At 37.4% G+C, this 144,179-nt stretch overlaps 1 protein-coding gene across 1 annotated transcript; it reads left to right on the top strand.

Annotated features, from left to right (window-relative positions):
* Positions 1-25,590: 25,590 nt before the first annotated feature.
* LOC141674593 (uncharacterized) lies at positions 25,591-140,818 on the top strand. The gene is made up of 3 exons (XM_074481303.1): positions 25,591-25,920; positions 26,002-26,385; positions 140,801-140,818. The coding sequence occupies exons 1-3, from the start codon at positions 25,591-25,593 to the stop codon at positions 140,816-140,818; spliced, it is 732 nt and encodes a 243-aa protein (XP_074337404.1).
* Positions 140,819-144,179: the final 3,361 nt, after the last annotated feature.

Here is a 144,179-nt window from a genome sequence, read left to right as displayed (position 1 = left end):
TTAGTGAAAATAGACTTCGGACATTGCATAAGGAAGGGTTACTAGACCCCTTTGATTTTGAATCATATCCTACGTGCGAGTCTTGTCTATTGGGTAAAATGACCAAATCTCCATTTAGTGGACATGGAGAGAGGGCTGCAGATTTGCTAGGATTGGTACACACAGATGTATGTGGACCAATGTCTACGCAAGCCATGGGAGGATTTTCGTACTTCATTACTTTCATAGATGATAGATCTAGATTCGAATATGTGTACTTGATGAAATACAAGTCTGAAGCCTTTGAAAAGTTCAAGGAATATAAACATGAAATGGAGAAACAAACCAAACACAGTATTATAACTCTTCGATCAGATCGAGGTGGTGAATACTTGAATGGAGAGTTTCTAGATTATCTCAAAGAAAATGGTATAGTCTCCCATTGGACTCCTCCATATACTCCACAGTTGAATGGGGTATCTGAAAGGAGAAATCGAACTCTGTTAGACATGGTTCGGTCCATGATGAGCTATGCAAATCTTCCAGTATTCCTATGGGGTTACGCATTGGAAACCTCAGCATATTTACTGAATAAGGTACCTTCCAAATCTGTTCCTTAAACTCCATATGAGATATGGAAAGAAAGGAAATTGAGTCTTAAACACGTTAAGATTTGGGGATGTCCAGCTTATGTCAAGAAAGTTGACCCAGATAAGCTGGAATCTCGATCCGTAAAATGTAGTTTTGTGGGATATCCTAAAGAGACTTTAGGGTATTACTTTTACACTGATCATCGGGTGTTTGTCTCCAGACATGCTACCTTCTTGGAAAAGCAGTTTATCCTTGAAGGAAACAGTGGGAGCAAAATTTAACTTGATGAAGTTCAAGAAGTACAAACTACTACGGTTCAAGTAGAAACACCTGTTCAGACTAAACAACCTTCTGTGGAACAGCCCATTCATAGATCAGGGAGAGTGTCTCGCCAACCTGAGAGGTAATATGGCCTTGTCATTGAGAATGACAATGAGTTGTCGATCATTGATGATGACGACCCTGTGACCTATAATGAGGCTATGAGTAGTGTTGACTCAGAGAAATGGCATAGTGCCGTGAAATCCAGAATTGAATCTATGTATACGGTATACAAAAGATAAATTATAGTAGATGGCCAGGTGGAGACCTATAAGGCCAGGCTTGTGGCAAAAGGATTCAAACAAAGGCAATGGATTGACTTTGATGAAACCTTTTACTTGTAGCCCTATTAAAATCAGTTCGGATTTTGCTTGCGATTGCTGCTTACTACGACTATGAGATCTGGCAATTAGCCAGATGGTTTTCTTTCCAAGAGAAATGAAAACCTAGTGTGCAAGCTGCTGCGAACCATATGTGGTTTAAAGCAAGCTTCTCGTAGATGGAATATTCGTTTTGATAAGACAATCAAAGAGTTTGATTTTATCAAAAATGTAGATGAACCATGCGTCTACAAAAGGGTTAGTGGGAGCGCGGCAACATTTCTTATATTGTATTGAATTAAAGTTGACACACATAACAACATAGCAGACCCACGCACAAAGCTATTTTATGAAAGTCACTTTGATTGTCATAAAGATAAGATGGGTATTAGATACCAGAGTGATTGGCTTTAGTACAAGTGGGAGATTGAAAGGAATATGTCCTAAGTCCAATCATGAATTAGGATTTAGGAATAACTTCCTGTGTAATCTGTTTTGATTTCATTTATATTAATAAAAGACTTGTTTTGTTTTTATTACGGGCTTTATCTATTTAAGTGTTTAAATAAGATATACCATAGTTTAGAGTAAAGCTTTTTATGGATTATGATGAGATCATAATAGTGAGACCTAAAAGATGATAACTATAAACTTAAATAGTTCCTGGTCATAGGATTACTAACTGGTAATTAATAATCCGCAAAGATCGGTACATACTATGCTTGCTTCATTATGAAGGATGTCTGTTCTCATAGACATTTGTGTGGTGACACTATAGCTAGTATGTAGGTGCTTATTATAGAATAAGTTCACTGAACATGACTCGCACAGTTGAACAACTGATGGAGTTCACTCACGTGTCAGCAGTTGTTCACATAGTGATAGTTGTACAAGTATCCTTAGACTTGAGGTCATCATAGTCATCTTGTGTACACTGAACTATGCTTTGGTTTAGTTCTTAGTCTCCAGGGACAATTATTAGGGCTCTACTGGGTATAGGAATTTGTACACGAAGATAGTGTATGATCAATAAAGGATCTACCCCTTCCAGTGAAGGAAGCGAATGTTCAAGGCTGATCCACTTATGCTCGTTCAGGAATCTCTGGCCAGAGTGAATGAAATTAGAAAGGAGTTTCTAATTTGCATAGAACTAAGCATAGTAAATGGTAAGCAAGTGATTGAATTAGATAGGCTTGACACGAGATCCATGCCTTGTATTTAATCGGGACATTGTAGGGTAGAAGGAGTTTATTGTACGGTAACTATTCACTGAATAGGTTCTTGGTATTCTAAGCAGTGAATTCATATTATCCGGATAGTCGCGATATGCTGAGAAGTATCCCTCACGATGTAGAATAAATGTGATTAATTAATTAATCATATTTAATAAATTAGAGAATTTATATAAATAATGATAAAATAGTTTTATTATTATTATTTATTTCTACTACCGGCTTAATATTGAACCTACAGGGTCACACCATAAAAAGAGAATGATTTAATGGTGGAGGAATTAATTAATAATGGCTAATAATTATTTATTTATGAAATAAATAATTAATTGGCAAATTTAATAATTGATTAAATGAGATTTAATTGATTATAAATTAATTAAGAAAAGTTCTTAATATTATTAATTAAGGATTTAATTTTTGGAAATTAAATCAAGAGAGAGAATTATTTCTAAAGTGTTTAGAAAAAGGATTAATAATTAAAAGGTGTTTTAATTATTAATGAGAATAATAAATGGGATAATAATAATAATATTTATGGGAAAATTTCAGCTGAAAATTTTGCCTATAAATATACTATTATAGACCCTATTTTGATTCGAACCCCAAAACCCAAAAAGTTTGGAAAACCCAATTCTCTCCACCTCCTTCCTCCTCCTTAACATCGTTTTCTTGGTGGATACCGGTGGAGTGCTTCACACTTGAGGAGCAACTGCTAAGGATCTCTGATCGTTGTCTCCGAATTATTTTAAAGGTTAGATTTGATCCCTATATTTTTACCACGATTTATATGCTTTTATTTGGATTTTATATGTGCGAAAGTGTTTTGCCATGCCCCCGCTGCGTTTAAAATCCAACATTAACCACCTCTAGGTACCCCTTTCCTATGAGTCAAATTTGGGCCTCATTTTAGCCCTCATCTATCATGTAAGTGACTTTTCATCATATTAGAGTCACTTTGTACCCTATAAGAGTCATTTTCCACCATATATAGGTACAATTAATATGTTAAGATCATATACATCCAATTTGACATCCATGCAAGTCACTTTCACCATATTAGAGTCACTTTGCTTCCTATAGTAGTTATTTTCCACCATATATTTGTACAATTAACATGTTAACAACATATATCCAATTTGACATCCTTTAACCACCTTTTGGTATCCCTTTTCTATGAGTCAATTTTTGGCCACATTATGGCTCTAATCAATCTTGTAAGTGACTTCCCACCATATTAGAGTTATTTTGAACCCTATAAGAGTCACTTTCCACCATATATATTTGTACAATTAACATGTTAACATCATATACATCTAATTTGATATCCTTTTACCATCTTTTAGTGACAGTTTCATATAAGTCAATTTTATTCAACATTTTGGCTCTAATCAACCATATAAGTCACTTTTCACCATATTAGAGTCACTTTGCACCCTATAAGAGTCACTTGCCACCATATGTTGATTCAATTAATAGTTAACATCATGAACATGCAAAATAACATCCTTTAACTACCTCTTGGTACCCATTTCGTACGAGTCAATTTTGGACCACATTTTGGCTCTAATCTATCATGTTAGTGACTTCCCATCATATTAGAGTCACTTTACATCCTATAAGAGACTTTTTCTACTATAAATTTGTACAATTAACATGTTAACATCATATACATCCAATTTGACATCCTTTTACCACCACTTAGTGCCATTTTCATACAAGTCAATTTTGTTCCACATTTTGGCTCTAATCAACCATGTAAGTCACTTTTCACCATATTAGAGTCACTTTGGACCCTATAAGAGTCATTTTCCACTATATATTTGTAAATTAATATGTTAACATCATATACATCCTATTTGACATCCTTTTACCACCTCTTAGTGCCACCTTCTTACAAGTCAATTATGTTCCACATTTTGGCTCTAATCAACCATGTAAGTCACTTTTCACTATGTTAGAGTCACTTTGCACCATATATTTGTACAATTAACATGTTAACATCATATATATCCAATTTGACATCCTTTTATCACCTCTTAGAGCCACGTTCATAAAAGTCAATTTTGTTCCACATTTTCGCTCAAATCAACCATGTAAGTCATTTTTCACTATATTAGAGTCCCTTTGCACCCTATAAAAGTCACTTTCCACCCTATATTTATACTATTAACATGTTAAGATCATATACATCCAATTTGACATCCTTTTACCACCTCTTAGTGCCACTTTCATTTAAGTCAAAAAATTGTTTCACATTTTGGCTCTAATAAACCATGCAAGTCACGTTTCACCATATTAGAGTCACTTTGCACCCTATAAGAGTCACTTGTCACCATATATTGATACAATTAATAGTTAACAACATTAACATGCAATATGACATCCTTCAACCACCTGTAGGCACCCCTTTCCTATGAGTCAAATTTGGGCCACATTTTATCTCTCATCTATCATGTAAGTGACTTCTCATCATATTAGAGTCACTTTGCACCCTAAAAGAGTCATTTTCCATCATAAATTTGTACAATTAATATGCTAAGATCATATAAATCCTATTTGACATCCATGCAAGTCACTTTTCACCATATTAGAGTCACTTTTCTTCCTATAGTAGTTATTTTCCACCATATATTTGTACAATTAACATGTTAACATCATATACATCCAATTTGACATCCTTTAACCACCTCTTGATATCCCTTTCCTATGAGTCAATTTTTGGCCACATTTTGGTTCTAATCAATCTTGTAAGTGACTTCCCACCATATTAGAGTCATTTTGCACCCTATAAGAGTCACTTTCCACCATATATATTTGTACAATTAACATGTTAACATCATATATATCCAATTTGACATCCTTTTACCACCTCTTAGTGCCACTTTCATACAAGTCAATTTTGTTGCACCTTTTCGCTCTAAACAACCATGTAAGTCACTTTTGACCATATTAGAGTCACTTTGAACCCTATAAGAGTCACTTGCCACCATATGTTGAAACAATTAATAGTTAACATCATGAACATGCAAAATGACATCCGTCAACCACCTCTTGGTACCCCTTTCGTACGAGTCAATTTTGGACCACATGTAAGTGACTTCCCATCATATTAGAGTCACTTTGCATCCTATAAGAGACATTTTCCACTATATATTTGTACAATTAACATGTTAACATCAAAAACATCCAATTTGACATCCTTTTGCCACCTCTTAGTGCCACTTTCATACAAGTCAATTTTGTTCCACATTTTGGCTCTAATCAACCATGGAAGTCACTTTTCACCATATTAGAGTCACTTTGGACCCTATAAGAATCATTTTCCACCATATATTTGTAAAATTAATATGTTAACATCATATACATCTTATTTGACATCCTTTTACCACCTCTTAGTGCCACTTTCATACAAGTTAATTATGTTCCACATTTTGGCTCTAATCAAACATGTAAGTCACTTTTCACTATGTTAGAGTCACTTTGCACCCTATATTTGTACAATTAATATGTTAACATCATATACATCAAATGTTAGGTCATACACACTGTAGAGGGGGGTGAATACAGTGTATAGCACAATCAAATTAAACTTTAACAACTCAAGTAACAGAAAAACAAACTTTATTCAAAACAATAAACTCTGTTACAGTATGGAATTGTCCTCTCTCAGTGATGAACAAATATCATGAGAGCTGCTAGGGTTATAATGAATAATATTCTCGATAATGATAACACTTATAGTGTAAACCATATGTTTGTATTTATATACTACACAGTTACAAGATAATCGCTAATTGATATGGAATATAATTCTGCTTTCTAAAATATATCAATTAGATATCTTTTCTTCCAAGTATTCCATTCTTCACGGCATTCCTTCTTCATGCATATCTCTTCTTACGTTTGTCTAGATCTTCTCTTCCTGTAAATCAGCTACCTTCCTTATCTGAATATTTCCTATAAGTCCTGATATTATCTTCTGATGAATATCTCCTGAACCTTAAGTACTGATGACTTAAGTTTTGACTTCAGTATAAGTGCTGATTTCAGTTAAGTACTGATTTGTCCTGTTTAAGTAAGATCTGAAAACTAAACATAAATCACATTAGTCATGACATTATCAAATATATCTAACAATCTCCCCCAACTTGTAAATTAGCATAATATACAAGTTTAACAGATATTTGATGATGTCAAAAACATTAAGTACAAATGTATGAGAATTTGACTACATAACTATAACTTACAGTCCTTAAAGCTTTACCAACTTTAACTTCTGATAATAACTTCAGTCTGTATTCATATCAGGATTTGAGCAGTTGTAGATCTTGACTTGGCTTCATTTTCTGATCTCTCTGATGTCAGGAGTTGTTCTGAGATAATTCTTTAACAAACATCTCTCAACATATCTGAGTTCATCAATCATCCTCCTTTTAGCATCTTAAAGTTCTGCAGAATCTTCACCAGTTTGAAAAATTGCAGCCATGAGATCATTAGTTTTAGCTTTCCTTATGTCCTGATCCAGTCTGATCAAATATGCCTTGTCGGACTCAAGATTTAATTCCACAGCCTTGTAACCCAGAAAGGTAGTTATGATCTTTGCAGAGTTAGGCTTCATCTCAACAATATCACCCTTGTGATCTCTGTACTTTGGAAGATATGTGCTATCAGACTTAACAGAATAAAGCCTTTTCTGTCTCTGAATTTGACTCTTCAAATAGTTTGCAGCACTTTCTGTTATTTTGTCATTCACTTGAAGTAAGAATAATACATGTTCCAGTTCTTCAAAATACTTCAGTGGAATGGCATTTTCCCTTATATGATAAACCCTACCATCTGTCATGAAGTACAACAAGATGTGTTCTTTCAAGTAGGTATGGTAAACCATCTGTACAGATTCTAGTTGATTCAATCTTTCAGGAGTTGCTCCAATACCTGGTTCACTGAAGGAAGTTGGATCATTAGTTGTGTTCTGTATTCTTCTTTCATCAGCACTACCCAATCCAGTTTTATCTCTTGCTTCCTTTCCAGTAACCACTCTTGCTTCAAAACCACTTACAGCAGTCTTTAAAGGTTGAGTCTGTTTGGCTTTGGTGAATCCTGGTAGGAGTATCTTTGAAGGTTTAACATGAGCAATGTCAGAGGTTTCCTTTGATTTATCTTCTGATATCAAGTTAACTTGAGCTATGTCAGAGGTTACTTGCTTCTTTGAGATATCAAAACTAACCATATCTTGACTCTGAACAACTTGAGCAATGTCAGAGGTTGTCTTAGAAAATTTTCTTGAAGTCAGAGCAAGATCAACATCTTCAACAGTAATTTCTTCATCCACAGGAGGCACATAAACCTTGATAGGTTCACCAACTTTCTCTTTGCCCTTGAACCTTGGATCTATCTGCAATTGTGATTTAGCCTTGGTTGCTTCAGAACTTGTTCTTTCTTTTATCACAATGCCTTTGGCCTTTGGAAGTTTCTTTTTACCAACAGAAGCTTCAGATTTAGAATTGACTTTTTCTGACTTTAGTCTAGCTTCTTCTTCCATCAGACTTTCCAAGTCCATTCCTGGATTCTCCTTAAGAAATAACTGTCTTGATATTTCTTCATCAAGATCCAGAAGTTCATCAGAACTTATCCTTTTACTAGTAGCAGAAGTAATTCTTTTTCCAGCATCAGAACTTGTCCCGTGACTTGTAATTTCAGCTCTTCTTGATGAGAAACTTCTACCTTGACCATGACCTCCACCCATTCCAGAGTTTCCCTGGTCATCTTTTTCATCATCCTTCCCCTTCAGTGTCTTAACATTTTTGCATTTGGACTTAATTACTTTCTCCCCTTTTTGGCATGAGCAGGTAAGAGAAGAGAGACAAGCAATTCCACTGAGGCTTGGATTTCATCGAGTTGTGATTGCTTAGAAGCTTGATGTTTCAAAATATCATCAATCTGAGACTGTTGCTTCTCTTGGGTCTTGTCAATGTAAGCAACTCTGTCAAAGGTAGGTTGGAAGAATTTTTTCTTATCAAGTTGCCTAGTCATATCTTGCTTGAGCAATTCTTCCTTAACTTGACGTAACTCTGCATGAGTTGTTGAATGGAGACCTTGCAGATGTCTAGTACTCAATGCAGTGACTCGAATCTGTGTCTTGAAATCATCATTATTTAACATTTCATCAGCTTTTGCCAAGTGCTGAGCAAGAATCTTTTCAGATGGAACAAAGGTAACTGAGTTCCATTCCTTAGTCCACTCCTGTCCTCTAGGAGTTTCACTCCAAGGTACTGGTGCTGCTCTTGTAACAAACTTCTTAACTAGTTCAGATTTATGAACAACATGTTGAGGTGCATGTACTGAAGGACCAGCTTCATCAGCATCTGCATTAGGAGCAACATCACCAGTAGTATCAACATGTGAAGCATCAGAACCTACAGAATCAGCATCTTCTGATAAGACAACAGTATGAGAAGCAATTGAGGCTTCAACATCATCCTCTAAGTGCTGATCTGTGGCCAAGTTCTGATCAACAGCCATATCTTGATGCTCACCTATATTCTGATCATCAACATCAAGATGCAGAGAAGGTGTTGTAGACAATTTTGGAGTTTGAGTAACATCAGGAAAAGGTGTTGTTGATGGATTAATTGCTGATGGAGCTTCTAAGTAGAGAACCTCAGGCACAACCAGGTTATGAATATCAATTTCAGCACTTGTGCCTGGGTCTACAGGAGATACAGTTTCTTGTACAGGAGACACAGATGGTTTATTTTCCTTGTCTGTAGCAGCTTCCTGAGTTGGGGACAATGAAGAGAGAGATGCATTAGCTTCAGCAAATTCTGGTTCTTTTGAGATCAGAGATTCCTGATCTCCTTCCTTAGCTGCTGCTTCCTCATCATCTGAAGCTGGCCTTTTAGCTCTCTATTTCTTGTATCTCTTTGAAGGTGGGGATTCCTTAGGAGGTTCAGCAGAAGTCATTCTTCTAAGCCTTTTGAGAAGCTTAGATCCCCCAATTCCAGAATCCTTCTGAGAAGGAACCTTCTCAGCTTCTTTTACAATAGGTTCTGATGCAGAAACCTGTTCCTCACTATCAGACTCATCTCTCAGAACAATCCTCCTTCTCTTTTATGGTGTCTGAGGAACAGTCTTTGTCCTCTTGGGCTTGGAAGATGAAGGCTTCACAGTAGGTGCTGAGGATGAAGGTTGAGCTGTCTGTGAAGGTGTGAGATAAGTTTTGAGATATGTTCTGAGAGAAGGTTGAGGTATATAAGTATGTGTGGTATGTTCTGATGGTTGGTGTGGTGTTTGGGATGTGGTGGTAGGTTGAACATCAGAATAAACAGATCTATAGGTTTGAGGATCAGCATTTATCAGGATCTGTTTTACAGACTGAGGAATCTATAAAGGTATAACCACCGTTTTCTTAAGGTCAGCATTTACCAAGTCATTAAAAGCCCGTTTTGCAAGTTTAAAGGGTGGAAATAAGTCAGTGGTAGGTTGGGGTTCATCAGCACAACATAAATTATATATAAGCTGATAGAATCTAGCAAAGTAGACAACATTCCTATCCTCTGTCATCCTATCCCCTATAAAACCTAGCACAGCACTTGCAAAATCAAAATGAGTTTGGTTAATAATAGCATACCCGATGTGCTGACTCATTATTGGAATGACATCAAAGTTGGAACACTTATTCCCGAAGGCTTTAGTGATGTAGTCATAGAAAAAGCTCCATTCCTTTCTGATATGTGCTCGTTTCAACTGTCCAAGCCTAGCCAAACTCTGCTCATACCCCAAATTTTCCATGAGCTGCTGTAGTGCTGGTTCCTCCGGTGTTGAAAAAATGCAGCCTTCTGGTAAATGTAAAGCCTTTCGAACTGTTCCAGGAGTTACCACATGCTCATCATCATTGACTTCAAAAACAATGCTGGGAGTACCAGTTGTACCACCATTATCAAAATGCCCAGTCCGCCAAAACGTCAGAACTTGTTGGCTTGAAAAGACTAAAGGCTGGGTCAATACATACCCAATTTCACGATGTGCAAGAAGATCTTGCACAAAATGCAACTCAGACGGAGCTTCATCATGATTTAGAATTGCAACATAGTTGTTGGGAATGAACTTTGCTCCATCGATGATCAAATCCTAAGGTGCCATGAGAAAAATTGAAAATTAAGATTGCCTGTAAGGTGTTTGATAAAATGTCTGTATGAAAAACCAACGTCAGGAGATGAGAGAGAGTAAAAGCAAAGAAAGAGAGATAAACTGTAAAAGTAAATAAAATATTGTATAATCTTCTCTCTCTCTTACTTATACTTGGTAAAAAAATAACCGTTGGACACCTGTCAGATATGCAGCAATAATGAATAGTTAATGGGCACGGGAAAACAGTAATCATTACTTATCACATGCAGTTTCTCAAGGAAAAACCGTTCCACTTACCCAGTAATCCCATTAATTGAGGTAAGTCAGTTTTAATTCAAAATTTAAATTGTTCCAACTTATTTAATTTTTTCACTGCAAAATCAATATTCTGAAAAAAAAATCAAGTGTGAGAATGACCAAAAAATAAATCAAGTAAATAAGTACTGATATTTTAAAATCAGAACTTAATTTAAATCAAAAATTAAAATGGTCATCAGAATATGGATATATCAGGATTTAACAGTGCAGTAAAATTGCAAACATCTCAGAGACATAATCTTGCAAAAATAAGAAATTCCATTAATATATTAAGAGAATACATCTATGAAATTGAAATTACATCAGAGCATTACAAGACTGTCCTAAGCTTCTAAACCTAACATCAATAGCTTTTGTCCTTGGCTAAGAAGCCGGACAAAGCTGACGATGAAGAAAAACAGGAAGAAGAAAACAAATTATTTCTTCTTCCGACTCTTTACAAAAAGAATAGTGAGTCAAATGATTTGCTCTTGTTGGCGGAGAGCTTCCAGCCTTTCTTCTTCCAATCGCTCCAGATAGCGATGGTAGTCCATGTAAAAGAACAGGAGGTGTGCGAGAACCTCCTGGGGAACCGAGTCCCAAATCTCATCAGGAATGACAGTTACGTGCCATTCCTGCTTCCAATCCTCACAGCTCAGCTCCATGTTGAAGGTCTCATAGTTCAAAAACATATTGTAGTTGACCATGTTTGTGTTGGTATGAAGGAAAGGAGAGTGAGTGTGTGAGAAAAGAAATGATGTGTAGGCTGATTTGAGGTGTGGGTTTATATAGGCAAGAGAATTCCAGAAGACGCAAGGAAATTTAATGCTGACAGGTAGAAATAATTCTACCTCGTCTCCCTAGACTGGGAAGAAGAAAAACAGTCATTGGAAAAGTAAAACAGGGTTTAATGCGCAAAACAAACAAGTAAAAAAAATTATTGTGCATGTACGTGTTCTACTAACCTTAATGTATTGACTTTTAATATCTTACCCGTTCATATTTTGATTTAAAATAAGACTGTTTCAGATTTTAACCACAAATAAGTCAAGTAGAGGATCAGAATTTAATATCAGCACTTAGACTTATATCAGAACTTAACAGTCATCAGAACATGATTTCTTAACTCGAAAAATGAATGCCTATCTTTGTGATTCTTCACACAAATTCTGTATTCGGTTCTTCAGAACTTATTTATCAGAACTTCCAGCAGAACTTGTCCTCAGAATTTATGCAATCTGACACATAAACTGTTCATCTAAAACAATATTGATCGCCACAGTAATTTTCATCATTCATATGGAGTGCAAGTGTGTGCATTAAGCAAAATGTCAGACAAAGAGTAAAGTCTGATTCACTTCAGTACATCTTAGAAATAAGGCATAACTAAGAACTTTACTTAAAATCTGTCATTATTCTGAAGCCTACTATTGAATGAGTTTATGCATGAGTCCACCTCAACTGATTTGTGCTTATTTTATGCATCTTTTGAAATTCCAATTTACATTGGCTTCTCAGTGTAAGTGAGTCACGACTGCTTATCAGAATTTATGTTTTTATCAAAGTATTTCTCCAGTAATCATAGAGTGTGAAAAGTCACCAAGAAAAATAATTATTTGCTTTTCTGATGCATATTACTTAATACCAGCAATGCACTTGGGTCATCCCTTCCACATGTTTTACTCTAGATCTCAAAGGAGTACCTGATTTTTATTTCTTGTTTATTTTACTATTTCTTTTGATGAGTGAGGTTTATCAGCACTTAGTACATTCATCAGATTTACTAACATCAGAACTTAACAGATGAGAAGCATTATTCTAGTTGTTGACTTAGTAATAAGATAGACAAAGTAAACGTGACTAAGGTCAATATCATAATTTGCTTGTGTCAATAGATTTCCACATAAATAATTACTTCTAACATGGGATCTCTAGTATATTAGAGACTACTAGGTCAGCATCTAGCACGGTTATCCTCATAGGATTGAATAGTCACAGAAACAGTCATGTCACTATCAGAGTTTAGAAATTCACATCAGACAACAATCAGTACTTAAGCAATTTTTAATTAAGCACAGAATGCACAAAGAGAGTAATATCTGCAAATACTGATTATAAAGTCTGATGCATCAGAACAAAAGCTAAGCAGATTTAGAGAAAGAACCTGAAACCATTCCAAGTTCATTTACCAATCTTATAAGGTAGCTTCACATAGTGGTTTTGTGAAGATATCTGTTAGTTGTTGATCTATTGGAACAAAGTGCAATTCCACTGTACCTTCATCCACATGTTCCCTTATGAAGTGGTGTTATTCCCAGTGGACTAACAATGAGATTTACAGAAAGGGGGTTGAATGTAAATCTCAAAACTTTTTCAAGTTTTGAGCAGTTTCTAAGGCCAAGTGTTTTTGAGAGCAAGTGTGTGTGAATTGCTTGAAGCTAATGCAGACAGATATATATTCAAACACAAATGTAAAGAACACAGAGAACTTAAAAACTTTTCTGGTGAATTTGTTGTTCCACCAGAGATGTGTTATTTCAGAAAATCTGTGATTCAAAGAATTAAATCACAGCTGCTTCCTAGTACAAACTAGATGATTTTCTCTCTGGATTTTTCTAAACAGCTCTGGAAAAATTCACATCTAATTACTAGCTGCTACTTGGTTTATATATCACCAAGTTTACAAGTAAAGACAAAACTGTAAAATACAATTAAAAAGGCTCTTCACATGTTTCTTCTTCATTTCTCTATCCAATGCAATTTAGGTTTAGCTGTTAATCTTTGAATACTTCCTTGTTTGCACCAGAATGGAAATGCTGCATTTTCTTGATTCCTCCTAGAGGCTTCCACATTCTAGTTTGTGTTTGTCAACCCATGTGCCTCTGTCAGCTTATGAATTATCACTATCAACTGCTAATGAACTAAGCATCCGTTGAAGCTTTCATCCGTTGATGCCTTATCCGTTGAGGCTTTATCCGTTGAAGCTTTATCCGTTGATGCATTAGCAGTTGAAGTCTTTATCCGTTGAAGCACTTATCCGTTGATGGATATTATCCGTTGAAGCTTTAGAGACATCCGTTGAAGCTTTGTTTCTTATCCGTTGAAGGTCTTCAATATCAGTTGATACTTCTTCACTTATACAAAATTACAAGGCATGAAATATTTTCAATTAGCCCTCCTATTTGCATATCAACTAGTAGTCAACATGACTGATAATTTCCTACAACATCTAAGAATTACAACTTGAATCCAGAGAATGAAATGTGCTACAATACTAAACTTATTGCTAAGTAAAGCTACTCCTTCAACGGATAGCCAAGATGGTCTTATCCGTTGAGGCTACAAACACTAGATTTCTACTTAAGTGTTTTGTATAACTTATCATCAAACTAATACACATATTCCTAACAATCTCCCCCTATTTATGTCTACTAGAACTGTAGGCATAAATTTGGGTTTAGCTTGATGATAACAAAACACTTGACAAATATATTAACTGTAATAAAGCAGAAATTCAAAAGTGCTGCAAAAATGTGTATGCTGAGATGGAATTGAAGAATTACATTGTTTCCAAGGGTGCTCCTTTAGCCTGAGCAGATTAATTTCTTTTCCTTTGATCCCTTGTTTTCTTTCCTAGCCTCCTGTCATTCTCCTCTATTTGAAGTTGAAGTTGTCTGTAGAACTCAGCTTCATCTTCTTCATTGATGTCCAACTTAGATTGCATATCCTTGAGAGTTTCATTACTGGCAATCTTGAGCTGATCTTCAAGTCTGAAAAATCTTCTGACTCCTTTGTTGTCTCTGAACTCCATCAACCAATGAGGTGATTTGTGAACTGTAATTCCTCTTTCTTGAATGAGTAATGTTCTAGGTAAGGCATTGGGCTCCCACCAAGTTTTCCTTATGTTGGCAATCTTGTTGAGAATCTCAGTCTTGACAGTCCTGGTAAAGCCAGAATCCCTATGTATGGCTGAGTAGACTCTAACCAGGGTAGAGTAGCCTTCATTCAGAATCCTGTAGAGAGGCCAAGTTCTTTCCCCACTTCCTTTGTATTTGAACACTAGTCTTTCTGGTAGCTGTCTGTAGGCATCTATTCCCCTTACTTCCTCCAGCTCATCTAGATAGAGTTCAATATCTGAAAATTCTTTTATGTCACAAATGTGAACATAATCATCCTTAGAGGCTTATGGCTTAGGCTTAGGCTTCTGAGTGAATTTGATTGAGGTTTTAGAAGGTGTTGATTTGATTCTTCTTTTCTGCTTCTTTGATGGTGGAGAAGAGGTTAAGAAGGTGGGCAATTTGATGGTGTCCCAATCAATTGGTTCCTCCTTAGGAATGATTGTTTCACTAAGAATGTTTATGAAGGGGTCAGGCACAATGGGTTCAGGAATAGAAGGTAGTGGTTTGGATTTTGATTGGGTTTCTTCAGTCTCATCTACCATCTTTCTCTTTGCATTGGCCTTCTTTCTGTTCCCTTTCTGACATTCCTCTCTTTCCTTACTTCTTTCTTCCATATCATTATCAACCATGTCCCCCATACCTTCATCTTCACTTTTGTCTTCAATTTCTTTCTTTTCTTTAGCTTGACTTGACTTCAGCTGTTTTTCAAGCTTTGCTTGTGCTCTTTTGTCAGCCTTTAGCTTTTTGGCTTCTTCTTTCAACCTTATGGCTTCTTCCCTCTTGGCTATTGGGAATTTGGGATGTCCTTGCATCACACAAATGCTCTTTCCCTCTCTAAAAATAATAGCCATGTTCCTCCTTTCAGCCACATCCATGGTCTCTTTGTGCTTTATGATACTTCCACCCAAAACCTTATCTTCATCAGGCTTTGGAAGAGGAAAATCCACTTCTTTCATCTGAGCAAGGCTTAGAGGATTCTTTGTAGAGTCCTTATTGGATCTGTTGTTGGGCTTGAGAACCATAGGTTTCAGATTCTTGGAAGAAGTCTCTCCAACCTTATTCGTCCTTACTGGCTTGAGCTCCATAATAATTGGTTCCACCTTTGTGCTATGCTTCACAGATTGTGATTTAGAAGTTGTAGAACCAAAAATTTGTTGCATTTTTTCATCAATTTTCCTCCTTTGCTCTTTGACTTGCAATTCAGCTGCTGCTATCTGGATTAGATCAATTCCATCAAGCTTTCCTTTGATTTGAATAGTTGGAGAAGTGGTGATGGCAGGAACTAGCACTTGAGATATTTGAACTGTTGTTGATGGCTCTCCTTCCCCTTCCCCTTTATTCTCCCCCTTTTTGTTGTTATCAAGGGTAGGGGTCAAGCCTTGTGTTTTTGCCAGCTGCATTAGTAGATTTGTCTGAGTTTGTTGATTCTGAAGAATGGTGACCATAGAGTCTTCAATGATCTGAACTCTGTCTTCCAACCTGGCCAGCCTCTTATCAGAATCAGATGCTTTCCTCAGTCTCCCCAACAAATCTTGCATAGTACCATAAGGCATGACTGAATCCAACTTTTCAGCATTGTAGGATTTCAGATCAGCAATGTCCTGCTTGAGTTCATCCACACTTAGATTCTGTTTGAAGTGCTGCAACTGCAAGAGATGCAGAGAGTCCAGATGAGCTTGAAGAATTGCCTTGGTACCAGCATCTGTAGTCTCCTGAAGGGCCTTCTGAATAGTCATTACTTGCCTGACCAAAGTTACACCAAACTCTCCTGGTGTAGATGCCTTTGCCCATGCCCAATCAGGTAGATCTGGAACAGAACTTGGGCCTGCTTCTCCCCCTAAGTTCATGCTCTCATCTAAAGAATCAGAGTCATCATCATTAGAATTTACTCCAAATTCTTCAGATGGCTCACCAGCTTGAGAAGGCAACCTGTTAACAGCAGCTTTGTCTCTGAGAAGAGATTCTGAAGTGTGTACAATGTTTAAAGTCTGTTCTGCCTTCACATTGCCCTGAGCAGCCAACAATTGATAGGCTGGAACAGGGTGAGTAAAAGTGTCAGCATCCAAGGAAATGTTATCAATTATAGCTTTGTAATATTGTTGAAATTGTCTTCCCTTTTCTGCATCATCCACAATCATTGACTCACTGGCAATGGCTGGATCCACCCTTATAGCTTCTGTACATGCCTTTCTCTCATTTTCTCTATTTTCTTGCATCAGGGACTCCCCCTGATTCACACACACCCTCACACCCTAACCCTCACCTTCTAAGGTGGCACTCCCCTCACTCACTTTTGCAATGCTGGAAGAAATAGCATGCATATGATGACTCTTAACCTCTCCTTTTTCCTGGGAGCAACACAGCCTCTCACTTAAATTATCACTCCCTTCCCTCAAACCTAAGAGTGATTGTACAATAACCATGTCCTCTACAGTTGGAAGTGTTTCTGTTATATGTGTAGAGACCATCAACGGATAGGTAGTATCCGTTGAAGTGGAAACTGATGGTATCAACGGATAACTGCTGTTAACCTTATCCGTCGAAGAACAACCACTTGTCAACGGATGAGAGATATCCGTTGAAGAAGGAAAAGATGTAGATATTGAAAGTGACATAATTGTTGAATCTATGTGAATTGATTTTAAGTGAGGTGACACAGATTCTTCAACTATATCTGAAAGAATTGGTTGATAATCCAACAAATCATCTAAAAGATGATGATCATCAGGTTTTGAGTGGGGCTCCTCCCTGAGTTTTAATGAGGGACAATCAAGAAGTGATGTGAATATCATATCCACATCCAGAGAGGGTGATGGAGAGTTTGATGATGGATGTGTTTCTATTATGGGAGAATGGGGCTGTGACTCCACATTTGCTGGAGTCACATGAAGCTGAATTTGAGAAGGCAAAGATACAGGTGGATGTATCTGTGCTGTGTGTGCCCCTTGTATGGAAACTAGGGTCTTGGCCTTCTTCTTCCTTGAAAAGGCTTTCATTGGTGAATTTGTGGCTTCAGTGTCCCTTCCTCTTTTGTTCTGTGTCCCTGGTTGGGGACTATTTTCAATAGTTGCACCCTTTTGGGAGGATGCAACTAGGGATGTGTTTGACTCCTTTTGAACCACCACAGTCTTTTGAGAGACTGTGGCTTGGCTGGCTGGGGTACCACTCACCTCTCCCACCTTATCCTGGGGGGTTTCTTGATGTTCACCCCTCCCCTCACCACTCACACCCTATTCACTCCCTTCAGGGTTTATGGTAGTTGTTACAACTGTTGTCTTTTGAGAGACAACAGAGTGGTTTTCTTTGGCTTGTGTTTTGAAATTTTAGTTTTGGTGGCTTTGGTAGGAACCTGTTTGGACAAAGACACAGATTCCATTGCCACACTGGAAGGCAAAGAAACAATGGGGTTGGAAACAGTAGGAGTTACAGAAGTGTTTACCTCACTTACATGTGGTGCATTCATGATTGGCAAATATACCAATGGCACCTGGCTGTTGAGGTTCATTCTCAAAAGGTATGCAAGGACCCTTTTCTCTTGTGCCCAGCATTTTAGTTTATTGTTCTCATTTGATATAACTAATCCTTCAGCAACATGGTTAGCCAATAACATAAAGAATCTAGCATAGTAGATGTTATGTGGTCTATTAGCTTTGTTACCTAATCTGGAACCTAATTCTAGCATGACACAGTTGCTAAAATTAAAGTACCTATCAGAAACTAGCATATAGAGCATATTAACAAGAGATGAAGTTATGGCATCAAAATTGCTAATCTTCCCAGAGAAAACCTTGATAAAGGCATCTCCAAGAAAACTCCATTCTTTCCTAAGGCCCTTCCTTCTAATACTACCTAAACTAGCAGAATCAAAAGCATAGCCTATGGAATCTAACATAGCAGATACATCTTTATCAGTGTGTGGTGTCATGGCATTATTCTCAGGCAACTTAAAGCAAGACTGTATATCATCACAGTTAATGCAATAATCCTTACCTTTGAGAGAGAAGGCAATAGTCATATCTGTGGAGTTGAACTCTGCAGTTGTCCAAATCTCCTCAATCACCTCATAGTAGATGGTTGGGGCTTCCAGCATTGCATAGCTTAGTTTGCAGTGTTTGATGAAGTCCATCATCTTGTGATAATCAGAATGGGCTTCATTCTTTTCAACCAAGGCTACGAAATTATTCTTTTCATAAACAAATCCAGATTGAGACATAATTTTGACTACTGGTGCCATTGTTGTGAGTAGAGGTTGCAGAGAAAAACTTGAGAATTTTGGGAGAGAAGGAGAATAAAAATTGCAAGAAAGTGTAAAGTGAAAATAAGAATTCAATGGGCTTTTATACTTTCTTGAATTAAAACGTAAATAAAATGATTAAATGATACTTTTAAATAAATTACAGCCGTTTAAGAATAAAGAAAACTGTAGAAATTCTGAAAACTGCCTTTAATACAAATACATACAACAGTGTATATCTGTATCAATGGTTAAGTAAAAGAATCAGCGGCTGTGACTCACTTAAAGTAACTGATGTGACACTTCAACGGATAAGGTAAATAGTTATCCGTTGATGATCAACACTATTTTATCCGTTGAGGGATAAAATTACCAGAAATGTATTTGTCTTTCAACGGATAGTGAACATCCGTTGATAGAACAATTTTGGATTTCAACGGATAGGGAATATCCGTTGATAGAATAAGTCTTACTTAAAGCCAACTTTGTTCTTGCCGCAAATTTATTTCAGGCTTCAAGGCAGATTATATAGAGGACATAAATTTATGAATAATTAAGCATACCTAGCTCACTTACTAATCTTGTGAATGTTGATTCATCAAGTGGCTTGGTAAATATGTCTGCAATCTGCTTTTCACTTGGAATAAAATGAAGTTCCACTGTACCTTTCATCACATATTCCCTAATGAAGTGGTACTTGATGTCAATGTGCTTGGTTCTTGAGTGATGCACTGCATTTTCAGTAATGGCAATGGCACTTGTGTTGTCATAGAATATAGGAATTTTGTCAACAGTTAGTCCATAGTCAAATAGTTGATTCCTCATCCATAGTATCTGTGCACAGCAACTACCAATAGCAATGTACTCAGCTTCAGCTGTTGATGTAAAAACATAATTTTGCTTCTTGCTGAACCATGACACAAGCTTGTTCCCTAGAAATTGACAGGTGCCAGTTGTGCTTTTCCTGTCTATTTTGCAGCCTGCATAATCTGCATCTGAGTAGCCAATTAGATCAAAACCAGACTCTCTAAGGTACCAAATTCCTAGATTTGGAGTCCCTTTGAGATATCTGAAGATTCTTTTAATAGCCACTAAGTGAGATTCTTTAGGGTCAGCTTGAAATCTAGCACAGAGTCATGTAGAAAATATTATATCAGGTCTACTAGCAGTTAAATATAAAAGTGAGCCAACCATGCCTCTATAACTTGAAATGTCCACAGACTTTTCAGCCTTGTTTAATTCAAATTTGGTGGCAGTGGCCATGGGAGTTTTTACAGATGAACAATCCATTAAGTCAAACTTCTTTAAAAGATCATAAATATATTTAGTTTGACTAATGAAAATTCCACCACTAACTTGTTTAACTTGTAAACCAAGAAAATAAGTTAGCTCTCCCATCATGCTCATTTCATATTTACTTTGCATTAACTTAGCAATTTTTTTACAAAGCTTATCATCTGTAGATCCAAATATAATATCATCGACATAAATTTGAACAAGTATTGTAGAGCCATTAACATTTCTAAAGAAAAGAGTTTTGTCAACAGTACCTCTTGTGAAGTGATTATCTAGAAGAAATTTTGACAAAGTCTCATACCAGGCTCTAAGTGCTTGCTTTAGTCCATAGAGTGCTTTCAACAGATAATACACATATTCTGGAAAGTTTGGATCTTCAAATCCTGGAGGTTGGCTTACATAAACTTCTTCCTCCAATTCCCCATTTAGAAATGCACTCTTGACATCCATTTGATAGACTTTGAAATTGGCATGGGCTGCATAGGCTAGAAAGATTCTGATGGCCTCAAGTCTGGCAACTGGAGCAAATGTTTCATCAAAATCTATTCCCTCTTGTTGAGAATAGCCTTTTGCAACCAATCTGGCTTTATTCCTTATGACAATGTCATTTTCATCCATTTTGTTTCTGAATACCCATTTTGTGTCAATAGAACTCTTGTTCTTTGGCTTGGGTACCAGCTTCCATACTTTGTTCCTCTCAAATTGGTTTAGCTCCTCTTGCATTGCTAAAATCCAATCTGGATCCAATAGAGCTTCTTCCACTCTCTTAGGTTCCTCCTGTGATAGAAAGCTACTATACAGACATTCATCTTGAGTAGCCCTTTTAGTTTGCACTTTAGATGTAACATCACCAATGATCAGTTTAAAAGGGTGATTCTTGGTCCATTTCCTTTGAGGTGGTAGATTAGCTCTAGATGAGGTTGCCTCAGTATTGTCATGATGTGAGATAGAATGTTGATTGGTTGAGACTCCCCCTAAGTTGCTGATCCTTTGAAAGGAATTGGGAGCTCTATCAACTGATGAAGTGAATTGATTATCCGTTGACAGACTGTGATCAACGGATGCTTCATTATGAACTTCAACGGATGATGCACTTTGTCTTTCAACGGATGCTGCATTGCTTCTTTCAACAGAAGCTGAATTATGACTTTTAACGGATGCAACATTCTGTGCATTATCCAAAGGCAGATTTTGAATTCTTCTTGAGATGCCTTCTTCATCATTCTCATCTTCACTATCATCACAATATATCTCAATATTGTCAAATTTGAGTCCTTCATGATGTCCCTCATCTGTTAGTCCATCAATCTTTTTATCATCAAACACAACATGCACAGATTCCATGACAATGTTGGTTCTTAGATTGTAGACCCTATATGATTTTCCAGCAGAATAACCAACATATATTCCTTCATTAGCCTTTGCATCAAACTTCCTTTTGTGATCAGATTGATTCCTTAAGATGTAACATTTACAACCAACGACATGCAGAAAGTTTAAAGTTGGTTTTCTTCTCTTGAATAATTGATAGGGAGTCATGCCTTTTTCCTGATTGATTAGAGAAATATTCTGAGTGTAACATGCACAGTTAACAGCCTCAGCCCAAAAGTAAGTTGGGAGTTTTGACTCTTCAAGCATTGTCTGTTATGGATTAAAAACTAATATATATAATTGCTGTATTTAATACTAAGGAACGTGAGCTTTGATGCTCGATTTGACTGCTCTTGTGTTTCATGACTCAATCTGCCTTAACAAGATGCCTACGTACCTTGCTGATTGCCAAGGATCAAGTCAAAAAACGTAGTTCTGATTTGTGGGGTGAGGCCCCTTATATAGATGTTGGTGGTCCTTGAATTGGACTTGGTATAGGAGACTTGGTGGACAAGCCTCTGAATTAGGATAGACTTAGGAGTCCTAGGAAGTAGGAAGCTGATTCCTTATCCTTTTAGGTCCCCTTGAGGCTAATCTATAAGGATTTATATCCTTATCGGGACTCTTCTCAATAGCTGATTTTTCCCTTATTAATTAATTACGAAATTAATTAATAATCAGGGCTTTTGGGCCTTTTTTATTCCACCAGGCCTGATCTGGTCCATCAGGCTTAACCTTTCTGGTCTGAATATTATACATCTTATTATTGGGCCTAGCAGCCCACAGTTTGTACAATTAATACAGTGTTAATTATACAATCATAATTTATTTATCCCTATCATTTGCCCCCCAACTTTTGGGAAACATTGATTAGGTTTCGCAGAAGTTAAGTCTATTTGTTCCCTTACAGGGTTTCATTTTTGCGTAAAGTGTGGAGCGACCTACACATTTACAATGAATCTTCCTTTTATTCAGAAATTATCTTAATTTCCAGGAATTTTTCCCTAATTTTCTGGGATTTTCCCTAATTTCTGGATTTTTCCCTAATTTTCTGGGATTTATCCTTAATTTCTGGATTTTTTTTCTAATTTTCTGGGATTTATCCTTAATTTATGGATTTTTTCCCTAATTTCCGGGATTTTTCCCTAATTTTCTGGGATTTATCCTTAATTTCTGGATTTTTCCCCTAATTTTCTGGGATTTATCCTTAATTTCTGGATTTTTTCCCTAATTTCCGGGATTTTTCCCTAATTTTCTGGGATTTTTTCCCTAATTTCCTGGGATTTATCCTTAATTTCTGGATTTTTCCCTAATTTCCGGGATTTTTCCCTAATTTTCTGGGATTTTTCCCTAATTTTCTGGGATTTATCCTTAATTTCTGGATTTTTTCCCTAATTTTCTGGGATTTATCCTTAATTTCTGGATTTTTTCCCTAATTTCCGGGATTTTTCCCTAATTTTCTGGGATTTTTCCCTAATTTTCTGGGATTTATCCTTAATTTCTGGATTTTTTCCCTAATTTCTGGGATTTTTCCCTAATTTTCTGGGATTTTTCCCTAATTTTCTGGGATTTATCCTTAATTTCTGGATTTTTTTCCTTATTTCTGAAAATATTAACATTTTTCAGAAATTATTTTAGGAATTTCCTTATTTTTTTATAATTTTCCAGGATTTTTTCTTCCTTTTCTTTTTTTTTTTCTTTACAATTTTCGACCAGGAATCCATTCGACCAGGATCCTGGTCGAATTAGCCTTCAGATTGCCCTGGTCGACAGGGTTTCGAGCAGAATGTTTTCGACCTCAATTCCTGGTCGAATTTCGGCCAGGATTTTCACCCCCTTTTTTCTTTTTTTTTTTTTTTTTTTTTTTGTCGACTAGGAATTTTTGTCCCTTTCGGTCAGGATTCCTGTGTTTCTGACCGAATTAACCCTCCTTCTAAGCCCTGATCGAAGCAATTTCGATCTCAAGAGTTTCGATCTGGATTTCTGTACACTTCCTGGTCGAATAGGTCCAAATCCTGATCGAAATAAACCTTTTCTTCAGCCCTGATCGACAGAATTTCAATCTCAACTCATTCGAATAGGATTTTCTCCCCTTTCGGTCAGGATTCCTGTTTTCTGACCGAATTAACCCTCCTTCTAAGCCCTGATCGAAGCAATTTCGATCTCAAGAGTTTCGATCTGGATTTCTGTACACTTCCTGGTCGAATAGGTCCAAATCCTGATCGAAATAAACCTTTTCTTCAGCCCTGATCGACAGAATTTCAATCTCAACTCATTCGAATAGGATTTTCTCCCCTTTCGGTCAGGATTCCTGTTTTCTGACCGAATTAACCCTCCTTCTAAGCCCTGATCGAAGCAATTTCGATCTCAAGAGTTTCGATCTGGATTTCTGTACACTTCCTGGTCGAATAGGTCCAAATCCTGATCGAAATAAACCTTTTATTCCTATTTTCCTGGGCCTTTATTTGGGTTTTGTTTTTTTTTTTTTTAAATATAGTGGGCCTTATCCTGGGCCTCCCACTTTTAATTATATAGGCCCTTTTCTGGGCTCGCTTCTTATTGACCATCTTTTCCACAGGCCTTTTAATTGGGCCCTAGTTCTGGGCTTTTCAATTTAATTTGGGCTGACATTTTGGGCTCAAATTCAGGCCCATTGCTTTTAGCCGGGTTTTGGCTCAAATTTCTGACTTTCCAGAACTTCTATGGCTCTCTTTGGATTCTTCCAGAAATTTCTGTAAATATTTATTTAATTTAAATTTCGTTTCTGGATCCTTCCAGAACATTCTTTTCTTGGGCCCAAATGGGCTTTTCTAGGCCCAACTAGCCTTCTTTGTGACTATATAAGAGTGGGATGGGAGAGTGGAATCCTCACACCTTCTCATCTCATTTCTTCAATCATCCTAGAAATTTCTAAACTCCTCCTCTCTCAAATCCCCTCCTTTAGCCTTCCAAGTCTTTTCCAGTCTTTACTAAAATGGCTGACAAGAGTTCCGAGAGGGCGGCCAAGATAGCCTCGGCTTCAAAACGAGGTAAGGATATCGAGATCCGCTCTTCATATATGTCTTTAATTGATATGATTAACACTAGGGGGGATGAATATCCCTCCACTGCACATCTCGACTCTTTTAATCATTGTAATACTTGGCACAACATAGACTTCAATAAACTAAATGCTCGTTATAACGTCCTTCCTCCTCTTAGATTAGTTCCAGTCTCTGGTGGTGATCGTACTTGCCACTGGAGACCCGATACTCTTTTCATTTACACATATGCCCTTAATGCTGGGCTTAGGTTTCCTTTTCACCCCTTTATTCCTCATCTTTTGGCTGATTTACAAATCAACCCGTGTCAGCTTCCTCCAAACGCCTGGAGGAACATTCTATGTTTTATGGTCTGCTGTCTTAGGGAGGGCTTTCCTCTTTCTGTAGCTGTTTTTAGGAAAGTCTTTCAGTGTTACAATAGTTCTTCCAGTATCTGCGGCTGGGTCTATGTCAAGCAAAGGCCCAAAAGCAAACATATCTTTAACAGTGCCTCTATTCCTGATAATAATCAAAATTGGAGGAATAGTTTCGTCGGGTTACGTTGGGAGAATGGTGACTGGGGCACACTTTTTCGATCTTCCTTTGGGAAGGTCAGTGATGGTAGCCTCAAATCCATTCACTTAACTCCTGAAGAAACTATTATTTATAATGGGCTTACTCAGGATGATGGCACGACCACCAGTTGGACTCTCTTAGAGGAGTTTTCCCTGATTCATGTGGGACTATCCTCTGTTTCTCAACAGGGTATTTTTCTTCCCTTCTCAATTTTACTTCATTTCATGCATTATTAACTTCACTTATTTTGTCCTTTGCTTTGTTTCAGCTGCTAAGGAGATTAACGAGGACAATGTTCCTTTGGTTGAGGAAACAGCTAGGATGAAGAAAGCTCGGCTCGCAGGCCTAGACACCCGGGGAAAGGCCACGGAGCCTATCTTTTTGAAGAAGCACAAAGAGCCTATAGGGGAGGCCTCAACTGAAGGAGCTGGAGGCCATGGTACTCCTATCACTGCTGCTGCCCCTACTGCTGCTGCAACAGGTGCCTTTCAGCCTCTCTGGGGATTCCGCCGAGGGGACACCGTAGTTGGTTCCACGAAACATGCTTGGGATTGGTCTTACCATAGCGTGACCCCCAAGGATTTTACTGATGTGGTGGCCACCCCTGATCTTGAGAGGATCAAGCTCATGGGAGCTCAGTCTCTGGCTTCGGTATGCCTTCTCTTTTTTGAACTTATTTTTCGTTCTTGTAGCATTTTCTTGCCTTATACTTTGTTAATTGCTTTGTTTCAGTCTAACGCCTATTTTCAAGGCGCTGTGAGGCAAGCCGAATCATGGAAGCGGGCTTCTGATAAGGCCGATAATGCCCTCAGGAGGCAACAGAAGAAGTATGCTACCCTGGAGAAGAAGCTCAAGCGCAAGGAGGAAGAACTCGGAGAGTCTAACGCCGAGCTGGTGGTACTTCGGGCGGAGAAGGATAAAGCTATAGACAACTATCTGGACTCGGAGGAGTTTGCCCAATCCATGAGGATTAGGGATGATTCAGTCTTTCCCGAGTTTTTTAGGACTGGTTGGGACACGGCCCTTGGGACCGTGAACGAGGCTTGTCCTGATATTAACCCGGCGGACTACATCTGCCCTGATGACGAGGCTTTGCTACAGTGGTTTCGTACCCGAGTAGTTGTCTCGGACCATGTTCCTCAGGATCCACTCCTTCCTCCTCCCGAGTCTTCTTCCAGACCTGCTGAGGACGACAGCTCTTCCTCCTCCTCCGAGACGACAGAGACATCCAGCGAGAGTGGAGAGGACGATGATATGGATGCCGAGGGTACTTCAGCTCCTTAGAGCTTTTTCAGCCCTGCGTGGCTTGTTTTTTTTTATTTTCGAGACTTTATTTATCAAACTTTTGTAACATCTATCAGATCTATTTCATTTATCACCTTTTATGCTTGCATCCATGCATTTGATTTTTATTTGTTAGGCCACAAACATACTTTGAAGAACTTATGAATTTCATAAAATTGTCTGGGATTCGTCCCTTACACAAGTCTTAATAAACTTCGTAATAAAACTAAAACATATAAATCCTAAGCAAGCAAAGCTTCAAGGTGCTTTTCAACCTACTCGCCATCCCGACGAGTGAGAATCGTATCCGGCTTCCCTACACATAGTAAACCTTCAGGTTTTGTGCATGCCAAGTTCTCGGGACTTCAAAACCATCCATAGTCTCTAGCTTGTAGGTTCCTCTACCTTGAACACTCTTGACTCTGTACGGCCCTTCCCAATTCGGGGCAAGCTTCCCTTTTTGTCCTACACCAGATGCTTTTATCTTCCTCAAGATTAGATCGCCTTGTATAAAAAACCTTTCTTTAACCCTTAGGTTGTAGTAGAATGAAGCTTTTTTCTGATATTCTACTATCTTTGCATGTGCTTTATCTCGCACTTCATCAATTAAATCCAGGGCTAATCTCTGCCCTTCCTCATTTTCTTTCTCATCGAAAGCCTGAATCCTTGGAGAGGAATGTGATATCTCCACGGGAACTACTGCTTCCGCCCCATATGCCAACATGAAAGGAGTTGCATCTGTCGTGACTCTACAAGTAGTCCTGTAGGCCCATAATATTGGAAGTATCTCATCTACCCAATTATTTTTTGACTTCTCGATCCTCTTCTTTAGTCCATCCAGGATTATCCGATTTGCTACCTCTGCTTGTCCATTGGCTTGCGGGTGAGCCACAGAGGTGAATCGTAACTCGATTTCATTTTCTTCACAATACTTCTTGAATTCCTCATTGTTGAATTGTGTTCCATTGTCAGTGACAAGGATACGGGGAATTCCATATCGGCACATAATGTTTTCCCACAGGAATTGTGCAACCTGCTTAGTAGTGATTTTGGCCAAGGGTTTGGCTTCGATCCACTTGGTGAAATAATCAATGGCTACAATCAGAAATTTCCTTTGTGCCGTGGCCATAGGAAAAGGCCCTAGAATATCCATCCCCCACATGGCAAAGGGAATAGGCGAGTTGATAGAGGTCAGCATCTCAGGGGGTTGTCTAACAATTGGTGCATGCTTCTGACAGCGGTCACACTTCTTTACATATTCTTTGGCATCAGCCATCATTTCTGGCCAATAGAAGCCTAAACGAGTTATCTTATGAGCCAAGGCCCTGCCCCCCAAGTGTTGTCCACAAATACCTTCATGCACTTCTTCAAGAGCCAAGCGTGCCTCATCGGGCCTGAGACACCTCAAGTAGGGAACCACGAAAGATCTTTTGTAAAGAATCCCATCTATCAAAGAGTATCTTAGTGCCCGAACAGTTAACTTCCGTGCTTCAGTTGCATCACTTGGCAACCAACCGGTCTGAATGTGAGCCTTGATGGGATCAATCCATGACGTCCCCAAGCCTATGGGAGCCACTAGCTTAACATCTATGCTCCGTGTCTTCAAAACACGGAAGTACACACTTCCTGAACTTTCTTCAATCTCAGACGAAGCGAACTTTGATAGCGCATCCGCCTTAACATTTTCTTCCCTTGGAATGTGTTCAACATGGCATTCATTAAATTGGGTCATCACAGCCCTTACTAGGCGGACATACTTAGCCATCGTATCATCCCTTGCCTCAAATTCTCCCTTTACCTTGGATATGATCAGCTTCGAGTCTCCACGGACCTTTAAGTTTTTGACTCTAAGTGTCCCAGCTAGACCAAGGCCAGCTATCAGGGCTTCATACTCTGCCTCATTGTTTGTGGTTGGAAAATCTAACTTCATAGCATACTCAATTAAGAACCCATCAGGGCTTTGCAAAACCAACCCTGCTCCACTGGAATTTGTTTTTGATGTTCCATCAAAATAGAGAACCCAATATTCTTTTTCCTTGTCATTCTTCTCCCTGTCCCCATTGTCGACTCTCTTGTCTTGAGGTATGGTATCTTCCTGCCCCCCGACTTCTTGGTTGGGTATGGTACATTCCACCACGAAGTCAGCTAGTGCCTGGGCTTTTATGGCCATACGTGGCTTATACTTGAGATCGAACTCTCCCAACTCTATTGCCCACTTAATCAGTCTCCCACTTGCCTTGGGACTGTGAATGATATTTCTCAGTGGATGATTTGTTAGCACTTCAATTTGGTGAGCTTGAAAATAAGGACGCAGCTTTCTTGAAGCCATTACCAAGGCTAAAGCGAATTTCTCAATGGCTGAATAATTCAACTCAGCACCATGCAAAATTTTGCTGACATAGTACACGGGTTTCTGGACTTTCAGTTCCTCCTTAACCAACACCGCGCTCAAGGCGCTCTCTGAAACAGCCAAGTACAAGAATAAAACTTCATTCAGAACTGGCTTGGCCAACAACGGGGCCTGGCCCATATACTTCTTTAACTCTTCAAATGCCTTCTGATTTTCCTCACTCCATACGAAGTCTTTGATGTTCTTTAGTGACTTGAAAAATGACAAGCACTTGTCTCCTGACTTGGAGATGAATCGTCCTAACGCAGCAACCCTTCCTATAAGCTTCTGAACATCCTTAACAGTTTTTGGTGGTTCCATGTCCAGGATTGCCTTTATCTTATCCGGGTTAGCCTCAATTCCCCTCTTTGAGACCATCAGTCCCAAGAATTTTCCAGATCCTACTCCGAAAGCACACTTCGTAGGATTCAACATCATCTTGTGGTACCTTAGGACCTCAAAAGCTTCCCTTAAATGGGCTATATGATCAGTCTTTACTAGACTCTTGACTAACATGTCATCAACATAGACTTCCATAGTCTTACCAATAAGATCCTTAAAAATTCTATTCACCAACCTTTGATAGGTGGCTCCTGCATTCTTGAGACCAAACGCCATAACAAGATAACAATAAACACCAAAGTCAGTGATAAATGATACCTTTGGAATGTCATCCTTATGCATTTTGATCTGGTTGTATCCGCTAAACCCATCCATGAAACTCAGCATCTCATGTCCAGCGGTGGCATCAATCAAGGTATCAATTCTAGGCAGCGGAAAACAGTCTTTGGGGCATGCATCATTCAGATCGGTGAAGTCTATACACATCCTCCACTTTTCATTAGCCTTCTTCACCATTACAGGGTTTGCTAACCACTCCGAAAATTGAATCTCCTCAATGAAACCAGCCTCTAAGAGCTTTTCCACTTCCTGCCTTATAGCCTCTTGTCTTTCCGGGGCAAAATTTCTTTTCTTTTGTTTCACTGTCTTCCGGCTTGGATCCACGTTTAGCTTGTGAGTAATTAACTCCGGGTCTATGCCTGGCATATCAGCTGCTGACCATGCAAACACATCACTATTTTCTTGCAAAAATTTCACTAATTTCCCTCTAAGGGGCTCCTCTAATGTGGCTCCAATGAAAGTCATCCTCTCAGGATTCTTGGGATCTAAAGGAACCGAAACCAATTCTTCTGCTGGCCTTCCTCTATTCTCATCATTTTCTCGAACATCCATATCTTCAATAGGAAGAACCTGCCCCCCGACTCCATCTGCCCTCAAAGAGGCCACATAACAGCTTCTAGCCATTTTTTGATCTCCTCTCTCTTCTCCAATCCCGTTTCGGGTGGGAAACTTCATGACTGAATGGTAGGAAGAGGGGACTGCCTTGAAGGCATGTATCCCTGTTCTCCCCATGATAGCATTATAAGTTGAACTAGCCTTTACCACCACGAAATCCAGCATCTGCGTTGCTTGCCTTGGCTCCGTACCTATGGTGGTTGGCAATTTAATTATCCCTTCCACAGGACATTCTACTCCAGCAAATCCATATATCGGCATGTCGGTTGGTGTCAACTGGGAGTCGTTATACCCCATCCTTAGAAAGGTGTCGTGGAGCAAGATATCCACAGAAGCACCATTATCCACAAGGACCCTCTTAACCGGGCTATTTCCTATTATCGGCGTTATGACCAGCGGGTCGTCATGGGGAAACTTCACACCCTCTAGGTCGGAATCATCAAAAGCCAATGTTACTTCTGTCCTGGCCCTCTTCTGGGCTTCTCCAACAATATGCATAACCTCTCTAGTATATGCCTTTCTGGAATTTTTGGACAATCCAGCAGCAGTTGGACCTCCAAAGATCGTGTTTATCACAGGCCCTCGAGGTCTCGGCCCTCCATAAATGGTGTTTATAACTGGTCCTCTAGGTTGGGGATTCTGCCCCTGATCGTCTTGGTCCCTCCTACGATCTTCAAAGTTCTTCCTTCCATTATTATTTCTGTCCCCTCCATCTCCAGTATACTTGTTCAATCTTCCTTTTCGAATCAAAAACTCAATTTCATCTTTCAATTGCCTACACTCATCGGTGTCATGGCCAACATCTTTGTGAAACCTGCAATACTTGCCCTTATCTAGCTTGGCGGGATCAGCCTTCAAGGGCTTAGGCCAGCGAATATCTCTGTCTTTCTCAATCTCCATCAAAATCTGACTTCTGGGAGCATTCAGCTTAGCGTATTCAGTGAACTTTTGCCCAGGTCCTCCCTTCTTGGGGGTTGAATCAGGATTTTGTTCGGTTCTAGGATATTTGCCCTTAGCGATATACTCCAAATCAGTTTTTCGTTTCTTGCCTCCAGTGGGCTCATTACTTACTACGGTCTTCCTCATACTTTCTTCAACCTTGATATACTTCCCTGCCCTCTCTTGGAGCTGCAACATGCTCTCAGGGGGTCGTTTGGCCAAAGACATCTTGAAAAACTCATCCCTAGTTCCTTGTTGCAGTGCTATCATGGCTACCTTATCATCAAGGTCTGGGACTTTTAAAGCCTCTTTTGTAAAACGATTCAGGTAATCTCTTAAGGATTCCTTAGCTCCCTGCACAAGACTCATAAGAGATGCTGAACTTTTCTCATGGACTCTTCCACTGATGAATTGCTTAATAAAAGCCTGACTTAATTCTCTGAATGATCCAATAGAATTTGGGGGTAGGCGACTGTACCATCTTTGAGCCATACCCGACAGGGTTTGAGGGAAGGCCCGACATTTTATAGCATCATTCACGGGTTGCAGCAGCAGTGCATTAGAGAATGTCCTAACATGATTAGCGGGGTCTCCCGTGCCATCATAGGCTTTGATAGTGGGCATCTTGAATTTCCTTGAGATATGGGCATTCATTATCTCTTCTGTGAAGGGTGGAGTTGGATCGTCAGGATCTCCAAGTGGAAGGAGATTGCTTGGATCAGTTCTTGGGACAGCAGCCCTTCTTCTTACCGGACCATCCAGGTCTATGATAGGAGGAGGATTTCTCCCCCTAGGAGGTATGTGGGGTCTGGTGGCTTGGTGAGCCTCCAAATCACGCCTCAGCCTTTGGATTTTAGCCTCATGAGCCCTGATCTTTTCCTGCACTTCTTGGGGATTCGCCCCTGGGGTGCTTTGGGGGCGTTGCCTTCCATCGGCCATTGGCTCTTTTCCAGGACGCCTCCTTCTCGGGGCCACTTCATCATCCGAAGATTCGGAGTCTCTCTCAGTGTATGGACCAGAAAATTCCCGATCCTCAGGGATAGGATCCAAACCTCGTATATAGGGGGGCGACCGCCCTCGTGCTTCGCTTCGCCCAGCATATCCGCTTCCTCCAACCTCAGGGTGAAGGGGCATCCCATAAGGGGGGTTAGTAGTAACAATAGTTGAATATTCATACCCGACGGGTCGAGAATTCACAGGTATATGTATTTGTTGAACTTGAGGATTCGTACCTTGAATAGTCGGGGGAGTTGCCCCTTGTGGCTGAGGATGAGTTACCCCTGTCTGGGCTTCCCCCTGAGTAGATGCATAAGTTGAATGGGGAGGAACCTCCACGGTTGATGAAATCACCTGGGTTGTCTCTAATGGTGTTCCTTCCTCTAGAGCTCCAATTGTTCTCCGTGTTCTCGCCATGGTTGTTGTTGTTATTCCCACAGACGGCGCCAAATGTTATGGATTAAAAACTAATATATATAATTGCTGTATTTAATACTAAGGAACGTGAGCTTTGAGGCTCGATTTGACTGCTCTTGTGTTTCGTGACTCAATCTGCCTTAACAAGATGCCTACGTACCTTGCTGATTGCCAAGGATCAAGTCAAAAAACGTAGTTCTGATTTGTGGGGTGAGGCCCCTTATATAGATGTTGGTGGTCCTTGAATTGGACTTGGTATAGGAGACTTGGTGGACAAGCCTCTGAATTAGGATAGACTTAGGAGTCCTAGGAAGTAGGAAGCTGATTCCTTATCCTTTTAGGTCCCCTTGAGGCTAATCTATAAGGATTTATATCCTTATCGGGACTCTTCTCAATAGCTGATTTTTCCCTTATTAATTAATTATGAAATTAATTAATAATCAGGGCTTTTGGGCCTTTTTTATTCCACCAGGCCTGATCTGGTCCATCAGGCTTAACCTTTCTGGTCTGAATATTATACATCTTATTATTGGGCCTAGCAGCCCACAGTTTGTACAATTAATGCAGTGTTAATTATACAATCATAATTTATTTATCCCTATCATTGTCCTTGCAGCTTCAATTAGTGATATGTTCTTCCTTTCCACCACACCATTTTGTTGTGGGGTCCTTGGAGCTGAGAACTCATACATGATCCCATTTTCTTCACAGAACAACTTCATGGTTGAATTCTTGAACTCAGTTCCATTGTCACTCCTAATATTCCTTACTTTGAAATCAGGATGATTGTTGACTTGCTTGATATGATTTCACTAGCTTCATCCTTTGATCCAAGAAAATAAACCCATGAAAACTTTGAGAAATCATCTACAATCACTAGGCAATATCTTTTCCTTGAAATTGACAATATATTGACTGGTCTAAAGAGATCCATGTGTAGCAGTTGTAATGGTTCATCAATTGCAGATTCAAGCTTCTTACTGAATGATACTTTCTTTTGCTTTCCTTTCTGACAAGCATCACACAGTCCATCCCTTGTGAATTGTACTAGAGGCATTCCTTTAACTAAGTCCTTTTTGACTAGATCATTCATTGTCTTGAAATTCAAATGGGACAGCTTCTTGTGCCATAACCAACTTTCAACTGAGCTTGATTTGCTGAGAAGACAAGTAATAGATTCTGCATCTGTAGAGTTGAAGTCAGCTAAGTACACATTCCCTTTTCTAACTCCAGTTAGAACCACTTTATTATCCTTCTTACTTGTGACAATACAGGCTTCAGAATTGAAGGAAACAGTATTCCCTCTGTCACATAGTTGACTGATGCTCAATAAGTTGTGTTTGAGACCATCAACCAATGCAACTTCATCAATGATGACATTTTCTTTTGAAATCAAGCCATATCCCATAGTGAATCCTTTGATGTCATCTCCAAAGGTTATGCTAGGGCCAGCTCTCTCCTTAAACTCTGTGAGCAGGGTGAAATCTCCTGTCATGTGTCTTGAACAACCACTGTCCAAGTACCATAGATTCCTTCTTTTTCCCTGCACACAACAAAATCAATTAAGTTGATTTTGGTACCCAAGTTTCCTTGGGTCCAGCCTTGTTAGTCTTTTTCCTAGACTTCATTCCTCCTACATCTTTTGACTTAGGTAACTTTGGGTCAACCTTGATCTCAGATGTGGTTGGTTGAAGTGTAGGGTTAGTCACAGAATCATTTAGCACATTTGATTGAATTTGATAAGGCATAGATGGTGCAAACATGTTATTCCACATAGGCATATTGTATGGCATTTGAGGCATACTAAATGCATTAAAATAAGGATTATTAATATATGGCATGTTTGCAAAATGTGCATGGGGATTCTGATGAGACATAACAGGCATAGCATGCAGAGGTGACATAGACATGTTAGGCATGGAGTGATTTGAAGGCATGGGAGCATTTTTAACAGATTTGCAATTATCAGATAGGTGATTAACACTTTTACTATGCACACAGCTTTTTCTAGGAGCATACCTATCAGGTGTGTAATTGTTATATTTATTAATCCCTACCTTCCCATTTCTTTTAGATTTTCTTTTAGTTTCCTTCTTATCCTCAACCAACTTAAGCCTATTTTTCAGCTGATCTAAAGTCATGTGTCCTATATTCACCTTACTGGCATCTTTGGATGTGCTAGCTCATTCTTTGACAAAGTTCTTGAAAGTTGAATCATCCTTCTTATTGAGATTTTTATTTTTAAAATTACTTGCCTGTTTTAATTGATGAGCCTTCAACGGATGCTCTTTTTCTTCCTTCAACGGATAACTTTCATCATCCGTTGATTCCACATCCATTGACAATCCATCAATTAATTCTAACTCCTTTTTGTTTTTCTTCCAGGCATCCTCACAGAATGATTCAATTCCCTGAACCTTGGCAATCTGAACACTAACATCCCTAGATGTTTTCCAGGCCTTGATTACCTCTTGCTCACTTTCTAACTGTTTAGAAAGAATTTCTACTTTCTTAACAGCTTCTACTAGTTCACTCTCAACAGTCAAGCATTTAAGTTTAATCTTTTCAAGCTCAATTACCTGATCCTCTAACACATCATTCCTATCACTTAAAAACACATTATTCTCTTTGATCCTAGTGTTTTCCTTGGCTAGTGATTTAAGGGAAACTCGCAAATGATATAATTCATTGGACATATCATTTATGGCTTCATTGCATTCATTTTTAGAAAGCTGAGAGAGATCAGTAGTAATTACCTGGTTGCTTGATGAACTAGTTTCATTTTCATCAGAATTAGCCATCAGGGCTAGGTTGACATATTCCATATCATCATCTTCATTGACTCCATCTGCTGCCCAATCATCTTGAGTGAAAAAAGCTCTTTCCTTTTGTTTGAGCAAATCAAAATACTTCTTTTTATAATCAACTTGCTTAAATTTCTTCTTATCAGAGGTTGGCTTCCTACACTCACTTGCAAAGTGTCCACTAATGCCACAGTTATAACATTTGAACTTGGATTTGTCCACCATGTTTTTGTTTGGCTTAGTGAATTTTGTATTTTTCCTGAACTTCATCTTTGCAAACCTCCTAGACAGAAAAGCCAGATGTTCATCAACATCATCAGAGTCATCCTGATTGGAATTGTTTTCATCCTCAGCTACTTGCTCTTTACCCTTACTTGATTCTGATTTGCTTGTGCCAATTTTGAGACTTGGCATTGTCTTCTCCTCATTCCTGGTTTCAACCTTCTCACTGTCAGCTACAAGTGCAACTGATCCTCTTTTTCTCTTCCCCTTTTCCAACAGCTCATCTTGCTCCATCTCCAGTTCATATGTCTTCAAAATTCCATATAATCTTTCAAGTGTGAAGTCCTTATAATCTTGAGAATTTCTTAGAGAAACAGTCATAGGCTTCCATTCCTTTGGTAGAGACCTTAGAAATTTTAAATTGGAGTCTTAACTTGGTACACTCTGCCATACAGCTTCAATCCATTCAATAGTTTCTGAAATCTGTTGAAGGTATCATTCAATGATACTCCTTCTTCAAAATGAAAATATTCATACTGTTGAATGAGAAGCTGCATTTTATTTTCTCTAACTTGCTCAGTGCCTTCACAGATAAGCTGCACAGTATCCCAAATTTCCTTAGCAGTTTGGCTATTAATGACATTGTCAAACATATCTTGATCTAGGCCATTAAACAGAATGTTCATGGCTTTCTTGTCCTTGTGAACCTCTTCAATATCTTCAACAGTCCATTCTGCTTTTGGCTTGGGAATCGACTGTCCAACAACAACTATTGCAGTAGCAGCTGTGGCCACCTTGTGAGGGATGTGAGGACCATTTTCAATGCAGTTGATGTAGCTTTCATCTTGAGAGAGAAGATGTAAATGCATCTTCACTTTCCAGTGATGATAGTTATCTCTTTCCAAGATTGGAATCTTTACACCAATATCCTTCTTACTCATGATGTTAGCAGAATAGATCTTTAAACTCTTTGTATGTTAAGAGCTAGCTCTGATACCAATTGTTATTCCCAGTGGACTAACAATAAGATTTACAGAAGGGGGGTTGAATGTAAATCTCAAAACTTTTTCAAGTTTTGAGCAGTTTCTAAGGCTAAGTGTTTTGAGAGCAAGTGTGTGTGAATTGCTTGAAGCTAATGCAGCCAGATATATATTCAAACACAAATGTAAAGAACACAGAGAACTTAAAAACTTTTCTGGTGGATTTGTTGTTCCACCAGAGATGTGTTATTTCAGAAAATCTGTGATTCCAAGAATTAAATCATAGCTGCTTCCTAGTACAAACTAGATGATTTTCTCTCTGTATTTTTCTAAACAGCTCTGGAAAAATTCACATCTAATTACTAGCTGCTACTTGGTTTATATATCACCAAGTTTACAAGTGAAGACAAAACTGTAAAATACAATTAAAAAGGCTCTTCACATGTTTCTTCTTCATTTCTCTATCCCATGTAATTTAGGCTTTGCTGTTAATCTTTGAATACTTCCTTGTTTGCACCAGAATGGAAATGCTGCATTTTCTTGATTCCTCCTAGAGGCTTCCATATTCCAGTTTGTCTCTGTCAACCCATGTGCCTCTGTCAGCTTATGAATTGTCACTATCAACTGCTAATGAACTAAGCATCCGTTGAAGCTTTCATCCGTTAATGCCTTATCCGTTGAGGCTTTATCCGTTGAAGCTTTATCCGTTGATGCATTAGCAGTTGAAGTCTTTATCAGTTGAAGCACTTATCCGTTGATGGATATTATCCGTTGAAGCTTTAGAGACATCCGTTGAAGCTTTGTTTCTTATCTGTTGAAGGTCTTCAATATCAGTTGATACTTCTTCACTTATACAAAATTACAAGGCATGAAATATTTTCAATTAGCCCTCCTATTTGCATATCCACTAGTAGTCAACATGACTGATAATTTCCTACAACATCTAACAATTACAACTTGAATCCAGAGAATGAAATGTGCTACAATACTAAACTTATTGCTAAGTAAAGCTACTCCTTCAACGGATAGCCAAGATGGTCTTATCCGTTGAGGCTACAAACACTAGATTTCTACTTAAGTGTTTTGTATAACTTATCATCAAACTAATACACATATTCCTAACAAGTGGTACCTAATGCTGATGTGCTTTGTCATTGAGTGTTGAACTGGATTACCTGTCATAGCAATAGCACTTTGATTATCACAGTAAATAGGTATTTTAAAATATGTTAACCCATAATCCAGTAATTGATTCTTCATCCAAAGAATCTGTGCACAATAGCTTCCTGCACCAATGTACTCTGCTTCTGTAGTTGATGTGGAAATTGACTTTTGTTTCTTGCTAAACCAAGAAACCAATCTTCCTCTAAGAAATTGGCAGCTTCCACTTGTGCTTTTCCTGTCAATTTTGCAACTTGCAAAATCTGCATCTGAGTAACCTATTAGTTTAAAATCTGATTCTCTGGGATACCACAATCCCAGATCAGCTATTCCTTTAAGATACTTGAAAATTCTTTTCACAGCTGTTAAGTGAGGTTCTCTTGGATCTGCTTGGAATTTTGCACAAAGACAGGTAACATACATGATATAAGGTCTACAAGCAGTTAAATAGAGTTGAGAGCCAATCATACCTCTATAATCAGTAATATCTACTGATTTACCAGTATCTTTATCCAGTTTTGGTGCAGTGGCCATGAGAGTGGATGCACTTGAACAATCTTGCATTCCAAATTTCTTCAGCAAATTTCTGGTGTACTTGGTTTGACAAATAAAAGTGCCTTCTTCATTCTGCTTGACTTGAAGGCCCAGAAAATAGCTAAGTTCCCCCATCATACTCATTTGATATCTTGACTGCATCAGTTTGGCAAACTTCTTGCAAAGTCTGTCATTTGTAGAACCAAAGATGATATCATCAACATATATCTGGACCAGAAGTAAGTCCTTTCCATGGTTGAGGTAGAACAGTGTTTTGTCTATAGTTCCTCTGTTAAATCCACTTTCCAGAAGAAATTGAGCTAATGTCTCATACCATGCTCTTGGAGCTTGCTTAAGGCCATAAAGTGCTTTATTAAGCCTGTAGACATGATTAGGATATTTGGGATCTACAAAGCCTGGAGGTTGTTCAACATATACTTCCTCCTCCAATTCTCCATTTGAAAGACAGTAAACTTTTTGTGAGCAGCATAAGCCAAAAATATCCTTATGGCTTCCAATCTAGCAACTGGTGCAAATGTTTCATCATAATCAAGTTCATTTACCAATCTTGTAAAAGTAGCTTCAGATAATGGTTTTGTGAAGATATCTGCTAGTTGTTAATCTGTGGAAACAAAATGCAATTCCAATGTACCTTCATCCACATGTTCCCTTATGAAGTGGTACCTAATGCTGATGTGCTTTGTCATTGAGTGCTGAACTGGATTACATGTCATAGCAATAGCACTTTGATTATCACAGTAAATAGGGATTTTAGAAAATTCTAACCCATAATCCAGTAACTGATTCTTCATCCAAAGAAGCTGTGCACAACAGCTTACTGTAGCAATGTATTCTGCTTCTGCAGTTGATGTGGAAATTGACTTCTGTTTCTTGCTAATCCAAGAAACCAATCTGCCTCCAAGAAATTGGCAGCTTCCACTTGTGCTTTTCCTGTCAATTTTGCATCCTAAAAAATCTGCATCTGAGTAACCTATTAGCTTAAAGTCTGATTCTCTAGGATACCACAATCCCAGATCAGTTGTACCCTTATGGTACTTGAAAATTCTTTTCACAGCTGTTAAGTGAGGTTCTCTTGGATCTGCTTGAAATCTTGCACAAATACAGGTAGCATACATGATATCAGGTCTACTTGCAGTTAGATAGAGTAGAGAGCCAATCATATCTCTGTAATCAGTAATATCTACTGATTTACCAGTATCCTTATCCAACTTAATAGCAATGGCCATAGGAGTGGATGCACTTGAACAATCCTGCATTCTAAATTTCTTCAACAAATTTCTGGTGTACTTAGATTGACAAATAAAAGTTCCTTCTTTATTCTGCTTGACTTAAAGGCCCAGAAAATAGTTAAGTTCTCCCATCATACACATTTGATATCTTGACTGCATTAGTTTGGCAAACTTCTTACAAAGTCTGTCATTTGTAGAACCAAAAATGATATCATCAACATATATTTGCACCAAAAGTAAGTCCTTTCCATGGTTGAGGTAGAACAGTATTTTGTCAATAGTTCCTCTATTAAATCCACTTTTCAAAAGAAACTGAGCTAATGTCTCATACCATGCTCTTGGAGCTTGCTTAAGGCCATAAAGTGCTTTATCAAGCCTGTAGACATGATTGGGAAATTTGGGATCTACAAAGCCTAGAGGTTGTTCAACATATACTTCCTCTCCCAATTCTCCATTAAGAAAAGCACTTTTCACATCTATTTGAAATACTTTAAACTTCTTGTGAGCAGCATAAGACAAAAATATTCTTATGGCTTCCAATCTAGCAACTGGTGCAAATGTTTCATCATAATCAATTCCCTTTGGTTGAAAGTATCCTTTTGCAGCCAGCCTTGCTTTGTTCCTTATAATTATGCCATCACTGTTAGTTTTGTTTCTGAACACCCATTTTATACCAACAACTGATCTGTTCCTTGGTCTTGGCACTAGGGTCCAGACTTTATTTCTTTCAAATTCATTTAACTCTTCTTGCATTGCTCGCACCCAATCAGCATCTCGAAGAGCTTCTTCCACTTTCTTTGGTTCAGTTTGAGAAAAAAAAGAATGATAAAGACATTCATTTGATGTAGCTGTTCTAGTTCTGACACCTGCATCAGGATTTCCAAAAATTAAGTCAGGTGTATGTGCTTTAGTCCACTTCCTTGCAGATGGAAAGTTTTCTCTAGAACTGGATGCTCCCCTATGATCCATGATGTCTCCATCAATATTTTCTGATGCTCCCCCTGAAATTATGCTCTCTGAGTTGGATCCTTCATTATTTGAGTTTCCAGAAATATCAGAACATGAGTTTCCAAAATTATCAGAACTTGGCTCATCAGAACATGAAAAGCCTGTTGTAGGTTCTGATGCTTCTTGAGATGTGGTTGGATCTTCAGTATGCTCCCCCAGCACAGGTGCATTTTCCTTAGGCGTAGTCACCAGAGTTTCAATAACATCAGAGTTTAATCCATCAGAGTTTGCAGTAGCAGGATTTACAGAATCATAATTTAAAACTTCATTCTCGAATCTCAGCTGATCATAATCATTGAAATCTTCAAGTCCACTAATCTTCTTATCATCAAAAAAGACATTGATAGATTCCATGAAAACCCTTGTTCTTAAATTGTAGACTCTGAAGGCTTTTGTAGAAAGTGGATATCCAATAATAATTCCTTCATCAGCTTTTAGATCAAATTTGGATAGCTGTTCGGGATGAGTCTTAAGAACAAAACACTTGCATCCAAATACATGAAAATACTTCAGATTTGGCTTCTTTTTCTTCACCATCTCATATGGTGTTTTTCCATGCTTGTTAATGAGTGTTGCATTCTGAGTAAAACAAGCAGTCTGCACAGCTTCAGCCCAAAAGTAGGTTGGCAACTTTGCTTCATCAAGCATAGTTCGTGCAGCTTCAATAAGAGTTCTATTCTTTCTTTCAACAACTCCATTTTGTTGTGGAGTTCCAGGAGCAGAAAATTCCTGCTTTATTCCATGGTCTTTGCAGAACTCTTCAATGATCAAATTCTTAAACTGAGTGACATTATCACTTCTTATGATTTTCACAGAATCTTTGACCAATTTATCCAGTTACTTGACATGATCAATCAAGATAGATTCAGTTTCACTTTTTGTGTGCAAGAAATACACCCATGTGTATCTGGTGAACTCATCCACTATGACCATAGCATAATTCTTCTTTGCAATAGACATGACATTAACTGGACCAAATAAATCAACATGTAGTAGGTGATAAGGCTCAATAATTGATGATTCGGTCTTGCTCTTGAATGAAGATTTTCTTTTTTTTTGCCTTCTAACATGAATCACAAAGGCCATCAGGAGCAAATACTGATTTTGGTAGTCCTCTCACTAGATCTTTCTTGACTAGTTCATTTATATTGTTAAAATTTAAATGAGAGAGTTTCTTGTGCCAATCCCAGCTTTCTTCATTTGATGCTCTACTCAACAGACAGATTGCAGAACCATCAATATTTGTTGAAAGCTTGGCTTCATAAATGTTACCATGCCTGTATCCTTTCAGAACAACTTTGCCTTTAGATTTGCTTACAACTTCACAGTGTTCTTCAAAGAAATCCACATGATAACCTCTGTCACAGATTTGACTGACACTCAGCAGATTGTGTTTAAGTCCTGAGACCAGAGCTACTTTTTCAATGATGACATTCCCAAGATTGATATTGCCATATCCCAGAGTTTTTCCAATGTTGCCATCTTCATAAGAAACACCTGGGCCAATTTCTCCACAAAGTCTGATAGCAGGGCTTTATTTCCAGTCATATTTCCTGAACATCCACTGTCCAGAACTAAGATGTTCTTCCTATTGCCCAGCAATCACAAATCCCACTAATGATTAGTTTTAAGGACCCAGACTTGCTTGGATCCTTTGGCCTTTTTAAGTTTGTTAACATTTGCAGTGGATTCAGCATCAGAGTTTATGTTAACAGTTTCCTTATCAGAATTTGCTATATCATACTTTGCATCAGAACTTATACTAGAAGGAATAATGCTAACTTTCTTTACAGAAGGTTTTATTTGATAATAATCATAGTACAAACTATGATATTCCTTACAAGTATAAATAGAATGCCATAAACTACCACAATGAAAACAAGGATTTTGTGGCTTATATCTAACAGACTGACTCTTAACTCCTGATTTTGAAGGTAAGGAGTTTATATTCTTATTCTTCTTGCAAAAAGAAGCCTGATGGTTAGAATTTCCACAGTTATGACATGTTTTTCTAGGAGCATTAGGAACAGGCTTATAATTGTTACTTTTGTTCACACCTTCCTTTCCATTCCTATTTTTCCTTGGTGACTTTACCTTGTTTACATTCTTAACATCTTTCAGCTTATGTTTAAGTTGCTTCTTAGTCATTAAGCCTATGTTAACTTCAGTTGGCTTATCCTGTTTAGGTTTGTCAGAAGTTAATTTCTCCTTAACTCCTGATTTAACAATATCAGACTTTGCAGTTACAAACTTAACAGGATTTACCTTTGGTTTTTGTTTAACAACTATAGGCTCAGTTTCTACAGTTCCGTTACTGTTCTTACCATCTCCATAACCTAAGCCCTCTTTCCAGTTTCCATTACTAAGAATATCCTGAGTTGCTTTACTAGAGTTAGTCCAAGTCCTGATAATCTCTCTTTCCTTTTCTAACTCAGTTATTAGAGATTTATTAATTTTTAACACTTCATCCTTAACATAAAAGGCATCATCTCTATCTTTCTGAGTTTGATGGAACATGACTAACTCTTTTTCTAAATAATCATTCCTCTTTTAATAAGTAAGATTTTCAGAAGTTAATCTTTCACATGTTAAATTTTGATCTTTATAACTAATGAACATGGTTTTAAGATATCTTATTAACTCAGTAATATCATCAGTATGAAAGGCATAAGTAGTTTGAGGTACCTTTAAGTCAATAGTATCAGAACTGCTATCAGCATTTGCCATCAAGGCATAGTTTTCCTTATTCTCAGAATCTGAAGCATCTGACAAGCTTTTCTTCTTTGTGACAAGAGCCTTTCCTTTGTCACTTTTCCCTTTTCTGCAATCTGGAGATATATGGCATTTATCACCACAGTTGTAGCATTTAACATTTGAGTAATCTCCTCTGTCAGACTTTCCTCCTTTGCCTTCAGATTTTCTGAAACCTTTCTTTTCAGAACTTGCACCTTTCCTGGAAAACTTCTTTCCTCTTCTGAATTTCCTGTATGCAATCTTTGTGATTCCTTTCACCATAAGAGCACATAGCTTCATCATCTCCTCATCAGGGTCAATCTCAGGTATACTTTCAGTTTCTGAGTCATCATCATTATCAGAACTTGATGACTCAGTATCAGACTTTGTGATGAGAGCTTTTTCCTTGCCTTTTCTTGAGGCAGCTACTTTGGGACTTTCCTCCTCAGCCACAAAGGCAACTATTCTTGACTTTCTTCCATTCCTCTTGCTTCTTTGTTCCATCTGAAGTACATGAGTCTTGAGCATCCCATAAATTTCATCAAGAGTTGTTTCATCAAGATTATAGTTGTTTCTTATTATTGTGGCCTTCAAATCCTATCTTTCAGGAAGAGCTAACAGGAACTTAAGATTTGAATCTTCAATATCATACTCTTTGTCGACTAGTGACAAATCATTCAAGAGTTTGACAAATCTGTCATATAAATCAGTTAATGACTCATCAGACTTTGAGTCAAAGTGCTCATACTCTTGAGTGAGTATTTTTTTCATGTTCTTCTTGATTGAATCAGTTCCCTGACACCTTGTTTCCAAAGCATCCCATATCTCTTTTGCAGTCTTGCAGTTAATTACCCTGTTTGACATGACATTATCAATGGCACTATGCAGCAAGTGTCTTACTTTTGCATCCTTTGTAATCGATGAGATATCTTCAGCAGTGTAATCACTTTTCTCCTTTGCTACAGACTTTGCTGGTTGTCCTGCAACTTTCACAGAGAGTTTGATTGGCATATGTGGTCCTTCATAAATCCTGTCGAGATATTCTGGATCTATAGCTTCCAGAAACATAGCCATCTTCACTTTCCATATGGAATACTCAGAAGGTTTCAACATGGGAACTCTTATAGTCTCATATCGACTATGAGTTACAGTTTTTGGAGGTTCTTCAGTTTTGGTGGGCTTGGTTGGAGTTTCTTCTTCAGACATGATTGATTTTGGATCTTAAACTATTTGTGTGTTAACAGAAGGCTCTAATACCACTTGTTAGGTCACACACACTGTAGAAGGGGGTCGAATACAGTGTTTAGCACAATCAAATCGAGTATAAGAACTCAAGTAACAGTAAACAGATTTATTCAACACAATAAACTCTGTTACAATACAGAACTGTCCTCTCTCAGTGATGAACAAATTATCACGAGAGCTGCTAGAGTTACAAAGAATAATAACTTCGATAATCATAATACTTATAGCGTAAACTCTATGCATGTGTTTATATACTACACAGTTGCCATATAATCTTCTAATTGATATGGAATATAATTCTGCTTCCTAAAATATATCAACTAGTTATCTTTTCTTCCAATATTCTATTCTTCATAGAATTCCTTCTTCATGCACAATTCTTTCTGTCTTAGTCCCGATCTTCTTTCCATTCAATCAGCCGTCTGCCTTATCTGAAAGTCATCTTAAGTCCTGATATTATCTCCTGATAAATATCTTCTGAACCTTAAGTTCTGATATCTTAAGTTCTGTCTTCAGTATAAGTGCTGATTTCCAGTTAAGTACTGATTTGTCCTGTTATGTAAGATCTGAAAACTAAACACAAATCATATTACACATGACATTATCAAATATATCTAACAAGTTAACATGTTAAAATCATATACATCCAATTTGACATCCATTTACCACCTTTTAGTGACAGTTTCATACAAGTCAATCTTTTTCCACATTTTGGCTCTAATCAACCATGTAAGTCACTTTTTACCATATTAGAGTCATTTTGCACCCATATGTTGATACAATTAATAGCTAACATCATGAACATGCAAAATGACATCCTTTAACCACCTCTTGGTACCCCTTTCATACGAGTCAATTTTCGACCATATTTGGGCTATAATCAATCATGTAAGTGACTTCCCATCATATTAGAGTCACTTTGCATCCTATAAGAGACATTTTCCACTATAAATTTGAACAATTAAATGTTAACATCATATACATCCAATTTGGCATCCTTTTACCACCTCTTAATTCCACTTTCATACAGGTCAATTTCATTCCACATTTTGGTTCTAATCAACCATGTAAGTCACTTTTCACCATATTAGAGTCACTTTTCACCTTATAAGAGTCACTTTCCACCATATATACAACAATTAACATGTTAACATCATATATATCCAATTTGCATCCTTTTACCACCTATTAATGCCACTTTCATAAAAGTTAATTTTGTTCCACATTTTGGCTCTAATCAACCATGTCAGTCACTTTTCACAATATTAGAGTCACTTTGCACCCTATAAGAGTAACTTGCCACCATATATTGATACAATTAACATGTTAACATCATGTATATGCAATTAGACATCCTTTAACCACCTCTATGTACCCCTTTCCTACAAGTCAATTTTGGGCCACATTTTGGCTCTAATCAATCATGTAAGTGACTTCCCACCATATTAGAGTCGCTTTGCACCCTATAAGAGTCACTATACACCATATATTTGTACATTTAACATGTTAACATCATATACATCCAATTTGACATCCGTTTACCACCTCTTAGTGCCAGGTTCATACAAGTCAATTTTGTTCAACATTTTGGCTCTAATCAACCATGTAAGTCACTTTTCACCATATTAGAGTCACTTTGGACCCTATAAGAGTCATTTTCCACTATATATTTGTAAATTAATATGTTAACATCATATACATCCTATTTGTCATCCTTTTACCACCTCTTAGTGCCAATTTCATAGAAGTCAATTATGTTCCACATTTTGGCTCTAATCAACCTTGTAAGTCACTTTTCTTTATGTTAGAGTCACTTTGCACCCTATATTTGTACAATTAAATGTTAACATCAAATACATCCTATTTGACATCCTTTTACCACTTCTTAGTGCCACTTCCATACAAGTCAATTTTGTTCCACATTTTGGCTCTAATCAACCATGTAAGTCACCTTTCACCATATTAGAGTCCCTTTGGACCTATTAGAGTCACTTTCCACCATATATTTGTACTATTAACATGTTAACATCATATACATCGAATTTGACATCCTTTTACCACCGCTAAGTGCCACTTTCATACAAGTCAAAAAATTGCTCCACATTTTAGCTCTAATCAACCATGCAAGTCATTTTTCACCATATTAGAGTCACTTTCAACCCTATAAGAGTCACTTGCCACCATATATGGATACAATTAATAGTTAACATCATGAACATGCAATATGAGATCCTTTAACCACCTCTTGGTACCCCTTTCCTACGAGTCAAATTTGGGCCACATTTTAGCTCTCATCTATCATGCAAGTGACTTCCCATAATATTAGAGTCACTTTGCACCTTATAAGAGTCATTTTCCACCATATTTTTGTACAATTAATATGTTAACATCATATACATCCTATTTGACATCCTTTTACCACCTCTTAGAGTCACTTTCATACAAGTCAATTATATTCCATATTTTGGCTCTAATCAAACATGTAAGTCACTTTTCACTATGTTAGAGTCACTTTGCACCCTATATTTGTACAATTAACATGTTAACATCATATACATGAAATTTGACATCCTTTTACCACCTCTTAGTGCCACTTTCATACAAGTCAATTTTGTTCCACATTTTGGCTCTAATCAACCATGTAAGTCACTTTTCACCATATTAGAGCCCTTTGCACCCTATAAAAGTCACTTTCCACCATATATTTGTATTATTAACATGTTAACATAATATACATCTAATTTGACATCCTTTTACCACCTCTTAGTGCCACTTTCATACAAGTCAAAAAATTGTTCCACATTTTAGCTCTAATCAACCATGCAAGTCACTTTTTACCATATTAGAGTCACTTTTGCACCGTATAAGAGTCACTTGCCACCATATATTGATACAACTAATAGTTAACATCATGAACATGCAATATGACATCCTTTAACCACCTCTTCGTACCCCTTTCCTACGAGTCAAATTTGGGCCACATTTTAGCTCTCATCTATCATGTAAGTGACTTCCCATCATATTAGAGTCATTTGCACCCTATACGAGTCATTTTCCCCCATATATTTGTACAAGTAATATGTTAACATGATATACATCCAATTTGATATCCACGCAAGTCACTTTTCACCATATTAGAGTCACTTTACTTCCTATAGTAGTTATTTTCCAGCATATATCTGTACAATTAACATGTTAACATCATATACATCCAATTTGACATTCTTTAACCACCTCTTGGTATCCCTTTCCTATGAGTCAATTTTGGGCCAGATATTGGCTCTAATCAATCATGTAAGTGACTTCCCACCATATTAGTGTCACTTTGCACGCTAGAAGAGTTACTTTACACCGTATATTTGTACTGTTAACATGTTAACAACATATACATCCAATTTGACATCCATTTACCACCTCTTAGTGACAGTTTCATACAAGTCAATTTTGTTCCACATTTTGGCTCTAATCAACCATATTAGAGTCATTTTGTACCCTATAACAGTCACTTGCCCCCATATATTGATACAATTAATAGTTAACATCATGAACATGCAAAATGACATCCTTTAACAATCTCTTGGCACCCCTTTCGTATGAGTCAATTTTGGACCATATTTTGGCTCTATTCAATTATACATCCAATTTGACATCCTTTTACCACCTCTTAATTCCACTTTCATACAGGTCAATTTTGTTCCACATTTTGGTTCTAATCAACCATATAAGTCACTTTTCACCATATTAGAGACACTTTGCACCTTATAAGAGTCACTTTCCACCATACATACAACATTTAACATGTTAACATCATATACATCCAATTTGACATCCTTTTACCACCTATTAATGCCACATTCATATAAGTTAATTTTGTTCCACATTTTGGCTCTAATCAACCATGTAAGTCACTTTTCACCATATTAGAGTCACTTTGCACCCTATAAGAGTCACTTGCCACCATATATTGATACAATTAACATGTTAACATCATGTACATGCAATTAGACATCCTTTAACCACCTCTATGTACCCTTTTCCTACAAGTCAATTTTGGGACACATTTTGGCTTTAATCAATCATGTAAGTGACTTCCCACCATATTAGAGTCGCTTTGCACCCTATAAGAGTCACTTTACACCATATATTTGTACAGTTAACATGTTAACATCATATACATCCAATTTGACATCCGTTTACCACCTCTTAGTGCCAGTTTCATACAAGTCAATTTTGTTCAACATTTTGGCATTAATCAACCATGTAAGTCACTGTTCACCATATTAGAGTCACTTTGGACCCTATAAGAGTCATTTTCCACTATATATTTGTAAATTAATATGTTAACATCATATACATCCTATTTGACATCCTTTTACCACCTCTTAGTGCCACTTTCATACAAGTCAATTATGTTCCACATTTTGGCTCTAATCAACCTTGTAAGTCACTTTTCACTATGTTAGAGTCACTTTGCACCCTATAAGAGTCACTTGCCACCATATATTGATATAATTAACAGGTTAACATCATGTACATGCAATTAGACATCCTTTAACCACCTCTATGTACCCTTTTCCTACAAGTCAATTTTGGGCCACATTTTGGCTCTAATCAATCATGTAAGTGACTTCCCACCATATTAGAGTCGCTTTGCACCCTATAAGAGTCACTTTACACCATATATTTGTACAATTAATATGTTAACATCATATACATCCAATTTGACATCCGTTTACCACCTCTTAGTGCCAGTTTCATACAAGTCAATTTTGTTCAACATTTTGGCATTAATCAACCATGTAAGTCACTTTTCACCATATTAGAGTCACTTTGGACCCTATAAGAGTCATTTTCCACTATGTATTTGTAAATTAATATGTTAACATCGTATACATCCTATTTGACATCCTTTTACCACCTCTTAGTGCCACTTTCATACAAGTCAATTATGTTCCACATTTTGGCTCTAATCAACCTTGTAAGTCACTTTTCACTATGTTAGAGTCACTTTGCACCCTATATTTGTACAATTAAATGTTAACATCATATACATCCTATTTGACATCCTTTTACCACTTCTTAGTGCCACTTCCATACAAGTCAATTTTGGGCCACATTTTGGCTCCAATCAATCAAGTAACTGACTTCTCACCATATTAGAGTCAATTTGCACCTTATAAGTCACTTGCCATCATATATTGGTACAATTAACATGTTAACATCATGTACATGCAATTAGAAATCCGTTTACAACCTCTTAGTGCCACATTCATACAAGTCAATTTTGGACCACATTTTGGTTCTAATTAACCATGTAAGTCACTTTTCACCATATTAGAGTTATTTTGCACCCTATATGAGTCACTTTCCACAATCTATTTGTATAATTAACATGTTAACATCATATATATCCAATTTGATATCCTTTTACCACCTCTTAGTTCCACTTTCATATAGGTCAATTTTGTTCCACATTTTGGTTCTAATCAACCATGTAAGTCACTTTTCACCATAATAGAGTCACTTCGCACCCTATAAGAGTCACTTTCCACCATATATATACAATAATTAACATGTTAACATCATATACATCCAATTGGACATTCTTTTACCACCTATTAATGCCACTTTCATAAAAATTAATTTTGTTCCACATTTTGGCTCTAATCAACCATATAAGTCACTTTTCACCATATTAGAGTAACTTAGCACCCTCTAAGAGTCACTTGCCACCATATATTGATACAATTAACATGTTAACATCATGTACATGCAATTAGACATCCTTTAACGACCTTTTGGTACCCTTTCCTAATATTCAATTTTGGGCCACATTTTCGCTCTAATCAATCATGTAAGTGACTTCTCAACATATTAGAGTCACTTTGCATTTTATAAGAGTCACTTGCCATCATATATTGGTACAATTAACATGCTAACATCATGTACATGCAATTAGAAATCCTTTTACCACCTCTTAGTGCCACATTCATACAAGTCAATTTTGGTCCACATTTTGGTTCTAATTAACATGTAAGTCACTTTTCACCATATTAGAGTCATTTTGCACCCTAAATGAGTCACTTTACACCATATATTTGTACAATTAACATGTTAACATCATATACATCCAATTTGACCTCCTTTTACCACCTCTTAATTCCGCTTTCATACATGTCAATTTTATTCGACATTTTGGTTCTAATCAACCATGTAAGTCACTTTTCACAATAGTAGAGTCACTTTGCAACTTATAAGAGTAACTTTCCACCATATATACAACAATTAACATGTTAACATCATATACATCCAATTTGACATCCTTTTACCACCTATTAATGCCACTTTCATATAAGTTAATTTTGTTCCACATTTTGGCTCTAATCAACCATGTAAGTCACTTTTCACCAAATTAGAGTCATTTTGCACCGTATAAGAGTCACTTGCCCCCATATGTTGATACAATTAATAGTTAACATCATGAACATGCAAAATTACATCCTTAAACCACCTCTTGGTACCCTTTCATACGAGTCAATTTTGGACCACATTTTGGCTCTATTCAATTATACATCCAATTTGACATCCTTTTACCACCTCTTAATTCCAATTTCATACAGGTCAATTCTATTCCACATTTTGGTTCTAATCAACCATGTAAGTCACTCTTCACCATATTAGAGACACTTTGCATCTTATAAGAGTCACTTTCCACCATACATACAACATTTAACATGTTAACATCATATACATCCAATTTGACATCCTTTTACCACCTATTAATGCCACATTCATATAAGTTAATTTTGTTCCATATTTTGGCTCTAATCAACCATGTAAGTTACTTTTCACCATATTAGAGTCACTTTGCACTCTATAAGAGTCACTTGCCACCATATATTGATACAATTAACATGTTAACATCATGTACATGCAATTAGACATCCTTTAACCACCTCTTGGTACCCCTTTCCTACAAGTCAATTTTGGGCCACATTTTGGCTCTAATCAATCATGTAAGTGACTTCTCACCATATTAGAGTCACTTTGCACCTTATAAGTCACTTGCCATCATATATTGGTACAATTAACATGTTAAAATCATGTACATGCAATTAGAAATCCGTTTACTACCTCTTAGTGCCACATTCATACAAGTCAATTTTGGTCCACATTTTGGTTCTAATTAACCATATAAGTCACTTTTCACCATATTAGAGATATTTTACACCCTATATGAGTCACTTTCCACAATCTATTTGTATAATTAACATGTTAACATCGTATACATCCAATTTGACATCCTTTTACTACCTCTTAGTATTACTTTCATACAGGTCAATTTTGTTCCATATTTTGGTTCTAATCAACCATGTAAGTCACTTTTCACCATAATATAGTCACTTTGCACCCTATAAGTGTCACTTTCCACCATATATATACAATAATTAACATGTTAACATCATATACATCCAATTTGATATCCTTTTACCACCTATTAATGCCACTTTAATATAAGTTAATTTTGTTCCACATTTTGGCTCTAATCAACCATGTAAGTCAGTTTTCACCATATTAGAGTCACTTTGCACCCTATAAGAGTCACTTGGCACCATATATTGATACAACTAACATGTTAACATCATGTAGATGCAATTAAATATCCTTTAACCACCTCTTGGTACCCCTTTCCTACAAGTTAATTTTGGGCCATATTTTGGCTCTAATCAATCATGTAAGTGACTTCTTACCATATTATAGTCACTTTGCACCTTATAAGTCACTTGCCATCATATATTCGTACAATTAACATGTTAATATCATGTACATGCAATTAGAAATCCGTTTACAACTTTTTAGTGCCACATTCATACAAGTCAATTTTGGTCCACATTTTGGTTCTAATTAACCATGTAAGTCACTTTTCACCATATTAGAGTTATTTCGCACCCTATATGAGTCACTTTACAACTTATATATACAATAATTACCATGTTAACATCATATACATCCAATTGGACATTCTTTTACCACCTATTAACGCCACGTTCATACAAGTTAATTTTGTTCCAAATTTTGCCTCTAATCAACCATGTAAGTCACTTTTCACCATATTAGAGTAACTTTGCACCCTGTAAGAGTCGCTTGCCACCATATATTGACACAATTAACATGTTAACATCATGTACATGCAATTAGACATCCTTTAACCACCTTTTGGTACCCTTTCCTAAAATTCAATTTTGGGCCACATTTTCGCTCTAATCAATCATGTAAGTGACTTCTCACCATATTAGAGTCACTTTGCATTTTATAAGAGTCACTTGCCATCATATATTGGTATAATTAACATGTTAATATCATGTACATGTAATTAGAAATCCTTTTACCACCTCTTAGTGCCACATTCATACAAGTCAATTTTGGTCCACATTTTGGTTCTAATTAACATGTAAGTCACTTTTCACCATCTTAGAGTCATTTTGCACCCTATATGAGTCACTTTCCACCATATATTTGTACAATTAACATGTTAACATCATATACATCCAATTTGACATCCTTTTACCACCTCTTAATTTCGCTTTCATACAGGTCAATTTTATTCGACATTTTGGTTCTAATCAACCATGTAAGTCACTTTTCACAATAGTAGAGTCACTTTGCAACTTATAAGAGTCACTTTCCACCATATATACAACAATTAAAATGTTAGCATCATATACATCCAATTTGACATCCTTTTACCACCTATTAATGCCACTTTAATATAAGTTCATTTTGTTCCACATTTTGGCTCTAATCAACCATATAAGTCACTTTTCACCTTATTAGAGTCACTTTGCACCCTATAAGAGTCACTTGCCACCATATATTGATACAATTAACATGTTAACATCATGTACATGCAATTAGACATCATTTAACCCCCTCTTGGTACCCCTTTCCTATAAGTCAATTTTGGGCCACATTTTGGCTCTAATCAATCATGCAAGTGACTTTTTCACCATATTAGAGTCACTTTTATAACGACCCGTATATTTTTATTATTATTTAAATGTGTAATTATGAAATAAATAATTAAATAAAATATTTATGTGGGTTCAGTCAGTGGGTTATTACTCTGTCACTATGTGTATGTGATTACTAGTGTATGGAATTGAATTGCGTGGTTAATTAATGAATTGTATGATTTTGTATCGTTGTTAAAAATGGTGTTATTGCAGTTTTATTTCCATAAATACTTGGATTGTCTCTAAAATTGTTTTTATGACTTTATAATTTTAATAATTATTTTTAAGACTTTATAAAATTAAGAAATCAATATTTCATTAATTATTTATTTACAAATGATTTTATGAGTGTGTTTAATGGTAAAATCCATATTTAATTACGGAAATCTTCAAAAATTATGAAACTTATATTTTATTAAGTTTGTATTATTCTGAGAATTTTAAAATTATTTTGAAAATTTTCGGGAATTGTTTCACCCGCGTGTCGTTTCGTTATTTGTTAAAAAGCGGGTACAAAGAGCACCTTAAAAAGTATTTTAAAAATATCGAAAATTATTTCCTTGTAAACTTCGGGTTATTTATGACATTTTGATATTATTTTCATAATTTTCGGGTATTAATTTGCGTGCACCTCAGTCCGTTAATTTTAAGTTTCGGGACAAATTCGACTTTTAAATTCTCGTATCTATCCTAAAATGCAGCGTGGCAGTTTCTTATTAATCAGGGACGCGTGTCCCTTCCCTTGTGCAACACCTGTTAGCAGTTAAATAAAAAAAACCCAATACCCCACACCCCTTCTCTCGGTTCACTCCTCTGTTCTCTCTCGTTTACTCGATTCTCTATGTTCTTTTTCCTTTCGTTTCTTTCTCGCCGTGTTGCTTCCTGTCTCCCGGTAATTACTTTTGCCGCCTGCTTCTTCTGTTCTGCTGTTGTTTCCTTCTGTGGTGTCGCTGTTGCCGCCGGCTTCCGGTATGGTGGCGGTGGTGCGAGCTGTGTTGGTTATACATATATATACATGTGTGTGACTGTGTGCATATTTTTGTGTGTGTAATTGTGTGTGTCTGTGATGTGGGTGTGTGTGTTCGTGTTATGTGTGTGCGATGGAGGTGATGGTTGTGCAGTGTGTGTGCAGTGTGTTCATCTCTGTTGAGCTCGGTTCTGTTGGTTTGATGTTGGGCCTTGCAGTTTGGGCCTGGTTGTTTGGGCCTCTTTCTGTTTGGGCCGAGGTTATGAAGTTTGGTTGATTATTACAAATTTGATTATTATTTATTTTTCTGCAGGAAATAAATTGATTATTATTCATGAAATAATATGTTCGTTGCGGGGAATAATAATATTAATCGGTATAATTTATTTGGGAACCCGTAGTATATCGGGCGCCAATAAATTGTGTCGCCGTTGACGATGAACTTTAGTGAGTCAACGGTGGACGGTGATGATATAATTCTGAGTCCTAATATTTTAAAATAAATAAATATAAAAATATGAATAAAATAAAAGATATAATAATAATTAGTTGATTCAAATCAGTGGTTGGGAAATTATGAAATGTGGATTGCGTGATTTGGTTTGGACTGAATTGATTGGTTGCATTTGTGATTTGACGTCGAATTGGGTCGACGGGTAGTCCGATAAACAAAAGAGAGAAATTGAACTATGGAAATACGGGGGCGTATTCGAAGATTATCAAGGACATCGAGTGGCTATATATATGTGTGTGTGTTTTATACGAAACTTGATTGTACAATGTGATGAAATATTTTGCCAAATCGATAACCCTGATTTCGTAAAATTACGTTTATACGTATTTTCTGGAAACCAACACCGAACCGATTTTGAGAATGTGAACCCTAATTGTTGTGTGTGTTATTATAGTATGTGTAATTACGAGTCGGGATTCGATATCGAATGGGTAGGTTGTTAGCGAGGATATGTCAAGCATACCTAGACGTCTAACGTAGGTTATTTCGGCTATGTAGGTTCTAGTTGAAGGACTCTAGAAGTGAAGTCGAACTAAAGATAACCTAGTGATCAGTCGACAAGCGTAGCGAGGTTCCAAGAGAAGGACCTGAACGTTGAAGTCGGATCCAGGATAATCTGATAGTAAGGCGATAAAGCCAAGTGTCCAAGTTAGTCCAAGGTCGACCGGTAATAGTGGTAGAGCTCTGCAAGGCTAGTACCCCTGACCATTCTTTTATGGTTTAGTACGTATGAATAGCTAAATGTTTTATTCTTGTAATGGAACATAAACGTTTTAAGTTGCGTATCCCCTGTAGTTATAAATCACTGTTTTCAAATTGTTTTGGGGAAAAGTAACTTCTGAAAACACCTATCTCTAAACGTGATTAAAAAGAAAGAAAAAGTTTTGAATAGTGTGTTGTGACTGAATGATTTTAAAAGGAGATAAGCGATAGTTATTTTGGAAACTGGATAAAGAAAGAATTTTTTGATCCACCTATGTCGTGGAATTTTGGAAAGAGGCAAAAAGGGAATTCAGTTGATCTATTGGAGTTGCATAAGAGGCCCGTTATTCGGTAACGGCCCAACATATGATTGCGTAAGTGGTTAATTGGGTTGGGCATTCTGTTTAACCGATTAGTCCAACATGGGGGAAAGACCTAGCTAGTCTTTTCCCAAGTTCCGGAACACAATCTATTTCTGGATGGCCGCTTGTCGCTGTCAGGTGAGGGTAGACTGATCAGCTATCTTTACCCGTTAAACGTCCAATAGATTTGATTGATTCAGTTTTAAAATGGATTAACAACTCAACTTATTGAGACAGATGATGTGAAAATGAAATAGCATGCCAAGCTTTGATTCTGGTAATTGTACACAACACAAGTTTGATATTGTTGTTTCTCCGAGCATGCTAGTTTTAAATATCCAGTTATGAATGTTTACTGGTTTTCTAACGAGTTATGAATTCTATTCCTATCACTATTTTATTATACACTGTTTTACTTATTATTCATATAGTGGTACTGCTGAGCAATTGATTGCTCACCCTTGCAGAATGTTTTATATATGTATTGCAGATGCCTAGAAGATTTTCCCGCGGTAGTCAGGGCGGAGTTCCAGTTCCTTCCGTGTCAGGCTCCTCTGGGGTAGTTGTGTTGGACCAAAGATGGTCTGTTGAGTCGCTGTATTAAGAGTATATTGTTCAGATTAGTGTTATAGGTTGGTTTTATATTAAATGTAACCTAAGTCATACTTAAACCTGGAAAAGGTCTTGGTAAAAAGGGGTCGTGGTTATGTATAATTAGTGATTTGGATTGTATTATGTTATTGTTATTGTTGATGGTGACGTCAACTCCTGACCCCGGGGTTGAGGCCGTCACAACTTTGCACCTTATAAGAGTCACTTGCCATCATATATTCGTACAATTAACATGTTAACATCATGTACATGCAATTAGAAATCCGTTTACAACCTCTTAGTTCCACATTCATACAAGTCAATTTAGGTCCACATTTTGGTTCTAATTAACCATGTAAGTCACTTTTCACCATATTAGAGTAATTTTGTAACCTATATGAGTCATTTTCCACAATATATTTATATAATTAACATGTTAACATCATATACATCCAATTTGACATCCTTTTACCACCTCTTAGTTCCACTTTCATATAGATCAATTTTGTTCCACATTTTGGTTCTAATCAACCATGTAAGTCACTTTTCACCATATTAGAGTCATTTTTCACCCTATAAGAGTCACTTTCCACCATATATACAATAATTAACATGTTAACATCATATACATCTAATTTGACATCCTTTTACCAGCTATTAATGCCACTTTCATACAAGTTAATTTTGTTCCACATTTTAGCTCCAATCAACCATGTAAGTCACTTTTCACCATATTAGAGTCACTTTGCACCCTATAAGAGTCACTTTCCACCATATTGATACAATTAACATGTTAAATCATGTACATGCAATTAGACATCCTTTAACCATCTTTTGGTACCCTTTCCTAATATTCAATTTTGGGCCACATTTTCGCTCTAATCAATCATGTAAGTGACTTCTCACCATATTAGAGTCACTTTGCATTTTATAAGAGTCACTTGCCATCATATATTGGTACAATTAACATGTTAACATCATGTACATGCAGTTAGAAAGCCTTTTACCACCTCTTAGTGCCACATTCTTACAAGTCAATTTTGGACCACATTTTGGTTCTAATTAACCATGTACTCCCTTTTCACCATATTAGAGTCATATTGCACCCTATATGAGTCACTTTCCACCATATATTTGTACAATTAACATGTTAATATCATATACATCCAATTTGACGTCCTTTTACCACCTCTTAATTCCACTTTCACACAGGTCAATTTTATTCCACATTTTGGCTCTAATCAACCATGAAAGTCACTTTTCGCCATATTAGAGTCACTTTGGACCCTGTAAGATTCATTTTCCACCATATATTTATATAATTAATATGTTAACATCATATACATCCTATTTGACATCCTTTTACCACCTCTGAGTGCCACTTTCATACATGTAAGTCAATTAGTTAACATCAATTATATTCCACATTTTGGCACTAATCAAACATGTAAGTCACTTTTCACTATGTTAGAGTCACTTTGCACCCTATATTTGTACAATTAACATGTTAACATCATATACATCAAATTTGACATCCTTATACCACCTCTTAGTGCCACTTTCATAAAAGTCAATTTTGTTCCACATTTTGGCTCTAATCGACCATGTAAGTCACTTTTCACCATATTAAAGTCCCTTTGCACCCTATAAGAGTCACTTTCCACCATATATTTGTACTATTAACATGTTAACATTATATACAACCAATTTGACATCCTTTTACAACCTCTTAGTGCCACTTTCATACAAGTCAAAAAATTGTTCCACATTTTGGCTCTAATCAACCATGCAAGTCATTTTCACCATATTAGAGTCACTTTGCACCCTATAAAAGTCACTTACCACCATACATTGATACAATTAATAGTTAACATCATGAACATGCAATATGACATCCTTTAACCATCTCTTGGTACCCCTTTCCTATGAGTCAAATTTGGGCCACATTTTAGCTCTCATCTATCATGTAAGTGACTTCCCATCATATTAGACTTACTTCGCACCCTATAAGAGTCATTTTCCATCATATATTTGTACAAGTAATATGTTAACATAATATACATCGAATTTGATATCCATGTAAGTCAATTTTCACCATATTAGAGTCACTTTACATCCTATAGTAGTTATTTTCCACCATATATTTGTACAATCAAAATGTTAACATCATATACATCAAATTTGACATCCTTTAACCACCTCTTGGTATCCCTTTCCTATCAGTCAATTTTTGGCCACATTTTGGCTCTAATCAATCATGTAAGTGACTTTGCACCCTATAAGAGTCACTTTATGCCATATATTTGTATAGTTAACATGTTAACATCATATACATCCAATTTGACATCCGTTTACCACCTCTTAGTGACAGTTTCATACAAGTCAATTTTGTTCCACATTTTGGCTCTAATCAACCATCTAAGTCATTTTTCACCATATTAGAGTCCGTTTGCACCCTCTAAGAGTCACTTGCCTCATATGTTGATACAATTAATAGTTAACATCATGAACATGGAGAATGACATCCTTTAACCCCCTCTTAGTACCCTTTTTGTACGAGTCAATTTTGGACCACATTTTGGCTCTAATCAATCATGTAAGTGACTTCCCATCATATTTGAGTCACATTGCATCCTATAAGAGACATTTTCCACTATAAATTTGTACAATTAACATGTTAACATCATATACATCCAATTTGACATCTTTTACCACCTCTTAGTGCCAGTTTCATATAAGTCAATTTTTTTCCACATTTTGGCTCTAATCAACCATGTAAGTCACTTTTCACCATATTAGAGTCACTTTGGACCCTATAAGAGTCATTTTCCACTATATATTTGTAAATTAACATCATATACATCCTATTTGACATCCTTTTACCACAGTGCCACTTTCATACAAGTCAATTATGTTCCACATTTTGGCTCTAATCAACCATGTAAGTCACTTTTCACTATTTAGATTCACTTTGCACCCTATATTTGTAAAATAAAATGTTAACATCATATACATCCAATTTGACATCCTTTTACCACCTCTTAGTGCCACTTTCATACAAGTCAATTTTGTTCCACATTTTGGCTCTAATAAACCATGTAAGTCACCTTTCAATATATTAGAGTCCCTTTGCACCCTATAAGAGTCACTTTCCACCATATATTTGTACTATTAACATGTTAGCATCATATATATCCAATTTGACATCCTTTTACCACCTCTTAGTGACAGTTTCATACAAGTCAAAAAATTGTTCCATATTTTGGCTCTAATCAACCATGCAAGTCACTTTTCACCATGTTAGAGTCACTTTGAACCCTATAAGAGTCACTTGCCACCATATATTTGTAACACCCCCAAATCCGGGGTCGGGGATCCGGGTTGTCACGAGTTCCATTTCCCTTAATAACACCCAATCTTAATAAATAATCAACTACTCTGTACTGTGACCCCACAATAAACACACACACCACAAGTTATAGTCTCAGAGATGAACACTCAAAAATAACACAAGTCCTTATATTCCACAATTATAAACCGTTACACCTTAAAAAGGTTCTGAATAAATTTATATATTCATTGTCATTATTACAATTCATATTATACATAAGTCGGGTTCATCAATAGTTGAAAACCTAGCCTATTGGTAGCTCCTACCTCAGCTACGGCGGCATCAACGCTTTCAAAAAACTGCGGAACGTTTTCTAACCGCTTGCGAATCGGGAGCTTGGTCATGTTCATCTTTTCTATCTGTTGTTGTGTGATGAAAGAAGAAAGCAAGGGTGAGCAGCAAGCCCACCAAAATAATATGTATAATGATTAGCAATATATGAGCCTTCTCATAGTACTCATGAAAGTCTTGGTCAAAAGAAATGAACCAAGTTTGATATCTTAATGCGATGAAGTCGCAAAATATTCAGTATATATACATATATACTTTTCAAAATCTTGGAAGTCCTTTTCCATGCATAATATACACACAGTTCCAGTTTATAACTGTATAAAAATATCGTTGCAAGGTGATCTCATATATCTACCATTGTCTCAATGTTTTTCTGAAAATCTTTGATATGCATAAGATAATCATTAACTAGATATAAGTTGAAAATATGAAGTTACAAGATACCCCAATATACTTATATCTTTTCCAAATATTACTTGAACTACCACCGTTCAAGTTATAATCAGTTCAAAAGTTCATCACATAGATGAGACTACAAGACAAGATTTGAATAGATTCAATCTTTGAATTTCATTATAAATAATGAAGTTACGAGATACTTCATTAAATCCCGATATATATATACACCTATATATATACATTTCATACACTCCCTGAAAACCTCTATTATGAAAATTATAAACAGAGTTGCAATATCCAATGAATTTGGAAAGGAGAAAACCTTGGCATAAACCTGATATCTTGCTGATCAGGCAAAGATACCAATAAGTAACCTTTTCTACTAGTAGATGGACGAATTCCCCACTGGTTATCACCCTGGCCGTAATAGGACCTTATGCTGGACTGCCACTCAGCCACTTACGCATTTGATGGACTCCCACTGAGCCACTTACACTTTCATGGACGCCCACTGAGCCCATGTTGCTTATGCCGACTCAAATAGATGAACTTACTTCCCGAACGATGGGCAAGTAATCAAGATGTTTTCTCAAAACAGCAACCTCGTTGCGAATGTAAAATACACCACTGAGCCGGATCCCTCAAGTTTTGAACGAGTATTTAAATCCCCTTTAAAAGGAAGATCTTAAATATAAAAATGAGTTTTGGGATCCGCCCTAACTTTTAAAAATCATTTTGAAGAATCGAAAACACTTTAAAGAGTGTTTGGAGTAATGTTGATTTAATGAAATAAATCAGTCCCAATATATTAGAAAATATCTGAATAATATTATTAAATAATATTCCCATAAAGAATAATCTTTATAAAAATAATTGAAGTAGAAGTTTTAAAACTTATACTTGAAATGAGTATTAAATAACCAAAGATATACTTATACGAAAGTACTATCTTTATTTGAATAATCAAAGATAAGTTTGATTATCGACACCTTATTCTTTAATAAAATAAAGAATATATCTCAGCAAATAATCGGAGTCATAGATCCTCAAATGAATATTCAAATAATATTTATTAAATAATATAAACTGAGTCATAAGCCCTCAAATGAATATTCAAATAATATTCAATAAATAATATAAAGGAGTCATAAGCCCTCGAATGAATATTCAAATAATATTCAAATAATAAAATAAAAGGGGTCATAAGTCCTCGAATGAATATTCAAAATAATATTCATTTAATAAAATAAAGAAGTCATAAGCCCTCGAATGAATATTCAAAATAATATTCATTTAATAAAATAAAGAAGTCATAAGCCCTCGAATGAATATTCGAAATAATATTCAATAATAAAATAAAGGAGTCATAAGTCCTCGGATGAATATTCGAAATAATATTCAATAATAAAATAAAGGAGTCATAAGTCCTCGGATGAATATTCGAAATAATATTCAATAATAAAATAAAGGAGTCATAAGTCCTCGGATGAATATTCGAAATAATATTCAATAATAATATAAAGGAGTCATAAGTCCTCGGATGAATATTCGAAATAATATTCAATAATAATATAAAGGAGTCATAAGTCCTCGGATGAATATTCGAAATAATATTCAATAATAAAATAAAGGAGTCATAAGTCCTCGGATGAATATTCAAAATAATATTCAATAATAATATAAAGGAGTCATAAGTCCTCGGATGAATATTCGAAATAATATTCAATAATAAAATAAAGTTAAAGTTATCGAATAAACCTTATTCGATTAATAGTTTTGAAAACTATAACCATATATATATAAAAATATATATATTATACTCGGGAACATCGACTCCCGGTTTAGAAATATGTTCACCTTTTGATCCCCTATACTAAGGGTAAATTCAAATACAGCTTATCTCTAGCATAGGTATTATGCAACTGTAAGCATTTTAACCAACAGATATATAATCCAAGAATCTGAAACAGGCATGCATATATACCATATCACATGCTACAATATATCGCAAGAATTTGCTAATAACAAATATGCATTTATCGCAAGATCATGCTTATACACATATACATCACAACAACAGTATAACGGGTAGAAAACTTGCCTGAGTGCTCCCGGATAGACTTAAGCTTAGAGTGGGTCCGATAACCTATGAACAACAATATAAGTCGGAATTAAACCCCGGTCGCTTAAGAAACTAGACTTTAACCATTTAGAGTCCTAACGTTCGCTTTCGCGCTTAACGATTTACTTAAGTCGCTCGAGTACCCTCGGCTCCACCATTTTTAATAAATTAACCATTAAGGGTTTTAAGGCGATTCTTTCGCGAGTACCTTACCAACTGCCTAATCCACTTTACATAATTGTTTCTTACCTCAATTAGTCATTTAAGGTCCTTAACCAAGGTTTCAAAGTAAGGCGAGGGGTAATGGTTCGGTCGCGAAACGCCGTTACTTAAAACGGTCGTTTCTCCTAAACCGTACATCGGAATCAAACGAACTACATATCAAAATGAAGCTCGTAACATGAATTATCTAATCATGGCAATGGTAAAAACCTAGCAGTGATTTCACGGGTCCTAATGTTAAGAACAAAAACAGCCTAAAGTAAATCGGACATTACGACGGCTATGTTTACGCGATTTCCCAAAATTTTACCAACCAATTCAACACCAAACCATCACCAATCAATCCCAATACAACCATATGACCATATCACTCCTCAACCACTTTAAACCATTTAAACCAATCTCAAATCACACCATGAATCATCAAGAACAACTAGTGCTACTTTTTAACTCCAAAATCAACAAAAGCACTTAACCACTAAGATCTCAACATGACAAAACAACTACTACACTTAATCTATCATTCCATCATCATAATCATTTATATCAAACAATCTTAATACTAAGATCATGAAGAGTTGTACCTTCCTTGAAGCTTTTAATCAATGAAAGATCCTTGGAATGTCCATGGAAGCCTTAATATATGCTTAAGCTACCTTGACCTTGCAAATAAAATCAAGAATCAAAAATTTGTTCTTGAAAGTTACTATTCACCCTAAACTAAAATGATTTGTTTGAGATAGAAAACCTTTGATTCAAGCACTCAAACTATTTGCTCTTCTTAGTTATGAAATATAGGATCCAAAGAAACAAACCTTATAATTTTCCATGGAGTATAGCTTGTGTTTTGAATTTCTAATTCACCATTTTGGTGAAAAATTCAAAATGAAGAAGATGAAAAGGGGGGAGAGAGAAGCTTGCTTTGTTTTATTGATCTTTGTGCATAAAAGGCTTGGTTGATATCCTTTTGTTTTGTTAATTACCTTTTAACCATGGTAAAATTTGTGTGGCTTGAAATCAACCAACAATACCTTCCCTTTGGTCATGCTTATGTCATCCTCCTATGTCATCTTCCCACACTTGTCATCTTCTTGTTGGTGTGGTGACATCATCATCACTAACCTCTTTGATTAGCTCTTAATTACTTGGCTAATGACCGCTGATCTGTTATACGGTTCCCTTGATTTTCGTTCTCGTTTATCGTTTGAGGGATCATACCCGGGATCTTATTACTTGGGTTCCCTTAACCTTTCTCAATACATTATATTCCTTTTATGGTCCTCTCTTATAATCCATGAATTTAAATCATTTTAATCATGTTACCTTATACTCAATTCTTTCGGTATCTGGTGGATTTTCGGGAAAAATCAAAGTGTTCGAATTTGGATTCTGACGATCTTTACATACACTTATATTCCATATAAAGTACTAATAAGATCTCAGAATAACAATAGAAGAACCCCTACATAGTGTGGCATGAAAAGTTTTCTTATTCAGCATAATCAGCAAAATCACTATTCATAAGGGTTTCAAAAAATTTCAAAAAAATTGGGGTTATTACAATATTGATACAATTAATAGTTAACATCATGAACATGCAATATGACATCCTTTAACCACCTCTTGGTACCCTTTTCCTACGAGTCAAATTTGGGCCACATTTTAGCTCTCATCTATCATGCAAGTGTCTTGTCATCATATTAGAGTCACTTTGCACCCTATGAAAGTCATTTCCCACCATATATTTGTACAATTAATATGTTAACATCATATACATCCAATTTGACATCAATGCAATTCACTTTTCACAATATTAGAGTCACTTTGCTTCCTATAGTAGTTATTTTCCACCATATATTTGTACAATTAACATGTTAACATCATATACATCCAATTTGATATCCTTTAACCACATCTTGGTATCCCTTTCCTATTAGTCAATTTCGGGCCACATTTTGGCTCTAATCAATCATGTAAGTGACTTTCCACCATATTAGAGTCACTTTGCACTCTATAAGAGTCACTTTCCACCATATATTTGTACAATTAACATGTTAACATCATATGCATCCAATTTGACATCCTTTTACCACCTCTTAGTGACAATTTCATACAAGTCAATTTTGTTCCACATTTTGTCTCTAATCAACCATGTAAGTCATTTTCACCATATTAGAGTCACTTTGTACCCTATAAGAGTCACTTGCCACTATATATTGATACAATTAATAGTTAACATCAAGAACATGCAAAATGACATCCTTTTACCACCTCTTGGTACCCCTTTCGTACGAGTCAATTTTGGACCAAATGTAAGTGACTTCCCATCATATTAGAGTCACTTTGCATCCTATAAGAGACATTTTCCACTATATATTTGCACAATTAACATGTTTGAAAGAGATATGTCCTAAGTCCAATCATGTATGAGGATTTAGGAATAACTTTTATGTATTCAGTTTTGATTTCATTGATATTAATAAAAGACTTGTTTTGTTTTTATTGCGGGCTCTATCTATTTAAATGTTTAAATAAGATATACCACAGTTTAGAGTAAAGCTTTTTATGGATTGTGATGAGATCATAATAATGAGACCTAAAAGATGATAACTCTAAACTTAAATAGTTCCTGGTCATAGGATTACTAACTGGTAATTAATAATCCGTAAAGATCGGTACATACTATGCTTGCTTCATTATGAAGGATGTCTGTTCTCATAGACATTTGTGTGGTGACACTATAGCTAGTATGTAGGTGCTTATATAGAATAAGTTCACTGAACAAGACTCACACAGCTGAACAACTGATGGAGTTCACTCACGTGTCAGCAGTTGTTCACATAGTGATAGTTGTACTAGTATCCTTAGACTTGAGGTCATCATAGTCATCTTGTGTACACTGAACTATGCTTTGGTTTAGTTCTTAGTCTCAAGGGACAATTATAAGGGCTCTACTGGGTATAGGAATTTGTACATGAAGATAGTGTATGATCAATAAAGGATCTACCCCTTCGAGTGAAGGAAGAGAATGTTCAATGCTGATCCAGCTATGCTAGTTCAGGAATCTCTGGCCAGAGTGAATGAAATTAGAAAGGAGTTTCTAATTTACATTAAATAGAACTAAGCATAGTGAATGGGAAAGCAAGTGATTAAATAAGATAGGCTTGACACAAGTTCCATGCCTTGTATTTAATCGTGACATTGCAGGGTAGAAGGAATTAATTGTACGGTAATTACTCACTGAATAGGTTCTTGGTATTCTAAGCAGTGAATTCGTATTATCCAGATAGTCGCGATATGCTGAGAAGTATCCCTCACGATGTAGAATAAATTTGATTAATTAATTAATCTTATTTAATGAATTAGAGAATTTATATAAATAATGATAAAATAGTTTTATTATTATTTATTTCTACTACCGGCTTAATATTGAACTTACAGGGTCACACTATAAAAGAGAATGATTTAATGGTGGAGAAATTAATTAATAATGGCTGATAATTATTTATTTATGAAATAAATAATTAATTGGCAAATTTAATAATTGATTAAATGAGATTTAATTGATTATAAATTAATTAAGAAAAGTTTCTTAATATTATTAATTAAGAATTTAATTTTTGGAAATTAAATCAAGTGAGAGAATTATTTCTAAAGAGTTTAGAAAAAGGATTAATAATTAAAAGGTGTTTTAATTATTAGTGAGAATAATAAAGGGTTAATAATAATAATATTTTATGGGAAAATTTTCAGCTGAAAATTTTGCCTATAAATATACTATTATAAACCACATTTTTGCCTCAACCAAAAAGATTTACAAAACCCTAATTCTCTCCATCTCCTCCTCCTTCATTACATTGTTTTCTTGGTGGATACTGGTGGAGTGCTTCACACTTGAGGAGCAGCTGCTAAGGATCTCCGTTCATCGTTTTTGGATCGCCATTAAAGACCTCCATCTTTCCATTAACGTAAAGCTTCTTAAGGTAAACATACTGAACTACGAATTAAATATTATTTTTCGCATGGATCCTGCAGAGGGTTTCGGTTTTTTTTAAGATTTAAATTTACGTTTTCGCTGCATTTATATGCTAAAAACCCTTCAATGACATCAGAGCTACTTGCGAAAAGGTTTTAATTCATTTATGTGTTTAACTGTTTTCGATATATGAGCATGTACGTGATTCACCATGATTTGATGTTGATATAATATGCTTATATATGTATGGTTTTGAATATATGATATTCATGTGAGTTGTATAATCATAAGATGATTATGTAATCTGTATATATACTGATATATACTTGATTTATGTTTGTTCTAATTATGAGAATCATATTAGATACGAATTCAGAATTGGCTGCTGCAGATTTGCTGAAATCTGGGTCTGATGTCCGATTTACGCAAATGAATACCCTATTCCATAGGTAAACGAGCGTCTGAACAAAACTGATAGCTTAAACTATCAATGACTCGTCTGTAAGGCGTTTGACGTCGTTTACTGCCCGTAAACAGTAATTCTTGTTTTTCTGATTTGATTCTGATTTTTCTGATTTTTGTCATATTTTCATTTTTTTATTAGATCATGGATAATATGATATGTTAAGATCAGATTATGTGTTTTAACATTCTTTTATGTGTTGTATGAGCATGGTGGATGGTTATGGCCTTTCGACCTTAGTGTAATGGTTTTGGTTTTGGTTTTAAAAACGACTTGCATGTCGTCAATCTTTGTAATAATAAATCTCGAATGTAACTCGAGTTATTCTTGTAAGTTCATTAGATTAGTTTTACTTTCAATCATATAATGTAATTGAAGACTCAAGAAGGCTATCCAATCAAGTCACTTTTCACCATATTAGAGTCACTTTGCCCCATATAATAGTCACTTGCCACAATATATCGATACAATTAATAGTTAACATCAAGAACATGCAATATGACATCTTTTAAACTACTCTTGGTACCCCTTTCCTACGAGTCAAATTTGGGCCACATTTTAGCTCTCATCTATCATGTAAGTGACTTCCCATTATATTAGTGTCACTTTGCACCCTGTAAAAGTCATTTTCCATCATATATTTGTACAATTAACATGTTAACATCATATACAATCAATTTGACATCCATTTATAACCTCTTAGTGTCACTTTCATACAAGTGAGTTTTGTTCCACATTTTGGCTCTAATCAACCATGTAAGTCACTTTTCACTATATTAGAGTCACTTTGCACCCTATAGAGTCATTTTACACCATATATTTGTACAATTAAAATATTAACATCATATACATCCTATTTTACATCCTTTTACCACCTCTTAGTGCCACTTTCATACAAGTCAATTATGTCCACATTTTGGCTCTAATCAACCATGTAAGTCACTTTTTACTATATTAGAGTAACTTTGCACCATATAAGAGTCACCTTCCACCATATATTTGTACAATTAACATGTGAACATCATATACATCCAATTTGACATCCTTTTAACACCTCTTAGTGCCACTTTCATACGAGTCAATTTTGTTCCACATTTTGGCTCTAGCCAACCATGTAAGTCACTTTTCACCATATTAGAGTCACTTTGCAACCTATAAGAGTCACTTGCCAACATATATTGATACAATTAATAGTTAACATCATGAACATGCAATATGACATCCTTTAACTACCTCTTGGTACCCCTTTCCTACGAGTCAAAATTGGGCCACATTTGAGCTCTCATCTCTCATATAAGTGACTTCCCATCATATTAAAGTCACTTTGCACCCTTTAAGAGTCATTTTACACCATATATTTGTACAATTAATATGTTAACATCATATACATCCAATTTGACATCCATGCAAGTCACTTTTCACCATATTAGAGTCACTTTGCTTCCTATAGTAGTTATTTTCCACCATATATTTGTACAATTAACATGTTAACATCATATATATCCAATTTGACATCCTTTAACCGCATCTTGGTATCCCTGTCCTATGAGTCAATTTTGGGCCACATTTTGGCTCTAATCAATCATGTAAGTCACTTCCCACCATATTAGAGTCACTTTGCACCCTATAAGAGTCACTTTACACTATATATTTCTACAATTAACATTTTAACATCATATACATCCAATTTGACATCCATTAACACCTATTAGTGACAGTTTCATACAAGTCAATTTTGTTCCACATTTTGGCTTTAATCAACCATGTAAGTCACTTTTCACTATATGATAGTCACTTTGCACCCTATAAGAGTCACTTTCCACCATATGTTGATACAATTAATAGTTAACATAATGAACATGCAAAATGACTTCCTTTAACCACCTCTTGGTTCCCCTTTCGTACGAGCCAATTTTGGACCATATTTTGGCTCTTATCAATCATGTAAGTGATTTCCCATCATATTAGGGTCACTTTGCATCCTCTAAGAGACATTTTCCACTATATATTTGTACAATTAACTTGTTAACATCATATACATCCAATTTGACATCCTTTTACCACCTCTTAGTGCCACTTTCATACAAGTGAGTTTTGTTCCACATTTTGGCTCTAATCAACCATGTAAGTCACTTTTCACTATATTAGAGTCACTTAGCACCCTATAGAGTCATTTTACACCATATATTTGTACAATTAAAATATTAACATCATATACATCCTATTTTACATCCTTTTACCACCTCTTAGTGCCACTTTCATACAAGTCAATTATGTTCACATTTTGGCTCTAATCAACCATGTAAGTCACTTTTTACTATATTAGAGTAACTTTGCACCATATAAGAGTCACCTTCCACCATATATTTGTACAATTAACATGTGAACATCATATACATCCAATTTGACATCCTTTTAACACCTCTTAGTGCCACTTTCATACGAGTCAATTTTGTTCCACATTTTGGCTCTAGCCAACCATGTAAGTCACTTTTCACCATATTAGAGTCACTTTGCAACCTATAAGAGTCACTTGCCACCATATATTGATACAATTAATAGTTAACATCATGAACATGCAATATGACATCCTTTAACCACCTCTTGGTACCCCTTTCCTACGAGTCAAAATTGGTCCACATTTGAGCTCTCATCTCTCATATAAGTGACTTCCCATCATATTAAAGTCACTTTGCACCCTTTAAGAGTCATTTTACACCATATATTTGTACAATTAATATGTTAACATCATATACATCCAATTTGACATCCATGCAAGTCACTTTTCACCATATTAGAGTCACTTTGCTTCCTATAGTAGTTATTTTCCACCATATATTTGTACAATTAACATGTTAACATCATATATATCCAATTTGACATCCTTTAACCGCATCTTGGTATCCCTGTCCTATGAGTCAATTTTGGGCCACATTTTGGCTCTAATCAATCATGTAAGTCACTTCCCACCATATTAGAGTCACTTTGCACCCTATAAGAGTCACTTTCCACTATATATTTCTACAATTAACATTTTAACATCATATACATCCAATTTGACATCCATTAACACCTATTAGTGACAGTTTCATACAAGTCAATTTTGTTCCACATTTTGGCTTTAATCAACCATGTAAGTCACTTTTCACTATATGATAGTCACTTTGCACCCTATAAGAGTCACTTTCTACCATATGTTGATACAATTAATAGTTAACATAATGAACATGCAAAATGACTTCCTTTAACCACCTCTTGGTTCCCCTTTCGTACGAGCCAATTTTGGACCATATTTTGGCTCTTATCAATCATGTAAGTGATTTCCCATCATCTTAGGGTCACTTTGCATCCTCTAAGAGACATTTTCCACTATATATTTGTACAATTAACTTGTTAACATCATATACATCCAATTTGACATCCTTTTACCACCTCTTAGTGCCACTTTCATACAAGTGAGTTTTGTTCCACATTTTGGCTCTAATCAACCATGTAAGTCACTTTTCATTATATTAGAGTCACTTAGCACCCTATAGAGTCATTTTACACCATATATTTGTACAATTAAAATATTAACATCATATACATCCTATTTTACATCCTTTTACCACCTCTTAGTGCCACTTTCATACAAGTCAATTATGTCCACATTTTGGCTCTAATCAACTATGTAAGTCACTTTTTACTATATTAGAGTAACTTTGCACCATATAAGAGTCATCTTCCACCATATATTTGTACAATTAACATGTGAACATCATATACATCCAATTTGACATCCTTTTAACACCTCTTAGTGCCACTTTCATACAAGTCAATTTTGTTCCACATTTTGGCTCTACCCAACCATGTAAGTCACTTTTCACCATATTAGATTCACTTTGCAACCTATAAGAGTCACTTGCCACCATATATTGATACAATTAATAGTTAACATCATGAACATGCAATATGACATCCTTTAACCACCTCTTGGTACCCCTTTCCTACGAGTCAAAATTGGGCCACATTTGAGCTCTCATCTCTCATGTAAGTGACTTCCCATCATATTAAAGTCACTTTGCACCCTTTAAGAGTCATTTTACACCATATATTTGTACAATTAATATGTTAACATCATATACATCCAATTTGACATCCATGCAAGTCACTTTTCACCATATTAGAGTCACTTTGCTTCCTATAGAAGTTATTTTCCACCATATATTTGTACAATTAACATGTTAACATCATATATATCCAATTTGACATCCTTTAACCGCATCTTGGTATCCCTGTCCTATGAGTCAATTTTGGCCCACATTTTGGCTCTAATCAATCATGTAAGTCACTTCCCACCATATTAGAGTCACTTTGCACCCTATAAGAGTCACTTTCCACTATATATTTCAACAATTAACATTTTAACATCATATACATCCAATTTGACATCCATTAACACCTATTAGTGACAGTTTCATACAAGTCAATTTTGTTCCACATTTTGGCTTTAATCAACCATGTAAGTCACTTTTCACTATATGATAGTCACTTTGCACCCTATAAGAGTCACTTTCCACCATATGTTGATACAATTAATAGTTAACATAATGAACATGCAAAATGACTTCCTTTAACCACCTCTTGGTTTCCCTTTCGTACGAGCCAATTTTGGACCATATTTTGGCTCTTATCAATCATGTAAGTGATTTCCCATCATATTAGGGTCACTTTGCATCCTCTAAGAGACATTTTCCACTATATATTTGTACAATTAACTTGTTAACATCATATACATCCAATTTGACATCCTTTTACCACCTCTTAGTGCCACTTTCATACAAGTCAATTTTGTTCCACATTTTGGCTCTAATCAACCATGTAAGTCACTTTTCACCATATTAGAGTCTCTTAGCACCCTATAAGAGTCACTTTCCACAATATATTTGTACTATTAACATGTTAACATCATATACATCCAATTTGACATCTTTTTCCTACCTCTTAGTGCCACTTTCATTCAAGTCAAAATATTGTTCCATATTTTGGCTCTAATCAACCATGCAAGTCATTTTTCACCATATTAGAGTCACTTTGCACCATATAATAGGCACTTGCCACCATATATTGATACAATTAATAGTTAACATCATGAACATGCAATATGACATCTTTTAAACTCCTCTTGGTACCCCTTTCCTACGAGTCAAATTTGGGCCACATTTTAGCTCTCATCTATCATGTAAGTGACTTCCCATTATATTAGTGTCACTTTGCACCCTGTAAAAGTCATTTTCCATCATATATTTGTACAATTAACATGTTAACATCATATACAACCAATTTGACATCCTTTTACAACCTCTTAGTGTCAATTTCATACAAGTGAGTTTTGTTCCACATTTTGGCTCTAATCAACCATGTAAGTCACTTTTCACCATATTAGAGTCACTTAGCACCCTATAGAGTCATTTTACACCATATATTTGTAAAATTAATATATTAACATCATATACATCCTATTTTACATCCTTTTACCACCTCTTAGTGCCACTTTCATACAAGTCAATTATGTCCGTATTTTGGCTCTAATCAACCATATAAGTCACATTTTACTATATTAGAGTAACTTTGCACCATATAAGAGTCACCTTCCACCATATATTTGTACAATTAACATGTGAACATCGTATACATCCAATTTGACATCCTTTTACCACCTCTTAGTGCCACTTTCATACGAGTCAATTTTGGACCACATTTTGGCTCTTATCAATCATGTAAGTGATTTCCCATCATATTAGGGTCACTTTACATCCTATAAGAGACATTTGTCACTATATATTTGTACAATTAACTTGTTAACATCATATACATCCAATTTGACATCCTTTTACCACCTCTTAGTGCCACTTTCATACAAGTCAATTTTGTTCCACATTTTGGCTCTAATCAACCATGCAAGTCACTTTTCATCATGTTAGAGTCACTTTGCACCTTATATTTGTACAATTAACATGTTAACATCATATACATCCAATTTGATATCCTTTTACCACATCGTAGTGCCACTTTCATACAAGTCAATTTTATTCCACATTTTGGCTCTAATCTACCATGTAAGTCACTTTTCACCATATTAGAATCCCTTTGCACCTTATAAGAGTCACTTTCCACCATATATTTGTACTATTAACATGTTAACATCATATACATCCAATTTGACATCCTTTTCCCACTTCTTAGTGCCACTTTCATTCAAGTCAAAAAATTGTTCCATATTTTGGCTCTAATCAACCATGCAAGTCACTTTTCACCATATTAGAGTCACTTTGCACCATATAATAGTCCCTTGCCACCATATATTGATACAATTAATAGTTAACATCATGAACATGCAATATGACATCTTTTAAACTCCTTTTGGGACCCCTTTCCTGCGAGTCAAATTTGGGCCACATTTTAGCTCTCATCTATCATGTAAGTACCTTCCCATTATATTTGTGTCACTTTGCACCCTATAAAAGTTATTTTCCATCATATATTTGTACAATTAACAAGTTAACATTATATACATCCAATTTGACATCCTTTTACAACCTCTTAGTGTAACTTTCATACAAGTGAGTTTTGTTCCACATTTTGACTCTAATCAACCATGTAAGTCAATTTTCACCATATTAGAGTCAGTTAGCACCCTATAGAGTCATTTTACACCATATATTTGTACAATTAATATATTAACATCATATACATCCTATTTGACATCCTTTTACCACCTCTTAGTGCCACTTTCATACAAGTCAATTATGTTCCACATTTTGGCTCTAATCAACCATGTAAGTCACTTTTTACTATATTAGAGTAAATTTGCACCATATAAGAGTCACCTTCCACCATATATTTGTACAATTAACATGTGAACATCATATACATCCAATTTGACATCCTTTCACCACCTCTTAGTGCCACTTTCATACAAGTCAATTTTGTTCCACATTTTCGCTCTAACCAACCATGTAAGTCACTTTTCACCATATTAGAGTCACTTTGCACCTTATAAGAGTCACTTGCCACCATATATTGATACAATTAATAGTTAACATCATGAACATGCAATATGACATCCTTTAACCACCTCTTGGTACCCCTATCTTACGAGTCAAATTTGGGCCACATTTTAGCTCGCATCTATCATTTATGTGACTTCCCATCATATTAGTGTAACTTTGCACCCTATAAGAGTCATTTTCCACCATATATTTATACAATTAACTTGTTAACATCATATACATCCAATTTGACATCCTTTAACCACCTCTTAGTGCCACTTTGATACAAGTCAATTTTGTTCCACATTTTGGCTCTAATCAACCATGTAAGTCACTTGTCACCATATTAGAGTCATTTTCCACCCTATAAGAGTCTTTTCCACCCTATATTTATACAATTAATATGTTAACATCATATAGACCCTATTTGACATCCTTTTACCACTTCTTAGGGCCACTTTCATACAAGTCAATTATGTTCCACATTTTGGCTCTAATCAACCATTTAAGTCACTTTTCACTATTTTAGAGTCACTTTGCACCCAATATATGTACAATTAACATATTAACATCATATACATCTAATTTAACATCCTTTTACCACCTCTTAGTACCACTTTTATACAAGTCAATTTTGTTACACATTTTGGCTCTAATCAACCATGTAAGTCACTTTTCACCATATTAGAATCCCTTTGCACCCTATGAGGGTCACTTTCCACCATATATATGTACTAATAACATGTTAACATCATATACATCCAATTTCACATCCTTTTACCACCTCTTAGTGCAACGTTCATACAAGTCAAAAAATTGTTCCATATTTTAGCTCTAATCAACCATGTAAGTCACTTTTTACCATATAAGAGTCACTTTGCACCCTATAAGAGAAACTTGCCACCATATGTTGATACAATTAATAGTTAACATAATGAACATGCAAAATGACATCCTTTAACCACCTCTTGGTACCCCTTTCGTATGAGTCAATTTTGGACCACATTTTGGCTCTAATCAATCATGTAAGTGACTTTCCATCATATTAGAGTCATTTCCATCCTATAAGAGACATTTTCCACTACATATTTGTAAAATTAACATGTTAACATCCTATACATCCAATTTGACATCCTTTTACCACCTCTTAGTGCCAATTTCATACAAGTCAATTTTGTTCCACATTTTGGCTCTAATCAACCACGTAAGTCACTTTTCACTATGTTAGAGTCACTTTGCACCCTATATTTGTACAATTAACATGTTAACATCATATACACCCAATTTGACATTCTTTTATCACCTCTTAGTGCCACTTTCATACAAGTCAATTTTGTTCCACATTTTGGCTCTAATCAAAATGTAAGTCACTTTTTACCATATTAGAGTCATTTTGCACCCTATAAGAGTATTTTTCCACCATATATATATACAATTAGTATATTAACAATATATGCATCCTATTTGACATCCTTTTACCACCTCTTAGTGCCAGTTTCGTACAAGTCAATTATGTTCCACATTTTGGCTCTAATCAACCATGTAAGTCACTTTTCACTATATTAGAGTCATTTTGCACCCTATATTTGTACAATTAACATGTTAATTTCATATACATCCAATTTAACCTTTTACCACCTCTTAGTGCCACTTTCATACAAGTCAATTTTGTTCCACATTTTGGCTCTAATCAACCATGTAAGTCACTTTTCACCATATTAGAGTCCCTTTGCACCCTATAAGGGTCACTTTCCGCCATATATTTGTACTATTAACATGTTAACATCATATACATCCAATTTGACATCCTTTTATCACCTCTTAGTGCCACGTTCATACAAGTCAAAAAATTGTTCCACATTTTGGCCCTAATCAACCATATAAGTCATTTTTCACCATATAAGAGTCACTTTGCACCCTATAAGAGTAACTTGCCACCATATATTGATACAATTAATAGTTAACATAATGAACATGCAAAATGACATCCTTTAACCACCTCTTGGTACTCCTTTCGTATGAGTCAATTTTGGACCACATTTTGGCTCTAATCAATCATGTAAGTGACTTTCCATCATATTAGAGTCACTTTGCATCCTATAACAGACATTTTCCACTATATATTTGTAAAATTAACATGTTAACATCATATACATCCAATTTGACATCCTTTTACCACTTTTTAGTGCCAATTTCATACAAGCCAATTTTGTTCCACATTTTGGCTCTAATCAACCATGTAAGTCACTTTTCACTATGTTAGAGTCACTTAGCACCCTATATTTGTACAATTAACATGTTAACATCATATACATCCAATTTGACATTCTTTTACCACCTCTTAGTGCCACTTTCATACAAGTCAATTTTGTTCCACATTTTGGCTCTAATCCACATATAAGTCACTTTTTACCATATTAGAGACATTTTGCACCATATAAGAGTCTTTTTTCACCATATGTTTATACAATTAATATGTTAACATCATATACATCCAATTTAACATTCTTTTATCACCTCTTAGTGCCACTTTCATATAAGTCAATTATGTTCCACATTTTGTCTTTAATCAACCATATAAGTCACTTTTCACCATATAAGAGTCAATTTGCACCCTATAAGAGTAACTTGCCACCATATATTGATACAATTAATAGTTAACATAATGAACATGCAAAATGACATCCTTTAACCACCTCGTGGTACCCCTTTCGTACGAGTCAATTTTGGACCACATTTTGGCTCTAATCAATCATGTAAGTGACTTCCCATCATATTAGAATCACTTTGCATCCTATAAGAGACATTTTCCACTATATATTTGTACAATTAACATGTTAACATCATATACATCCAATTTGACATCCTTTTACCACTTTTTAGTGCCAATTTCATACAAGCCAATTTTGTTCCACATTTTGGCTCTAATCAACCATGTAAGTCATTTTTCACTATGTTAGAGTCACTTAGCACCCTATATTTGTACAATTAACATGTTAACATCATATACATCCAATTTGACATTCTTTTACCACCTCTTAGTGCCACTTTCATACAAGTCAATTTTGTTCCACATTTTGGCTCTAATCCACATGTAAGTCACTTTTTACCATATTAGAGTCATTTTGCACCATATAAGAGTCTTTTTTCACCATATGTTTATACAATTAATATGTTAACATCATATACATCCAATTTAACATTCTTTTATCACCTCTTAGTGCCACTTTCATATAAGTCAATTATGTTCCACATTTTGTCTCTAATCAACCATATAAGTCACTTTTCACCATATAAGAGTCACTTTGCACCCTATAAGAGTAACTTGCCACCATATATTGATACAATTAATAGTTAACATAATGAACATGCAAAATGACATCCTTTAACCACCTCTTGGTACCCCTTTCGTATGAGTCAATTTTGGACCACATTTTGGCTCTAATCAATCATGTAAGTGACTTCCCATCATATTAGAATCACTTTGCATCCTATAAGAGACATTTTCCACTATATATTTGTACAATTAACATGTTAACATCATATACATCCAATTTGACATTCTTTTACCACCTCTTAGTGCCACTTTCATACAAGTCAATTTTGTTCCACATTTTAGCTCTAATCAACCATGTAAGTTACTTTTTACTATGTTAGAGTCACTTTGCACCCTATATTTGTACAATTAACATGTTAACATCATATAAATCCAATTTGACATTCATTTACCACCTCTTAGTGCCACTTTCATACAAGTCAATTGTGTTTCACATTTTGGCTCTAATCAACCATGTTAGTCACATTTTATCATATTAGAGACATTTTGCACCCTATAAGAGTCTTTTTCCACCATATATTTATATAATTAATATGTTAACATCAGATACATCCTATTTGACATCCTTTTACCACCTCTTTGTGCCACTTTCATACAAGTCAATTATGTTCCACATTTTGGCTCTAATCAACCATGTAAGTCACTTTTCACCATATTAGAGTCCCTTTGCACCCTATAAGGGTCACTTTCCACCATATATTTGTACTATTGACATGTTAACATTATATAAATCCAATTTGACATCCTTTTACCACCTCTTAGTGCCACTTTCATACAAGTCAAAAAATTGTTCCACATTTTGGCTCTAATCAACCATGTAAGTCACTTTTCACCATATAAGAGTCACTTTGCACCCTATAAGAGTAAATTGCCATCATATGTTGATACAATTAATGTAACACCCCCAAATCCTGGGTCGGGGATCTTAATTTTTAATCTTAACAGTCAACCAACTACTGAGTACTGTGACCCCACAATATATACACACACACACACCACAAGTTATAGTCTCAGAGATGAATGCCAAAAATAACACAAGTCATTTTATTCCACAATTATAAGCCGTTACACCTTAAAAGGGTTTCTGAATAATTTACATATTCCTTGCCATTATTACAATTAATATTATACACAAGTCTGGTTCATCAATAGTTGAAACCTAGCCTATTGGTAGCTCCTACCTCAGCTACGGCGGCATCAATGCTTCCAGAAAACTGCGGAACGTTTCCTAACCGCTTGCGAATTGGAAGCTTGGTCTTGTTCATCTTTTCTATCTGTTGTTATGTGATGAAAGAAGAAAGCATGGGTGAGCAACAAGCCCACCAAAATAATATGTATAATGATTAACAATATATGAGTATTCTCATAGTACTCATGAAAGTCTTGGTCAAAAGAAATGAACCAAGCTGATATCTTAACGCGACCAAGTCGCAAAATATTCAGTATATATATACATATATATACTTTTCACAATATTTGAAATCCTCTGACATGTATAACATCCACAGAGTTCCAGTTTATAACTGTATAAAAATATCGTTGCAAGGTGATCTCATATATCTAACCTTGTCTCAACGTTTTTCTGAAAATCTTTGACATGCACAAGATAATCATTTACTAGATATAAGTTTAAAAGATGAAGTTACAAGATACTCCAATATACTTATATCTTTTCCGAATACTACTTGAACTACCACCGTTGAAGTTATAATTAGTTTCAAAAGTTCATCACATAGATGAGACTACAAGAAAAGACTTGGATATATTCAATCTTTGAAATATCATTATAAATAATGAAGTTACGAGATACTTCATTAAGTCCCGATATATATATATATATATATACACACCTATATATATATACATTTCATACACTCCTTAAAAACCTCTGTTATGAAAATTATAAACAGAGTTGTAATATCCAATGAATTTGGAAAGGAGAAAACCTTGGCATAAACCTGATATCTTGCTGATCAGGCAACGATACCAATAAGTAACTTTTTCTACTAGTAGATGGACGAATTCCCCATTGGTCATCACCCTGGCCGCAATAAGACCTTATGTTGGACTGCCACTCAGCCACTTACGCATTTGATGGACTCCCACTGAGCCATTTACACTTTCATGGACGCCCAATGAGCCCATGTTGCTTATGCCGACTCAATAGATGGACTTACTTCCCGAACGTTGGGTAAGTAATCAATTCATTTGTCAAAAAAACAACCTCGTTGTGAATATAAAATACACCAAAGAGCCGGATCCCTCAGGTTTTGTGCGAGTATTTAAATCCCCTTTGAAAGGAGGATCTTAAATCTGAAAATGAGTTTTGGGATCCGCTCTAACTTTTAAAAATCATTTTGAAGACTCAAAAACATTTTTAAGAATGTTTGGAGTAATGTTGATTTAATGAAATAAATCAGTCCCGATATATTAGAAAATATCTGAATATTATCATTTAAATAATATTCCTATTAGGATAATCTCTATAAAAATAATTTGAAGTAGAAGTTTTAAAACTCATACTTGAAATGAATATTAAATAACCAAATATATACTTATACGAAAGTACTATCTTTATTTGAATAATCGAAAATAAGTTTGATTATCGAAACATTATTCTTTAATAAAATAAAGAATATTATTTAGTAAATAATCGGAGTCATAAGTCCTCGAATGAATATTTAAAATAATACTCATTACATAGAATGATTAGAGTCATAAGTCCTCGAATGAATATTCAAAGTAATATTCATTAAATAGAATAAACAGAGTCATAAGTCCTCGAATGAATATTCAAAGTAATATTCATTAAATAGAAATAAAGTTATCGAATAAACTTTATTCGATTAATAGTTTTGAAAACTATATCCATATATATATATGAAAATATATATATATTATACTCGGGAACATCGACTCCCGGTTTAGAAAAATGTTCACCTTTGGGTCCCCTATACTAAGGGTATACGCAACTACTGCTTATCTCTAGCATAGGTATTATGCAACTATAAACATTGAAATCAACAGATAGATAACCAGATTACGAAACAGACATGCATATATATACCATATCAGCATGCTCCAATATATCGCAAGATTTGCTAATTAACCATCATGCATCTATCACAAGATAATGCATATACATATATATATCACAACAACAGTATAACGGGTAGAAAACTTGCATGAGCGACTGGGGGTGATAAAAGGCCTGGGACGAGTCTGGTAACCTATAAACATCATATAAGTTGGAATTAAACCAAAGTCGCTTATGAATCTATACTTTAACCAATTAGACCCTAACGTTCGCTTTCGCGCTTAATGATTCACTTAGGTCGCTCGAGTACCCTTGGTTCCACCATTTTTAATAAATTAACCATTAAGAGTTTTAAGGCGATTCTTTCGCAAGTACCCTACCAACTGTCTAACCCACTTTACATAATTGTTTCATAACCCAATTATTCATTTAAGGTCCTTAACCAAGGTTTTAAAGTAAGGCGAGGGGTAAAGGTTCGGTCGCGAAACGCCGTTACTTAAAACGGTCGTTTCTCCTAAACCTCACATCGGATTCTAACGAACCACATATCAAAATGAAGCTCGTAACATGAGCTATCTAATAATGGCAGTGGTCAAAACGTAACAGTGAGTTCTCGGGTCCTGATGTTAAGAACAAAACAGTCTAAAGTAAATCGGACATTACGACGGCTAGGTTTACGCGATTACCAATTTTTATCCTACTCCAAATCAACCACCTATCAACCACAATTCAACCATACAACCAAAATCTACATACAATGCTACAACAGCCCCAACAACTCAATATTTCCAATTTACACTACTTCCCAATCATGAACTAAAAGCTTACATAAGTTCTTTAACTAATCAACAAGATTTACAACTCAAATTAACTAAGGAGCTTGGAATCACCCTTGAAAGTCCTTACCAAAGCTTAATCTAAACAAAAACTCAAGAACAAAATTTTAAGTTCTTGAAAAACACTATTCACCCTCTTCTTCCATGAATTTTAGGAAGAGATTGTGAAGGAATTTGAAGCTTAAACTTATAGGATAGCTATATCTATGCATAAGGAACCTTAGATAATTACCTCACTATTTAATGAAGCTTGGAACTTGGATTTGGGTTTTTTTCTTCTTGAAAATGGAAAAGGGCCGAGAGCTTCTCTTGGAAAAATAAAGTCAAGATGTGTTTTTGTGTTTGTGATTTGTTTTGCTTGGTTGCTAGGTTTTTGTTTTGTTTAATTACCCTTTTAACCATGTAAAATTGTGTGGTTAATAATCAACCACACTTCCTTCCTTTTTGGTCATGCTTAGGTCATCAATCTTATGTCATCTTCCCATGCTTGTCCTCTTCTTATTGGTTTGGATGACATCATCCTCACTAACCTCTTTGATTAGCTTCTAATTACTTGACTAATGACCGCTGATCTGTTATATGGTTCGCTTAACTTTCGTTTTCGTTTATCGTTTGAGGGATCATACCCGAGATCTTATTACTTGGGTTTCCTTAACCTTTCTCAATACATTATATTCCTTTTATGATCCTCTCTTATAATCCTTGAATTTAAATCCTTTTTATCCTGTTACCTTATACTCAATTCTTTCGGTATCTGGTGGATTTTCGGGAAAAATCAAAGTGTTCGAATTTGGATTCTGACGATCTTTACATACACTTATATACCATACAGAGTACTAATAAGATCTCAGAATAACAATAGAAGAACCCCTACATAGTGTGGCATGAAAAGTTTTCTTATTCAGCATAATCAGCAAAAACACTATTCATAAGGGTTACAAAAAGTTCAAAAATTTTGGGTTATTACAGTCTCCCCTCCTTAAAAGGATTCCGTCCCGGAATCAGATAAAAAAATGAATAGGGATACTTTCTTAGCATTGCACTTTCTAACTCTCAAGTCAATTTTCCCACATTGTGGTTCTACCATCAAACTCTGACTAGTTTGATAACCCTTCTCCTAAGCACTTGTCCATTTTTGATCTATAACCCTTCCTGGTTGCTCCATATAGGTTACGTCTGGTTGCATGCCTATGCGCTCATATGCCCTTATTTGTCTGGCATCCGGATTACACTTTCTTAACATTGATACGTGGAACACGTTATGAACTTGCTACATGTTCGGAGGTAGGGCTAGCTCATATGCTAACTTCCCAATACGTCTTAATACCTCAAAGGGTCCAACAATTCGTGGGCTTAGCTTTCCTTTCTTTCCGAACATCATCCATCCTTTCCAAGGGAATACCTATAACAGCACTAGGTCCCCTACTTCCTATTCCTTGTCCTTTCGTGTCAAATGAACATACTTTGTGTTCCCATCTTGGGCTACTACCAGTCGTCCTCTGATTAAATCTATTATATCCTTGGTCCTTTGGACCACTGCTGGTCCGAGCATCTTGCGCTCTGCAATCTTCATCCTAACATAAGGGAGATCGACATTATCTTCCCTCAAGGATCTCATAAGGCGATACCTCGATACTGACATACGATCGATTATTGTGAGAAAACTTAATCCGCGTTAAGTGATCATTCTAAATTCTTTCAAGTCTATTGCACGGAATTTTATCATAGCTTCTAGCACTATAGCTTTTGCTTCTCAATACCCATTCTTTTCCAGTTCATAATCGTTACTATCTTCCGTACGGGATACTATTCTAGATATACCTTTACTCGCTAGAGTTCTATAACCTCTTAATAATCGCGTCAACCTTAGTATCACGGACGCGTTAGAATCGGAATACCACCTTACTTGGTACCACTTCATCTCTAGTTGCCTCCATCTTCGAAAGCTTGATCCATCATATAGAAGTAAAGGAATTTGTTGAGAGATCACTATGATCATGAACACTTGTTCTATTGCATAGTTAGTACAGAAGGTGGCCAGCCTTTAGTACTTGACAAGCAATTAAACAACATGTGGTATCCTACTAGGCTTCTATCACACAGATAGATAGTCATTCGGCAATACCTCCCCTTCTGGAGGGGTTGTTCTTCTCAGCTTATATGAAATGAAAAGTAGAGAAAAGAACGAATTGAAGAGAATTGTATATATATAAAAATATATACTGCCACAAAATATCTGGCTTGAAATCTACCTCTGAACTATAGAGGTTTATCATAGGAGAACAAAACATATATGTATATAAATCAACATCAAGCATTATAGCATCGTATTTCACATGCCTAATTATTTTTGCTATTTCGTCCATCGTTCTATGGACCCATGCTCTTCCTCGAGCTTATACTCAATCACCTTTGAAACTCCCTCATCATCGAAAATCGAATCTGGGGTCTCATTCTAGACATCATCGTTACTAGAATCCTATGCTTACACCGCAACCTTCCTCGTATAGTAATACAACTCTTTATTTATAAGAAGGAATAAGTATTCAATAGGTAGATAATCCACTTAATTAGTCTATCAATAATAACTTATACTCCACCACGACCCGATTAGTGGTACTCACTGTAACGACCGAGGAATTACGCTTGTATTATATTATAATAATAATAAATTATGTGTATTATTATGTGATTAAATGTGTTAAGTCGTTGAACCCTAACTGCTATGTGTTATGTGTTGGTTGTTTTGATCCAAACGTGTTTTGGATATTTATTGAGCGTTCTATCGTCAGTTATATATATTATATCAAAACCTGTACAGCTCAAAACTATGTTTTAAAAGCCCGTATTTCAAACAAAATCATTGGCCCTATTTTGCCAAAAATGCCCTATACCGTATCGCTATTCTGAACCCTTAGACGTTTTACAAATTGACCTTTTTCGCGAAAAACGACTTTTTCCGGACCCCTTCGGGTACCAAAAACCCCACAAAAATCACATTTTTATTTTTATATGATTATGAAATTATCATATATCATTTTTCTTTGTATTTTTGTATTTTTCACAATTTTTGGGAATTTTTAGTATTTATTTTGTATTTATTGGATATTTAAAAATTCATTATTAATACCCAAAAATTATAAAAATTGGGGCCAAATATTTTTATTAGGAGTGTAATTAGACCCTTAATTTTACTTAGGGGTATTATTTTCATAAATATAAATACCTGAATTATTATTAATTAAATCAGTTAATTATACTTAAAAATCAGAAAATAAAAAGAAAATCAGAAAAGGGAATTAGGGTTAGGGTTTTTTGAAGAACAGCAGCAGAATCAATCGCGAATTTGAGGGTGATTCCGGAGTCCAAATCGTTCATGTAAGTAGTCAAATTGAAGCTGGTGATTCGTAGTTTATGATTATGTAACCGTTTTTGTTGTTTGATTTCTTGATTTTTGATTTGTATTTTCGGGTTTAATTCTTGAATTCGGGTTTTGTGATTGAGTTGTTGTTGGATGTTTTGATGATTACGAGCAGTTAGATCGTTGTTTTGCGAGTCGAACGGCACCGGTTTCGTGCCTGTTGGTGTCCGTTTCTTGGTTGTCGGAGAAGCGGCGACGCCGCCGCTGTTCGTGTTCGCCGGTCTGGTTCGACGGGGAGGAAGGACGAATGAAAGAGGAGGACGTCCCTGTGGTGTTTTCGGTGAAGAACGAAGCAAAACCAGCTTGGAACCGTGGTGTTTGGACGTTGTTTTGGTTCGCCGGATTTTCACCGGAAAATCCCCGCCGGCGTCGGGTTTCTGGGCAGCCAGGAGTGTTCTTCGTCGACCCGGGTACGACCCGGTTCCAACCCGGAAATCGACCCGGGTTTGATCCCCAAAAACCTGAAACCAATTCCCTGAATTGTGTTTTTGATTTATTAATTATTTATTTATATTTTAGTAAATCAAAATCAGATTTTAAAAATTCTAATAATTAATTAAAAATTAGTTCTAAATTCTGAAAAATAGTATTATTAATTTCTAAATTATTTTATTAATTTATAAATTCGAATTTAATTATTTAATTATTTATCTAATTATTTATTAGTTATCTAATTAATTAATAATTAGGTAATTAATTAATAATTAGGTAATTAATTAATAAATAAGGATTAAAAATAATTAAATAATATGATTAATAATTCGATAATTAGTTATTATTACGAGTAATGATTCGATAATGAAAATTATTATTCGAGCGATAGTTATTCGAATATTATTGTAGTGATTATTTGTATCGTATAATTAAATACCGATAATTAATTGATTAACGAATCGTATAAGTTTCAGTAATAATGTAATAGTTCGATAATTATGTGAGGATTGCGAGTAGCTCGTATTTATACGAGTAATTAATCGTTGAGTTAGATTATAATTCGAGCACATAGTAGATATTCGATAAATAGCGTATCCGTTAATAGAATCGATTGATTATTTGTAAATAATCGATCTAATCGAATAAATATCGATATGTTATAAATATTATAATAAATTGTGATTAATCCTGATAATTAGAGATTTATTATTTTAGATTATTAAATAAGCAATTATTAATTATTTATTAGTTATTTATGTATTCAATATTTAAAAAGTGATTAATTATTTTGATAATTAATCACATAATTTTCAATAAATCGTAACTTCTTCATTTTAACTCCAAAACTTATAAAAAAATTATTTTTGACTTTGATTTTTATTAAATAATTATTTAAAAATTATTTTAGGATTTAAAAGGTTGTAATAATTATCTATATTGAATAATAAATTGAATTATCAGTGTTTAATTCATAACAATTCAACCGTTAGTCCGATTTAAGTGAAACGAAGACCCCTAGACTCAGAAAAATGAGACGAATCCAATAAAAATAGTTGTAAGTTATAATTTCTTCTGAAAAAGAGTGGTTTGGTGATAATTGATAGTTCGTAGGTCCTAGTAGGGATATAATTGAGCCGAATAAATCCCGAAAAATTATAATAAAATCAGATAAGACTAGTAATGCAGGTATAAGCCTAGAATTGATTCTAAAAATAATTATAAATCTAGAAATTAATTATGTGCTTTACGTGCTACGTGCTTTATGTGATTATATGAATAGATGTGTTGTATAAATGTATGTATATATATATATGCGAGTCAGATAGAAACGCATGGGTAGACTGATAAGGTTGCGTGATATCAATTCAAGATACACGTATATAGTAAGTTATCTAAACACCTATCTTTCCATGATTTGTTCAGTGTTAGCAAGGCAGAGCAAGCTAGGGTCAGAAGGCAGTGAATTAAACCAGGTTAAGTACGCGCAAGGCAAGTTTTTCCCCTATTCTAAATTCAGAATAGTGATTTATATTTCCTTTCTATCGTATCAATTCTCTTTGATAATCATTGTTCATATACACTGTTACCCATTTATTATCACTTGTTCCATTTCATTTCAATTCTTGATTTACCCAGTTTATTGAATTCCCTGTTCATATTTCAATTCCTTTACCCTTGTTACATATATTCTGGTATATCCTGGTGTTGGGATATATCAATAGCATACCGATTGTTCCGGATGCTCAGCCTTGGACTGGATGGTTACTATAAAGGCTGGGTTTTTCCCAGACCATTAATTAATAGGCCATAGTTGCCTGAGTACTCCTTATGTTGGTTGGGTCTATGCAGTTGGGTATAGATCCGCACTATATTCTGACTGATCACCAGATTATAGTGCATATGTTGGTTCTTGTTTCCAGTCTTGTTCATTTGGCACTCGCCATCATTGGCAAATTATTATCATATACAGATACAGATGGTTGTTCAAACCAGCAGCTTATTGGTTCATTTATTTTTCTCTCTTTATAATATATATATATATTGTTGCAGGCTTGTTGAGCAATTTTGGCTCATTTCTTTTATTGTCACTCCTATTGTTTTACAGTTAAGGTAGAGAATGAAACCCATCAGAACCCGCATAGTCAAGAAGCGAGTCAAGCAGCGGGACCCTCTTATACCAAGAGTGTTCCTTCCTATTCCCGAAGAGAGCTTTGAATTGCCAGATCAGGTGTAGCAGGATAAGTAGTAATGTTGGGTTGAATAAAAGTTTTGTGTAGTTTGAATAAAAGATTGCGTAGTGATACTGTAGATAGAATAAAGTTTTGTAATAAAGAGAGTTCTTGAGACAGGTTTTATTTAGTTGGGTTTGTAATAAAGTGTAGTACATGATTCTTATTTCCAAACTCAACCCTTAAAAGATCCTGAGTAGTGATAGTTCGGGGTAATTATTATATTAATATTCCGCTTGTGCAGGTATAGTTGGTAATTGTTGTTAATAATGCCCCAAATCTATACCCCGGATTTGGAGGGTGTTATAGTTGGCATCAGAGCTTAGGATTGACCTTGGAAAACAAGAATGGTAGGATTAAGATAAGATAGGAAAATAAGATAGGATGAGAGTAAGAGTGTTAGGATTGTTTGTCTATGTGATTAGAAGTTATGAGTTATAGGATTGTGATTTGATTGTTTTTGTGTTATTATTTTTATGTATATTAGATGGCTTCTTTATCATCATCTACGGAGAGGACCGAGACAGATCCAGTGGATGCACAGGTAGTAGCCCCAGTGTCAGAGCAGATCTTACCTCCATTGCCACCTGAGCCAGCACCAGAGATACCACTTCCCCCGGAGGTACCAGGTTTTGCAGATTATTTTCCATACGTTGAGCCAGAGATACCAGATATTCCACCATTAGAGTTTCCGATGTTTGATATTCCTGATATGGTTGATCTTCCGCAGTGGGAGGATTTAGAGCCTCAGATTCCTATGCCACCAGTCGAGATTCCAGAGATGCCACCGATGGAGCCAGAGGCAGAGCCGCCTGTGTATGCGCCTATGGAGCAGCCTGTCTTATTTCCTGCCCCATTAGCCATTTATGCACCTATGGAGCAGCCTGTCTTATTTCCTGCCCCATTAGCCATTTATGCACCTGTTCCAGGAGTTTATCAGTTTCCTCAGCCAGAGTTTATGGATGAGATCGTGGTAGATGGACCATTACCTTCTCGAGGTTCCAGCACTGATCTTCATGAGCATCATACCGTGACTTACCAGCGCTTTCAGGCAGAGAGGGAGGAGAGGATTAGATGGCAGAACCAGTGTAGAGAGATCCTTAGATTGTATGAGACACAGACGGATGGTCCTGTCAGAGCATTACGACCGGATTATATACTGAGAGAGAGACTACATCATATTCACCGGGTTAGTTCGCAGCAGCTTACTGATTTGAGACAGCAGGATCTTAGTGCGGAGACAGCATATCGCAGAGCATTGGGACTTACCGAGGCAGTGCTAGAGGCAGTGCAGGAGGAGTTGAGCCATGTACCACCAGGATTTTGAGATTAGCAGATCGATGAGTGCTGTATTATGTATATTTTGTAGATAGAGGCAGCATAGTATTGTATGACTAGTTTGTATGAGTGTAGCTACTGACTCTGACTGATAGTAGTAGCAGTACGACTGTTATATCATAGGTTTTTGTATCAAGCACTGACACCTGTAGCTGGTGTTCTACCTATATATATATATATGAGATAATCTTTTGCACGTTTTCTTTATTTTATTTCCAGTCATTTAAGCATTTACATTTATTTCAGTACCATTGCATATTTACAAATGTAGTTTTATTCACGATTATGTTGTAAAAAAAAAAAAAAATTTTTTAACATATCATACTGTTTTATCTATTCAGTTATTTAATAAGTTATTTTATTTTCTCGAATCGACTGTTTTAATATATGTTTAATATACTGTTATTAAATAAGATCCATTATTTATTTACCAGAAAAATGGCACCTAAGAGAAAAGCGCAGCCCGACTCATCGAATGGAAACACCGAGGGTCAAAACAATAATAAACAGATGGATCAGATGTTTAATCTCATGCAACAACAGATGTTGATGATGCAACAACAAATGCAGCAGCAGCAACAGCAGTTCCAGCAACAGATGTTACAGCAAGCCGCTCATCCAGGACATCAAATACCACCAGCAACACCTACGACTACTTTCAAGCAATTTCAGTCGGTGAAGCCACCAGAATTTATGGGTTCCACAGATCCTACAAAAGCGAGAGCTTGGCTGAAAGAGATGGAAAAGGCTTTTTCGTTGGTAAAGGTTGAGGAAGAGCTGAAGACAGATTTCGCTAGCTATTTTCTAAAAGGCGAAGCTAATTACTGGTGGGAATCAAAGAAAGCTTTGGAAGAAGGTGTGGTGACCTGGAACAGATTCACTGATCTTTTCTTGGAGAAATATTTTCCTCGTTTTATGAAGAACCAGATGGAGATCAAGTTCCTGGAGCTGAAACAAGACAACTTATCGGTTGCGGATTATGAAACCAAGTTTACTGAATTGGCAAGGTTTGTTCCAGAGCAGGTGGATACGGACGAGAAGCGGGCCAAGAGATTTCAGCAAGGACTAAAACCATGGATTCGTAGCAGGGTAGCTGTGTTTGAATTGACAACTTATACGGCTGTTGTTCAGAAGGCTATGATTATTGAAGGAGAAAGCGAAGCAGCTCAGAAAGAGAAAGGACCAGGAAATTTTCAGAATCGTTTCAACAAAAGGCCGGGATTTCAAGCTCGAGGAAAAGTAAACTTTAGGAGACCAGAACAAAACAACCAGAGGATGGGTAATCGACTACCTGCCCCAACTCAGCAAAGGCTTATTCGACCGCCTATACCTGATTGCAGAACGTGTGGTAGAAAGCATACAGGAGTTTGCAACAAGCTAAATGTTACGTGTTTCAAGTGCAAGCAAAGGGGACACTATTCTGGAGAATGTCCAATGGGAAAGGCAGAAGTTACTTGTTTCCAATGTGGGAGAAAAGGACATATCGCCAAAGACTGCAGAGGAATTGCAATGGCTGCCAGTATTCCAAGAATTTTAGCATTACCTCCACCTCCACTACCACAGCAAAATCAGCCCAGAGCAAGGACTTTCAACATGTCAATGAAGGAAGCGGTACAGAGTCCGAATGTGGTTGCAGGTACACTTCCTGTAAATTCCGTAAATGCTTTAGTATTGATTGATTCAGGAGCTACTAGATCTTTTATTTCTGAAGCCTTTATCTCTAAGATAGATTATGAGATTCAGTGGTTGGATGAAGTGTTAGTTATAAAATTAGCGAATAATAATCAGGTTGCAGTAGATCGAGTATGTCCGAGCTGTGATATTGAGATAGGGAGATGTCATTTTTCAGTTGATTTGATACCTTTTAGGTTAGGGGAGTTTGATATTATTTTAGGAATGGATTGGCTGTCTAGTAATAATGCTCAAATTGACTGTGCGAATAAGAGAGTGAAATTGCAAACTGAAGAAAATGAAACGGTAATATTTAAAGGTGAGAAGCAAAAGCAGAAATTCCTATCAATAATGCAGACGAGAAGATTGCTACGTCAAGGATGTCAAGCTTATTTAGCTTATGTACGGGATGTTGATAAGGGAGATTTGAAGATTGAAGATATTCCTGTAGTTTGTGAATTTCTTGATGTTTTTCCGGACGAATTACCAGGACTTCCACCAGATCGAGAAATCGAATTCACTATTGACTTGACGCCAGGGACTGAACCAATTTCGAAAGCTCCATATAGAATGGCACCTGTTGAAATGAGGGAATTAGCAAAGCAGTTGCAAGAACTTCTTGATAAAGGAATTATAAGGCCAAGTGTATCCCCATGGGGTGCGCCAGTATTGTTCGTGAAAAAGAAGGATGGTAGTATGCGACTGTGTATTGATTATCGTGAGTTGAACAAGTTAACTATCAAGAATAAATATCCTTTACCTCGCATTGATGATTTATTTGATCAATTAAAAGGAGCAGCATGGTTTTCGAAAATTGACTTACGATCAGGCTATCATCAGTTAAAGATCAAGGCCGAAGATATTCCAAAGACAGCGTTTAGAACAAGGTACGGACACTATGAATTTCTTGTAATGGCTTTTGGATTGACGAATGCACCTGCAGCGTTTATGGATTTGATGAATCAAATATTCAAGAAGTATTTGGATAAGTTTATCATTATATTTATTGATGACATTTTGATCTATTCAAAGACGGAAGAAGAGCATGCAGCGCAATTAAGAACGACATTGGAAATATTACGGAAGGAGCAGCTTTATGCAAAATTTTCCAAATGCGAATTTTGGTTGAAAGAAGTGCAGTTTTTAGGGCACATCATCAGCAGAGAAGGCATTCAAGTTGATCCAACAAAGATTGAAGCTGTGTTGAATTGGGAAAGACCAAAGACGCCGACAGAGGTTCGAAGTTTCTTAGGTTTGGCAGGATATTATCGAAGATTTGTCAAAGATTTTGCGAAGATAGCTACACCGCTGACCAAGTTAACTCGACAAAGTGAAAAGTTCGAATGGAATAGTAAGTGTGAAGAAAGTTTTCAAGAGTTGAAGAATCGGTTGGTGACGGCACCAGTATTAGTACTGCTAGACGAGCAAGGAAATTTTGTTATTTACAGTGACGCTTCATATCGTGGTTTAGGATGTGTGTTGATGCAACATGGTAACGTTATTGCATATGCGTCAAGACAACTTAAACCTCATGAACAGAAATATCCTACGCATGATCTGGAATTGGCAGCAATTGTTTTTGCATTAAAGCTTTGGAGATATTATCTGTACGGTGAAAAATGTGAAATCTACACGGATCATAAAAGTCTGAAGTATATCTTCACGCAAAAGGAACTAAACATGCGACAATGTCGATGGCTGGAATTGATTAAAGATTACGATGTTACAATCAGTTATCATCCAGGAAAAGCAAATGTTGTAGCAGATGCGCTAAGCAGAAAAGAAAGATTGAATCGGTTGACTTCATGCGAAGAATTGGCCAGGGAATTCGACAAATTGGAAATCGAAATTCGTATTCCTAATGAATCTGCAGAAACTATCTACGCTATGACTTTCCAACCAGAATTGCTGGAAAAGATTCGCCGTTGTCAAGAAGAAGTGATGAGTCAAGACGATAACTTAACAGGAGAAGAGATTACAACTCAGAAAGATAATGAAGGAATTTTACGTTTTGCGTCAAGAATCTGGATCCCTAACGTGGCAGAATTAAAAGAAGAAATTATGCGAGATGCGCACAATTCAAAGTATTCCATTCATCCAGGAAGCACGAAAATGTATCGCGATTTGAAGGAAAACTTTTGGTGGCCGAATATGAAGAAGGAGATAGCAGAATGGGTGAGTAAATGCTGCACATGCCAGCGAGTTAAAGCAGAACACCAACGTCCGAGTGGGTTATTGCAACCATTAGACATTCCAGAATGGAAATGGGAACATCTAGCGATGGATTTTGTGGTAGGACTACCGAAGACTAGGGCAAATCATGATGCGATATGGGTAATCATTGACAGACTTACGAAGTCGGCACATTTTCTACCAATTAATGAAAGATTTTCGCTCGACAAATTAGTGCACATGTATCTCAAAGAAATTGTGATGCGTCATGGAGTACCAGTATCAATTGTATCGGATCGAGATCCTCGTTTCAATTCAAGATTTTGGAGACAATTCCAAGAATGTCTAGGAACGAAGTTGAATATGAGTACAGCTTATCATCCGCAAACTGACGGCCAAAGTGAAAGGACAATTCAAACGATTGAAGACATGCTACGAGTTTGTGCGATCGATTTTGAAGGCAGTTGGGATGAACATTTACCCCTAGTGGAATTTTCTTATAATAATAGCTATCACGCCAGTATTGGAATGCCACCGTATGAAGCATTATATGGGAGGAAATGCGGATCACCCGTGCATTGGGATGAAATTGGAGAACGCAAGATTTTGGGTCCAGAATTAATTCAGCAGACAAAAGAAAAGATTAATCTTATTCGAAAACGATTCGAGGCAGCACAAAACAGACAAAGCAGATATGCAAACCAAGCCAGGAAGGATATGGACTATCAGGAAGGAGAACACGTATTGCTCAAAATATCGCCATGGAAAGGATTGACCAGATTTGGCAATAAAGGGAAATTGAAGCCACGATACGTTGGACCATTTGAGATTTTGAAGAAAATTGGGAAGGTTGCGTACGAGTTAGCTCTACCAACCTATATGCAGCACATTCACAACGTATTTCATGTATCTATGCTTAAGAGGTATAATCCTGATACAAGGCATGTAATAGAGTATGAACCAGTAGAACTTCAGGAAGATTTGTCATATGTAGAACAACCAATAAGAATTCTAGATAGGCAAGAGAGGGTATTAAGAAATAAGTCTGTGTCATTAGTGAGAGTTTTATGGAGAAACCCAGTGGTTGAAGAATCAACCTGGGAGCTTGAAAGTGAAATACTAGAAAAGTATCATCAGTTATTTGCATAATTAGATTCTGAGGACAGAATCTTGTTAAGGGGGGGAGAATGTAACGACCGAGGAATTACGCTTGTATTATATTATAATAATAATAAATTATGTGTATTATTATGTGATTAAATGTGTTAAGTCGTTGAACCCTAACTGCTATGTGTTATGTGTTGGTTGTTTTGATCCAAACGTGTTTTGGATATTTATTGAGCGTTCTATCGTCAGTTATATATATTATATCAAAACCTGTACAGCTCAAAACTATGTTTTAAAAGCCCGTATTTCAAACAAAATCATTGGCCCTATTTTGCCAAAAATGCCCTATACCGTATCGCTATTCTGAACCCTTAGACGTTTTACAAATTGACCTTTTTCGCGAAAAATGACTTTTTCCGGACCCCTTCGGGTACCAAAAACCCCACAAAAATCACATTTTTATTTTTATATGATTATGAAATTATCATATATCATTTTTCTTTGTATTTTTGTATTTTTCACAATTTTTGGGAATTTTTAGTATTTATTTTGTATTTATTGGATATTTAAAAATTCATTATTAATACCCAAAAATTATAAAAATTGGGGCCAAATATTTTTATTAGGAGTGTAATTAGACCCTTAATTTTACTTAGGGGTATTATTTTCATAAATATAAATACCTGAATTATTATTAATTAAATCAGTTAATTATACTTAAAAATCAGAAAATAAAAAGAAAATCAGAAAAGGTGATAGGGATAAATAAATTATGATTGTATAATTAAATACTACATTAATTGTACAAGCTGTGGGCTGCTAGGCCCAATAAAAAGATATATGAAACTCAGACCAGAAAGGTTAAGCCTGATGGACCAGATCAGGCCTGATGGAATAAAAAAGGCCCAAAAGCCCTAATTATTATTTATTTTCGTAATTAATTAATAAGGGAAAAATTAGCTATTGAGAAGAGTCCTGATAAGGACATAAATCCTTATAGATTAGCCTCAAGGGGACCTAAAAGGATAAGGAATCAGCTTCCTACTTCCTAGGACTCCTAAGTCTATCCTAATTCAGAGGCTTGTCCACCAAGTCTCCTATACCAAGTCCAATTCAAGGACTCCCACATCTATATAAGGGGCCTCACCCCACAAATCAGAACTACATTTTTTGGCTTGATTCTCTAATTCACAGAGATACGTAGGCATCTCGTAAAGGCAGATTGAGTCACGAAACACGAGAGCAGCCATTAAAGGCCTTGAGCTCCCGAATCTTAGTATTAAATACAGCAAGTAATAACCTTGGTTTTTTATCCATAACATTTGGCGCCGTCTGTGGGAAACACGGAACAACAAACATGGCGAGAACACGGAGAACAACCAGCACTATGGAGGAGGGAACACCATCAGGGACAACCCAGGTGATTTCATCAACCGTGGATGTTCCTCCCCATTCAACTTATGCATCTACTCAGGAGGAAGCCCAGACAGGGGCAACTCAACCCCAGCTACAAGGGACAACTCCCCCGATTCAAGGTACGAATCCTCAAGTTCAACAAATACATATACCTGTGAATTCTCGACCCGTCGGGTATGAATATTCAACTATTGTTACTACTAACCCCCCTTATGGGATGCCCCTTCACCTTGAGGTTGGAGGAAGCGGATATGCTGGGCGAAGCGAAGCACGAGGGCGGTCGCCCCCCTATATACGAGGTTTGGATCCTATCCCTGAGAATCGGGAATTTTCTGGTCCATACACTGAGAGAGACTCCGAATCTTCGGATGATGAAGTGGCCCCGAGAAGGAGGCGTCCTGGAAAAGAGCCAATGGCCGATGGAAGGCAACGCCCCCAAAGCACCCCAGGGGCGAATCCCCAAGAAGTGCAGGAAAAGATCAGGGCTCATGAGGCTGAAATCCAAAGGCTGAGGCGTGATTTGGAGGCTCACCAAGCCACCAGACCCCACATACCTCCTAGGGGGAGAAATCCTCCTCCTATCATAGACCTGGATGGTCCGGTAAGAAGAAGGGCTGCTGTCCCAAGAACTGATCCAAGCAATCTCCTTCCCCTTGGAGATCCTGATGATCCAACTCCACCCTTCACAGAAGAGATAATGAATGCCCATGTCTCAAGGAAATTCAAGATGCCCACTATCAAAGCCTATGATGGCACGGGAGACCCCGCTAATCATGTTAGGACATTCTCTAATGCACTGCTGCTGCAACCCGTGAATGATGCTATAAAATGTCGGGCCTTCCCTCAAACCCTGTCGGGTATGGCTCAAAGATGGTACAGTCGCCTACCCCCAAATTCTATTAGATCATTCAGAGAACTAAGTCAGGCTTTTATTAAGCAATTCATCAGTGGAAGAGTCCATGAGAAAAGTTCAGCATCTCTTATGAGTCTTGTGCAAGGAGCTAAGGAATCCTTAAGAGATTACCTGAATCGTTTTACAAAGGAGGCTTTAAAAGTCCCAGATCTTGATGATAAGGTAGCCATGATAGCATTGCAACAAGGAACTAGGGATGAGTTTTTTAAGATGTCTTTGGCCAAACGACCCCCTGAGAGCATGTTGCAGCTCCAAGAGAGGGCAGGGAAGTATATCAAGGTTGAAGAAAGTATGAGGAAGACCGTAGTAAGTAATGAGCCCACTGGAGGCAAGAAACGAAAAACTGATTTGGAGTATATCGCTAAGGACAAATATCCTAGAACCGAACAAAACCCTGATTCAACCCCCAAGAAGGGAGGACCTGGGCAAAAGTTCACTGAATACGCTAAGCTGAATGCACCCAGAAGTCAGATTTTGATGGAGATTGAGAAAGACAGAGATATTCGCTGGCCTAAGCCCTTGAAGGCTGATCCCGCCAAGCTAGATAGGGGCAAGTATTGCAGGTTTCACAAAGATGTTGGCCATGACACCGATGAGTGTAGGCAATTGAAACATGAAATTGAGTTTTTGATTCGAAAAGGAAGATTGAATAAGTATACTGGAGATGGAGGGGACAGAAATAATAATGGAAGGAAGAACTTTGAAGATCGTAGGAGGGACCAAGATGATCAGGGGCGGAATCCCCAACCTAGAGGACCAGTTATAAACACCATTTATGGAGGGCCAAGACCTCAAGGGCCTGTGATAAACACGATCTTTGGAGGTCCAACTGCTGCTGGATTGTCCAAAAATTCCAGAAAGGCATATACTAGAGAGGTTATGCATATTGTTGGAGAAGCCCCGAAGAGGGCCAGGACAGAAGTAACATTGGCTTTTGATGATTCCGACCTAGAGGGTGTGAAGTTTCCCCATGACGACCCGCTGGTCATAACACCAATAATAGGAAATAGCCCGGTTAAGAGGGTCCTTGTGGATAATGGTGCTTCTGTGGATATCTTGCTCCACGACACCTTTCTAAGGATGGGGTATAACGACTCCCAGTTAACACCAACCGACATGCCGATATATGGATTTGCTGGGGTAGAATGTCCTGTGGAAGGGATAATCAAGTTGCCAACCACCATAGGAACGGAGCCAAGGCAAGCAACGCAGATGCTGGATTTCGTAGTGGTAAAGGCTAGTTCAACTTATAATGCTATCATGGGGAGAACAGGGATACATGCCTTCAAGGCAGTCCCCTCTTCCTACCATTCAGTCATGAAGTTTCCCACCCGAAACGGGATTGGAGAAGAGAGAGGAGATCAAAAAATGGCTAGAAGCTGTTATGTGGCCTCTTTGAGGGCAGATGGAGTCGGGGGGCAGGTTCTTCCTATTGAAGATATGGATGTTCGAGAAAATGATGAGAATAGAGGAAGGCCAGCAGAAGAATTGGTTTCGGTTCCTTTAGATCCCAAGAATCCTGAGAGGATGACTTTCATTGGAGCCACATTAGAGGAGCCCCTTAGAGGGAAGTTAGTGAAATTTTTGCAAGAAAATAGTGATGTGTTTGCATGGTCAGCGGCTGATATGCCAGGCATAGACCCGGAGTTAATTACGCACAAGCTAAACGTGGATCCAAGTCGGAAGACAGTGAAACAAAAGAAAAGAAATTTTGCCCCGGAAAGACAAGAGGCTATAAAGCAGGAAGTGGAAAAGCTCTTAGAGGCTGGTTTCATTGAGGAGATTCAATTTCCGGAGTGGTTAGCAAACCCTGTAATGGTGTAGAAGGCTAATGGAAAGTGGAGGATGTGTATAGACTTCACCGATCTGAATGATGCATGCCCCAAAGACTGTTTTCCGCTGCCTAGAATTGATACTTTGATTGATGCCACCGCTGGACATGAGATGCTGAGTTTCATGGATGGGTTTAGCGGATACAACCAGATCAAAATGCATAAGGATGACATTCCAAAGGTATCATTTATCACTGACTTTGGTGTTTATTGTTATCTTTTTATGGCGTTTGGTCTCAAGAATGCAGGAGCCACCTATCAAAGTTTGGTGAATAAAATTTTTAAGGATCTTATTGGGAAGACTATGGAAGTCTATGTTGATGACATGCTAGTCAAGAGTCTAGTAAAGACTGATCATATAACCCATTTGAGGGAAGCTTTTGAGGTCCTGAGGTACCACAAGATGATGTTGAATCCCACGAAGTGTGCTTTCGGAGTAGGATCTGGAAAATTCTTGGGATTGATGGTCTCAAAGAGGGGAATTGAGGCTAACCCCGATAAAATAAAGGCAATCTTGGACATGGAACCCCCAAAAACTGTCAAGGATGTTCAGAAACTCACAGGAAGGGTTGCTGCGCTAGGACGATTCATCTCCAAGTCAGGAGACAAGTGCTTGTCATTCTTCAAGTCATTAAAGAACATTAAAGACTTTGTATGGAGTGAGGAAAATCAGAAGGCATTTGAAGAGTTAAAGAAGTATATGGGCCAGGCCCCGTTGTTGGCCAAGCCAGTTCTGAGTGAAGTTTTATTCTTGTACTTGGCTGTTTCAGAAAGCGCCTTGAGCGCGGTGTTGGTTAAGGAGGAACTGAAAGTCCAGAAACCCGTATACTATGTCAGCAAAATTTTGCATGGTGCTGAGTTGAATTATTCAGCCATTGAGAAATTCGCTTTAGCCTTGGTAATGGCTTCAAGAAAGCTGCGTCCTTATTTTCAAGCTCACCAAATTGAAGTGCTAACAAATCAGCCACTGAGAAATATCATTCACAGTCCCAAGGCAAGTGGGAGACTGATTAAGTGGGCAATAGAGTTGGGAGAGTTCGATCTCAAGTATAAGCCACGTACGGCCATAAAAGCCCAGGCACTAGCTGACTTCGTGGTGGAATGTACCATACCCAACCAAGAAGTCGGGGGGCAGGAAGATACCATACCTCAAGACAAGGGAGTCGACAATGGGGACAAGGAGAAAGAATATTGGGTTCTCTATTTTGATGGAGCATCAAAAACAAATTCCAGTGGAGCAGGGTTGGTTTTGCAAAGCCCTGATGGATTCTTAATTGAGTATGCCATGAAGCTAGACTTCCCAACCACAAACAATGAGGCAGAGTATGAAGCCCTGATTGCTGGCCTTGGTCTAGCTGGGACACTTAGAGTCAAAAACTTAAAGGTCCGTGGAGACTCGAAGCTGATCATATCCCAGGTAAAGGGAGAATTTGAGGCAAGGGATGATACGATGGCTAAGTATGTTCGCCTAGTAAGGGCTGTGATGACCCAATTTAATGAATGCCATGTTGAACACATTCCAAGGGAAGAAAATGCTAAAGCAGATGCGCTATCAAAGTTTGCTTCATCTGAGATTGAAGAAAGTTCAGGGAGTGTGTACTTCCGTGTTTTGAAGACACGAAGCATAGATGTTAAGCTTGTGGCTCCCGTAGGCTTGGGGACGTCATGGATTGATCCCATCAAGGCTCACGTTCAGACCGGTTGGTTGCCAAATGATGCAACTGAAGCACGGAAGTTAACTGTTCGGGCACTAAGGTACTCTTTGATAGATGGGATTCTTTACAAAAGATCTTTCGTGGTTCCCTACTTGAGGTGTCTCAGGCCCGATGAGGCACGCTTGGCTCTTGAAGAAGTGCATGAAGGTATTTGTGGACAACACTTGGGGGGCAGGGCTTTGGCTCATAAGATAACCCGTTTATGCTTCTATTGGCCAGAAATGATGGCTGATGCCAAAGAATATGTAAAGAAGTGTGATCGCTGTCAGAAGCATGCACCAGTGGCCAGACAACCCCCCGAGATGCTGACCTCTATCAACTCACCTATTCCCTTTGCTATGTGGGGGATGGATATTCTAGGGCCTTTTCCTATGGCCACAACACAAAGGAAGTTTCTGATTGTAGCCATTGATTATTTCACTAAGTGGATTGAAGCCAAGCCCTTGGCCAAAATCACAACTAAACAGGTTGCACAATTCCTGTGGGAAAACATTATGTGCCGATATGGAATTCCCCGTATCCTCGTCACTGACAATGGAACACAATTAAACAACGAGGAATTCAAGAAGTATTGCGAAGAAAATGAAATTGAGTTACGGTTCACCTGTGTGGCTCACCCGCAAGCCAATGGGCAAGCGGAGGTAGCAAATCGGATAATCCTGGATGGACTAAAGAAGAGAATCGAAAAGTCAAGAAATAATTGGGTGGATGAGATACTTCCCATATTATGGGCCTATAGGACTACCTGTAGAGTCACGACAAATGCAACTCCTTTCATGTTGGCATATGGGGCAGAAGCAGTAGTTCCCGTGGAGATATCACATTCCTCTCCAAGGATTCAGGCTTTTGATGAAAAAGAAAATGAGGAAGGGCAGAAGTTAGCCCTGGATTTAATCGATGAAGTGCGAGATAAAGCACACGCAAAGATAGTAGAATATCAGAAAAAGGCTTCATTCTACTACAACCTAAGGGTTAAAGAGAGGTTTTTCAAACAAGGTGACCTAGTCTTGAGAAAAATAGAGGCTTCTGGTGTCGGACAGAAAGGAAAGCTTGCCCCAAATTGGGAAGGGCCGTATAGAGTCAAGAGCGTTCAGGGTAGAGGAACCTACAAGCTGGAGACTATGGATGGTTTTGAAGTCCCGAGAACCTGGCACGCACAAAACCTGAAGGTTTACTACGTGTAAGATGGTCGAAGTACGATTCTCACTTGTCATTATGACAAGTAGGTTTAAAAGCACCTTGAAGCTTTGTTTGCATAGTATTTTTCTTTTTTAGCTATTATAGATCAGGGTCGAACCCATATTATGTAAGGTTTTTGAAAACCAGACTTGAAATTGAAGAGTTCGAAATTATTTCAACCTATGGATGTTTGAGTTGTGATAATACTTGTGTGGCCCATTAAGCCAAGTTTGAATATTAAAGTATCGGAAAAATGAAGGAGAGAATGCAAATAAGGAAAGTAGCATAGCCCCGCAGGGTAATAAGTTTTAATACAAACAAAAGTCCAGACATAAATTAATGATAAAATTACAGAATAGAAAAACTACTCCTCCATGCGGGAGCCTTCATTCTCTTTCTCCTTATCAGCGCCTTCAGCGTCCTTCGCAGGAGAAGCGGGAGGAGAAGCAGTGTTAGGATCCAAGATGCGATCATCTGGCTGAGGAGAGTCGAAGAGGGCGTCTATGCTGTCCTCTGACTCAGCCTGCTCAGGACTTATAAAGTCCTTAGGGTCGACTAAGCCCGGGTACTTCTCAGAAACAGCCTTCACGGCCGCCTCCCATCCCTGAGTGAACTGTAGGGAATAAAGACCCTCATCATGAATCTCCATGAGATTCTTAAACTTGTCAGAATCCATGTAGTCATCAATGAGCTTATCCTTATCGCTCCTAAGTTTCACCAGCTCGGAATGAGCCTTAGCCAACTCCTCTTTCTTCGTGTCTAGCTTCTTCTCTAGGACCTTGGCTCTCTCCTCCCACTTCTTCATCTCCTTTTCAAAAACATCAGAGTTACCCTTCCAAGATCTAGCCTGATGTAGGGCCACCTGGAAATAGGTATTACTCTGCAAAGAAATATGTATGAGTTGGCGCAAATTCATTGGGATACAAGAAAAGTTGAAATTCACAAAAGGAAGAGAAGAAAAAAGAAAATTACCGCAGCTTGGGCTTGAGAGCCCAGAAGCTCAATAGTCTCGACATCACTCCCCGTAACAATGTCAGTGAAATCATGGGGAGTGATGGAATGGTACGACCAATCCTTGGCATGTTTGGTGGATCCAACCACCGTATCGCTCCTCCTGAAGCCCCAGTTAGGCCTGAAGGAATGTGCCTTAATTGGAGGATCCACATCGTCCCCCAGCTCGACCACCGGGACGTGGGGCTTAAGGAAAGTAGGACCGTCAGGTTTGCTCCTGGGATCCCTGTTTAACTTGGCCCTCTTCTGGCGGCCAGATTCCCCCTCCTTGGGCCTATTAACATTATTAATAGCCTCACAAGCTGAAAGGAAAAGCAGAAGGAATATTAAAATCCAGAAAAAAGAAACAAGTACGGTTAAAGAGAAGGAAAAATAAATTCGCAGGTATAAATTTACCCTTATCACTGGCCTGGGAGAGACCAACTTTCTTCAAGGAAAACTCCTCTAAAAGGGTCCAGGTGTCTGTTTTCCCATCGTCTGAAATTAAGGCTTGGTAGGCCACCTCTTCCTCATCAGTTAATCTGATGCTACCAGGACTACCATCTGATACTTTGCAAAATGGCCTACGGAAGAGTGTGGCCCAATCACCCCCAGCCCAGGTCAGCCTAACAAACTCATCCCTCAATTTAGGGTTGTTCTCGACTATAGAGTTACTATCAAAGATATGGGGAATTTTGGGCCGTTGGCGAATTAAAACCCAGCCCGGCTGACTCATGGAACTATTATAGAATTGGAAAACTTTCCTAAAGACTGCTTCGGAAAGAGGGAAGCTATTCCTGAGACAAAGGACCATAAAACAGATAATGTTCCTCCAGGCGTTAGGAGGGAGTTGACAAGGGTTGATTCGTACATCGGCTAGTAAACGAGGAATAAATTCGTGAAATGGGAACCTAAGACCTGCGGTCAGGGCTCCTCGATAAATGAACAGGGTATCCCCCTCCCAATTACAAGTCCTATCCCCAGGAGCGGCTGGAGTGATCCTAAGGTGAGGTGGAAGTCTGTACAGGGTGTTCATAGACTCTATCCTACCATCTAACTCATGAAAAGTGTTACCATGATTATACGAATCTAACTCAGACAGAGAAGGATATTCATCACCTCTCGAGTTAATCATATCAATGAGGGAAGTATATGGAGATTGAATTTGGATGTTTGTACCTCTCTTAGAGACATTCATCTTTTGCAAACGAGCTAGGTCACGGTCCGCCATTAATATGCTTCGGTTGAAGGCTTGAAACCCAGAAATACTTGAGAATGGAGGAGCTGCGGTGGCTTTGGTCGCCGGAAATCGCCTTCAAAAGGGAGAACTTTAGAGAAAAATGTGAGATAAAATGAGAAGTGGGAAGTGAAGTGAGGATTCTCACTCCACACTACACTTATATAGGCGAAAAGCTCGGAATACGAGGCGTTTTTAGGCCCATTTAGCCAGGCCCAACCTAAAGGCCCATCTACAAGAAGTATCAGGAACAATCTAGAAGCTCCTGTGGAATTTAAAAAGTCAAAAATCGACCAGAACCTTAATATGGTTCGATCAGAGTCCTGATCGATGCAAAAGAGGATCCTGATCGATATCTTATTCGACCAGGAGGGAAGAAATCTCCTAAGATCGATCAGAGTCCTGATCGACAGAGAAGAGAGTCCTGATCGATATGTTATTCGAACAGGAGGGAAGAAAGCCCCTAAGATCGATCAGAGTCCTGATCGACACAGAAGAGAGTCTTGATCGATATCTTATTCGAACAGGAGGGAAGAAATCCCCTAAGATCGATCAGAGTCCTGATCGATGGAGAACAGAGTCCTGATCGATATTCCATTCGATCAGAATGGTCGAGAGCCATTTAATTCGTTCAGAGTCCTGATCGAAATCGATCAGGAATCCGGGTCGATTAAGCCCGTGTAGCAATCGACTAGGGTGTCACATTGAAGGCCAATTCGGTCAGAATCCTGATCGAAATCGATCAGGAATCCTGTCGACCAGAGTGTAAGATCCTGAGCTAATTCGATCAGGATCCTGATCGATTTTAGCTGCATCCTGATCGATTTTGTCTGCATCCTGATCGATTTCGAATGCATTCTGATTGATTTTAAGCCAGAAAATTAAGGATAAGTCCCTGGAAATTAGGGAAAAATCCAGAAAATTAAGGATAAGTCCCGGGAAATTAGGGAAAAATCCAGAAAATTAAGGATAAGTCCCGGGAAATTAGGGAAAAATCCAGAAAATTAGGGAAAAATCCATAAATTAAGGATAAGTCCCGGGAAATTAGGGAAAAATCCAGACAATTAAGGATAAGTCCCGGGAAATTAGGGAAAAATCCAGAAAATAAGGAAAAATCCCGGAAATAAGGGAAAAATTCCTGGAAATTAAGATAATTCCTGAATAAAAGGAAAAATTCATTGTAAATGTGTAGGTCGCTCCATACTTTACGGAAAAACGAAACCCTGTAAGGGAACAAATAGACTTAACTTCTGCGAAACCTAATCAATGTTTCCCAAAAGTTGGGGGGCAAATGATAGGGATAAATAAATTATGATTGTATAATTAAATACTGCATTAATTGTACAAGCTGTGGGCTGCTAGGCCCAATAAAAAGATATATGAAACTCAGACCAGAAAGGTTAAGCCTGATGGACCAGATCAGGCCTGATGGAATAAAAAAGGCCCAAAAGCCCTAATTATTATTTATTTTCGTAATTAATTAATAAGGGAAAAATCAGCTATTGAGAAGAGTCCTGATAAGGACATAAATCCTTATAGATTAGCCTCAAGGGGACCTAAAAGGATAAGGAATCAGCTTCCTACTTCCTAGGACTCCTAAGTCTATCCTAATTCAGAGGCTTGTCCACCAAGTCTCCTATACCAAGTCCAATTCAAGGACTCCCACATCTATATAAGGGGCCTCACCCCACAAATCAGAACTACGTTTTTTGGCTTGATTCTCTAATTCACAGAGATACGTAGGCATCTCGTAAAGGCAGATTGAGTCACGAAACACGAGAGCAGCCATTAAAGGCCTTGAGCTCCCGAATCTTAGTATTAAATACAGCAAGTAATAACCTTGGTTTTTTATCCATAACAAAAGGGAATTAGGGTTAGGGTTTTGTGAAGAACAGCAGCAGAATCAATCGCGAATTTGAGGGTGATTCCGGAGTCCAAATCGTTCATGTAAGTAGTCAAATTGAAGCTGGTGATTCGTAGTTTATGATTATGTAACCGTTTTTGTTGTTTGATTTCTTGATTTTTGATTTGTATTTTCGGGTTTAATTCTTGAATTCGGGTTTTGTGATTGAGTTGTTGTTGGATGTTTTGATGATTACGAGCAGTTAGATCGTTGTTTTGCGAGTCGAACGACACCGGTTTCGTGCCTGTTGGTGTCCGTTTCTTGGTTGTCGGAGAAGCGGCGACGCCGCCGCTGTTCGTGTTCGCCGGTCTGGTTCGACGGGGAGGAAGGACGAATGAAAGAGGAGGACGTCCCTGTGGTGTTTTCGGTGAAGAACGAAGCAAAACCAGCTTGGAACCGTGGTGTTTGGACGTTGTTTTGGTTCGCCGGATTTTCACCGGAAAATCCCCCCCGGCGTCGGGTTTCTGGGCAGCCAGGAGTGTTCTTCGTCGACCCGGGTACGACCCGGTTCCAACCCGGAAATCGACCCGGGTTTGATCCCCAAAAACCTGAAACCAATTCCCTGAATTGTGTTTTTGATTTATTAATTATTTATTTATATTTTAGTAAATCAAAATCAGATTTTAAAAATTCTAATAATTAATTAAAAATTAGTTCTAAATTCTAAAAAATAGTATTATTAATTTCTAAATTATTTTATTAATTTATAAATTCGAATTTAATTATTTAATTAATTATTTAATTATTTATCTAATTATTTATTAGTTATCTAATTAATTAATAATTAGGTAATTAATTAATAATTAGGTAATTAATTAATAAATAAGAATTAAAAATAATATGATTAATAATTCGATAATTAGTTATTATTACGAGTAATGATTCGATAATAAAAATTATTATTCGAGCGATAGTTATTCGAATAATATTGTAGTGATTATTTGTATCGTATAATTAAATACCGATAATTAATTGATTAACGAATCGTATAAGTTTCAGTAATAATGTAATAGTTCGATAATTATGTGAGGATTGCGAGTAGCTCGTATTTATACGAGTAATTAATCGTTGAGTTAGATTATAATTCGAGCACATAGTAGATATTCGATAAATAGCATATCCGTTAATAGAATCGATTGATTATTTGTAAATAATCGATCTAATCGAATAAATATCGATAAGTTATAAATATTATAATAAATTGTGATTAATCCTGATAATTAGAGATTTATTATTTTAGATTATTAAATAAGCAATTATTAATTATTTATTAGTTATTTATTTATTCAATATTTAAAAAGTGATTAATTATTTCGATAATTAATCACATAATTTTCAATAAATCGTAACTTCTTCATTTTAACTCCAAAAATTATAAAAAAATTATTTTTGACTTTGATTTTTATTAAATAATTATTTAAAAATTATTTTAGGATTTAAAAGGTTGTAATAATTATCTATATTGAATAATAAATTGAATTATCAGTGTTTAATTCATAACAATTCAACCGTTAGTCCGATTTAAGTGAAACGAAGACCCCTAGACTCAGAAAAATGAGACGAATCCAATAAAAATAGTTATAAGTTATAATTTCTTCTGAAAAAGAGTGGTTTGGTGATAATTGATAGTTCGTAGGTCCTAGTAGGGATATAATTGAGCCGAATAAATCCCGAAAAATTATAATAAAATCAGATAAGACTAGTAATGCAGGTATAAGCCTAGAATTGATTCTAAAAATAATTATAAAGCTAGAAATTAATTATGTGCTTTACGTGCTACGTGCTTTATGTGATTATATGAATAGATGTGCTGTATAAATGTATGTATATATATATATATATATATATATATATATATATATATGCGAGTCAGATAGAAACGCATGGGTAGACTGATAAGGTTGCGTGATATCAATTCAAGATACACGTATATAGTAAGTTATCTAAACACCTATCTTTCCATGATTTGTTCAGTGTTAGCAAGGCAGAGCAAGCTAGGGTCAGAAGGCAGTGAATTAAACCAGGTTAAGTACGCGCAAGACAAGTTTTTCCCCTATTCTAAATTTAGAATAGTGATTTATATTTCCTTTCTATCGTATCAATTCTCTTTGATAATCATTGTTCATATACACTGTTACCCATTTATTATCACTTGTTCCATTTCATTTCAATTCTTGATTTACCCAGTTTATTGAATTCCCTGTTCATATTTCAATTCCTTTACCCTTGTTACATATATTCTGGTATATCCTGGTGTTGGGATATATCAATAGCATACCGATTGTTCCGGATGCTCAGCCTTAGACTAGATGGTTACTATAAAGGCTGGGTTTTTCCCAGACCATTAATTAATAGGCCATAGTTGCCTGAGTACTCCTTATATTGGTTGGGTCTATGCAGTTGGGTATAGATCCGCACTATATTCTGACTGATCACCAGATTATAGTGCATATGTTGGTTCTTGTTTCCAGTCTTGTTCATTTGGCACTCGCCATCATTGGCAAATTATTATCATATACAGATACAGATGGTTGTTCAAACCAGCAGCTTATTGGTTCATTTATTTTTCTCTCTTTATAATATATATATATATATATATTGTTGCAGGCTTGTTGAGCAATTTTGGCTCATTTCTTTTATTGTCACTCCTATTGTTTTACAGTTAAGGTAGAGAATGAAACCCATCAGAACCCGCATAGTCAAGAAGCGAGTCAAGCAGCGGGACCCTCTTATACCAAGAGTGTTCCTTCCTATTCCCGAAGAGAGCTTTGAATTGCCAGATCAGGTGTAGCAGGATAAGTAGTAATGTTGGGTTGAATAAAAGTTTTGTGTAGTTTGAATAAAAGATTGCGTAGTGATACTGTAGATAGAATAAAGTTTTGTAATAAAGAGAGTTCTTGAGACAGGTTTTATTTAGTTGGGTTTGTAATAAAGTGTAGTACATGATTCTTGTTTCCAAACTCAACCCTTAAAAGATCCTGAGTAGTGATAGTTCGGGGTAATTATTATATTAATATTCCGCTTGTGCAGGTATAGTTGGTAATTGTTGTTAATAATGCCCCAAATCTATACCCCGGATTTGGAGGGTGTTATACTCACTCTCAACATCCATTCAAATACAACTCTCACGGTTGTATGTAATCGGCTCATTACTCGCAGATTCATTCCTACATTACTATGGTCCACCGCTGACCTACTATAGTCATTCATTTATCATGAAGTCTTAATAGCTAACCATATGGAGTCCATACATATCGTATCGAATTCTTCTAAGGAGGTAACATGATCACCGTTCATGATTCATGAAGAACACTCCTGAACTTGACGTACATATGACATGAAGCAGATAAAATTGCAGAAGGGTTTCAATGAAAGCAACGATAGCAGGTTAATACCATTCTTAATCATATGCCTTCAATAGAAGACTTAACTCAAAGGTTTGTTTAGTCCTTTTGAAACATGGTCCTGGCTTATTCTCAAGATAGTACCTTCTAAGATAGATAGCCCGCTCATGGCGATTACACGAATTAAACCTTTACCAAACTACTATTACGGTTATGTATTGCACAGTCATCAGAAGGAATGTCAATCTTCCAAACCATAATACAGCCTTCACGGCTTCAACCATCATCACTGTATTCATCTGGCATGAGCGCCTATAATTCCTCTCTTACACTTAGAGTGTCGGCCACCTCTTTGGCCTTTCCTGATAGTAAAATTTCCTTACAATCAATGTCATTTTAAATGATCTTAATCTAAATTTTCTACCTCATTTCCAATCACTGCTTGTGTGAAAATGCTTTTCTTAAATCCTGGTGAGAAAAAAAAGAAATCACCATTTTTCCATAAGTCATTGCCTTAGTCTTTAGATGTTAACATTATCACGACTAACTCTCGATCATACTTAGGACGTCTCTTATCTTGGGTCCTTCTCATTTTCACCAATCTCGACCTTCATTGGGTCGATCTATACTTCTTATGGTTTAACACGTGCCCCTTGACATTATTATAATTACGTCATATTTCCTTCATCAAAATTTCTATTCTTGAGAACTTTGATTATTACCTTTCTCCTTGTAAAACCTCTAAGGTTATCCTTAAATCCCTCATCAGGTACACCCTAGGCACAGGGCATATCAAGATACCATTTATTAATACCAGAATTATTGTCTATATAGTTCTGAAAAATTTCTCCACTAATCTGTAAAGGTTGTTGTTACCTTAATCCTTTTTAATTTATACTGTCAAAACTCATACTATCCCTATTAAGGGTGAAATTCCAACCTTTATGCATTCCCCTAGGATTCATTTTAAGTTACAGATGTTCTATCCTTGATCCCACCTTTAAAAAGGTACATGCATCCTTCCATGGATAAATCAGGTCATATATCCCTGATAAGGGTGTCTTATTCAATCATTCCCACCCAGATAGTCTATACCAATTTCACAATAGCATCCTTATTCAAACTGAGGTCAACACATATGGCCTTCAAAAGATAACAATGGTTACCCGCTTTTCTTTCCTAATTTGGTAATGACAACAGGGATGTCCTGGAAGATATTGGTCGTGTTCAACGTGAACTTCTTCTTAATAATTCCTCATTTACTTTTGTTGTTTATCTCAACAATCATCTCAATGTTGGGATGTCTTTCATACCTGGCGTCTCCCTTTCTGGGTATCATGCCACCGGTCTTACACTTCACATTCTTGAAGGTCACTTCCTTCATCCAATTTTCCTAATTTCCTACTTTCTTGTCTCCTCAGTCTATCCGCGTCTCATTATTTATCCTTCGAACTATCTCAATGTTTCTTCAAATTCTCCCAACTTAAAGGGGGTACAATATTGTTATGGATAAAAAACTAATATATATATAATTGTTGTATTTATTACTAAGGTACGGGAGCTCAAGGCCTTTAATGGCTGCTCTCGTGTTTCGTAGCTTAACTCTGCCTTTACGAGATGCCTACGTATCTCTGTGAATTAGAGAATCAAGCCAAAAAAATGTAGTTCTGATTTATGGGGTGAGACACTTTATATAGATGTGGGAGTCCTTGAATTGGACTTGGTATAGGAGACTTGGTGGAAATGTCTCTGAATTAGGATGGACTTAGGAGTCCTAGGGAGTAGGAAGCTGATTCCTTATCCCATGAGGTTCCTTGGAGGCCATTCTACAAGGATTTATATCCCCACTAGGACTTATCTTAATAACTGTTTTTCTCCCTTATTTATTAATTATGAAATTAATAAATAATCAGGGTTTTTGGGCCTTCTTTGTTCCATCAGGCCTGATCTGGTCCATCAGGCCTGATCAACATGTTAACCTTTCTGGTCTGAATGTCATACATCTTCTTATTGGGCCTTGCAGCCCAAACTGTAATATTTAATTATGTAATCAGGATTTATTTATCCCTATCATTTGCCCCCCAACTTTTGGGAAACCGTACAAGATTTCGCGAAAGTTAAGTTCATTTATTCCCTTACAGGGTTTCGTTTTTTGTGTAAAGTGTGGAGCGACCTACACGTTTACAACGATTTTTCCTTTTATTCAGGAATTATCTTAATTTCCAGGAATTTTTCCCTTAATTCCAGGATTTTTCCCTAATTTTCTGGATTTTTCCCTAATTTTCTAGGATTTATCCTTAATTTTCTAGATTTTTCCCTAATTTTCCGGGATTTATCCTTAATTTTCTGGATTTTTCCCTAATTTCTGAAAATACCAACATTTTTCAGAAAATATTTTAAGGAATTTCCTTATTTTTCTGGAATTTTCCTCAATTTTTTGGCTTAAAATCGATCAGGATGTATACAAAATTGATCAGGATTCTTGATCGATTTCGATCAGGATCCTGACCGAACTAGCTCAGAAAGTAACACTCTGGTCGATTGGATCTTCGACCACGATCTATGCAGAATCGATCAGAACTCCTGATCGATTTTGATCAGGATTCTGATCGAAGTAGCCTTCAAAGTGACATTCTAATCGGTTGAACCTTCGACCAGGATCTGGGCAGAATCGACCAGGATTCCTGATCGATTTCGACCAGGATCCTAATCGAACTAGGTGGCTTTCTACCGTTTCGATCGAATGAAGTATCGATCTGGATTCGGTTTTGTGTTGATCAGGACTCTGATCGAATGCAATGGATTTCTTCCATTTTGTTCGAATGATATATCTATCTGGATCCTCTTTTGTATCGATCAGGACTTTGATCGAACTTAGTGAACTTCTTTCCTTTTGTTCGAATGAGATATCGATCAGGATCTTTTTGTGTGTCGATCAGGACTCTGATCGAATTTAATAGATTTCTTCCCTTTTATTCGAATTAGATATCGATCAGGATTTTCTTCTTTGTTCTGATCGAACCATCTTAAAATTATGGTCGATTTTCGACCCTTCATTTTCCATGGGAGCTTCTAGATTATTCCTGATACTTCTTGTAGATGGGCTTTTTTAGGTTGGGCCTGGCAACATGGGCCTAAAAACGCCTCGTATTCCGAGCGTTTCGCTTATATAAGTGTAGTGTGAAGTGAGAATCCTTACTTCACTTCACATTTCTCATACTTTCTCTCACAATTCTCTCTAGAGTTCTCCCTTTGAGAAGGCGATTTTCGGCGACCTCAGCCACCGCAGCTCCACCTTTCTCAAGTTTTTCTGGGTTTCAAGCATTCAACCGAAGCATATCAATGGCGGATCGTGACTTGGCTCGTTTGCAGAAGATGAATGTTTCTAAGAGAGGTACAAACATTCAAATTCAATCTCCGTATACTTCCCTAATTGATATGATTAACTCTAGAGGTGATGAATATCCCTCTCTATCTGAGTTAGATTCGTATAACCATGGTAACACCTTTCATGAGTTAGATGGTAGAATCGAGTCCATGAACACCCTATACAGACTTCCACCCCACCTTAGGATTACTCCAGCCGCCCCTGGGGATAGGATGTAACACCCCCAGATCCGGGGTCGGGGATCCGGGTCGTCACGGTCTTTCTTTCCACAATATCACATCACTTAATTAATAATAATAACCTTATGCTGTGACCCCACACTAACACACACCACAACCCGTTATAGTCTCAGAGATGAAATTTAAATAAGTACAAGTCTTTGAATCCACAATTTAAAAGTTATTACAACCCAAAATGATTACTTGATAAATTTACAGTTAATTGCCATTATCTGCCACAAGTTATAATTATACATAATTGATTCTCAAAAGTAGATGGTCTGATCTACAATAGATCTACCTCTGCAGCTATAGCAGCTACAACATCAACGGGAAGACGCGGGACGCTTCCCACGCGCTTGCGCTGGGTCTGCTGGAGTCTGGCCATCTTTCCTAACTGTTGTTGTGTGATGAAGAAATAAAGCAAGGGTGAGCAGCAAGCCCACCAAAATAATATGTATAATGATTTACAATATATGAGCCTACTCATAATACTCATGAAAGTCTTGGTCAAAAGAAATGAACCAAGTTTGATATCTTAATGCGATGAAGTCGCAAAATATTCAGTATATATACATATATACTTTTCAAAATATTGGAAGTCCTCTTCCATGCATAATATACACAAAGTCCCAGTGTATAACTGTATAAAAAATATCGTTGCAAGGTGATCTCATATATCTAACCTTGTCTCAACGTTTTTCTGAAAATCTTTGTCATTCATAAGACAATTATTAATTAGATATAAGTTTAAAAGATGAGGTTACCAAATACCCCAATATACTTATATCTTTCCCAATACTACTTGAACTACCACCGTTCAAGTTATAATCAGTTTCAAAAGTTCATCACATAGATGAGACTACAAGACAAGATTTGAATATATTCAATCTTTGAAATATTATTGAATGAAATAAAGTTACGAGATACTTTATTTAGTCCCGATATATATATATCCACATATATATATATATATATCTCTTAAACATTTCCTGGAACCTCTGTTATGAAAAGTATGAACATAGTTTGAAACATCCAATGAATTTTGGAAAGGAAAAGAATTTTGGCATAAACCAGATATCTTGCTGATCAGGCAAAGATACCCATAAGTAACCTTTTCTACTAGTAGATGGACGAATTCCCCACTGGTCATCACCCTGGCCGCATTAGGGCCTATGCTGGACTGCCACTCAGCCACTTATGCATTTGATGGACTCCCACTGAGCCACTTACACTATCATGGACGCCCACTGAGCCCATGTTGCTTATGCCGACTCAATAGATGGACTTACTTCCCGAACGTTGGGTAAGTAATCAATTCATTTTACCAAAACTGCAACCTTGTTGCGAATATAAAATACACCACAGAGCCGGATTCCCCAGGTTTTGAACGAGTATTTAAATCCCCTTTAAAAGGAAGATCTTAAATATAAAAATGAGTTTTGGGATCCGCTCTACCTTTTAAAAATCATTTTGAAGACTCGAAAACACTTTAAAGAGTGTTTGAAGTAAAGCTGATTTAATGAAGTAAATCAGTCCCCAGAATATTTAGAAAATGACTGAATATTATTATTTAAATAATATTCCCATAAAGAATAATCTTTTATAAAAATAATTGAAGTAGAAGTTTTAAAACTTATACTTGAAACGAGTATTAAATAACCAAAGATATACTTATATGAAAGTATTATCTTTATTTGAATAATCGAAAATAAGTTTGATTATTAACACCTTATTCTTTAATAAAATAAAGAATATATTTCAGTAATAAGCGGAGTCATAATACCTCGAATGAATATTATAAATAATATTCATAAAATAAAGAAGTCATACATCCTCAAATGAATATCCAATTAATAATCATTAAATAATATAAACTGAGTCATAAGCCTTCGAATGAATATTCAAATAATATTCATTAAATAATATAAAAGAGTCATAAGCCCTCGAATGAATATTCAAAATAATATTTAATAATAAAATAAAGTTAAAGTTATCGAATAAACCTTATTCGATTAATAGTTTTAAAAACTATATCCATATATATATATATAAATAAATATATATATATAATATACTCGGGAACATCGACTCCCGGTTTAGAAATATGTTCACCTTTTATCCCCTATACTAAGGGTATACGCAACTACTTGCTTATTTCTAGCATAGGTATTATGCAACTATAAGCATTGAAATCAACAGATAGATAACCAGATTACGAAACAGACATGCATATATACCATATTAGCATGCTCCAATATATCGCAAAATTTGCTAATAACAATCATGCAATATCACAAGATAATGCATATACATATATTTACATCACAGCAACAGTATAACGGGTAGAAAACTTGCCTGAGCGACTGGGGGTTACGAATTGCTCGGGACGAGTCTGGTAACCTATAAGCAACAAGTAAGTTGGAATTAAACCAAAGTCACTTGTAAATCTATACTTTAACCAACTTAGACTCTAACGCTTGTTTTGCGCTTACTGATTCGCTTAAGTCACTCGGGTACCCTCGGCTCCACCATTTTTAATAATTTAACCTTTACGAGTTTTAAGGCGATTCCTTCACGAGTGTCTTACCAACTGCCTAACACACTTACCATAAATGTTTCATACATTAATTAACCCTTTTTGGTCTTTAACCTATGTTTCAAAGTAAGGCGAGGGGAAAAGTTTCGTTCGCGAAACGCCGTTACTTGAAACGGTCGTTTCTCCTAAACCGTGCATCGGAATCGAATGAACTACATATCAAAACGAAGCTCGTAACATGAGCTACCTAAACATGGCAGTGGTCACAATCTAGCAGGGGGTCCTCGGGTCCTAATGTTATGCACAAAACAGTCTAAAGAAAATCGGACGTTACGACGGCTATGTTTACGCGATTACCAATATTTATACCACTCCAATTCTTTACCAATTCACTACAAACCACCCAACCATCATCAATACCTCAAACACAACTTATATCAAGGCAAAGTCAGTCCATAATCTCAAGGTTTTCCAACTTATTCAACCACAAACATGATCTACTAACCATAACTTAAGATTCATTAACCATTAACCAAGATTCATATCCAAATTCACCACAAATCCAACCAAACTATCTAACATACATGGATCTTGCTATACATACATGGATATTTCTATATATACATTAATCCATACATAAACTCATCAAAACTCAAAGTTCAAACTATAAGTTAAAGGTGAAAGTTGTTTATACCTCCTTGAAGCTTCCTAACACAACCCAAGAGCTTTGAATGCCTAAAAGAACCTTGATCCTTGCTTGTATAACCTTAATCTTTCATAAAAATTCAAGAAAACTAAAGTTACTTCTTGAAGGTTACTATTCACCATCTTCTTCCTTGATTTATTGGAAGAGATTGTGAAGGAATTAGGAGCTTAAACTTATAGCATATCCATATCTATGTACAAGGAAGCTTAGATAATTACCTTGTGATTTAATAATGCTTCGAACTTGATTTTTGAAATTCTTGCCCTTGAAAAAGATGAAAAGCCGAGAGCAAGATGATGAGAATGAAATGATTTTGTGTTTTTTGATTTGTTTGGCTTAGCTTGGTTGTTTTTTTGTTTTGTTTTTGGTTAAATACCTTAATAACCTTATATTTGTGTGGTTATAAACCAACCACACCTCCTCCTTGTCCTCTTCTCATTGGTTGGGTGATATCACTTCCTCTAATCCCTTTGCTTAACTTCCTAATTGTTTGCCTAATGACCGCTGATCTATTATACGGTTCGCTTAACTTTCGTTTTCATTTATCGTTTGAAGGATCATACCCGGGATCTTATTACTTAGGTTCCCTTAACCTTTCTCAATACATTATATTCCTTTTTATGATCCTCTCTTATAATCCTTTAATTTAAATCCTTTTTATCCTGTTACCTTTTTCTCAATTCTTTCCGTATCTAGTGGATTTCCGGGAAAAATCAAAGTGTTCGGAATTGGATTCTGACGATCTTTACATACACTTATATCCCATATAAAGTACTAATAAAATCTCAGAATATCCATATCAGAACCCCTACATAGTGTGGCATGAAAAGTTTTCTCATTCAGCAAAAACACTATTCATAAGGGTTTCAAAATTTCTCAAAAATTGGGGTTATTACAGTCTCCCCTCCTTAAAAGGATTCCGTCCCGGAATCAGATAGAAAACAAATGGGGATACTTTCTTAGCATTTCACTTTCTAACTCTCGAGTCAATTTTACCACATTGTGGTTCTACCACCAAACTCTGCCTAGTTTGATAATCCTTCTCCTAAGCACTTGTTCCTTTTCACTCTATAACCCTTCCTGGTTGCTCCATATAGGTTACGTCGGGTTGCATATCTATGCGCTCATATGCCTCTATTTATCTGGCATCTGAATTACGCTTCCTTAACATTGATACATGAAACACGCTATGACTTGCTACATGTTCTGGGGTAAGGCTAGCTCATATGCTAACTTCCCAATACTTCTTAATATATTCAAGGGTCCAACAATTGGTGGACTTAGCTTTCCTTTCTTTCCGAATCTCAATAATCCTTTCCAAGGGATACCTATAACATTACTAGGTCCCCTATTTCATACTCTTTATCCTTTCGTGTCAAATCAACATACTTATCATGTCCATCTTGGGCTACTACCAGCCGTCCTCTGATTAGATCTATCATATCCTTGGTCCTTTGGACTACTGCGGTCTGAGCATCTTGCGCTCTACAACTTCATCCTAACATAAGGGAGATCGACATTGTCTTCCCTCAAGGATCTCATAAGGTGACACCTCGATACTGACATATGATCTATTGTCGTAAGAAAACTCAACCCGTGTTAAGTGATCATTCCAATTTCTTTCAAGTCTATTGCACAGACTCTCATTATAGCTTTTAGCATTAGAGCTTTTGCTTCTCACTACCCATCCTTTTTCCCAGTTCGTAGTCGCTACTATCTTCCGTTCCTAATATTATACTGGTTATACTTTTGCTCGTTAGCGTTCTATAACCTTTTAATAACCACGTCAACCTTAGTATTACGAATGTGTTCCCATTCTGAATACCACCATAACTTTATTACTCCTTTTTCAGTTGTTTCTATTTTCCAAAATTTGATCAATCAAATAGAAGTAAAGGAATTTGTTGAGAGATCACTATGATCATGAACACTTGTTATATCGCATAGTTAGTACAGAAGGTGGCCAGCCTTTAGTACTTGACAAGCAATTAAACAATAGCTGGTATCCTACTCGGCTTCTATCACACAGATAGATATTCATTCGGCAATACCTCCCCTTCTGGAAGGGTTGTTCTTCTCAGCTTACATGAAATGAAAAGAAGAGAAAAGAACGAACTGAAGAGAATTGTATATATGAAAAAAAATATTGCCATAAAATATCTGGCTTGGAACCTACCTCTGAACTATAGAGGTTTGTCATAGGAGAACAAAACATATGTATTTATATCAACATCAAGTATTATCGCATCGCATTTTGCATGCTTAAATAATTTTTGCTAATCCGTCCATCATTCTATGGACCCATGCTCTTCCTCGAGCTTATACACAATCACCTTTGAAACTCCCTCGACATCGAAAATCGAATCTGGGTTTTCATTCCAGACATCACCGTTACTAAAATTCTATGCCTGCACTGCAACCTTCCTCGTATAGTAATACGACTCTCTATTGATAAGTAGAATAAATATACAATAGGTAGACACTCTACTTAATTAGTCTATCAATGATAACTTATACACTACCACGACCCGATTAGTGGTACTCAATCTCAACAACCATTCCAATACAACTCTCACGGTTGTAATCAGCTCATTACTCGCAGAATCATTGCTGCCTTACCATGGTCCACCACTGACCTACTGTAGTCATTCATTTTCCTTGAAGTCTTAATAGCTAACCATACGGAGTCCATACATATTGTATCGAATTCTTCTAAGGAGGTAACATAATCACCATTCATGATTCATGAAGAACACTCCTGATCCTGACATACATACATGACATGAAGCAAATAAAATTGCAGAAGAGTTTCCATCAAAGCAACGATAGCAGGTTAATACCATTCTTAATCATATGCCTTAAATAGAAGACTTAACTCAAAGGTTCGTCTAGTCCTTTTTGAAACATGGTCCTGGCTTATCTTAAGATAGTATCTTCTGAGATAGATAGCCTGCTCATGGCGATTACACGAATTAAACCTTTACCAACTACTATTAGGGTTGGGTATTGCACAGTCATCAGAAGGAATGTCAATCTTCCAAACCATAATACAACCTTCACATCTTTAACCATCATCACTGTATTCCTCTCGCACGAGCGCCTATAATTATTCTCTTACATTTAAAGCGTCGGCCACCTCTTTGGCCTTTCCTGATAGTAAAATTTCCTTATAGTCAATTTCATTTTAACCACTTTCACAAATTTTCTACCCTATTTCCGATCACTTCTTGAGTGAAGATGTTTTCCATAAGTTATTGCCTCGGTCCTTAGAGGCTAATCACTGTCAAGACTGATTCTCAATCATACTTAGAACATCTTTTATCCTGGGCCCTAATTGTCCTGAACAATTTCGACCTTTACTGGTTCGATTCATACTTTCTCGTGGTTCAACACGTGCCCCACTTGGCATCATTATAATTATGTCATATTTCCTTTATCAACATTTCTATTCTTGAGAATTTTGAATATTACCTTTCTCCTTGTAAAACCTCTTAGGTTATCCCTGAATCGTCCCTCCTGTATTCCCTAGATACAGGGCATATCAAGATACCATTTATTAATACCAGAATCATTGTCTATATACTTCTGAAAAAATTTCTCCACTGATTCTTAAAGGTTGTTATTACCTTAATCCTTTCCAATTCATACTGTCAAACTCATACTATCCCTATTAAGGGTGAAATGCCAACCTTTATGCATTCCCCTGGGATTCATTTTCAGTTACCGATGTTCTATCCTTAATTCCACCTTTAGAAAAAGTACATGCATCCTTCCATGGATAAATTAAGTCATATATCCCTGATGAGGGTGTCTTATTCGATCATTCCTACCTCGATAGTATATGCCTAATTTTACAATAACATCTGTATTCCAAATGAGGTCAATCAATATGGCCTCCAAAAGATAACAACGGTTATCCGCTTGTCTTGCCTAATTTGATAACGATAACAAGGATGTTCTGGAAGATATTGGTCATGTTCAATGTGAACCTCTTCTTAATAATTCCTTATTTACTTTTGTTGTTTATCTCAACAGTCATCTCAATGTTGGGATATCTCTCATACCTGGCGTCTCCCTTCCTGGGTATCAAGCCACCGGTCTTACACTTCACATTCTTGAAGGTCACTTCCTTCATCCAATTTTCCTAATTTCTTACTTCCTTGTCTCCTCAGTCTATCCGCGTCTCAATATTTATCCTTCGAACTATCTCAAGGTTTCCTCAAATCCTCCCAACTTATAGGGGATAAAATATATTTATCTCTTATGCCTTCAACCATCAATTTAACTCATGGTGAATCACCCTCATCCTGACGATTACATACTTTTCTATTTCTATTGCTACGAGTCTTTAGGGTTTCCTCATACCCAACTTCCTTATCATTCCTCAAACTCTATTGCCTTTATATTCCTTTCCACTTCAGTTTCTTTTTATTTTCCTTTCTCTTATCATTATTTCATGAACCAACACAACATAAGCATTGATTTCAAATATCCCGTCATTTTGGATTCGTGTCCTCAGAACGAAACTTGATAACTTTTACAACTTAGATTCATAATTCATCATACTCATCCGCTTTTGTTCTAGCTCCAAAGCTTTTACACTACCTCCATAACCTTGGGAAGTACTTTCCCGAAAATAATTATATGAACTTAAATCAGTTTATTATAATCTCTTGCTCCGTGCCTTCCTTGGCCTTTCACCAGCGGGTGGCCTCTCTCTTAGGAGGGTAAGTGACAAAAATTGTCTTTCGTGATTCGTCAATCATTTAGAATCTCAAATGATTCCTGTATTTCCTTTAGCCAGGCTCTTGCCTCGACTGGGTCAGCTTGTTCCTTGGAACTCTGAGAGCTTAGCGACTTAAAGGTCCTGAAAGAATTTCTCACCGCATTGTTTCCTCAGGGTGGTGGTTGGGGATAATAGTCTAAGTTCTGTCTAGACTGGTCCATAAATTGTCGTATAGGAGTACCATCTCGGGTCTCCTTTCCTTACTCGACTTTCTGTTTCCTTAGTATGAAATGTTTCAACCTTCTCCCATAATTGGGGTTATCTTATACATTAAAAACCTTGTTTTCCACTCTATTATGTTATGGGTTATTTCTTTCTTGATGGCAACCTCCCTGACTATCACATTCAGGGTTTGCCCTAAATCTTATTCCTCAAACTATGGCTCTCATCTAAGTTCTCATCCTTAAGCTCTTGAACTTTTGGAACCCAATTTCTGTAGGAACACCTCACTATCCCCTTATCATCTTTCTCGGTGTGGATCTCTTCTCCAGTCATTGACTCTCTGCCTTTATTCATCACTTTTCTGGCACAATATGTTCTTTTCCAAAAATTCGGTCTGTATTACAATCTCAAACAGCTTTTCGGTACCGGCTCCGGTTACCTTCACTTCTATTTCCATTTTCTCAAAATCTCTTATAAACTATCCCAAAGACATTATCATCTTGGGTCTCTCCTTTTTACTAAGGGCATCAGCCACCACATTGGCTTTCCCCGAATGATAAAGAATCTCTCAATCATAATTCTTGATTAGCTCTAACCGCCTCCTCTAGCGTATGTTGAGCTCTTTCTACGTAAAAATGTACTAGAGCTCCTATGGTTTGTGTAAATCTTGCACTTCTCTCCATACAAGTAGTGCCTCCAATCTTTAGGGAAAAACTATTGCCACGAGCCCAAGCTCATGGGTGGGGATATCGAATTTTATATTCCCTTAATTGTCTTGACACGTACGCGATTACCTTGCTGTGCTGTATATGAAGCACCCTAATTCCTTATGCGAAGCGTCACTACACATCACAAAATCTCATTTTCCATCCGGCAACGCCAACATAGGGAACGTCACCAACCTTTGCTTCGGTTCTTAAAAGTTGTTCTCGCATTTCTCTGTCCATTCGAACTTCTCAATCTTACGAGTAAGCCGCGTTAAAGGGGCTACTATCTTTACAAACTTGAACGAACCTCCGGTAGTGACCAGCCAATCCTACCTCTGGTAGTTTCCCTAACCATGGTCATCAATTCCTCAGTGGTCCTTTATTCATTCTTGTCAGGATCCTCCACGGGATCCTCCTCAGCAACTATCCCTTCTAGGACAACATCCTCAACCGCTATATCCTCAATATGAACATCATCCGATCCCACGTTAGGACGCTCTATCGGATCCATAATCTGATCTCTAATAAGTAATAAACATCATCGCATTGTTGCTCCTCAACCTCAGGGTTCGGAATCCCGCTACCATATACGATAACGAACTACGCTACTATCACGATATTTATAAGGGTTCCCATAAGGGTTTTAACTGTCAGTACTACGTTAGGTAGCCCGACTATGAACTTGGCAAGAGTTCTTATTATCTTAGTGAACTTATTATCTTAACGTCACATCATCTCTGAGGTTTATAACGCTTAGCTCTGATACCATTTTTGTAACACCCCCAGATCCGGGGTCGGGGATCCGGGTCGTCACGGTCTTTCTTTCCACAATATCACTTCACTTAATTAATAATAATAACCTTATGCTGTGACCCCACACTAACACACACCACAACCCGTTATAGTCTCAGAGATGAAATTTAAATAAGTACAAGTCTTTGAATCCACAATTTAAAAGTTATTACAACCCAAAATGATTACTTGATAAATTTACAGTTAATTGCCATTATCTGCCATAAGTTATAATTATACATAATTGATTCTCAAAAGTAGATGGTCTGATCTACAATAGATCTACCTCTGCAGCTATAGCAGCTACAACATCAACGGGAAGACGCGGGACGCTTCCCACGCGCTTGCGCTGGGTCTGCTGGAGTCTGGCCATCTTTCCTAACTGTTGTTGTGTGATGAAGAAATAAAGCAAGGGTGAGCAGCAAGCCCACCAAAATAATATGTATAATGATTTACAATATATGAGCCTACTCATAATACTCATGAAAGTCTTGGTCAAAAGAAATGAACCAAGTTTGATATCTTAATGCGATGAAGTCGCAAAATATTCAGTATATATACATATATACTTTTCAAAATATTGGAAGTCCTCTTCCATGCATAATATACACAAAGTCCCAGTGTATAACTGTATAAAAAATATCGTTGCAAGGTGATCTCATATATCTAACCTTGTCTCAACGTTTTTCTGAAAATCTTTGTCATTCATAAGACAATTATTAATTAGATATAAGTTTAAAAGATGAGGTTACCAAATACCCCAATATACTTATATCTTTCCCAATACTACTTGAACTACCACCGTTCAAGTTATAATCAGTTTCAAAAGTTCATCACATAGATGAGACTACAAGACAAGATTTGAATAGATTCAATCTTTGAAATATTATTGAATGAAATAAAGTTACGAGATACTTTATTTAGTCCCGATATATATATATCCACATAGATATATCTCTTAAACATTTCCTGGAACCTCTGTTATGTAAAGTATGAACAGAGTTTGAAACATCCAATGAATTTTGGAAAGGAAAAGAATTTTGGCATAAACCAGATATCTTGCTGATCAGGCAAAGATACCCATAAGTAACCTTTTCTACTAGTAGATGGACGAATTCCCCACTGGTCATCACCCTGGCCGCATTAGGGCCTATGCTGGACTGCCACTCAGCCACTTATGCATTTGATGGACTCCCACTGAGCCACTTACACTATCATGGACGCCCACTGAGCCCATGTTGCTTATGCCGACTCAATAGATGGACGTACTTCCCGAACGTTGGGTAAGTAATCAATTCATTTACCAAAACTGCAACCTTGTTGCGAATATAAAATACACCACAGAGCCGGATTCCCCAGGTTTTGAACGAGTATTTAAATCCCCTTTAAAAGGAAGATCTTAAATATAAAAATGAGTTTTGGGATCCGCTCTAACTTTTAAAAATCATTTTGAAGACTCGAAAACACTTTAAAGAGTGTTTGGAGTAAAGCTGATTTAATGAAGTAAATCAGTCCCCAGAATATTTAGAAAATGACTGAATATTATTATTTAAATAATATTCCCATAAAGAATAATCTTTTATAAAAATAATTGAAGTAGAAGTTTTAAAACTTATACTTGAAACGAGTATTAAATAACCAAAGATATACTTATATGAAAGTATTATCTTTATTTGAATAATCGAAAATAAGTTTGATTATTAACACCTTATTCTTTAATAAAATAAAGAATATATTTCAGTAATAAGCAGAGTCATAATACCTCGAATGAATATTATAAATAATATTCATAAAATAAAGAAGTCATACATCCTCAAATGAATATCCAATTAATAATCATTAAATAATATAAACTGAGTCATAAGCCTTCGAATGAATATTCAAATAATATTCATTAAATAATATAAAAGAGTCATAAGCCCTCGAATGAATATTCAAAATAATATTCAATAATAAAATAAAGTTAAAGTTATCGAATAAACCTTATTCGATTAATAGTTTTAAAAATTATATCCATATATATATATATATAAATAAATATATATATATATATAATATACTCGGGAACATCGACTCCCGATTTAAAAATATGTTCACCTTTTATCCCCTATACTAAGGGTATACGCAACTACTTGCTTATTTCTAGCATAGGTATTATGCAACTATAAGCATTGAAATCAACAGATAGATAACCAGATTACGAAACAGACATGCATATATACCATATTAGCATGCTCCAATATATCGCAAAATTTGCTAATAACAATCATGCAATATCACAAGATAATGCATATACATATATTTACATCACAGCAACAGTATAACGGGTAGAAAACTTGCCTGAGCGACTGGGGGTTACGAATGGCTCGGGACGAGTCTGGTAACCTATAAGCAACAAGTAAGTTGGAATTAAACCAAAGTCACTTGTAAATCTATACTTTAACTAACTTAGACTCTAACGCTTGTTTTGCGCTTACTGATTCGCTTAAGTCACTCGGGTACCCTCGGCTCCACCATTTTTAATAATTTAACCTTTACGAGTTTTAAGGCGATTCCTTCGCGAGTGTCTTACCAACTGCCTAACACACTTACCATAAATGTTTCATACATTAATTAACCCTTTTTGGTCTTTAACCTATGTTTCAAAGTAAGGCGTGGGGAAAAGTTTCGTTCGCGAAACGCCGTTACTTGAAACGGTCGTTTCTCCTAAACCGTGCATCGGAATCGAACGAACTACATATCAAAACGAAGCTCGTAACATGAGCTACCTAAACATGGCAGTGGTCACAATCTAGCAGGGGGTCCTCGGGTCCTAATGTTATGCACAAAACAGTCTAAAGAAAATCGGACGTTACGACGGCTATGTTTACGCGATTACCAATATTTATACCACTCCAATTCTTTACCATTCACTACAAACCACCCAACCATCATCAATACCTCAAACACAACTTATATCAAGGCAAAGTCAGTCCATAATCTCAAGGTTTTCCAACTTATTCAACCACAAACATGATCTACTAACCATAACTTAAGATTCATTAACCATTAACCAAGATTCATATCCAAATTCACCACAAATCCAACCAAACTATCTAACATACATGGATCTTGCTATACATACATGGATATTTCTATATATACATTAATCCATCCATAAACTCATCAAAACTCAAAGTTCAAACTATAAGTTAAAGGTGAAAGTTGTTTATACCTCCTTGAAGCTTCCTAACACAACCCAAGAGCTTTGAATGCCTAAAAGAACCTTGATCCTTGCTTGTATAACCTTAATCTTTCATAAAAATTCAAGAAAACTAAAGTTACTTCTTGAAGGTTACTATTCACCATCTTCTTCCTTGATTTATTGGAAGAGATTGTGAAGGAATTAGGAGCTTAAACTTATAGCATATCCATATCTATGTACAAGGAAGCTTAGATAATTACCTTGTGATTTAACAATGCTTGGAACTTGATTTTTGAAATTCTTGCCCTTGAAAAAGATGAAAAGCCGAGAGCAAGATGATGAGAATGAAATGATTTTGTGTTTTTTGATTTGTTTGGCATTGCTTGGTTTTTTTTTTTGTTTTTGGTTAAATACCTTAATAACCTTATATTTGTGTGGTTATAAACCAACCACACCTCCTCCTTCCCTATGTCATGCTTACATCACATTGCTATGTCATCCTCCCTTCCTTGTCCTCTTCTCATTGGTTGGGTGACATCACTTCCTCTAATCCCTTTGCTTAACTTCCTAATTGTTTGCCTAATGACCGCTGATCTGTTATACGGTTCGCTTAACTTTCGTTTTCATTTATCGTTTGAAGGATCATACCCGGGATCTTATTACTTAGGTTCCCTTAACCTTTCTCAATACATTATATTCCTTTTTATGATCCTCTCTTATAATCCTTTAATTTAAATCCTTTTTATCCTGTTACCTTTTTCTCAATTCTTTCCGTATCTAGTGGATTTCCGGGAAAAATCAAAGTGTTCGGAATTGGATTCTGACGATCTTTACATACACTTATATCCCATATAAAGTACTAATAAAAACTCAGAATATCCATATCAGAACCCCTACATAGTGTGGCATGAAAAGTTTTCTCATTCAGCAAAAACACTATTCATAAGGGTTTCAAAATTTCTCAAAAATTGGGGTTATTACATAGGACATGTAACTGGGAGGGGGATACCTTGTTTATTTATGGAGGAGCCCTGACCGCGGGTCTTAGGTTCCCATTCCATGAATTTATTCCTCGCTTACTCGCTGATGTACAAATCAACCCTTGTCATCTCCCTCCTAACGCTTGGAGGAACATTATCTGTTTTATGGTCCTTTGTCTTAGAAACAATTTTCCTCTTTCCGTAGCTGTCTTTAGGAAAGTTTTCCAATTCTATAATAGCTCCATGAGTCAACCGGGTTGGGTTTTAATTCATCAACGGCCCAAAATCCCCCATATCTTTGATAGTAATTCCATACTTGAGAACAACCCCGAATGAAGGGATGAGTTCATTAGGCTGACCTGGGCCGGGGGTGATTGGGCCACACTCTTCCGTAGGCCCTTTTGCAAAGTGTCACATGGGAGTCCAGGTAGAATCAGGTTATCTGATGAGGAGGAGGTGGCCTATCAAGCCTTAATTTCAGATGATGGGAAAACAGACACCTGGACCCTCTTAGAGGAGTTTTCCTTGAAGAAAGTTGGTCTCTCTCAGGCTAGTGATAAGGGTAAATTTATAACTAGATAGCTATTTTTCCTTCCCTTTAATTTCAGGAGGAGCGATACGGTGGTTGGATCCACCAAACATGCTAAGGATTGGTCGTACCATTCCATCACTCCCCACGATTTTACTGACATTGTTACGGGGAGTGATATCGAGACTATTGAGCTTCCGGGTTCTCAAGCCCAAGCTGCGGTAACTTTCTTTTTTCTTTTTTTTCTTTGAATTCGAACTTTCTCGTATTTCAACGAACTTGTGTTAACTCATATTTCTTTGCAGAGTAACACCTACTTCCAGGCGGCCCTCCATCAGGCTAGGTCCTGGAAGGGTAACTCTGATGGGTTTGAGAAGGAGATGAAGAAATGGGAGGAGAGAGCCAAGGTCCTGGAGAAGAAGCTGCACACGAAGAAGGATGAGCTGGCTAAGGCTTATTCCGAGCTGGTGAAACTTAGGAGCGATAAGGATAAGCTCATTGATGACTACATGGATTCTGACAAGTTTAAGAATCTCATAGAGATTCATGATGAGGGTCTTTATTCCCTACAGTTTACACAGGGATGGGATGCGGCCGTAAAGGCGGTTTTGGAGAGGCATTCGGGCTTAGTCGACCGTAAGAACTTTATAAGTCCTGAGCAGGCTAAGACGGAGGACAGCATAGATGCCCTCTTCAACTCCCCTCAGCCAGATGATCGCATCTTGGATCCTAACACTGCTTCTCCTCCCGCTTCTCCTGTGAAGGATGCTGAAGGTGCTGATAAGGAGCAAGAGAATGAAGGCTCCCGCATGGAGGAGTAGTTTTTTCATTTTGTAATTTTATCCTTAACTTATGTCTGGACTTTTGTTTGTATCAAAACTTATTACCCTCCGGGGTTATTTTATATGCTACTTTCCTTATTCGCATCTTTCTCCTTTATCTTTCCGATACTTTAATATGCATTCAAACTTGAACTAATTGGCCACACAAGTACTATCACAACTCAAACATCCATAGGTTGAAATAATTTCGAACTCTCCAATTTGAAGTCTGGTTTTTCAAAACCTTACATAATATGGGTTCGACCCTTAACAATAATAACTTGACAATGTAAATTCTACTGGAATATAAAATCCTATGCAAGCAAAGCTTCAAGGTGCTTTTCAACCTACTTGTCATCCAGACAAGTGAGAATCGTATTCAATTGCCCTACACATAGTAAACCTTCAGGTTTTATGCATGCCAAGTTCTTGGGACTTCAAAATCATGCATTGTCTCCAGCTTGTAGGTTCCTCTACCTTGAACGCTCTTGACTTTGTACGGCCCTTCCCAATTCGGGGCAAGCTTCCCTTTCTGTCCTACCCCAGAAGCTTCTATCTTCCTCAAGACTAGGTCACCTTGTTTAAAGAACCTTTCTTTAACCCTTAGGTTGTAGTAGAATGAAGCCTTTTTCTGATACTCTACTATCTTTGCATGTGCCCCATCTCGCACTTCATCGATTAAGTCCAGAGCCAACCTTTGTCCTTCCTCATTTTCCTCAGCATTGAAAGCCTGAATCCTTGGAGAAGAATATGATATCTCCACGGGAACAACTGCTTCTGCCCCATATGCCAACATGAAGAGGGTTGCTCCAGTAGTGACTCTACAGGTAGTCCTATAGGCCCATAATATTGGAAGTATCTCATCCACCCAATTATTTCTTGATTTCTCGATCCTCTTCTTTAGTCCATCCAAGATTATTCCATTTGCTACCTCCGCTTGCCCATTGGCTTGCGGGTGAGCCACAGAGGTAAACCGTAACTCAATTTCATTTTCTTCACAATACTTCTTAAATTCCTCGTTGTTAAACTGCGTTCCATTGTCGGTGACTAGGATACGGGGAATTCCATACCGGCACATAATATTTTCCCACAGGAATTGTGCAACCTGCTTAGTTGTGATCTTGGCCAAAGGTTTGGCTTCAATCCATTTGGTGAAATAATCAATGGCTACAATCAGGAACTTTCTTTGTGCCGTGGCCATGGGGAAAGGCCCTAGAATATCCATCCCCCACATAGCAAAGGGAATAGGCGAGTTGATAGAGGTCAGCATCTCGGGGGGTTGTCTAACAACTGCTGCATGCTTCTGACAGCGATCATACTTCTTCACATATTCTTTGGCATCAGCCATCATTTCTGGCCAATAGAAGCCTAAACGGGTTATCTTATGACCCAAGGCCCTGCCCCCAAGTGTTGACCACAAATACCTTCATGCACTTCCTCAAGAGCCAAGCGTGCCTCATCGGGCCTGAGACACCTCAAGTAAGGAACCACGAAAGATCTTTTATACAGAATCCCATCTATCAAAGAGTACCTTAGTGCTCGAACAGTTAACTTCCGTGCTTCAGTTGCATCGCTTGGCAACCAACCGGTTTGAATGTGAGCCTTGATGGGATCAATTCATGACGTCCCCAGGCCTGTGGGATCCACAAGCTTAACATATATGCTTCGTGTCTTCAAAACACAAAAGTACATACTTCCTGAACTTTCTTCTATCTCAGATGAACCAAACTTTCATAACGCATCTGCCTTAGCATTTTCTTCCGTTGGAATGTGTTCAACATGGCATTCATTAAATTGGGTCATCACAGCCCTTACTAGGCGGACATACTTAGCCATCGTATCATCCCTTGCCTCAAACTTTCTTCTATCTCAGATGAAGCAAACTTTGATAACGCATCTGCCTTAGCATTTTCTTCCCTTGGAATGTGTTCAACATGGCATTCATTAAATTGGGTCATCACAGCCCTTACTAGGCGGACATACTTAGCCATCGTATCATCCCTTGCCTCAGATTCTCCCTTTACCTGGGATATGATCATTTTCGAGTCTCCACGGACCTTTAAGTTTTTGACTCTAAGTGTCCCAGCTAGGCCAAGGCCAGCTATCAGGGCTTCATATTCTGCCTCATTGTTTGTGGTTGGGAAGTCTAGCTTTATAGCATACTCAATTAAGAACCCATCAGGGCTTTGCAATACCAATCCTGCTCCACTGGAGTTTGTTTTTGATGCTCCATCAAAATAGAGAACCCAATACTCTTTCTCCTTATCATCCTTCTCTCTATCCCCTTTATCGACTCCCTTATCTTGCGGTATGGTATCTTCCTGCCCCCCGACTTCTTGGTTGGTATGGTACATTGCACCACAAAGTCAGCTAGCGCCTGGGCTTTTATTGCCGTTCGCGGCTTATACTTGAGATCGAACTCTCCCAGCTCTATTGCCCACTTAATCAATCTCCCATTTGCCTTGAGACTATGAATGATATTTCTCAGTGGCTGATTTGTTAGCACCTCAATCTGATGAGCCTGAAAGTAAGGACGCAGTTTTCTCGAAGCCATTACCAAGGCTAGAGCAAATTTCTCAATAGTTGAATAATTTAATTCAGCACCATGCAGAATTTTGCTGACATAATATACAGGTTTCTGGACTTTCAGCTCCTCCTTAACCAACAGCGCACTCAAGGCGCTCTCTGAAACAGCCAAGTACAAGAATAAAACTTCATTCAAAGATGGTTTGGCCAACAACGGGGCCTGAGCCATATATTTCTTTAACTCTTCGAATGCCTTCTAGTTTTCCTCATTCCATACAAAGTCCTTGACGTTCTTTAGTGACTTGAAGAATGATAGGCACTTGTCTCCTGACTTGGAGATGAATCGTCCTAGCGCAGCAACCTTTCCTGTGAGCTTCCGAACATCCTTGACGGTTTTTGGTGGTTCCATGTCTAGGATTGCCTTTATTTTGTCAGGGTTAGCCTCTATCCCCCTCTTGGAGACCATCAATCCCAAAAATTTTCCAGATCCTACTCCGAAAGCACATTTTGTAGGGTTTAACATCATCTTATGGTACCTCAGAACCTCAAAAGCTTCCCTCAAATGGGTTATATGATCAGTCTTTGCTAGACTCTTGACTAACATGTCATCAACATAGACTTCCATAGTCTTACCAATAAGGTCCTTAAAAATTTTATTTACCAACCTTTGATAGGTGGCTCCTGCATTCTTAAGATCAAATGTCATAACAAGATAACAATAAACACCAAAGTCAGTGATGAATAATACCTTTGGAATGTCATCCTTATGCATTTTGATCTGGTTGTATCCGCTAAATCCATCCATGAAACTCAGCATCTCATGCCCAGCAGTGGCATCAATCAAAGTATCAATCCTTGGCAACGGAAAACAGTCTTTAGGGCATGCATCATTCATATCAGTGAAGTCTATACACATCCTCCATTTTCCATTAGCCTTCTTCACCATTATAGGGTTTGCTAACTACTCCGGAAATTGAATCTCCTCAATAAAACCAGCCTCTAAGAGCTTTTCTACTTCCTGTTTTATAGCCTCTTATCTTTCCGGGGCAAAATTTCTTTTCTTTTGTTTCACTGTCTTCCGGCTTGGATCCACGTTTAACTTGTGAGTAATCAGCTCCGGGTCTATGCCTGGCATATCAGCTGCTGACCATGCAAACACATCACTATTTTCTTGCAAAAATTTCTCCAACTTCCCTCTAAGGGGCTCCTCTAATGTGGCTCCAATGAAAGTCATCCTCTCAGGATTCTCGGGGTCTAAAGGAATCGAAACCAAGTCTTCTGCTGGCTTTCCCCTCTTCTCGTCATTTTTTCGGACATCTATATCTTCAATAGGAAGAACCTGCCCCCCCCCCCCGACTCCATCTGCCCTCAAAGAGGCCACATAACAGCTTCTAGCCATTTTTTGATCTCCTCTCTCTTCTCCAATCCCGTTACGGGTAGGAAACTTCATGACTGAATGGTAGGAAGAAGGGACTTCCTTGAAGGCATGTATCCCTGTTCTTCCCATGATAGCATTATAGGTTGAACTAGCCTTTACTACCACAAAATCCAACATCTGCGTTGCTTGCCTTGGTTCCGTACCTATGGTGGTTGGCAACTTGATTATCCCTTCTACAGGACATTCTACTCCAGCAAATACATATATCGGCATGTCGGTTGGTGTCAACTGGGAGTCGTTATACCCCATCCTTAGAAAGGTGTCGTGGAGCAAGATATCCACAGAAGCACCGTTACCCACAAGGACCCTCTTAACCGGGCTATTTCCTATTATAGGTGTTATGACCAGCGGGTCGTCATGAGGAAACTTTACACCCTCTAGGTCAGAATCATCAAAAGCCAATGTTACTTCTGTCCTGGCCCTCTTCGGGGCTTCTCCAACAATATGCATAACCTCTCTAGTATATGCCTTTCTAGAATTTTTAGACAATCCAGCAGCAGTTGGACCCCCAAAGATCGTGTTTATCACAGGCCCTTACGGTCGCTGCCCTCCAAAAATTGCATTTATAGCCGGCCCTCTAGATTGGGGATTCCGCCCCTGATCGTCTTGGTCCCTCCTACGATCTTCAAAGTTCTTCCTTCCATTATTATTCCTGTCCCCTCCTTCTCCAGTATACTTGTTCAATCTTCCTTTTCAAATCAAAAACTCAATTTCGTCTTTCAATTGCCTACACTCATCGGTGTCATGGCCAACATCTTTGTGAAATCTGCAATACTTGCTCTTATCTAGTTTGGCGGGATTAGACTTCAAGGGCTTAGGCCAGCGAATATCTCTATCTTTCTCAATCTCCATCAAAATATGGCTTCTAGGAGCATTCAGCTTAGCATATTCAGTGAACTTTTGCCCAGGTCCTCCCTTCTTGGGGGTTGAATCAGAATTTTGTTCAGTTCCAGGATACTTGTCCTTAGCAATATATTCTAAATCAGTTTTCCGCTTCTTGTTTCCAGTGGGCTCATTACTTACTACGGTCTTCCTCATACTTTCTTCAACCTTGATATACTTCCCTGCCCTCTCTTGGAGCTGCAACATGCTTTCAGGGGGACGTTTGGCCAAGGACATCTTGAAAAACTCATCCCTAGTTCCTTGTTGCAGTGCTATCATGGCTACCTTATCATCAAGGTCCGGGACTTTTAAAGCCTCCTTTGTTAAACGATTCAGGTAATCTCTCAAGGATTCCTTAGCTTCCTGCACAATACTCATAAGAGATGCTGAACTTTTCTCATGGACTCTCCCACTGATGAACTGCTTAATAAAAGACTGACTTAACTATCTGAACGATCCAATAGAATTTGGGGGCAAGCGACTGTACCATCTTTGAGCCATACCCGATAGGGTTTGAGGGAAGGCCCGACACTTTATAGCATCATTCACGGGTTGCAGCAGCAGTGCATTAGAGAATGTCCTAACATGATTAGCGGGGTCTCCCGTGCCATCATAGGCTTTGATAGTGGGCATTTTGAATTTCCTTGAGATATGGGCATTCATTATCTCTTCAGTGAAGGGCGGAGTTGGATCATCAGGATCTCCAAGGGGAAGGAGATTGCTTGGATCAGTTCTTGGGACAACAGCCCTTCTCCGAACCGGACCATCCAGGTCTATGACAGGAGGAGGATTTCTCCCCCTGGGAGGTATCTGGGGTCTGGTGGCCTGGTGAGCCTCCAGGTCACGCCTCAGCCTTTGGATCTCGGCCTCATGAGCCCTGATCCTTTCCTGCACTTCTAGGGGATTCGCCCCTTGGGTGCTTTGAGGGCGTTGCCTTCCATCGGCCATCGGATCTTTGCCAGGACGCCTCCTTCTTGGGGCCACTTCATCAACCGAATATTCGGAGTCTCTCTCGGTGTAAGGACCAGAAAATTCCCGATCCTCGGGGATAGGAGCCAAACCTCGTATATAGGGGGGCGATTGCCCTCGTTCTTCACTTCGCCCAGCTTATCCACTTCCTCCAACCTCGGGGTAAAGTGGCATCCCATAAGGGGGGTTAGTAGTAACAACAGTTGAATATTCATACCCGACGGGTCGAGAATTCACAGGTATATGTACTTGTTGAACTTGAGGATTCGTACCTTGAATAGTCGGGGAGTCGTCCCTTGAGGCTGAGGTTGAGTTGCCCCTATCTGGGCTTCCGCTTGATTAGATGCATAAGTTGAGTGGGGAGGTATCTCCACAGTTGATGAAATCACCTGTGTTGTCCCCGTTGGTGTTCCTTCTTCCAGAGCTCTAATTGTTCTCCGTGGTCTCACCATGGTTGTTGTTCGATTCCCACAGACGGCGCCAAATGTTATGGATAAAAAACTAATATATATATAATTGCTGTATTTATTACTAAGGTACGGGAGCTCAAGGCCTTTAATGGCTGCTCTCGTGTTTCGTAGCTTAACTCTGCCTTTACGAGATGCCTACGTATCTCTGTGAATTAGAGAATCAAGCCAAAAAAACGTAGTTCTGATTTGTGGGGTGAGACCCCTTATATAGATGTGTGAGTCCTTGAATTGGACTTGGTATAGGAGACTTGGTGGTCAAGTCTCTGAATTAGGATAGACTTAGGAGTCCTAAGGAGTAGGAAGCTGATTCCTTATCCCATGAGGTTCCTTGGAGGCCATTCTACAAGGATTTATATCCCCACTAGGACTTATCTTAATAGCTGTTTTTCTCCCTTATTTATTAATTACGAAATTAATAAATAATCAGGGTTTTTAGGCCTTCTTTGTTCCATCAGGCCTGATCTGGTCCATCAGGCCTGATCAACATGTTAACCTTTCTGGTTTGAATGTCATACATCTTTTTATTGGGCCTTGCAGCCCAAACTGTAATATTTAATTATGTAATCAGGATTTATTTACCCCTATCAAATATGTACATCTCGTATGCCTTCAACCATCAACTTTAACTCATAGTGAATCATCCTCATCCTGATGATCACATACTTTTCTATTTCTATTACTATGATTCTTTAGGGTTTCGTCATACCCAACTCCCTTATCATTCCTCAAACTCTATTGCCTTTATATTCCTTTCCACTTCAGTTTCTTTTTATTTTCCTTTCTCTTACAATCATTTCATGAACCCACTAATTATTTACTTCAAACATCACGTCATTCTGAGATTCTTGTCCTCAGAATGAATCTTTACAACTTTTACAACTTAGATTCATAATTCATCATACTCGTCCGCCTTTGTTCTGGCTTTAAAGCTTTTACATTATCTCTCTATCTTCCTTAGCCTTCCACCAGCGGGTGGCCTCTCTCTTAGGAAGGTAAGTGACAAAACAGTCTTTTGTGCTTCATCAATTATTTAGAATCTCAAATGATTCCCATATTTCCTTTAGCCAGGCTCTCGCCTCTACTGGGTTCGCTTGTTCCTTGGAATTCTGAGAGCTTAGGACTTAAAGGTCCTGAAAGAATTTACAACCGCACTGTCTCTTCAAGGTGGTGGTTGGGGATAATAGTCTAAGTTCTTTTTAGACAGGTCCATGAATTTCCGTATAGGAGTACCGTCTCGGGTCTCCTTTCCTTACTCGACTTTCTGTTTCCTTAGTATGAAATGTTTCATCCTTCTCCCATACTTGGAGTCATCTTATACGTTAAAATCCTTATTTTCCACTTCATTATGTTCTGGGTTCCTTATATCTTAATTGTGACCTCCATGATTATCACATTCAAGGTTTGCCCCTAATCTTATTCCTCGTGGGGGCATAATGCTTGGAAAAATTTTGAGAATCTCTGGATATTTGTCTTACTTACTTCGCTTAAGTCGTTCCCTCATTCAGTGTTAATAGTGCAATTAACAATATGAACTCTCTTAAGTGTTAATAGTGCAATTAACAATATGAACTTATCACAAACAAACTGATATGAACTGAAATTAATGAATATATACATAACCAGTTGTTCGAGGGTACAACAACTGAACACATTAAAGAGAATTACATCATTTGATCTGATCGCTTCTATCCCAAAAGTACTACCATAGATAATCATCTAGTCATTAAAACTAATCATTCATAACTTGAGATAATCCTCCAAAAGCGGTGCTACATGAAACCCTTATCTGATCGCTCTGGCTCTGCACACTACCATTGATCAAGAAATGCGGGCACGCACGACATCCCTAACCTGCTCCATCACAGAGGTGATGAGGTCTAACATAGTCGCAAGTGGAGCTGGATCAACCTGACCCTCAAGATGGCCTCTAGCTGTAATTCGGGTGGTAGCCTCAATCCTTTCCATGCTATAAGCTAATCCTACCGGAAGTACCCCACCCTCAATCCTTGGTGCAGTAAGTCGATCCAACAGATCATTCCTAACATTACGGGCCTCAGACAGGCCACCTAAAGTCATATAATAATCGGCGATAAGAGAAGCCTGAGTGGTAGCATCTAGCAGTCTATGGGGTGCAGGTGGTGCAGACCCAGGAGATCCAAATGGATAACCAAGCACGGTATCAGGTGACAATGGTGCAGGAGATAAAGGTGGCATTTCCTCAGTAGGTGCTGGGCTCTGTACAGGGGAGGGAACAGGAATTAGTGGAACCTCATGGATGTCTACAGGAACCTCTGGAAGAGGGTCTGACACTGGTATAATTGGTGTCGTGGAAGGCCCCACTCCTTCTGCCCTCATTATCCTTTCTGCCCTTGGTAACTCTTCATCCTCTAGTGCCACCCTCGCGGCCATTCTAGCTCTGGTAGTCGCCCTGACTATGGTCATCAATTCATCATCGGTCCTCTCTTCATTCTCGTCAGGATCCTCCACGAGATCCTCCTCAGCAACAATCCCTTCTGGGATAACATCCTCAACCGCAACATTCTCAATATGAATCTCATCCGGTCCCTCGTTAGGGTACTCTATTGGATTCACAATTTGATCTTTAATATGTAATAAAACATCCTCATGCTGATGCTCCTGAACCTCCGGGTTCGGTGCCCCGCTGCCCTATACGAGAATGAACTATGTTACTATCATAATATTTATAAGGGTTCCCGTAAGGGTTTTAACTGTCAGTACTACGTTAGGTAGCCCGACTATGAACTTGGCAAGAGTTCTTATTTTTTAGTGAACTTATTATCTTAATGTCACATCATCTCTGAGGTTTATAACGCTTAGCTCTGATACCATTTCTGTAACACCCCCAAATCCGGGGTCGGGGATTTGGGTTGTCACGAGTTCCATTTCCCTTATCAATACTTAATCTTAACAGTCAACCAACTATTGAGTACTGTGACAACACAATATACAAAGACACACACCACAAGTTATAGTCTCAGAGATGAATGCCAAAAATAACACAAGTCATTTTATTCCACAATTATAAACCGTTACACCTTAAAAGGGTTTTTGAATAATTTACATATTCCTTGCCATTATTATAATTCATATTATACATAAGTCTGGTTCATCAATAGTTGAAACCTAGCCTATTGGTAGCTCCTACCTCAGCTACGGCGGCATCAACGCTTCCAGAAAACTGCGGAATATTTCCTAACCGCTTGCGAATTGGAAGCTTGGTCTTGTTCATCTTTTATATCTGTTGTTGTGTGATGAAAGAAGAAAGCAAGGGTGAGCAACAAGACCACCAAAATAATATGTATAATGATTAACAATATATGAGCATTCTCATAGTACTCATGAAAGTCTTGGTCAAAAGAAATGAACCAAGCTGATATCTTAACGCGACCAAGTCGCAAAATATTCTGTATATATATACATATATATACTTTTCACAATATTTGAAATCCTCTGACATGTATAACATCCACAGAGTTCCAGTTTATAACTGTATAAAAATATCGTTGCAAGGTGATCTCATATATCTAACCTTGTCTCAATATTTTTCTGAAAATCTTTGACATGCACAAGATAATCATTTACTAGATAAAAGTTTAAAAGATGGAGTTACAAGATACTCCAATATACTTATATCTTTTCCTGTTATGGATTAAAAACTAATATATATAATTGCTGTATTTAGTACTAAGGAACGTGAGCTTCAAGGCTCAATTTGACTGCTCTTGTGTTTCGTGACTCAATCTGCCTTAACAAGATGCCTACGTACCTTGCTGATTACCAAGGATCAAGTCAAAAAATGTAGTTCTGATCTGTGGGGTGAGGCCCCTTATATAGATGTGGGAGTCCTTGAATTGGACTTGGTATAGGAGACTTGGTGGGCAAGTCTCATAATTAGAATGGACTTCGGAGTCCTAGATAGTAGAAAATTGATTCCTTATCCTTTTAGGTCCCCTAGAGGCTAATCTGCAAGGATTTATATCCTTATCGGTACTCTTCTCAATAGATGATTTTTCCCTTATTAATTAATTATGAAATTAATTAATATGCAGGGTTTTTGGGCCTTCTTTGTTCCATCTGGCCTGATTTGGTCCATCAGGCCTAATCAACATGCTAACCTTTCTGGTCTGAATATCATACATCTTCTTATTGGGCCTTGCAGCCCAAACTGTAATATTTAATTAGGTAATCAGGATTTATTTATCCCTATCATTTGCCCCCCAACTTTTGGGAAACCGTATAAGATTTCGCGAAAGTTAAGTTCATTTATTCCCTTACAGGTTATCGTTTTGCGTAAAGTGTGGAGCGATCTACACGTTTTACAACGATTTACTTCTATTCCTTTTATTCAGGAATTATCTTAATTTCCTTTTATTCCTTTTTCGACCAGGATCCTAGTCAAAATTTCGACCTGGATCCTAGTCGAGATATGGGTCAGCCTTGCAATCCTGGTCGAAGGAGTTCGACTAGGATCCACGACCTGGAATTTGACCAGGATCCTAGTCGAACTTTTGACCTGGATCTAGGTCGAAAACTTACCCCTTTTTTCAATTCCTGGTCTCGATTTTATCGACTAGGATTTCGACCAGGATCCTAGTTGACATTTCGACCTGAATCTTGTTCGAAAATTCTCTGTTTCTCATGCTTCCTGGTCGAAGGATTTCGACTAGGATCTACGACCTGGTTTTCCACCAGGATCCTAGTCGATTTTCGACCTGGATTTTAGTCTAGGTTTTTTAAACACCATTCTTGAAAAATGCTTGGTTCATTCGACCTCATTCTTGGTCGAAGTTTCGACCTCAATCCAGTTCTGTGATACCCGTTATTTTCGGGTGTCTGCTCGAGAGATTTCGGGCAGGATTTACGACATGGAATTCGACCTGAATTCTGGTCTTTTTTACCCGTTATTTTCGGGTACCTGCTCGAAAGATTTCGGGCAGGATTCATGACCTGGGTTTCGACCTGAATTCTAGTCTTTTTTACCCGTTATTTTCGGGTGCCTGCTCGAAAGATTTTGGGCGGGATTCACGACCTAGTTTTCGACCTGAATTCTGGTCTTTTTTACCCGACATTTTTGGGTGCCTGCTCGAAAGATTTCGGGCAGGATTCACGACCTGGTTTTCGACCTGAATTCTGGTCTTCCACTAGCCTTCTTCATTAGGCCTTACATCTTTTATGGCTATAATTTAGGGTATTGTATTTTCCAAATCCTAATTGGATTTGGGCCTAGCCTTCTTTATTGGGCCTTATTAAATCTTATTGGGCCTCTTTATTGGGCCTTACTAAATCTTACTGGGCCTCTTTATTGGGCCTTACAAAATCTTACTAGGCCTCTTTATTGATATGGAATTCTCTAGAATTCCTTGGAATATTCTGGAATATTCCTTTTTCTGGGCTATTTTTTTTTGGGCCTCTATCCTTAATGGGCTTTTGTTCCTTCAACTTCCTTTTTCCTCTTATATAAAGGAGTGAGGAGAGGCTACTACTCCTCACTTTCTCATTTCTAAGTTCTTCTTCTTTCTCCTCCTGCCAAGATTCTTAGAGCAATAACAGCAAGTCGGAGTAGTAAAGCCTTTTTTAGGAGCACTTCTTCAGGTAAAATTCCTCCCTTTACTTCTTGTGCTTACTTTTACATTGTATGCACTTCTTCATGTAAAATTCCTCCCTTTTTTCAGATGGCTGATAAGAAAATGACTCGTTTGGCAAAAATGAACGTGGCTAGAAAGTCCAATGAATTCCCTATTCGATCAAGGTACACTTCCTTGATCGACATGATCAACACCCGAGGGGATGAGTACCCGTCTGATGCGCATCTGGACGCGCACGACCATATTAGTGCCTTGCGGGATCCCAAAGAGCTGGAAAAGTTGAGCAGCTGTTTCAAAATCAAGGAACCTTTCAAGCTGGTTCTTGCAGGTCCGGCCAATAGGGCCTTCCAGTGGAAGAAGGATGCATTATGCGTCTATAGGGATACTCTAAGGGCAGGTATCAGACTCCCTTTTCATCCGTTCATTCCTCTTTTGCTAGCTGATGTGGGCATCAACCCTTGCCAACTCCCCCTAATTCTTGGAGGCTCTTTCTGTGCTACCTGTCGCAATGTGCCAAGCACAATGTCCCCACTTCCGTTGCTGTTTTTAGAAAGATTTTCCAGTTAAAAAACAGCCCTGATAAAAGTCTGGGTTGGGTTTCTCTAAACCAGCGCCCTACTATTCCCCACATTGTGAATGCGAAGTCCATCCCTGACAACAACTTGGGGTGGAAGAAAGATTTTTTGTTCGTCATTTGGGAGGGTGGCGATTGGGGCATCCTGTTTCGATCATCTTTTGGGCTTGTCGTTGATTGGAGCCCAAACGATATAATTTTGTCTGAGGAGGAGGCTAGAGCTTTGAACCTCCTGACGCAAGATAATGGGACTTCCCATTCTTGGGACCTTATCAGGGAGACCGTTCTTGTAGAACGCGGCCTCTCCCCCATCCCTAAGAAAAGTAAGTTTCCTCCCTTATATCTCTCTTTTTATTTCCTTCATTTTCTATTTTTTCGATTCCTCAACTTACTTACCTCACTTGTTGTAGTGGCCGAGAAGATTGAGGAGGCTACCAAGCCTAAAGACCTGGAGACAAATAGGATGAAGCGTGCTGGAAAGGTCTTTAAAGACCCGCGCCTTGGTGATCGCTTCCCGGAGTTCCTACTCCAAGTCATGGAACCAGGCGAGGAAGGCCCCAGCCAAGTTTTGCGCACCAAGAAGAGGCCAGGGGCCTATTTTCAACCTGCTTGGGGAATCCGAGGCAAGGATTCAATCGTTGGCAGCACGTTGCTTGCCAAGGAATGGTCTAAGCATTCCATCTCCCCGGTGGACTACCAAGACTCTGTCCTTCAACAGGACTTAGAGGGGAACGAGCTTTTTGGAGCTCAGGCTTTGGCGACGGTACGTCCTTTTCCTTTGACCTTCATAGTTACCCTTTTTGATTTTCTTATCTTATAATTATGCTGCTTCTCTTGTAGGTGAATGCCCATTTTTAAGGGGTGATCCACCAAGCCAAGGCTTGGAAGGTTGGCCTGGAGGATGCGAATAAGAAGTTGGAGGAGGCCAACCAGAAAATAGAGGCCCTTGAAGCTCAACTTGCCTCTTCCACTTCCGACCTGGAAACGGCCCGGGCTGAAAATGTTATCCTGAACGCTCAGAAGGATAAAGCCTTTGACGGCTGGATGGATACCCAGGAGTTCAAGGACTTAATGGTGGAGCACGATGCTCTCCTACACCCGGTTAGCTATAAAGAAGGCTGGGATGCTGCAGTGGAGGCCATACAAGATGAGTTTCCAGAAGTCCTTGAGCAGTCCTCCTTTCCTTGCCCTGTTCGAGTTCCAGAACTTGGGGGTGTTACTGATAAGCTTGTTGGCCTGATCAAGGATGGCCCATCGGGGAGCCAAGGCCAAAAGAGGAAAGAGCTTGAGTCCAACTCTGGGGAGGAGGAGACTTCTTCCGAAGAAGATTCTGAGCTTGCTGTGAAGAAGGTCAGGGTGGAAGAGCCTCCAACGGCTGCGCCTCATAATCCAGTGTCTCCCGCATCATCCAAAGCATTCAAAGGCAGTTCTGATGGAACCTCTACGGGGACTTCTGAGGGGACGACTGAGACGTCCGAGGAGACTTCGGATAGTGGTTCTGAAGAATCCCAGCCTTCCGAGGCCTAAGTTTTTTTTATGTATATCTTCTTTTTAGACAATATGTGAACTTTGTTTATGTCAGAACTTGTTACCCTTCGGGGTTATTTCATATGCTGCTTTTCTTACTTGCCTCTTTCTACTTTATCTTTCCAATACTTAATATGCATTTAAACTTGAACTAATTGTCCCTTCAATTTGTGTAACGTGCACTCTTATAAAAGAATCCTTAAAGTCTTCCTTTTCTTTTCAATGATCAAAACATGATTTTTTGTTAAAACCACACAAGATATTATCACAACTTTAAACATCCATAGGTTGAAATAATTTTGAACTCTTTAATATGAAGTCTGGTTTTCCAAAACCTTACATAGCATGGGTTCGACCCTAATCAATAATAACACGACAATGTAAATTATACTAGAATATAAAATCCTATGCAAGCAAAGCTTCAAGGTGCTTTTTAACCTACTTGTCATCCAGACAAGTGAGAATCGTATCCAGTTGCCCTACACATAGTAAACCTTCAGGTTTTGTGCATGCCGAGTTCTCGGGACTTCAAAACCATCCATAGTCTCTAGCTTGTAGGTTCCTCTACCTTGAACATTCTTGACTCAATACGGCCCTTCCCAATTCGGGCCAAGCTTCCCTTTTGGTCCTACACCAGATGCTTCTATCTTCCTCAAGACTAGATCACCTTGTTTGAAAAACCTTTCTTTAACCCTTAGGTTGTAGTAAAATGAAACCTTCTTCTGATTTTCTACTATCTTTGCATGTGCCTCATCTCGCACTTCATCGATTAGATCCAAGGCTAACCTCTGCCCTTCTTCATTTTCCTCTGCATTGAAAGCCTAAATCCTTGGAGAGGAATGTGATATCTTCACGGGAACTACTGCTTCTGCACCATATGCTAACATGAAAGGAGTTGCTCCAGTGGTGTCCCTACACGTAGTCCTATAGGCCCATAATATGGGGAGTATCTCATCCACCCAGTTATTCCTTGACTTCTCGATCCTCTTCTTTAGCCCATCCAGGATTATCCGATTTGCTACCTCTGCTTGCCCATTGGCTTGCGGGTGCGCCACAGAGGTGAACCGTAACTCAATTTCATTTTCTTCGTAATACTTCTTAAATTTCTCGTTGTTGAACTGTGTTCCATTGTCGGTGACTAGGATACGGGAAATTCCATACTGGCACATAATATTTTCCCACAGGAATTGTGCAACCTGCTTAGTTGTGATCTTGGCCAAAGGTTTGGCTTCAATCCATTTGGTGAAATAATCGATGGCTACAATCAGAAATTTCCTTTGTGTCGTGGACATGGGTAAAGGCCCTAAAATGTCCATTCCCCACATAGCAAAGGGAATGGGCGAGTTGATAGAGGTTAGCATCTCGGGAGGTTGTCTAATAACAGGTGCATGCTTCTGACAGCGGTCACACTTCTTCACATATTCTTTGGCATCAACCATCATTTCTGGCCAGTAAAAGCCTAAACGAGTTATCTTATGAGCCAAGGCCCTGCCCCCCAAGTGTTGTCCACAGATACCTTCATGCACTTCTTCAAGAGCCAAGCGTGCCTCATCGGGCCTGAGACAACTTAAATAAGGAACCACGAAAGATCTTTTGTACAGAATCCCATCTATTAAAGAGTACCGTAGTGCCCGAACAGTTAACTTTCGTGCTTCAGTTGCATCACTTGGCAACCAATCGGTTTGAATGTGAGCCTTAATAGGATCAATCCATGACGTCCCCAAGCCTATAGGAGCCACAAGCTTAACATCTATGCTTCGTATCTTCAAAACACGGAAGTACACACTTCCTGAACTTTCTTCTATCTCGGATGAAGCAAACTTTGATAATGCATCTGCCTTAGCATTTTCTTCCCTTGGAATGTGCTCAACATGGCATTCATTAAATTGGGTCATCACAGCCCTTACTAGGCGGACATACTTAGCCATCGTATCATCCCTTACCTCAAATTCCCCCCTTTACCTGGGATATGATTAGCTTCGAGTCTCCACGGACCTTTAAGTTTTTGACTCTAAGTGTTCCAGCTAGGCCAAGGCCAGCTATAAGGGCTTCATATTCTGCCTCATTGTTTGTGGTTGGGAAGTCTAGCTTCATAGCATACTCAATTAAGAACCCATCAGGCTTTGTAGAACCAATCCTACTCCACTGGAATTTGTTTTTGATGCTCCATCAAAATAGAGAACCCAATATTCTTTCTCCTTATCATCCTTCTCTTTGTCCCCATCATCGACTCCCTTGTCTTGAGGTATGGTATCTTCCTGCCCCCCGACTTCTTGGTTGGGTATGGTACATTCCACCACACAGTCAGCTAGTGCCTGGGCTTTTATTGCCGTACGTGGCTTATACTTGAGATCGAACTGTCCCAGCTCTATTGCCCACTTAATCAATCTCCCACTTGCCTTGGGACTGTGAATGATATTTCTCAGGGGCTGATTTGTTAGCACCTCAATCTGATGAGCCTGAAAGTAAGGACGCAGCTTTCTCGAAGCCATTACTAAGGCTAGAGCAAATTTCTCAATAGTTGAATAATTTAACTTGGCACTATGCAGAATTTTGCTGACATAGTATACGGGTTTCTGGACTTTCAGTTCCTCCTTAACCAACACCGCGCTCAAGGCACTCTCTGAACCAGCTAAGTACAAGAATAAAACTTCATTCAAAGCTGGCTTGGCCAACAACGGGGCCTGGGCCA

This window comes from Apium graveolens, chromosome 7 (genome assembly GCF_009905375.1).
Source record: "Apium graveolens cultivar Ventura chromosome 7, ASM990537v1, whole genome shotgun sequence".
NCBI classification, from domain to species: domain Eukaryota; kingdom Viridiplantae; phylum Streptophyta; class Magnoliopsida; order Apiales; family Apiaceae; genus Apium; species Apium graveolens.
Note: the sequence above shows the minus strand (reverse complement) of the source record. Positions and strands in the feature narration are given on the sequence as shown.

Coding starts and splice junctions, on each gene's coding strand:
- LOC141674593 (XM_074481303.1), top strand. CDS start 25,591: ATGAAGAAAGCTCGGCTCGCAGGCCTAGACACCCGGGGAAAGGCCACG. Junction 25,921..26,001: donor GAGCTCAGTCTCTGGCTTCG/GTATGCCTTCTC, acceptor GCTTTGTTTCAG/TCTAACGCCTATTTTCAAGG.